This window comes from Chenopodium album, chromosome 3, assembly GCF_948465745.1.
Source record: "Chenopodium album chromosome 3, dcCheAlbu1.1, whole genome shotgun sequence".
In the NCBI taxonomy this organism is placed as follows: domain Eukaryota; kingdom Viridiplantae; phylum Streptophyta; class Magnoliopsida; order Caryophyllales; family Amaranthaceae; genus Chenopodium; species Chenopodium album.
Genome location: NC_137836.1, coordinates 65,427,507 through 65,571,685, shown reverse-complemented (window position 1 = coordinate 65,571,685; position 144,179 = coordinate 65,427,507). Strand labels below are relative to the sequence as shown.

Here is a 144,179-nt window from a genome sequence, read left to right as displayed (position 1 = left end):
CTTGAATTAAATGTCTTAGGAAATAATGCTAAGTCATTTAGATTTTTATAATAGCATGCCTAGGCAACGAGATTGCGATCTTTCTACCCACGACCGGCGTCGGGATTTTCGGGAGGACACTCCCACTGTCCCTGAGGGCATGGACGATGATGTCTTAGAGTCCGAGCCTCAGACTTCTACGAGTAGGGGTAGGTGGGTTCCACCTCCGTGGACTCCAGACCAGTTGGTTTTCTGCGGTGAAAACCATGTCTCTCATCGCCCACTCTCCGGCATAGTCGATGGCACGCTTCGCCACCATGGTTCCGGAGCCGGCAATTTTATCCCTCGACTTCACCAGATCATTACGAGGGATCCTGCTACGAACGCCCTATAGGAATCGGCTGGCTTAGTAGATTTCTACACGGCGGTTGTAGGGTTTCGCAGCCCCCGGGGTTGCGGCGCGACGGTCGTTCGCGCATTGTTGGAGTATTTCTGGGATACTACCAACACTTTTCATTTTTCTTGGGGGGAGATGACGGTGACCCCTCTAGACTTCATCATGATTAGCGGGCTGCGCTTCACCGACCGGGTTGTAGGTCAGATGTCCGATCTATCTTGGGGATCGGCTGAGGCAGCTGATTTGTTGGGTCTGATCGTTCAGCACATCAGGACCCGACCAGTGTCTCGAGGTGGTCCTAGGAGTGGACGATCGGAGCTGGCTTCAGTTTTAGCTCGTGGCTTTGACATGGAGGGTACGACGGCTGAGCAGCGAGAGCGGATCTTCGTCCTGATCCTGATCTCTATGAGCCTCTCTCCTGACAGGAGTTCACGCGTACTCCTTTGCTACCTCCCCTCTTTGGCCAGGATCCACGAGATAGGATCCTATAGCTGGGCCAGTCTTGGGTACGCGGATCTTCTTTTGTCGCTACGTCATGGCTGTCGGCAGCTGAATGACGAGTCCCCTATCACCGTCTATGGTCTGTGGAGAGTCGTAGAGGTGATGATCCTTTCCCCTTTTGTTTCACTTTAGCTTGTTCGACTCATGTGCTAAAGATTACTCTTTATCGCAGTTATGGTTCTACGAGTACTTCCCAGGCTTGGCTCCTCGCCGGCGTCGTGGAGCGGTCCATGATTTCCCTGTCGGGGCCAGCTGGCGTGATCGAGGAGAGTCCCGGGTGGAGTCCGTCCTTGCACTGCGTGGGCTACTACGCCGAGGCACCTCTTCTGTTGGCGTAAGGACTAGTTTTGTTGTGTTTTTCCTCCTGACGTTGTTTCCGTTGTTTCACGCCAACTTTTTATGGTTTCCAGGTTCCCATTGATGTCCAGTATCGTCCTTGGGTCGGGATGACTGATTTACCTGAGGCCTTGCGTCTTTCAGCGTACCGTACCATTTTGGTTGGTACCGGACGCTTTGTCTGGTACTTGGGGGAGCGAGTCGTTCGTCAGCATAGCGGCGATCGCTTTGTGGTGCCCTTATCCCCACCAGAGTCGATGCTGGACTCCCGCTTGATCAGAGAGTTGATCAACAGGGGAGAGCACTATACTCTTCCATGGCAGGAGCTCGTTCACATGAAGAGTGACTATGCGCAGGACTTGCTCCCCTCTCTGGCTCCTCCACCCCGCCTTCCTGAGGTATGATTTCTTTTGAGGATCTTCTTTACTAGTCTCTCTTTTAAATAGTCGAATAACTTGATTATTCGATCATATTTTCAGACGACTATCCGCCCTGTGGGGAGGATCGAGATTCCTCCTCAGTCTGTCCGCTATCCAGGGCCGATTGGTATCACTGAGGACCATATTGCTGACGCGCCAGAGGGTTACAGATAGGCGTAGGAGTCTCTGCCCGAGGTCTTTGAGCCGGTGAGTTTTCTTTGACGCATTATTGACCCTTTTAACACTGCTTGTTACTGACTTTTCTTTGTTTTATCCTCAGCCTAACCGCCCGGAGATGATGGGATTCATGAAGCTGGTGGACGCCCTGAAGTATTGCATCATCAAGCTTCGGCGTGGTGCGAGTTGTCGGAGCTCTAGCGACGTTCTTGAGGTATCATTCATTTTTTCACTTCTACCATTTGTTTTATTTTGCTTTGTTGACACCTTTTGATTTTGTATCTTTCAGGAGCGACGGAGGTCCCACTCGCGCTCGAGGCCTAGAGGCTCGGACGAGGAGGAGCTCGGTCGTGGTAGACGATCTCCTGAGACTCACCGGCGTTCTCATTTTCAGCGAGAGCCTCAGACTACTCAGCCATTTTAGGAGGCTCAGTGGCAGCAGCCTCAGTCTTCTAAGCGCTTTCCGGGCCAGAGTCAGGGGCAGCGACAGTCGTTTTCACAGCCTCCGCAGCCTGAGTTTGGGTCTGTTTTGACTCCCTTGGATCCTGGTTCGTTTTCAGCTCCATTGTCCGGGATTCCTCCACCGCTGTCGGGCTTGTTCTCAGTTCCGATGTATGGGACGATGCCTTCACCGACGATTCCAGTGTCTTTGGGCCAGTCTACACCGTTTTCCGGCTGGATGGGTCCTGCCTTGAGCTTGGCTACTGCTGGGGCTACAGGGACTAGTAGGGACACTACTCCCCGTACTCGGATGGTGGAGGGACTCTTCGGCTCGCCGTTCCCATATGCACAGGGTGGAGACGATACTGATTCTGGCTCTAGGGACTTTTGACCGAGGGTTTTTATTTGTACATGCTAGACACTTGACATGTTTATTTATTACGACTCTTTGTACATTATTCACGGTTTATGTATTTATTATTGTTTGTTAGTGTGTGCTTGAAACTCCTTGTGTGTGATTGTGTATTTATTAACAACGCGACGAAAAAAACATACGTGGAGTAATGGAGGGTACCGACCTTCCCCTAAAGAAAAAGAAATAAAAAGACAAGCAAAATAAAATTACTTTCCCCAAAAGAAAAAGAAATAAAAATAAAAATAAAATGATAAAATAAATAAAATTACCTTCCCCAAGACAAAAAATAAAGAAATAAACTAAATGAAATTACCTTCCCCAAAATAAAAAGAAATAAAAAGACAAAACATAAATAAAGTGATAAAGAAATAAAATCTTAAAGTGATGAATAAATAAATAAATAAAATAAAGATAATAATAAGAATATAAAAGGTGAGAATTTTATTAGAAATAAAACTCTCAGAAAAAACTGAAAAATAAACGGTGAAGATAAATTACTATAAAAATCCGGATAGATACGGGAAAAGATGAAAAAAGAAAACGCGTAAAGTGCCGTCACACGGCACTGTGTACCGTGTCACAATAGAGCTTGCCGTGTCACGGCAAAAGCTCCCGTGGCACGGTGGAACTTCCCGTGTCACGGGACGCGTATTATTCAGCGGTGTGTTTTACGCGTATGAAAAGATAAATTCTGGGCAGTTTCGAGCGCTTTTGCTATAAAATAAGACCAGATTATTCATGATATGCATAATTACAAAACACAAAATAATTTAGAATTTCATATTTCAATAATCATGTCTCAGAATTTTGATAATACATTGCGCGACTGGTCGTATTCTTTGACCGATGCTGAAAAAAGAGAGTTAGAATTATTTCATGTTAGGGGTTTGCTAGCCCTGCGACACGTAGCTATTGAACATGATTTTCTTAGGGCAGCATTAGATTATTGGAGTCCAGAAGTACACTGTTTCAAATTTGATTCTGATGAAATCTGTCCCTTGCTGGAGGAATTCGGCGCAATCTTTGGATTTCCTGCTAGAAATCTTATTGCCATGCCTACCCTACGTGAATATTATTACCAAGATTTTGAACGCCACCTGAATCTAACAGATCCAGATTTAAATAGGATTGTATGTGGTAATGAAGAAGACTTAGAAAAACTTGCTAATTTATATTTTAATCGCCCTATCTCTGAGTCTTATCATGTATATCGTAGAAGGGCATATATTTTTTGCATGTTTAGCAAGCTTTTATTTGCAAACGATAGGGTAGGACATGCTTGTCTAGCGTCTGTGCTTGAGCATGTCGAATCCGGGAGATCTCCTATGCCGACGTGTCTTGGAGAAACATTTCGTGGCCTCGACGAGGCAAAAGCTGACCGGAAAGCCATCAGGAAGGGCTCTCTGGTACTACTGCAGGTAAAAATACGCTCCGAATAGCCCCCGTGACACAAAACAAGCACTGTGTCACGGTGGGTGTTTGCCGTGACACGGTGAAACCTGCCGTGTCACGGGAATCTGCAAAAAAATTTATTTTTTTTTCGACTGATTTTTATTTTCTTTCTTGCAGATTTGGTTGATGGAGCGTTTGGAAATACTTGAAGCCCCCGACGATATTGAAAAATATGGCCCTAACGACCTAGTCCGCAGGAAAAAGAATTACTCTGCGAACATGTCGTATGAAGATTGGAAAAATTTCTTTGCAAAGAGGGAATATTCCATTCGTTAGGTGGTGCCTTGGTGGAGGCTTACTAGGATGGTTGGCACGAATGAAACTCCATATTGCCGTGTTCCTAGTATCTCAAAACTGACCTTTTATTGTCCCTCTCGACTGGTGCGGCAGTATGGACTTGAACAAGTAATTCCACGCTATAACGATAGTCCTCGTGAAGTATCGTTGCATGAAAGTAACGTTCACAAGTACGAGGCTTATTGGATTGGAAGACCTTTGTGGACCGTTTCTGCAAGTGACCAAGCTCCTCCTCCTTTATCTAGTGCATACAAAGCATGGTTGAACCCTAGAAGTAGGAGGGAACGATTCGGATCACGCAAGTCTGATGTGAAGAGTCGTCTTGGAAATAAGAAAGCTCCTCCTAAAGATCGTCTAGGTCCGAGAACACAAGGGATTGAGTTTAAGACTCCTATGATGCCAAGAAAGAAGAACTATGTGAAAGGAAAGGGTAAATAAAAGATGGTGTATAGGGAGAAACAACCGAAAAAGTTCAAGAAAGGTGAAAGGGGTGAAAGTTCGACTAGGGGTGTGACGGTTCGGGCTACGAAAGACACATTAATGGTGAAGGCCGACCCAATTGACCAAGAGAAGGATGTTCCTAAAGAGAAGAGAGATTAGATCAATAGTGCTTTGCTTTTTATGATTTATAATTTTTATTTAAAATAAGGCATATGATGCCAATACTTGTAGTCGCATTTATTTTTAATAATAGCACATTTATTTCAGCCTTAAAAATAAAAATTACAATGACTTTTATTTATTATTTATTTATCCGAGTCAAGGAGTCAGACGCAATGGAAGAACGAAAAGAAAAACTCGAACAATGAATCCGCAACTAATGCGCCTCTATTCTAAAAATAAAACGGAAAAACTGAAATTCCACCGTGTCACGGTGAAAGGGTCCCGTGACACGGTACAAATTCCTGCGTCACGACAATTTTCCCTTTTTTTTTTTGTTGGCCGGCAAAAGGTGACGTGGCACGGGAACTTCTCCCGTCAGACGGGATAAAATCCCGTGTCACGGGAATTTCCCTTCCCTTTTTTTTCGTTCAGGCCCACCGTGTCACGGTGAACAGTACCGTGACATGGTGAGATGTCCCGTGTCGCGGCAATTTTCCTTTTTTTTTTTGAGAATGAGTGAATGAAAAATGCTATGATCGAAATGTAAAAGAAATTTGCTCATTTTATTAATGGAAAAGGTGAACGATGAGACATATAAAAGTTTGAAATGGAAAACCTATGCTAGACATGAATGGGGGAATGGAGATGAATGACTAAAAAGAAATCATGAAATCTTGCACAAAGGATCTGTTGTGCGCCTTGTGTTCATTACTTCTTGCCGCCTGGAGGGACAAGAAGTTTGTTTGCATCCACCAAGTCTTGAATGACGTCCTTCAAATTCCAACATTGCTCAGTAGTGTGGCCCCTTCCTTGATGGTACTTGCAATGGGCATTGAGATTCCATTTGGCGCTCCTTTCTTCAGGTTTTGGCTCTGAAAATGGCCCAATAGGTGTGATCAAGCCTTGACCGTAGAGGCGATCAAATGTCGCATCATAAGTCATTCCTAAAGGAGTGTAAGTTCTTTTCTTCTTGGGCAATGGAGCATCAAGAGCTAACACTTCATTGAGATTAGCTTGGCTTATATTGTTGGTAGTATTTTCGTGCTTAGAAGACGAAGAAGAAGGATGGTCGTTCTTCTTGTTTTTCCAAGTGTTATTATTGTTACTGCCATCAGTGTTTATAAGCTCATCCTCGATATTGATGCCGATGTCGTATACAGCTTCCAAAGTGTTCAATGGAAGAAATTTGAGATGTTCCCTATACTTGTGAGTAAGATTTTGAATAAAGAGGTGAACCATCTCTCTTTCTTTGGGAGGATCTACCAAGAGTGAAGCTGTTTCCCTCCACCTGTTCAGATAAGCGGTGAAGCCTTCATTCTCTTTCTGTTTGAGAATGGAGAGTTCACGTTCAGAAGTTTTAGTTTGAATGTTACACTTGTAACGATTCATGAAAATTTTGGTGACATCTTGCCAAGTCGCAGTACGCTTGGCATCTAGGGAATAGAACCATTGTTGGCAAGCATGTTCTAAGGAGAGAGGGAACACTGTAGGGAAGAGTGTTACGTCCAATCCCTTAAGAGCCATGGTAGCAGAGAACGCCTTCAAATGGAATATTGGATTGGCAGTAGGCTTGAACTTTGGAATATCAGCAGTGGAGAACTTTTCAGGTAATCTGTCCTTCATATCCAAAGGAGTGGGTGGCCGTTCCACATAGGTGAAATCCTCATAAATCTTGCTCATTTGCTCTTTCAATTTGTCAAGGGTGGAAACAGTGACCTTGTTTTGTTCCATGGTAGTGACCGTAGTGGTAAGGGTTTGCATCATGGCAGACAGTGCCTTGATGGATTTGTTGATGTTCTCAATATCTTCTTTAGTGGCCATTGAAAGGTGATAGGTAATGTGGAGATGGCAAAGTTCTCTTTGAATGCCTATTAGATCTGAGAGATTGTTGCGGTAATGACTCGAACCGTATTAATCTATCCCTGCTCCTTGACCAAGTACTGTGAAATAAAATAATTCACTTAATTGTTCGACTCATTGCTCAAGATAGGAAAGGAAGGGAAAAAATAGACATTTGAAAACAAGTGAGAAAAATCTCCACTCATTTTTACTACAACAGAAAACGATGCATGCATGGTCCTAGTATACGATCATAAACAATATAGTGCATGACTCGGAGACAAAGTGTGTGCAATCATTCAACAAGTGTGATTAGGTGAGTTTATTAAGACTCGTGGTATGATCGCATGACTAGACATGAGGATGTTATGAAAAACAAAGGACCCAATGACCAAATAGCACGGAAGACTAAAAGATAAACAAACTTGATTAATTTTGTCCAATTTTAATGTTTATGTTATTTACTAGGTGAAAACGGTCCATTGGCAATCGTTAGTCATAAATAAGATCAACCACAATCAAAGACAAAGAACACATGTTAAGGTTAGCAAAAAAAAAATCAATAGAAACTAGGAAGAGGACTAGAATTCTAGAAGAGTTATGACTCATGGGTATAAAAAAAATAAAAATAAAAATAAAAATCTAAATCTATAATCATATGTTATATGAGTTGACACAGATTAAAGAACTTGGCTAAGACTAGCTTGACACGAATTTTTTGTAAAAAAAAATAAAATAAAAATAAAAAAGGTAACGCAGAAAAGACACCTAAACTAGACAGGCTGTAGTATATCAGTTATTACTTTTGATCTGTGACTTTGATTAGGACGAAACCAGCTCCAAATGAAAGATAAAACTCGGGGCTACAGATCCATAGGCTGCACAACACGTAACTCTTTCTAGAACTCCGGCTATGACCAAAACAAGTTGACTCTTATGCAGTATACGGGAATAAAAATCCGGGTGACTCAAAAATTAAAAAAAAAAAAAAAAAAAAATCTATGGCTCGACTCTAATAATAATAAAAAAAAAAAGGATTTGATAAGAGAAAATAAATAAATAAATAAAAAGTCAAAAAAGGCACATATAAGCACATTGTCACGAATGATGCAATGAAGTTCGCAACCTGAAGTCAAGTTCTATGTTCGACTATGGTCAATCTTAAAAGGGTGTCAAAGGGTACCATGGTTAAGAGTTTGGACGCGTTAGCAAGGCAGCCTCCCTTGAGAGTGTATGCCAACGGGCGGCTCCGCGAGTTCGTGATGAAATCAAACTCGACTCCATGGTTTGGGTGGATTTAAAAACTCGGATGAACCCTTATTGCCATGAGCGTTTTTTGGTTGATAGAGCTTAAATCCCCCGGGCTAGCCACATACGTAGAACACGTACTATTGTGGAAAAATAGGTAATCTAAAATGCATATGCAAAAATGCCAAATTAATCACAGGAATATTTTTCAAGAATCTTTCAAGTCTCATCTACTCATCTTAATTTAAATATTGATAACTCAAATCGATAATTAACCAAGAATCCTCCCCATTGGAGTAGCCAAATTGTAGGCGCCGCTCGAAGTGCGCCTACGTTAAAAGCATGTGTGAATATGCTTGGCACTCATAGGAAGTGGGAATTGACATATACGATAAGGGACACGATTAGGGACAAGGAAAGTAGGGAGCCGCCAACAAGTTTTTAAGGAACTTGTAAACCGTTCACGGATCATAAAAAGGCAACCACGATAAAGGGACAACGATCGGCAACAACGATTGACCCGTGAAGGTTACACCCCATTCATAATCCATGAGATTACTAACTCCATATGGTTCAGAACCACGAAAGGAGGATCGAGGATGATGGTACGAAGTGAGTCATGGAGTCACATTCGCTCGTATTGTCCTCTACTCAATTCTTATAGTGAAAAGTGATTCCTGCGATCTCAAAGGCATACAAACAAAAATTCAATTCGCTCCAAACTATTATTTAACTAAATTGGTTTAAGATTAATGCACACATAATTCTAAAACATTCGTGATCACTTCAGTTAATAATAAGATTAAAAGGGATCCTAAACCGGTTGTCCAAATTATCTTATTAGGCGTGATTTTCAATTACATATTCCCTTTAAACATTCAATGTGGTGATCAATAAATAATAATAGAACAACATTAATATTAAAACCAATTTAATCATAATTCCAACAACATAATATCGTTAGAAAAATAATAAAAACAAAAGGAGCATGATCCTTACTTTAATTCTGTTTGTTTGCAACTACAAAATAATAAACGAGTTAGTAACTTCAAGGAAATAATAAAATAATAATTAAATTAAATTAAATGAATTAAAGTTGATTTTGGGGCCAAACCCTCAAACAGTTCTACCTTTCATGCCTTGGCTTAAGGACAGAACCTCGAGTAAAATATGGACTCCTTTGAGTGCTTGAAGAAGGAATTTTGAAGTGAAAAGGATAGGCTAGTGTTTAGTCTAATAGCATAGAAGAAAGAAAATAAAATAATAAAAATTACTCGGTGCCCCGTACATCAGAAATGAGGGGGTATTTATAGGGAAAATGTGCTGAGGGAGCACACGGAACCCTAAAATGATAAAAACCCTAAAAAAGTATCCCGTGACACGGTCAGACTGTACCGTGACACGGGAAGCTCCACCGTCAGACGGTACACTTTCCCGTGACACAGTACATTTTTGATTTGACGCGGAAAATTTTCAGAAAACGGGATAAAAAACGCGTTAAGGGTTTACGCGGAAAAGACACGGAATGTCCCGTGTCACGGCAGACCTCCCGTGTCACGAGAAGTCCCACCGTCAGACGGGAAGGATTCCCGTGACACGGTGGCAGTCTGCCGTGGCGCGGGAATTTCCAGTCCATTTTCCGTCTAAATACATTTTTAACCCTAATTTCCTTCGTCTTTTTAAGTGCCGATTGATAATTTCGGGCCTTTTCTAACTTTTATTATTTGGGCTAAAATAAGAAAATAATTAAATAAAAATAAATAAAAGGTTTGGGCCAAGAATAAATAATAAAACAATAAAATAAAAAGGTTTGGGCTTAAAATAAGTTGGGCTGAAATTAAAACTATGCTTTTACCAAACATCAAGACTAATCCATGGACTGTTCAAAAATATGAATTTAATAAAATACGATTTTTTAAGCACTCTCGGGATTAAATACTAAACCCGACCAATAGTGGCGGTGAAAGGTTATTTATCATCGGGTTTGGTTTTGGGGAGACATTTTTAGATGTCTATAGATCCCTATTACAATCGATGCTTCACCGATGAGGATCAAAGCCATCGAAAATCCAATTATTAATGTGGAGCACGACGATAATGATGAAGACTTATGGGGCTTTAATGAAGAGGTGTCCTTAATCGGGGAGGATGAAAGGACTCCTCTTTGTCACGACCCCCACTCTAATATGACGGTAAATGCTATTCTCAAGAGATAGGGACACTTTCTCGGAATGACAGTAGTAAAGAAAAAGGAGATAGCAAAACAAACGGAATCACCTAGCCTCCCTAAGTGAGATACTTTCGGACTTGGTTTCGAACCGACTCGGGAAGATCTTAAGCAAGCCCAGGAAAGGTCTAAAGCGCGTAGGAACACTCACACCCAAAAGAAAGAAATCCCAATGGACCAGTATCCTCTTACTCTCAACGAAAAGTTTATAAGAGAAGGAGAGGACTATCCATGCTATGAGTTTCCCGAGCCCTTTGTTGTAAATGGCATAAGGCAACATGGGTTCGAAATCTTTTTGGATTGTTACTTTCTAGATGAGATCTCAACTCCTATTCATAGGGAGAAAGCATCCCCATGCTTTGACTTTAATGTCATGGGACTACTCTTTGGGCGTGAAAAGGATTAGCCAAAACATATAGAGGATAATTCCTCGCTCATTCAAACGGTCCTACAAAGCGAGAACTTATACCCTTCGAAGCTCATCACTCCAGCAGAGGGTTTAGTGCAAGGATGGCGCAAGACGGTCAAGGTGACTACTCCGAGTGGAAGAAAAATCTCAATAACAACAGGACAAGGACCAATGTTTGAAGAGTCGTCTGAGTCTGAGTTTGAGTCTTTTCCTGTAGTGTCTTCTAAATCCTTAGCTGTAGCACCCCCTATTTCTAATTCTTCTATTTCTACTCCTAGGATAGTTAGCAATCAAGTCCCTGAGGACATTACTTTATTCGATGTAATGGTTTCGGAATTCGATAATATGTCTTCTTCCTCTTACTCCTCATTTTTTCATTAACCCAAGATGACGAGCATTGCTTAACTAACAATGAAAATGACAAAAAAATTATTAAAGCAATGGAAAAAATTGAAAAGAAATCACCAGTAATTGAGGATACTGAAACGGTTGATATCTCAAATGATTCAACCTTTAAAAGAGAGTTAAAATCGGATTAACGCTTAATAAAGGAGAAATAACCGATTTATTTAATCTACTCAAAGAATTTATCGATGTATTTTCTTGGTCATATTAAGATATGCCAAGCATTAATAGAGAAATAGCTCAACACACTATACCACTAATTCCAGGAATGAAACCTGTAAAACAAAAGCTGCGTCGAATGAAACCCGATGTAGCTCTTAAAATAAAATAAGAAGTTCAAAAGCAAATAACTGCAGGTTTTATTATGGTATCCAAATACCCCGAATGGGTAGCAAATGTGGTCCTAGTTCTGAAGAAGGATGGAAGGGTAAGAATGTGTGTCGACTATCGAGATTTAAATAACGCAAGTCAAAAGAACGACTTCCCTTTACCACACATCAATATTTTAGTAGATAATACAGCAAATCATGCGCTTCTCTTATTTATGGATGGATACACAGGATACAACCAGACATGGCAGAAGAAGACATGAAGAAAATGACGTTCATAACACCTTGGGGTACTTACTGTTACATGGTAATGCCATTTGGGTTGAAAAACGCGGGTGCTACTTACCAACGAGCAGCAACTGCCCTACACCATGACATGATGCACAAAGAGGTTGAAGTATATGTGGACGATATGATCGTGAAATCAAAAGATCGTCCAGGACATCAAGTAGCCTTAAGAAAATTTTTCGAAAGGCTAAGAAAATACAACATGAGGTTAAACCCATCCAAGTGTGCTTTTGGAGTCACCTCAAGCAAGCTCTTAGGGTATGTCATAAGCTCTAGAGGAATAGAGATAGACCCAACCAAGATCAAGGCGATCATATCAATGCCACCGCCTAAAACTGAAAAACAAATTCGCGGATTCATTGGCCGGTTGCAATATATAAGTAGGTTCATATCGAAACTGACAACGATATGTGAACTAATATTCAAGAAGCTCAAAAATAATGTGCCAGTAATATGGGACGACGAGTGTCAAAGAGCCTTTGAAAATATCAAAGCCTATCTCACAAATCCTCTCGTATTAGCACCAGCACTTCCATGGATCCCTCTTAGGTTGTACTTAACAGTCACCAAGGAGACAATGGGTGTTATGCTTGCACAAGAAGTAGAAGGAAAAGAAAATGCAATATACTATCTAAGCAACAAAATGCTCGAGTATGAAGTACAGTACACACCGCTTGAGAAATTGTGCCTCGCATTGGTATGGGCCACAACCAAGCTTAGACATTACATGCTCGTGCATACAGTCTTTGTAGTTTCTCGAATGGATACACTTAAATATCTATTCGAAAAGTCTACACTCGATGGGCACGTATCAAGGTGGATAGTCAACTTAGCCCAATTCGATGTAAGATTCATGCCTCAAAAGGCTATCAAATGATCTGTGGTCTCGGCCTTCCTAGCAGATTTGCCAATAGAAGATTCGACGCCGGTACATGACAATGAATTTCAAGATGAAGACTTGATGGTCACAGAAGACGATAGTTGGACTTTATACTTCGATGGAGCCTCAAACCAAAAGGGATGTTGCGTTGGAGTACTACTAGTATCACAAAATGTTCCAATCTCTATTTGAAGAAGAAGAATAACCGTGGTATATGGATATACTCAATTACGTCACCAAAGGAGAATATCCTCCTCATGCTGACAAAAGAGCAAAACGATCATTAAGACTCTTAGCTTTCCAATACGTACTCATAGACAACGAGTTACACAAAAGGGTACCTAAGGGTCGAGCTCTCTTATGTGTAGGGAAAAAGGAAGCCTAAAGAGCTATGAGGATAGTCCACGATGGCATTTATGGAACCCATGTTAATGGCAAAATGCTAGTCCAAAATATAATGTGAGAAGGATATTATTGGACTACCATGAATAGGGATTGTCATCAATATGTAAAAAGATGCCCTAAGTGCCAAATTTACGCCAACTTACGACATGTTCCTCCGTCTCTACTCTACACCTACACTTCACCATGGCCATTCTCTATATGGAGAATTGATATTATCGGTAAAATTACCCCTCCTGGGACAGGAGGTCATGAATACATCCTAGTAGCAACTGATTACTTCACAAAGTGGGTTGAAGCACAATCATAGGCTAAACTCACTACCAAACATGTAGCACTCTTTATCAAAAGGAATATTATTTGTCGATACAGAGTCCCACATGAGATGATAAGTGACAATGGAACTCACTTTCAAACAGAATGTGAAGAATTGTTACAAAAATATGGTATTCAACACCATCATACTTCCCCTTATAGACCTCAAGCAAATAGAGCGGTTGAGGCGGCTAATAAAAATCTAAAGACTATTATCGAGAAAATGATAGAAAATTACAAGGATTAGTCTGACAAGCTCCATTTCGCACTTTAGGGTTATTGCACGTCAATTCGTACATCAACAGGAAATATGTCATTCTCCTTAGTTTATGGAATGGATGTCGTACAACCTGTAGAGTTAGAGATACCATCTCTACGCATTGCACTAGAAAGTAAACTCGATGAGGTTGAATGGACTAGAGCAAGATATGAAGAGCTAATTCTACTCGATGAAAAACGGCTAGAAGCTCTACATCATACCCAATGCTATCAAACCCGCATGGCTAGGCACTTTAATTAGAAGGTCAAGACAAGAAACATCAAAGTAGGAGACTTGGTGTTAAAAGCTCTAAGGAAAAATGTTTTGGATCCAAGAGGAAAATTTAGGCCTAATTGGTCCGGACCATATATCGTCAAAACCATTCTGTCAAGAGGTGCAGCAAAACTAACTGATATGGATGGCAATGAATTCTCAAAATGACGAACCTTGACCAACATAAAAAGTACTACCCATAAATACTTGAGTAGGAAACTCAAGAGAGCTACGTTTGGCCTGATTCCTTAGGAAAGGATACGCAACCCTTTACAGGGTCCGGTCACTTTAATTTTCGCAAACCTCGCATCCCAGAAGCAATAGAAATTCGACGGAATAGCAGTGCCACAGAAAGAGGTTTGTCGCCGGCCGACAGACTGCAGCGCAAAGCGACAGAGCTTATCGCTAGGCGACAAGTAGCAGCGCCTGGCGACAGACGCAAAACAGCGACGCCAATTATCTGCGAATATCTGGGCAAGTTTCGGGGTATTTCGGAAAATTTTCGACTTCCGTACTCGAGAAAATTTCTGGAAAATAATTAAAGTTGTTTTCATTGCTTTAATAAATTAAATTTAAAAGTTAATCTAATTAAAAAAGCTGAAATTTCATAATAAAATAAAGTAAAAAAAAAATTACATTATCAATGGAATTCAAATAAAAGCTTAATAAAATAAAATGAACATTAAATTTAATCTAGTCTAATAAATTGAAAGTTAAGCAACGCTTCTTTCTTCTCTTTCTTTGCCCTCTTCCAATTTTTATCAGCATCCTCTTCTTCATCCATGACTTTAGCTAGTAGGCATCCTTTAGAGGACCTACATTCAATTTTAGAGTAAATAGTTTCTCCCTTAGCTAGGACTCCATGTTTCTTTTCTACCCAAACCTTCTTTTCTGAAGTATCAGCTTTTCTTTTCCCTTTATCCTTTGTAGTGTCTTTCTTCTTAGGATTCACAGGTGTTTTAAATTCAACTTTTTCACCCAAGCGTTCCTTAACGGAAATCACTTTGTCACCTAGACGATTCTTTAGATTGGTTCTACTCTGATTTTTCTTCATGTCCTTTGTAGGCTTATTAAGAAGCCATCTCTTCACATCATTGGGCAAGGAAGGAGGAACCTTTTGGGTAATCACTTCCCACAAAGGCCTAGCACTCCAATATATGTCAAATTTCTCTACTTCTTGTGAAACAGGGAATTCATAGGGACAACGGAGATCCCTAGAAGGAATTGTTTGAAGTAGACCGTACTGTCTTTTTACCCTGCAGGGGTAATAAAAAGTCATCTTGGTTAAGCTTGGAAGACAACAGAAGGGTTTCTTGTTGACACCAACCATTTTCTCAATTTTCTACCATGGGACGACCCACTTGATAGCAAAGTTGCAAGAGGCAAAAACTTTATTCCACTCATGGCGACCCATCTTTGAGAAAAGCTTCTTTCGCCTCACAAAACAATTTGGAGTGTATTTTTCAATGTTGTCAGGAGGACTAATTAATTCTAGTCTCTCCATTAGCTATGTCTGCAAAAAATTCAATGCAAATAAATTGCAGATTTCTGTTTTTGATTTCTGTGATTAAAAATATTATTTTTCTACCTGTAATAAATTGGAGAACCCCGAAAAGGTGCTTTTGGATTTTTCTTTAATTCATCAAGACTAAGCATAGTCTCTCCAACAATTAATGGCATTGGGTTTCTTCCAGATTCAATTTGCTCCAAAACAGTTAATATAATTTCTTGACCCTCATTAGTTCTACCACTAGTGAGAAGATATTGGTTAAGCATACAAAAGAGAAAAGCCCTTCTTCTATAAACATGAAATGATTCAGAATAAGGTCTATCAAAGTAATGGCGTGCAAATTCTTTTAGATTGACTACGCTATCATCTACAAAATTTATTAGTTCTCTGTCTCTTAAATTAAAAAAGCGCTCAAAATCTTTATAATAATACTCATTCACTCTAGGGACTACTGCAAGATCAAATGAAGGGAAGCCTAGGATGGCACCAAATTCTTCCGGTAAAGGGCTAATTTCATCACACCCTAACCTAAAGCAATGTGTATCTGTATCCCAATATTCTAAGGCGGTATGAATAAAATCTATGTCCATATCTACCCCTTAATACCATAAATACCTCCCATGTGAAAAAAGTCGAGTTCTTTTCTCTCTTTAGCAGTTAAAGACCGACACCATCCACGAGTAAAATTGCTAAAACACTTAGTGACTAAAGACATGCTTATTTGTTGAGAAGCTAAGACTATAAATAATATGTTCGAATTATATAGAAAATTGGCAGATTAGGGGGCTATTTATTTACAAAATCGATGCAGTTTAACTCCGAATAGGATTCGGAGCCAGCGCATTGCAGCGCCTAACGACAAGCTTGTCGCCTTGTGACAGAGTCTGTCGCCTGGTGACAGCAGCAACGCTCGGCGACAGCGCAAAGCGTGTGGCGACAAGCGGCGCTGCAGCGCTTCTTCAACGTGCTATGCAAACCGGGTTGTCTTTTTCTAGCTATGATTCGAATTCGTACAATGACTTTACAATTTCGCCCCATACATATTATTCAACATATTTCCTTTTCTTTTTTATTTATTCAAGTTTAATTAAATTTAGGTTTGTTTTAAGTCCGATTTATTTTTCATTTTTTTCTTTTTTTGGGGGAAAAGTCAGATACCCTCCATTAGTAATGAAAATGACGGAAGTTTTTGCGCAAAATTAATCACAATTTTTTTCACACACACATATGAAAATAAAAATGAAAAATAAATGCAAAGATAAAACAGTCATAATAGATAATAGTATGTATATACAAATATGTCTAATAAATGAGTCAGTCGGCAAAGTCCTATAAAAGTCAAAATAAAACAACACAGGTACAACTACGATGCTGGAGGACGCAGATGATGAGGAATGTTCATCATATCAAAGAACTGCGCAGATCGAGGAGTATGCTCCCCACTGGCTCCAGTCTCTCCAGGAGTTAGGAAACTCAACTTAGGACTAGTCCACCCAGGGTCGCCCTGGTGATGAATCAGCAAAGCTGAGGCTGCGGAGGCTGTTGCGACGAGAATCCACCTCGTACATCCCACCACCTATCGAAGCAGATGTCGCCTCTCCTTAGCCCATCAGCCTAGTCCGTGCACCCTGAGATGAAGAACCTGAGCCCTCCACTGCCTCGGTCAGGGCAGCATCAGATTAGCCGCCTCGGCCACCAGAAGTAGTGCGGCGACACCTCGTGCTAGACCTGGCCGGCTCTCTCCTCGCCTCGGGTCTCGTCCGAGTACGTGAAGGGATAGGTTGTCCCTGCAAAAGTAAATTAAGTCAGATGCAAAGAAAGTGGAAAAAATAAGACAGTGCAGAAATAAAGAACAAAAGGTTACCTCCCGAGCGGCTTTGTCACGACGACAGGAAGCCACGTTCCTCATCGGCACTTGCTGGCTCTGAAAGGCGTCTATGCACCTCGCCATCGCCGACACCACCTCGTGCGAGAATTGTCAAGAAACAAAGTCAGTAACGATAAATGACAAATATAAACAAATAGCAAGTAAATAACTCACCCGGGTCAGGTGACAAGGGATGGATCGCTCTACGAAGCGCTGATCCTCAGGAGTCGGGGGATCATCTCCTCAACAGGGTCGTACATCCCTTGATAGCTGATGGACATCCGGGGAGAAACGAACTCAGTAGGCCCAGTCTGGAAAAAAAAAAAGCAAACCAAAGTGAATAATATACCACTTGGGGGCTACTTAACAAAGAAATAAAAGACAAAAATCATACCGCCACCTCCTCAGACAAAACAGGGGTCGGAGCTAACAACGGCAGCAAGTCCTCCTCATAACATCGCCCCGAGCTGGCATAAGATCGCCAAGGGGTACCGCAGGCGACCTCTCTGCCAAGTTGATCAGCATCGCATCATGGAACATATGGCGAGGCGGAGGAGCAGGGACGACGAATATCTCCGAGGAGTGCTAAATAGCAACCCTCTCTCCTAGGTACACCGCCGCCTCATACGTCCCTTGAAAGTAGCGACGCTGAGTAGTGTATTGCGCAGCCAGCGCAAGAATAACCAGACCGTCCCATGGCCGGTATACTACCTCAAGCTCCTGCAAAATATGTCTCTAAGATGAAGCTCTATCAAAAACAAATATGAAGAAGACAGATGTGCAAAAGAACATACCGAGAGGATCATCTCTCGGACATGGGCAGTAGCCCCTTGTTCACTAAAATAACCTCCCCAATAGGCGCCAACGAGGAGCTCGCGTGGAGATGATCTCGCTGGTGCAAGCGAAGGAAAGTACTCATAGAACCAAATCTACAAAGATAAAAGGATGTCAGCAAGTGCTAATAAGAGTTTAGAGCTAACTTTTAAAGAAATAAAGTGTACCTCTACGGCTCTCTAGAAGCTTGAGAGCGATGTTTCCTGTGTAAGACCGGTGGCGACAGGATTCTCGCAAACCCCGCAGGAAGTCGGCATAGGCCAAGCTGGCCCAATCGTAAGTCCCACTCAGCTGAAGATCGCGGAGAATAGGAAGGTAGTCAAGCAGCACCCGACTACCCTTGTCAGGAGAAAATGTCCCTGACAGGAAAATAAGCGCAAAGATGTGCACCCACTGCTCTCGGGTGGTCGCATCGTCCTCAAAAGCCATCGCCAGAGTCGACCGGCGAATGAACCTGGAGATAAGTCGTGCTGGCTCCACCTCGGCACGGGCCCGAACAGCGATCGGACCCAACAACTCCTCGACTATCGGAGAGAAAGCACTAATGGTGCTGTCGAATGGCAACGTAGTCTAGTGAAACTCCAGTCCCGAGATGAGACTGAAGTCGGCTGGGGTGACAGTCATCTCACCCCAAGGAAAGTGAAAAGTGTTGGTGGTGGCCTAGAAGAACTCCACCAAAGCACGAACCACGTGGTGGCTCGCGTCGAATGCATACATGGCCTGAGTAGCCCGGAACAGGGCAGTCAGCCCACAGGACTCCCAAAGCAGTCGCAACCCCTCATCGCCGTGAAAATACTTGTTGTACAACTTGCTTATGGTCTCGTTGCTTGAGCCATGGCTACGTTTCCTACCACTAACAATCCCATGACGCACCCTCTCAGAAATATGTTGCTCAGGGGAAAAGAACAACGTCCGCTCGTCCCACTCAGGGAGGGGACCGAGAGAAGTGGACGGATCCGCGTCCTCTTGTACAGGCTCATGCTCCCGTCATGTGTCTCGGGATCAAGAACCAGAACCTTGTTGTCTAGCCATACTACATTGTGCAAAATGGACAAAAATTAAGGCTCTATAGTATCTAAGGTTCGCCTAGCCGCATGATACTATGTTCGCAAGAAAACAGAGTACGTAGTACTAAACCAGAGAACAATTTCAATTCAAGCATATATGGCATTTTTCAAGCAATTAAACAATTTCTTGCAATATTATGATAATTATTGTGACAAATTGGACAAGAATTGCTAGCAAAAACATCAAGAACAACCCACATTGTTCTCACGACCTTAAGAGGTTCAACAATGGTGAATCGCTCATTTCTTCACCAAATTGAGTCAAACAAGTCTCAAAATAATCCTAAGGTAATATACAAACATAATCAAGCATTTTCATGACATAAAATTTGACAAACAAAGCAAATTGAGCAATGTAAGTTTTGAATTTTCAAGAAATTCGTGAATAAACATGTGCAAAACCCAGCAAAATTCGAGTGAGTTTAGAAAAAAAAAACTTACATATATTAGCAAACTAGATGAATTAAGCTTCTATTTGCAACAAATTTGAGCGAATTTGGTTGAGAAACGAGCAAGAACGGACGATTTGAATTTTCGTGGTGAAAACTCAAACGAAAATAGCAGTAGCAGCAAAATGAGGAAGAAAGGGCTTTTATTCGGAAAACCCGAGTGCAGTTCCGCGCAACAAATTTGTTGCCGCACGGCAGAGTGCGGTGCCGGGCGACAAGAAGAAATTGCGGCGACAGCAATTACTGGCGGACGTTGCAGCGCCGACAGAGTTTGAGACCTCGTACAGCAGTTTGGGTTCCTTGGTACGCCAGTTAGCCCCTCTAAGCATCATGACATGATTTAGTAATCAGCTCGGTTACAATCATATTAAGTGATCAAACTGATAAATGATCGTTTCACTTAGCTTAAATTGCCTAAGCATTCGGAAAGGCACCGACATAATGGTTCATAAACAACAGAAGCACTGACGTACTAGTTCACAAGAAGCAAAGCGTCGACGCACTGGCATAACAAAATCAAGTTCAACCGAACTTTTTAGGATCGAAAAGCGTTGGTCTTCGGTGATAATCTTCATAATATTATCGCAACAAATGAAGATCGTTTTAAGCGAAGAAATCTTCGATAAGATTCTCTAGCTTGCAGAAGACTATCACAGCGGAAATTGGAGGCAGTTACAGGCGTGGCAGTCTTCAGGCGGTATTTCCTAGCTTGAGGAAGATCATCAAAGCTCTAAATTCAGAGACACGTGGACATATCAACATCAAAACAGCAAGATAGCATTCCCTAGCTTGTGGAAGATTGTCATAACAACGGCAAATGCAACACAAATCGGTTACTTCCCAGAGACGTGTGCTCAACGGTGCAAGATACACATTTCTTAAACTCTCTTTTCTGTTTAACTAACGCTAGTTTGCGGGTATTGGCGTTACAAGAATGGTTTAGGATAGTAGAACGTTCTGAATCATTCTCCGTCCCTATCGATACTTTGACTTTTGTTTTCGAAACTCGAGTTTCTCCAAACTTAGTCAAAGTGGGGGCTTCTGTAGACACCCATTTGTGTCTCCCCAAAACCAAACCCGGTGATGAATAACTTTCACATCGATTCATAATCGAATGAAGTGAAAGTGTGGAAAATTTAGTGTTACGGTTAGTTTTTATTAAAATTCTCTTCTTTCTCTCTGTTTGCGAAAACCTATTTTATGAAAGTATCCAATCTAGTTTAGTTTGTTCCATAACAAGGGTCCTATAATAGTGTAGTTGGATCGATTTCGAAAGGAGCTTTCCAACGATATATTATAAGCCCAATTCCGATGAATAATGAGGAAGTTATGGCCAAATTACTAAACTAGATCTTTATATGCGGCCCAATGATCTTGAGAAGAGCCTATTATGAATTATGATTCCTAATGCAATTAGGATTGATTATAGTCTTCTAGAATCTTCTAGAAGGTTCTTTTGAATCCTAATGTGATTAGTATTGATAATTGAGTTTTATGAGTTTTATTTTGAATAAAAGAAGTGTTTTTAATGAAATTACGATTTTACCCCATGTACAGACTTTTACGCTTAATTTTATAAAAAAAAATAGAAAACGTGTGGGAAAATTGCCTGCAACGCCGCACAACAGGTTTTCGCCTGACAACAAGCCTGTCGAGCGGCGACAAGCTTGTCGCACGGCGATAGAGGCTGTTGCGGCGCCAGCGTCGTGTTTTATTCTTCTTGAAACTCCGATTCTTTTTTTATCATATTTCGGCTTATTTTCGTTATAAATAAGGTCCTTAAACCTCCATTTTTTATTACCAAATCTCATCAAGAAAATCTTGATATTCTCTCTCTCTTTCTAAACCAACCAATTTTACAAACAAAATTCCACATTCACAAGATCTAGACACACCTAGCATAATTCGAAGTTGCCTTCGCCCTAGACATGAAAGGTTTGATTTCTGAGGGTTTGGTCCCAAATCTAATCTAAACTTTATTAATTCTCTCTTTCAATTATTTAATTTAATTCTTTGGTTTTTATATTTTCCTTAAAGTTACTAACGTGTGTATTTTGTTATTAGAAAGAGGTACGAGGCATCCAAGTAAGTGCTTTAATTGTTTTATTGATATTATGATATAGAAATCATGCTTAGATTGTTATTTTGATTCCTAATATCATGTTAGGATGCTTTTCTTAGTATGATGTTTAAGTTAAAAAAGAATAAGTTCCTTATGTCAATTATGATTTCTATGAAGCTTCCTATTTTCTTTCCTATATCATGTTAGTATCATGCTTAGGATCTTGTCATTTATATTATGCTTTTACATGATTATTTTGATTACTATTATGATTGTTTTAATAATGATTATTATGTTGCTTGTTATATTTATTGTTATTGCTTGATTACGCCTTTTATGCATGTTTAAAGGGAATTTGTACTTGTAATCACACTTAATAAGATAATTAATAATCTTGTTTAGGGTTAATTTGATTATAACTCAAGTGATCACCAATAATAGTTTTATTTGTGCATTAATAATCAATCAACATAGATAAACAGGTTTAGGGTAAACCTAATGATTGCATGTTAGTCAGAAAGCGCACATGAATACGAGAAGAATAAAGTAGATGCCTATTATTAGGGCAGGTTCTTTCTCTTTAAGATTGGATTTGTACCTTCATCCCCGAACTTCCAGTCTTGGTTCCAGACCTATTGGAGCTAACGATCTCATGGATCGTTAAGGGGTGTAACCTTCACCCTGTGAACGGTTTACAAGTTCCTAAAACTTGTTGGCGACTCTTTTGCTCTAGCTTCCTTCCCTTTGGACGCCACCATACTTAAGTGTATGATCACACTGGGGGTTCAAATTTGGGGTAATGCTTGAAATATTCCCTACAGTTAAACCTTTTTTATTTTTAAATAACAAAAAAAAGGAAGCTTTTTTTTTCGGAACACACAGTTATCATTATTACACCAGCAGCATTATTTTTTAAAAAAAAATGAGTTGATTAAATGACAAGGGTCGGAACTAGGTCATTGAAACTAACCCCTACCCTAGGCCAAAAAAAATTTGTAATCTCTCAACACACCCTTACACAAGTATAATGGTAAGTTGAGGGTCGAACCACTAAGGTACGGTGGGCGATTATCTATTAAGTCAAGCTACTCCGAAATGGTAGGGTGTAGGTATGTAAACTTGGACAAGGATGACTAAACAACGAATTGAAATCAAGTATGTAAAAATATAGGGCTAGGATCCACATGAAATCGTAACGGAATCAACTAATTAGGAGGTCAAAGTGACTAAGTCAAGCAATGTGAGGGAAGACCAATCATGCAACCAAAAGAGCGTATCAAGCTATTTTCCTAGAGGTCTAACTAGCGTCAACTACGATAAACTCTAGCTAGGAACGTCACAAGGCACCTCAATTGTTAAATGCAAGCCACAAATCAATGGTCCGTATCAATGTGAACTTACAATGCAATCTAGTGCAACAATCAAAGTTAGCTACTCTTTAATTAATCACACACATGCACATGATCAATAACCAATTTAATCACATCATTAAGCCCATCAATTTTCCCCAATTAGCATTAATCCATTACTCATACATGCTTCACTATTACCCTAGCAAGCAATCTACTCACTAGCCATTGAAACTAAGATCAAAACAACACTAAGCAACAAATTCATCATGATCAAATCAAACAAGCTAAAATCAAACACAAAACAATCAAACTTCAATTAAACTAGAACAATCAACAAAACAAATGAAATCAAACTAAAGCTCAAATTATAGATTAAATTAAAGAAAAGGAATCCTTTCAAACTTGATAAAAAATCAAAGGAAATGAAGAAATCTTCAATCATCAACAATCCACCATGAATTTCTCTCTCTAAAATCCTAGAGTTTCTCTCTCTAAAATCTCTCTAATTATGATCTAATTATTATCTAACTGAATTCTCTCATCCCTCTAAAAATAGAAGGAAAGACTATATAAAGGAAAGATATAAAAGAAGATTTAGTTAGTTCGTCCCAAAAGAAACCCCGTAAGGTGCGGTCGCATCAAGGGGGAGGCGCAGCCGCGAGAAAATGGGTACGCGGACCCAGGCAGGCGCGCCCGCGCCACCCTTGTGCACGGCCGCACCACTCTCGTGCGCGCCCGCACCTGGCAGCAGGGGAGCTCCCTCTTCTTCGTCCTAGCTCATCCTCGTGCGCTCGTCTTGGTGATGATGATGAACACTAAGGTAGGTAGTCTTAAAATGGCTATTTTGGTGGGTTTATGCCAAAGATGCTGCCCCCACCGCATGCATGCACCGATCTCATGAACTTGCTCCTTGCATTATTTCAAACTTGAGCTCCAAATGACAAGCAAGAGGCATCCAAAATGATGGGAAATATGAGAGGAAGGCTCAGGAATCCTCGGAACACGATCATAACCTGAAAATACACGAAAACAAGCAAATAAAAGGGAAAAAGACTAAATAAACAAAGAAATGCACAAAGAAAGAAAACTAACTAAGGAAAGCACAAACTAAAGAAATAAAGAACAAAACTAAAGAAAAGAGCTATAGAATAGCATGAAATTCATCCTAAAAGAAGCCAAATGAGTGCCATAAGTGACACTCATCAAATTCCCCCAAGCTAAACTTTTGCTCGTCATCGAGCAAAACAAAGCAAGAAAGAATAAGGATGAAAGAATTATTCAAAAAGAAAAAGAAAGACTCAAGATGAGAATATACACTAAGACTCGCTGTCGTAGGAATCACGGTTGCTTTTAGCTACAACAAGCCATTTAAACCCCTAGCTCGCCCTAGAGGTCGAGTGATGCTCTCGTAAGGGTATCCTAAGAGTTTACCCATAACTCTCCCCCAACATCCAAGAGTCAAAACCATGAAAAGAAAAGAAAAGGGAAAACAAAACCTTTGCGAAATGGACTTACAAAGAGACTACACTACAAATGAATGAACATCTTTCTCAAGCAATCAAGGTATGCACTTTCCAAGATATCCAAGGTTGATTGAAACATAGGGTATGCTAAGCATAGGAACTAGACATCTCAATCCACGTTCATCCCAATCAATCTTACCGCGTTCTCCCCACTAGTCTCAAATCTCCCCTTAGTGAGCATCCCAATGATTCCTCGAAGGAACCGGAAAAATAGATTTATTTAGGCTACTTGACATATTGACTATGCATCCCCTTTCCTTAGGCAATGACCCATGATTCCCTCCCCCGAATAGTGACTCAACTTCTAGGTCAAAAGGGCTTTCCCAAAGGTTGTAACGTAAGGCATAAAGGGTGAAGGTAGGCTAAAATTTAAAATTTGGCAGTTTACCTAAATTGTGAAGCAAAGATTGTGCATTTCTTTACACCATAACCAAGTAATCACCAAACAAAAACAACAACACCCCTAAGCTTATTCAAAGCTATAAATCACAAACATATACACAAAAAGCGTGAGAACGCTTCCCCACCAAGCTTAAATGGAGCATTGTCCTCAATGCTCAAAAAGGGAGAATACTCACATCAAAATATTTTTGGATTTTTTTTTTCTTGATTAATAGTGCTTTGTCCTTGCCTCTTTTAACTTTGGACGGCTTTTTCAATTTTGCACTTATTAGTCCATGCCTTTTATAACTTAGGACGGCTTTTACTCAAACACATTTTCCATTATTCACATTAAAAGCACAACACAAACTTGCGTCAAAGAAACCAAATATCCCAACTTCTCCACCACAAACTCCATCAAGAATGATCAATTGCTTCACAAAAACAAGAAAAGAAATAAAATGAAACAAAAGGCCAAAGATCTAAGGATGTGGCTTGAAAAGAAGGTAATAGGCTCAAATGGTTGCAAGAAGGCAAATGTAAACCCAAAAACAAAGATGAAACAAACTATTCTAAAAATGAAAATACCACCCCAAAAAGATGCCTTTGTCCTCCCTAGATAGCTCGGTCTCGGGTTTAAGGATCATAAATCAAGCTTTATAGATTAGGTCCGCAATAGTCAAGGATCCACGCCGCTCATAAAAAATAGGTTGAAGGCTTGAAAAACAATGAACCTCACATGACTGTAGCAAAAACTCACTAGCGGTGTCAAATCAACTATACGGAGCAACTACCAAGCATGCCATAAACAAGTAGAATCCGGCTTCATGATCCTCCTAGTTCAAACCAACTACCTTAGCATACACCTATCCTAGAGTCAACCAAGCATACTCTCAAATCGTGCATATATACCTTTACTACCTAGGAAGAAATTCATTCAAAAGACAAAGTCCAATGTACAAAGTCCAATTCATAAGAAAAACAAAAAGGGTGAAAAACAAGCCTCAAAAGCATACCACATACCAAGACAAGAACAAAGGAAAAATAAGGGAAAAGAAAAATAAAAGGAAAAGAAAAGAAAAGGAAAGCCATAGATAAAGGAAGAATGGGAAAAGGGAGAAAGGAACTAGAAAGCAAGTTAAACACATTAAACCCAATCGACATACAATTGATCAAATGACAACATCGTCATCGATCCCAAACACATTAAGTGTTAACAAGCAATCATCCTCAAACCGTTCAACTTCCCCTAAACTAAACCTAATCTATGCATCCAAAGAAAATAAAGAGAAAAATTATAAAGGTCTCACCGGGCTATCCATGCTTAGCTAATAAAGAAAGGCGATAGAAAGAACCACCTTTGTTGCGCTCCAAAATCATAAGCATCATCATAAAGCCATGTGAGAACAAGGAAAGCAAAAGAAGCTCAATCACATCAAAAGCCGCAAGCACCTTCCCATTGCTTGTCCTTACTTGATGAAATCCAACTCCAAGAATCCAACCTATAAATCCAAAAGAAAAACAAGTGAAAGAAAGAAAAGAAAGAAAATTAAGAAAAAGTGAAAATAGAAAGAAAAGGTTTAGAAATCTCCGGGTTGCCTCCCGGGAAGCGCTTGCTTATGGTCCTAAGCTCGACCCTTTCTCCAAATCATGGAGGGTTAAAGAACACCACCTTCTTCAAAGTGGCGGAAGGAGAAAATTCCTCTTCAAATTTTAGCAACTTCTTATTGTTTCTTGATGAGACTTCATTCAATAACTCCTCAAAAGCAAGCTTCTTTTTCCATAATCTCATTCTCTTTCACTTTTTCCTAGAAGCTCGTGCTCTTTTCTTTGCCTTGTTCCTCTTTGTAGACGGTTTCACACCATCCACACTCTTAGGGTCATCGTCCTCCTCTTGAGGGTAGAGCTCAAACCAATGAGGAATGTCAATTTCCTCCTCGTCCATAAGCTGGGAAGCTTTGTTTTCTCTTCACTAACCTTCTTGCAATCACAACTCAAAAGCACATCATCACAATTCTCAAGAAAATTGTTAGTTGAAGAATCAATCATGCATACATTATCAATAGGGCGAGGGGAATTAACACACATAGTTCCTTTCACAAGAGACAAAGACTCATGCATTGGTTTTAGCTCAAATCTATCCTCATTCTTACCAACTCTCAAGGTAATACGACCTCCTTTGACATTTATTAAGGCTCCCAAAGTGGCTAGGAAAGATCTTCCTAAAATGATAGGGATATGGTCATCTTCCGCAATCTCAAGCACAATGAAATCAACGGAAATGGTGAACTCTCCTATCTTGAAGGGAACATCCTCAACTCTCCCCTTTGGAAACTTAATAGACCGATCGGCCAATTGAAGGGTCATGTTGGATGGTAGGAGCTCACCTAGCTTAATTTTCTTGAAAACGGAATAAGGCATGATGCTAACACTAGCACCAAGATCACAAAGGGCATTTTAGAACAATTTTCCTTTGATTTTGCAAGGTACGGAAAAATTTTCAGGATCTTTCAATTTTTGGGGTAAGTCATGATGAATAAAGGCGCTACAACACTCCCCCAAATTCACCGATTCCACCATATTGCAACCTATCTTACCGCTTAAAATTTCCTTAAGAAACTTAGCATAGTTTGGCATTTGTTCCAAGACCTCGGTGAAAGGTTCTTAAGCATGTCGATGAATTGTCCAAATTTCTCATCCAATTTGTTCCTATTGAACTTTTGGGGGTAAGGAAGTCTAGGTTTGTAAACCTCATCTTGCTTCCTCTCTTTCTCCTTAGGCTTATCATTGGAATTCTCACTCATCTTGCTAAACTCTTCATGCTTATTCCCTTCACTCAAATCACTCTCCTTTTCACCCTCCTTACTTTTCCTAGGAACACTGTCTTTAAGGACCTTACCACTCCTAGTGGTGATAGCACACATCGGATCCCTAGGGTCAACTTCTTGTGATGGTAAAGAAAGAGGACTAGCACAACCTCTCAAAGGGTTGGCTAGTTGAATGATTTGGTTCTCAAGCATCTTTCCATGAGTAAATAGGACCTCAAACATTTTGTTACAAGACAAAGTGAATTCATTCAACTTCTCGGATTGAGCCATCATGAAATTATCTAGCCTATTCATTTGAGATTGTTGAGCATAGAAATCATCACCTTGGTTTTGAGTCTTTGGAGTAAATTGGGGTGGGGTACCTCTTTGAACATCATTTTGAAAATCTCCCCTACTTTGATTACTCCAATTACCCCTACCATGATTTTGGCCGGAATTTTGATTATGGTTACCATAACCTTGGTTATGATCCCCATATTCTTAGCCATGGCTTTGATCATTACAACCAAAGTTGTTATGGTTACCACAAAACTCTTGGGTCACATGGTTACCATAACCACTATTTTGGTTATAATTATCATAGCTCCCATGATTGTGATAATTCCTATTCCCAACATTCTTTTGAGCATTAAATCTAGGTCCAAAATCATTATTATCAACACAATTCACATGCACATTCTCATATCCATCATATCCATCACAAGGAACATTGGAGCAATTAGAAGCATCATGATCATTCTTTCCACATAAATCACAAACCAAGCATTCTCTTATCATGCAACAAGAAGAAAAAAGAGGGTTAGAGTAGGAAGATGTACCTTTCCCCTTAAAATGGGAGGGAAGACTAGAAACTTGTGAAGGACTCTCAAGCTTGGTCTTGAGAGAAATCACCTCCTTTCCTAACTCCGAGACCAGTGTGGACAAATTGTTGACGACATTAGATTAATCGATTGAGCCACTTGTGCTTGTCGATTCCATCTCTACATCATGCCAATTCATGTAGTTCCTTACTACATCATCTATTACATCCACAACCTCTTCTTCCGTCTTGTTCATAATCGGCCCTCCGGCTCGGGCATCGATCTACCTTGAGAGCTCAAACCACCATAGAAAATTTGTATAACCTGATAGGTTGGAATTCCGTGGTGAGGGAATTCCCTTTCGCAATCCTTGTATCTCTCCCATGCTTCATAGAGGTTCTCTCTAGGCAATTGCTTGAAACTTTGGATTAAGGCTCTAGCCTCCGCCGTCTTCTTTTGTGGGTAGAAACGGGACAAGAAAGCCTCAGTAACTTCATCCCATGTCCTTAGGGACCTTGGCTTTACCTCCTTGGACAATCACTGTAAGGTTCTCCCTATGAGAGAAAATGGAAACAACTTTAGCCTTATATACTCTTAAGCCACTCCGGCTTCCATAATTGTGTTGCAATACTTCTTGAAATATTTGAGATGGTTAAGAGGGCTTTCACTTTTTGTACCACCATATTGTTTCCTTTCGATCAAGGTGATCATTTCCAGCTTGATTTCAAAAGCACCATCCGGAATCAATAAAGGAGCAATCCTGCTCTCATACTTGTAAGCACCCAGAGTGCCCAACTCTTTCAATGTGATCCTTTAAGCTTCTCCCATGTTCTCTTGCACACACAATCTCAAACGAAATTATTAGTAGCACGGCTACAATCACAACGCCATTCCCCAGCAACGGTGCCATTTTGACAAGGGTTGAAACTAGGTCGTTGAAACTAACCCCTACCCTAGGCCAAACAAAATTTGTAATCTCTCAACACACCCTTACACAAGTATAATGGTAAGTTGAGGGTCGAACCACTAAGGAACGGTGGGCGATTATCTATTGCCTAAGTCAAGCTACTCCGAAATGGTAGGGTGTAGGTATGTAAACTAGGACAAGGATGACTAAACAACAAATTGAAATCAAGTATGTAAAAATCTAGGGCTAGGATCCACATGTAATCGTAACGGATTCAATTAATTAGGAGTTCAAAGTGATTAAGTCAAGCAATGTGAGGGAAGACCAATCATGCAACCAAAAGATCGTATCAAGCTATTTTCCTAGAGGTCTAACTAGCGTCAACTACGATAAACTCTATCTAGGAACGTCACAAGGCACCTCAATCGTTAAATGCAAGCCACAAATAAATGGTACGTATCAATGTGAACTTACAATGCAATCTAGTGCAACAATCAAAGTAAGCTACACTTTAATTAATCACACACATGCACATGATCATCAACCAATTTAATCACATCATCAACTCCATCAAATTTCCCCAATTAGCATTAATCCATTACTCATACATGCTTCACCATTACCCTAGCAAGCAATCTACTCACTAGCCATTGAAACTAAGATCAAAACAACACTAAGCAACAAATTCATCATGATCAAATCAAACAAGCTAAAATCAAACACAAATCAATCAAACTAGAACAATCAACAAAACAAATGAAATCAAACTAAAGATCAAACTATAGATTGAATTAAAGAAAAGGAATCCTTACAAACTTGATCAAAAATCAAAGGAAATGAAGAAATCTTCAATCATCAACAATCCACCATGAATTTCTCTCTCTAAAAACCTAGAGTTTCTCTCTCTAAAATCTCTCTAATTATGAGCTAATTATTATCTAATTGAATTGTCTCGTCCCTCTAAAAATATAAGGAAAGACTATATAAAGGAAAGATACAAAAGAAGAGTTAGTTAGATCGTCCCAAAAGAAACCTCGGAAGGTGCGGTCGCATCAAGAGGGAGGCGCGGCTGCGAGAAAATGGGTACGGAACAGGGACCCAGGTGCCCGGCCGCACCACCCTCATGCGCGCCCGCACCTGGCAGTAGGGGAGCTCCCTCTTTTTCGTCCTAGCTCATCCTCGTGCGCTCGTCTTGGTGATGATGATGAACACTAAGGTAGGCAGTCTTGAAATGGCTATTTTGGTGGGTTTATGCCAAAGATGATGCCCCCACCGCATGCATGCACCGATCTCATGAACTTGCTCCTTGCATTCCTTCAAACTTGAGCTCCAAATGACAAGCAAGAGGCATCCAAAATGATGGGAAATATGAGAGGAAGGCTCGGGAATCCTCGGAACACGATCATAACCTGAAAATACACGAAAATAAGCAAATAAAAGGGAAAAAGACCAAATAAACAAAGAAATGCACAAAAAAAGAAAACTAACTAAGGAAAGCACAAACTAAAGAAATAAAGAACAAAACTAAGGAAACTAAAGAAAAGAGCTATAGAGTAGCATGAAATTCATCCTAAAAGAAGCCAAATGAGTGCCATAAATGACACTTATCATTAAACAATTATCTAAATGAGTTGATTTTTTTTTAATATATAATGTGTAATATAATACGGAGTATATATTTTTAATATAATATATACTTAGTTTCATGTAATTTGTTAATTCACAAATTATAATAATATAATTTATTTAATTTAGACTTAATTTGAACTCATTTATATAAAATGTTATATTCGCCACTAGTCATTACCAAATAAATTACTACACACCCTAATCGAATTTCATAAGAACCCTATAAATATTTGATAATGAAATCATAAAATTTGAGACAAAATAAAAAAAAATTAAACTAAGCAAAATCTCAACATGTGTAAACTAAAACATTGTCAGCTTCATTACTTTTAAATAACACAAAATTTTCCGTTTTTTAATGAAAAAAGACACTTTATTTTACTCTATTTCATTTATTATTAAACATATCATTATGCCATTAGCGTCAGCATTATTTTTAAAAAAAACAAACAAATATCTTACTTACATATATGCTCTCATTGAAAGCCAAGCCTCGACATGAATTGATCAAACTGGTTTTCCCACTTCTTGATTCTCCCAGAACGATAATTTTCTTAGACTCCATATGAGAAGTAAGGTTTGACTGATTCTAAAAGAAGGGAAATGTTATGTTAAACCCAGTTGAACTGGAAAATGTTATGTTAACCCAATTGAACATTTTATCAACCCTAATATGAAGGGTCGAGGGAAAGTTATGATGGTCAAGGTCCGGAAGATTGGTTGGGCTATCTAGTTTTTTGGTTAGTTGAATTTTAGTCTTTGATTTTAGTTGAATTTGTCATCTATACTTATTAAGTTTGTATTTCCATAGCACAAAATACACGACGAGTGACAAATTTAAACCTTATTCTCTATGTATAGATTGTGCATATAAAATAATTATAACTAGTCATTATCAATCCGTACGATTTTTTTTTTATTCAATGACATTTTCATTATATTTAACAATATATGCTTTTAGAACATATATGTACTTTTATCTTAGAAGAAGTTATGGATGTTCAGAAGGAAAAAATACAATTTACTAATCCGAACTTTGCTCAATTTACTTTAAATAATCCAAACTTCCGATTATTTTGAAATAATCCCAACTTTCACCTGGTTTTCTTTCTTCAATCCCGATAACCAGTAACCTGAAAGAAGGAAATTTTTTTTTGTAAAAAATCATAATTGCCACGTGTCGCCTACTTAATGGTTCAAAAAAATTAATACTTTTAAAAAAGAATATTTTTTACAAAAATAAAATTAAAACATCAAGCCTACCATGATCACCTCTAGTGACCACAGCCTCTCCATCATAGTCGCATTTTCAACCTAGATTTCCAGCGCCAACCACCATTTCCCGGCATGTCCTTTCCCCCATCCCCCAAACCTACCCCACATGTGTTTCTCCAAACTCAGTCAAAGTGGGGGCTTCTGTAGACACCCAAACGTGTCTCCCCAAAACCAAACCCAATGATGAATACCTTTCATGTCATTTGATTATCGAACGAGGTGAAAGTGTCAAAAGTCTAGTGATGAGGATGTTTTTATTAAAATATCTCTTCTTTCTGTTTTTGAAAATATTTCTTTTCTTACCCTATTTATGAAAAATGTGCATTTCAGTTTAGTTTGGTCCATGATAAGGGTCCAATAATAGTGTAGTTGGATTGGGCTCGAAAAAAGCTTTCCAACGATATATTATAAGTGTTTTGGGTGTTTTTGTCCCTCGAGAGAGTTACAACTCAAAGTCTGGTTGAGAAGCGCCTATACCTGCAAAACAACAGAGACTCCGGGTGGTTGGAGCTCCGCCTCCGACGATCAAGTTAAAACGCGTTGGAGTAAGTAAAAAGTGCGAAAAAAGATAAAGGTGAGATCTTCTCGGATTCCGAGATCAAGAGATTTCTCTGATGTAAGAGAATGTCAGTGATATCGTAATAAATTCAATCTGTCCCACAAATGGGGAAAATCTCCCTATTTATAGGGTCATTATGGATAAGTGTGCCCTTACGTAGGTCATTTGACCTAGATTTGGTGGGCTAATTTCATCATACCCTATTCTAAAACAATGTGTATCAATGTTCCAAAATTCTAAAGCGGTATGTATGAAGTCTATGTCTAAATCTACCCCTTTGATGCCATAAATTCCCCCCAAGTGAAATAAATCCAATTCTTTTCTTTCTCTAGCATTCAGAGATCGACACCATTCATGGGAATATTGGGTGAAGGTTTTAGTGGCTAAAGACATGATAATTATTTTTTCTAAAAGAGAAGAATAATTTTTTCGCTGGAATTATGTGAATAATCGGCTGAGCAGGGGGCTATTTATGCACAAATTACGAGGAATTTCAATCTAGCTGGAATACGGAGTCAGCGCCAATTGGTGTCACATTGGCGTCACCCATCTGCTCTTGGCGCCGCACGCTATGTGTAGCGCCTGGCGCCACGCGCCACAGGCTGGCGCCAGCTGGCGCCAAGTCAGCAGGACGGCCGCGCGTGCTCAGTTTGCGTTTTGATATTAAATTGGAGTCGGTTAATGACTTTATGGCCCCGTTTTAATTTCTTCTAAATATTTTTCTATCCTTTTATTAATTAATTAAATATAGCAATTATTTTTAGTTAATTTTTATTTCCTTTTTTGGATTTTATATTAAATTTCAAAAATCAGCTTTTTTCTCCGTTTTATTTTTCCTTTTTTATTTTTCTTTTTGGGGGAGAGAGTCGGATAATACCCTCCATCAATAATAAAAATGACATACCCTCCATCAATAATAAAAATGACGGAATTTTTGCGCAAAATTGTTATCACATTTGCACACACTAACATACACTAACATAATAATAGATAATAATGAATTTACAATAACATAAAGAACAAAGTGTCTAAATAACAAAGTCAAAGCCAAAGTTCTATAAAAATTCAAAATAAAATACATATACAGAAATAAACTACGGCGCCGGAGGACGTAGGCCCATCATGCCATAAAACTGCGCCGTCCGAGGAGTCACCTCTCCGCCAGCTCCGGCCTCAGCACCAGCTCCAGTCTCCGTAGGAGGAGGAAAACTCAAAACAGGACCGCTCCAGCCAAGGTCAACCCGAGGCTGAGACCGCAGAGGCTGCTGCGATGACGAGCCAACCTCGTACATCCCACCACCTCTGAAAGCCGAGGTAGCCTCTCCTACCGGTGCAGCAGGAGCACCCTCAGAAGAAGACCCTGAGCCCTCAGCAACGTCGGCTCGAGCAGCCTCGAAACGAACACCTCTACCTCCTGACGAAGTACGACGATGTCTCGAGCTAAACCTCGCCGGATCTCTCCGCCCCTCGGGCCTCGTACGGGTGTGAGAAGCAATCGGCTGACCCTGCAAAAAGAATTAAATCAGAAACAAGGTAAAACTAAAGCATAATACAGAAATAATAAGTGAAGAAAAGTTACCTCTCGGATAGCGTCGTCTCGATGACAGGTAGCCGCGTTCCTCATCCGAACGAGTTGGCTCCGAAAGGCATCTATGCATCGTGCCATAGCCGAAACCACCTCGCGTGAGAACTGTCAAGAAAATAAGTCAGTAAAAGTATATGATGACTGAATACAAGATTCTGTATTGAAAAAATAGGCTTACCCTAGTCTGGTGACGAGGAATCGACCGCTCCACGAAGCGTTCGCCCTCAGGAGCCGGAGAAATCATCTCCTCGATCGGCCCATACATCCCCTGGTAATGGATGGACATACGGGGTGGCACGAACTCAGTAGGACCATCCTAATAAGATGGAAAGAAATAAGCAAGGTATTAATTGGGGGCTACTTAGCGAAAAATAAAAAGCTAAAGATCTTACCCTCACACCCTCGGCCGGTACAGGGGCTGGAGCTAACGAAGGAAGTAGCTCCTCAGCATAACTCCGCCCAAGGATCACATGGGACCGCCAGAGAAAACCAGACTCCTCAGCCATGCTCGATAACTCTCTCTCGTCGAACATATGACGCGGCGGAGGGGCAGGAACGACGAAAACATCAGAAGAGTGCTGTATAGCAACTCTCTCCCCTAAATATACAACCGCTCCATAGGTCCCCAGAAAGTAGCGGCGCTTAGCAGAGTACTGGGCGGCTAATCCAGGGACTGTCCAACCGCCCCATGGTCGGTATACTACCTCAGGTCCCTATAAAAAGCACCAATCACATAAGAACATGTCTAAAACATCGCAGAAGAGCAAGATAAACACTAAAAGTCGTACCGAGATGATCCGACTCCGGACACGTGCAGTAGACAGGTCCACATGGTGGCCGCCCCAAGAGGCGCTCACCGGATACCCCCTCGGCGATGGTCTCGCCGACGCAATGGAAGGAAAGTACTCGTAGAACCAGATCTACAAAAAGCTAAAGCATGAATAAATGCTAATTAACATGTAGGGCTAAACTTTATAGGGAATAATGTTTACCTCTACGACCTTCCAGAAAGCAGACAAAGCGACGTTCGTCCTAAAGGACCGGTGGCGACACGAGTCCCTCAGCGCGCGAACGAAGTCAGTGTAGGCCAAGCTGGCCTAGTCATAAGTCCCGATCCGCCGGAGATCGCGAACAGCAGGGAGGTAGTAAAGCAACGCCCTACTACCCCTGTCAGGGGAGAATGTCCCTGACAACAACATCAGCACAAAGATGCGCACCCACTGCTCTCGGGTGGTCGCATCGTCATCAAGAGCCGCTGCCAGCGTCGAGCGTCGAATCCCCCTAGCACTGAACTGAGTCGTCTCGACCTCAGCTCGGGCCCGAACAGCAATCGGCCCCAACAACTCCTCGACCTCTGGAGAAAAGACGTCGATACCGCCGTCGAACGGCAGCAGCACAGAAGTGAACTCCAGTCCTGTGATGAGACTGAAGTCTGTAGGAGTGACCATCATCTCACCCCATGGGAAATGAAAGGTGTTGGTGGTGTCCCAGAAGAACTCCACCAAAGCGCGTACTACGTGGTGACCCCCGCTGGAGGCGACCATAGCCTCAGAGGTCTCGAACAAGGCAACCAGTCCGCAGGACTCCCATAGGAGTCTCGTCTCTCGGTCTCTGGCGATATGCATCCTATACAAATCGCCTACACCATCACAGCCAGAGCCGTGATTTCGTGTCCTCCTAGGCTCGGTTCCCCGTCTCACCCTCTCAGAAATGTGGTGGACAAGGGCAAAGAACAAGGTCTGCTCATCCCACTCCGGGAACCGACCAAGCGAAGTGGACGGTGTGGTGTCATCCTCCACGGGCTCTTGCTCCCGTCTAGTGTTTCGAGACCGTGAACCTGAACCTCGTTGTCTAGCCATGCTACATTGCGCAGAATCATCACAAATTAAGATTCTATAGTATCTAAGGTTCGCCCAAGCCGCATGATACTATGTTCGCAAAAACAGAGTACGTAGTACTAAAACAGAGCACAAATTCAAAATTGAGCATGACAGTATTTTTTAAAGCAATCAAACAATTTCTTCCAACACTATAGTGATTATTGTGACAAATTGAACAAGAATTGCTAGCAAAAATATCAAGAACAAGTCACAATGTTCTTCACGACCTTAAGAGGTCCAACAATGGCGGATTGCTCATTTCTTCACCAAATTGAGTCAAACAAGTCTCAAATTACTCCCAAGGCAATATACAAACATAAACAAGCAATTTCATGGCATAAAACTTGATAAACAAAGCAAATTGAGCATTATAAGTTTCGAATTTTCATGAAATTCGTGAATAAACATGCCAAGAATTCATAAAAACCGGTGTGAGTTTGAGGAAAACTTACATAGATCGGGAATATAGATGAAGAGAGCTTTAATTTGCAACAAATTTGAGCAAATTCGGTTGAGAAACGAGTGAGCAACGATCAAATGAAGCTTTCGGTTTCTTCGAGCAGCGTTCGCGACAAACCAGAGCAAGAAAATGAACGAAAATGGGATTTTAAAGAAGATTCTGTGCTGGCGCCAGTCCCTAGGCATTGGCGTCACGTTCTGTGCTTGGCGCCTGACGCCAATGCCAGCGCCTGGCGCTAATGCCTTTAGGCTGGCGCTGATCGATTTTCAGAGACGCCAAAGCAGCCAGCCACCTGTTGGGGTTGTGTTAGCCTTCTGCAATATATTTTGGGTTCCTTGGTACGCCAGTTAGCCCCTCTAAGCAATTTGACATGATTAGGTAATCGGCTTGATTACATAAAGTGATCGACCTGATGAAAAGATCGTCTCACTAAGCTTAAAGCGCCTAAGCATTGGCTCAAAAGCAAAAAGCACCGACATATAGGTTCAAAAGCAAAAAGCACCGACATATAGGTTTAAGAGCAAAGGCCACCGACATACAGGTTCAAAGCAAAAGAGCGCCGACGTACAGGCATAACAAGAGCAAAGTTCAGGCGAACTTTTAAAGATCGACGGGCGTGGATCTTCGGTAGTTTCCTTTGGGAAATTATCGCATCAAATGAGGATGACTTCAAGAGAAGATGTCTTCGGCATCATTCCCTGGCTTGCGGAAAGTTGTCACAAACAGCTGAAGGTAATTTCGGGCGAAGTTGTCTTCGATCATAATTCCTGAGGCATGGAAGATGGTCATAATGCGGATGAGAATTGTTTCAAGGGAAATAATTTACGATGATATTCCCTGGACGTGGGATATTATCACAGCGGGGAGGATAGTTTCGGGCAAAGCAATCTTCTAATTTGGAAGCAGTTACAAGGCGTAGCGGTTTTCAAGCGGGATGGCATTCTCTAGCTTGCAGGAGGTCATCAAAGCGACAGTACGGCAGCAAATCGGTTACTTTCAGTGACGTGTGCTCGACGGTGCAAGATACGCGTTTCTTAACTCTTTTATCTATTTAACTAACGCTAGTTTTGCAGGTATCGGCGTTATAAGATTGATTTAGGATCGCAAAACGTTCTGAATCATTCTCCGTCCCTATCGATACTTTGACTTTCGTTTTCGAAACTTACGTTTCTCCAAACTCAGTCAAAGTGGGGGCTTCTGTAGACACCCATTTGTGTATCCCCAAAACCAAACCCAGTGATGAGTACCTTTCACGTCGAATCATAATCGAATGAAACGAAAGTGTGGAAAGGCTTAGTGTTGCGGAAAGTTTTATTTCTTTTTCTCTTTTTCCTGTTTTTGAAAACTTTATTTTAAAGAAAACAGCCAATCCAGTTTGGTTGGTCCATGATATGGGTCCAATAATGGTGTAGTTGGATGGGGTTTGCAAAGACCTTTCCAACGATATATTATAAGCCCAATTCCGATGAATATTGAGGAAGTTATGGCCAATTTACTAAACTGGGCCCGGTTTGAGCTTTAAGTACGGCCTAATGATCTAGGGGAGGGCCTAATATAATTTATCATTCCTAATGTAATTAGGAATGGTTTTTAGTCTTCTAGAACATTCTAGAAGGTCTTATCATTCCTAATTCAATTAGGACTCTTCAGAGTTTTAATCAAGATCAAATAGCATTTTCGATGGAAATTATATTATTTTATCTTCCAGTACGGTAAGTTTATCAGATTTTCGAAAACGCGTTGAAAATCGCTTTGGCGTCCAACCCCAGGCCTTGGCGCCTGGAACCAGGATTGGCGCCAGGCGCTAGCCATTGGCGCCTGGCGCTAGCCACTGGTGCTGGCGCCAACTAGCCAGGGCTGGCGCCAAGGTGTTTTTGCGATCTTCAGACTCTGTTTTGTTAAATTATCTTTTTTTGGATGATTTTCTCTATAAATATCGTATTAAAAATTCCGTTTTCATTCACGAAGAATCACCAACTCTCTTCAAGATTTTCTTGATTATTCTCTCTCTCTCTTTTTCTAAACTAGCCTTTTCTCAAATACAAAATTCCGCATTCGCAAGATCTAGAAACACCTAGCCATATTCGAAGTTGCCTTCCCCCTAGACGTGAAAGGTTTTAATTTCTGAGGGTTTGGTCCCAAATCTCTATTTCAATTATTTAATTTAATTGTTTGATTATTGCTTTCCTTGAAGTTACTAACGTGTGTATTTTGTTATTAGAAAGAGGTACGAGGCATCCAAGTAAGTATTTTATTTATTAATTGATTTATGATAAAGACATCATGTTTATATTGTTATTATGATATTCCTAGTATCATGTCTAGGATATTCTTTAATTTCAAGTATGATTAAAAGTATGATGCCTTTTATTCTCTTCCTAATATTTATGATGTTAGTATCATGTTAGGGATAAAGATTTGATTTTTATTGCTTAGTGACATGCTAGGGTTTGTTATTAATCTTGTTAGTATCATGCCTAGGATCTTGCTATGTTTATTATGCTTTAACATGATTATGATTATAATTATTATTCATGATGTTTATTATTTATTATGTTGCTTGATGCTTATTATTTTATTGTTATTGCTTGATCACCTTTTATTGCATGTTTAAAGGGAATTGGTATTTGCAATCACGCTTAATAAGATAATTAATAATCTTGTTTAGGGTTAATTGTGATTATAATTCAAGTGATCGCCAATAATAGTTTATTTGTGCATTAATATTCAACCAACATAGATAAACAGGTTTAGGGTTAATCCTATTGATTGCATGTTAGTCAGAAAGCGCACATGAATACGAGCAGAATAAAGTAGAGGCCTATTATTAGGGCAGGTTCAATCTCTTTTAGGTTGGATTTGTACCTTCATCCCCGAACCTTTATTTGGTTCATGACCTTATGGAGTTGACGATCTCTTGGATCGTTAAGGGGTGTAACCTTCACCTCGTGAACGGTTTACAAGTTCCTTAAAAACTTGTTGGCGACTCTTTTGCTCTATCTTCTTCCCTTTTGGACGCCACCGTACTTTAGTGTATGATCACAGTGGGGTTCAAGCTAGTGGGATTTTAAAGGCTTGAAACTATTCCCCACACCGGCCATTGGCCTCACATTACTTTGATGTTTGTTGTTAACTTCCAATTACATTTTTTTTTAAGTTAGTCAAAGAAAGGGTACCGCCTGTAATTCAAATAGGCGGCACATAAGATAAGCCGAATGTATGTATAGGAATAGATAAAATAACTTGGAAACAAAAAGCAGCTTTTCATTGATAGGATTTCCATTTACAAATATTTACAACACTTAGAAGTAGTACTTTTTAAGATTGTCTACATTCCAAGTTCTGGGCAGCCGCCTACCGTTAGGGGTCTCCAAACGATAGGTGTCGTTTCTTACTTCTTCATAGATCCGGTAGGGGCCTTCCCAATTAGGATTCAACTTTCCCAACTCATTCGCCCTACCGGTTGCCTCCATTTTGCGTAACACAAAGTCCCCCATTTTCAAAGGGCACTTGTGTACTTTCTCGTTGTAGGCACGAGTCATTCTCAGACGGTAGATCTCATGACGCAAGGCGGCATTGCCCCAGCGTTCTGAGAGTGAGTCCAATGCTAGGCACATGGCCTTCCAGTTTGCCTCTTCATCGTAAAGCATGACTTGAAAAGTCAGCTCATAATGCTTGATGGGCAAGACGGCTTCAGCGCCATAAACCATGAGAAATGGGGTTTTGCATGTTGCCCCCTTTGCAGTTGTCCGGATGGCCATAGGACATGAATCAATTCCTCGGCCCATAAACCTCCGGCTCTTTCAATTTTCTTTTTAATGTCGTCTGAGATGAGTTTGTTGAAAGCTTCAACCTGGCCGTTTCCTTGGGGTCGGCCGACTGATGCAAAATAATTTGAGTTCCCTTGATCTTCCAACCAAGTTTTGAGCTGACGAGTCTCAAATTAAGGTCCATTATCAAATACCATAGACATAGGTACCCCAAACCGGGTGATAATGTTCTTCCAGATGAAGGAGATGACATCTTTTGTCTTGATGCCTTTGACCGCCTCTGCATCCATTCACTTGGTGAAATAATCCACAGCCACCAAGATATCGCATTTTTCGCCTGGTGCAGGCGTATACGGACCTAGAATGTCAATGCCCCACTCAGCAAACGGGACTGGGCTGTGGATTGCCGTCAGGTCAGTAGCCGAACGATGGATTATCTTGCCAAATTTTTGACACTTGTCGCATTTTTTTACCATTTCCATTGCGTCCGACTCCGTGGTAGGTCAGAAATAATGCCGCCTGGCTCTGACGGCTAGGGATCTACCGCCTGACTAGGAGGCGCAGTATCCCGCATGTAGCTCTTCGAGAACCTCTTTCCCTTTTTCCGGGGTAACACACTTCAATAAGGGCTTCAAAAAACCCGCCTTGAAGAGTTCTCCTTCTCTGATCTTGAAGTTTATTGCATGCTTTTTCAGTACGGCCGCCTCCTGAGGTGAATCAGGGAGCGTGACGACTGTTAGATACGCCCAGATGCCATCCATCCAAGTAGAGCTTTAGTCTAGAATTCCAAAAGGCTCGTCATCAGATATGCTTTGCTTTTCCATTATTTCCCAGAATACTGATCGAGGCGTATCACAGGAGGCGGAGGATGCCAACTTTGACAGAGCATCCGCATGATTATTCTTGGACCGGGGCACTTGGCTTAGATGGAATTCTTCAAGTGTCCCCGCTTCAGCCTTGACTGCCTCCAGATACTTGATCATAGCCGGATGGGTGGCTTCAAACTCACCATGGTATTGGCTAACGACCAGCTGAGAGTCTGAACATGCGTCTATTTTTGTTGCCCCTGCCGCCACATGAGGATACCAGCTAGCACGGCTTCGTATTCCGCCTCATTGTTTGAGGCTTGGAACTTGAACCATAGTGCATACTCGTATTTGTCCCATTTCGGGGATTCACAGATTATGCCTGCACCACAGCCGTTCATAGTAGAGCTCCCATTTATATGCACCTTCCAAACCTGATCAAGGTTATCCAGAGCAACCGGCCTTGTCATTTCGATAATGAAGTCGACAAACGTCTGACCCTTCACTGCCTTTCTCGGTTTTTAGGAGATTTCAAGACTCTACATTTCAATAGCCTATTTAAGCATTCGGCCGGATGAGTCCAGGGTCATCATTGGCCGCTTGAGGGGCTGATCCGTATAGATCACCACCAGATGAGCCAAGAAGTATGGTTTCAAGTTTCAACTTCTTGACAGCCATGTAAAGGGAAAGGCCAAATTTTTCAACCATGGGGTACCAGAGTTCAGCATTTCGTAGCACATGGCTTATGAAATAGACCGGGAGTTGGATGTCGTCTCTTTCAGCAAGGAGGACTGCACTGAGGGCATGGTCTGAGACGGCTAAGTACATGAAGAGTGTCTCCTTTGGCAGAGGGCTAACAAGCCTTGGCAAGGAGTGTAAATGGCCTTTCAATTTCTTAAAGGCCGCCTCAGCATCATTCCCCCATTCAAACCTAGTCTTTTACTTGTTTGCTTGGAAGAAGTATAAGCATTTGTCACCTGATTGACTGAGAAATCTTCCCAATGCCGCCAAACAACTAGTGAGATTCTGAACTTCCTTGACAGTGCGGGGTGACTTCATGTCAATGACCACCTGTATCTTTTCGTTGTTAGCCTCTATCCCCTTTGATTAATCAGGAATCCGAGAAACTTCCCAGACTCAACACCTAAGACACATTTCTTGGGATTTAACATCACTTTATGTCGCCTGGGTGTGGTGAATGTTTCTCGGAGATCAGCAAGATGATCCGTCTGGAGTTTAGATTTGACTATCATATCATCAATGTACGCCTCTACGTTCCTTCCAATTTGATTAATGAAGACTATATTAATCATTCGCTGGAAAGTAGCAGGCGCATTTTTCAACCCAAACGACATCACAGTATAGCAGAATAACCCCTGATCAGTGACGAAGGTTGTCTTCTCTTGATCTTTTTTTCCACAGGGGTATCTCATGGAAGCTAGAGTAGGCATCCATAAAACTCATAAGAGCATGACCGGCTGTAGAGTCAACCAAACTGTCGATCTTTGGGAGCGGATAATTGTCCTTTGGACATGCCTTGTTGAGATCTGTGTAGTCAACACACATACGCCAGGTTCCATTTGGCTTATTTACAAGCACAACATTCGCCACCCAATCAGGGAAATTACATGGACGAATGAACCCAGCGTCCAACAGCTTTTTAACTTCCGCAGCTGCCGCTTGACTTCTTTCCTCACCGTGGTTTCTTTTCTTTTGTCAAATGGGCTTCTTTTTTGGATCCACGGCTAGCTTGTGGATGGCAAGATCTGGGCTGATGTCTGGCATCTCTTCCACTTCAAAGGCAAAGATGTCTTTGAATTCTTTCAGCAGGTGGTGCAAGTCTGCACCTAACCTTTCAAAAGCAGTCGTTCCCACCTTCACAGTTTGCTCTGGACGGCTATCGTCCAGAGGAATATCAACGTGCTCTCCAGCCGGCTGGGGACGGAGATCATCTGATCGTTCCCTGGTCAGTGATTTCTATTTCTTCTCCTTCTTCACCTCCACCAGCTTTTCAGTTTTTCTTTTCATTGTGGCTGCTAGAGGGGGTGAATTAGGATCCTTGACATCGTCAAGGTCTATTGGCTCCTTCATCTGACCGGCTGTAGCAGCAATCGGCTTGACGTCCCAGAGATAGCACTCCCTGGCCGTTTTTTTATCCCCATTAAGGGAGCCAACAGTGCCATCATCCCTTTCGTACTTGAGAAGCATGAGGGCTGGGATGATGACGGCCTTGCACTCATTAAGAGTGGGTCGGTCAAGAATGACGTTGTAGGCGGTTAACTCTTTAACCACTAAAAAGCGGACGACCATGTGTCGCCCTTGGCCCTTTTCTCCCAGCCGGATGGGTATGTCAATTTGTCCGACTGGGTGCACAACCCCGCCCCTAAAGCTAACTAGTGGATGGGAGACGTCGCGCAAGCCATCTCGCTTGTAATTAAGCTAGGATAGACACTTGTAGTTGATAAGATCAGAGGGGCTACCCGTGTCAATGAGGATCCGGCTAACCAGCTTGTTGGCGACCTTGCATTCGATGACGACTGGGTCATTATGCGGTCGGCAAACTTTGCCCCGATCCTTTCCAGTGATGAGGACGTCTGGGAATGTTCCACTGGAGGACGCTTGTCCATCATCGACCGAATAGATCATCCTTTTCAGATGATCCTTGGTGCCTCGGATGGTCGGGCCACCACTCGCGAATCCACCTGCTATGGTGTAGACCGGATCCTTGTCGGTATCCGAGATACTAGTAGGTTGGACAGTTTTTTACGACTGCCCTGGATTCGTCTTAGAAGTCGCTTTGAACTTCAGGACATAGGACTTCAGCAAGCCCTTGTCCGCCAAACGGTCCAACGTCCGCTTGAGACTATAGCAATCGTTGGTGTCATGACCCACCTTTTGATGGAAGTGAAAAAATTTATTTTTGTTTCGTGACTAAACGAAATTCTTCATAGGATTCGGCTTCTCAATGGTTAGTCGATCCTTCACCTCTAAAAAGATGGTGTAGCAGTTTATTGAATTCATACCGCGAAACATACGGTTTGAATTCTTTCTTTTTCTTTTTTGATGGCTGATCAGGTTCCTGAACCGCCCAAACTTCTTTTCTCTTTTTGCTCTCTTTAGTTTTCTGAGCCGACTGAGCAGACCGACTCTCCTTTTGTTTGTCGGACCTCTTGGAGTCCGACTGATGGCTGGACGAGCAGAGGTCGATGGCTTGAATAAAGTTTTCCGCCTCTATCAACGCCTCTTGAAGAGTAAAAACCCTCTTTCGGACAAGGTCGAACTTAAAGGTCGACCCGTCCTTCAGACCCTTAAAGAAGTCTGTATATGCTACCTCATTAGACAGCCCTAGGATTTGAATTCTTACCAGGTTGAACCGCCTGACGTAGGAGCGAAGCCCCTCCTTGTCTCTCTACCGGATGGTGCTCAGATCGAGACTGGTTTTCTTAGCAGGGATGTTCATTGAGAAGTTGGAAGCAAACAAGAAGGCAAGCTTCCTGAAGCAGTCAATGCAGCCGGCTGGCAAGTTGCCAAACCATTGTTGGGCAATGCCCTTCAATGTAGCCGGGAAGCACCGGCACCACATAGCATCCTCCAACCCCTACATGTGCATGAGGTTAGAGTAGGCCATGAGGTGGTCCTCGGGGTTGGTGGTGCCATCATTAGCACCTATCAACACATTTTTAACCTTGGTCGGATGTGCGGCTTCGGTTATCTCCTTGGTAAACGCAGAAGTTTATTCACCAAGTTTGAGCAATCGGAGCTGCCAGTCCAAAGGTTTGACGTTAAATGCCACCTGTCCCCCGAAGAGGGTCGGCTGCATAAAGTGAGGAGAATACGGGCCGTAGACTACAGGAGGTACGTATAGAGCATTCCCAATCATCTGAGGGCCAGAGTGGACGGTATTACCACCTATATGGCTCTCATGCAAAGATTGAATATTCCCTGCGGATGTATACTTGAAGCTTTCTGGAAAGCTCGATGTAGAGGCTAACTCAGACAGCTGCTGACTCGTTGAACTGCACAATGATTTTCACAAAACTTTTAGGGTTTAAGAGTATTTATAGGTTCATAAAAAGAGTCCTACTAAAACCAACTTGGGTTTAATAATATAAAGCTATGTAGATTAAAAATAACTTAATTTTTATTAATAAAATATTATACGTATAAATTCATAAAATATTCGGGTATTACAATCAACCCTCCTTAAAACAAGTTTCGTCCCGAATCTTAAAATAGAAAAAATTTAGGGTATTACACCTAGAGTAAAGGGTAGTTGACTTTTGTTGATCGGCTTGGGATTAAAGAAAGAAAACTCAGGTGAAAGTTGGGATTATTGCAGAATAATCGATAATTGGGATTATTTAAAGTAAATTGGGCAAAATTGGGATTATTAAAGTGTATTTTTTTATTTAGAATTGGAAAAATTGTCAAGAATATTATCATCTTTGCCCAGTCTTCCAAAAAAAAGACCTTTTGATTATTCTCCAATAAAACGACCTTTAACATGCATCTTCCATAAATAGGATGAAACTAGTTGGTAACTTGTTTAATAAGTTAGTGTGAATCGTGTCATTAAGTGATGAGCAAGCCCTAGTATATAACCTAGATAAACAAATTATGTTTATCAAATGACATTTTCGTAAATACGTTACATTGAAAATCTTGGTTTTTGTATAAAAAATTAAATATTTTTTTACTGTTTGTGGGTCACTATGACAAGTTGGACATATTTTCAACGTTAACGATGTTAACTCTTTGCTTGCTACTATTCATCATCTTCTTCCTCCTCTCACATTCTTCTTCTTTATTTTCATTTTCATCTTCTTCAATTTCATTTTATTCCTCTTGTTCATATTTTTTCTTCCCACCCACCTTAATCTTCTCCCTCCAATCTCTACCCACTTTCACCTTCTCTTTCAACTTCGTTCGATTCCATTTCCACTGGTTTCGTCGGTGATATAAACGAAACCCCTAATAACAAAAGGAGAAATTATGATTAACCCTAATGGGTACCTGAGTCTTCCTCACCTTCGCACCACCATTTTCGGCGTTGAAGTCGCCGAAATTAAACAAAAACCCAAACAACAAAGTGAGAATAACAAGCATGGTTAATCCTAAAGGGTAGATAAGCTTTTCTCCCTCCATTGATTTTAACTTGTTCGACATCGATCATATAGTGAAAAGATGTACCTTCTACCAATGAAATTGAAGGTTGAATGAGGATAGAGAAAACAACAAAAGGTCGAAGGAGGAGAGAGAAAATAAGAAATACCAAAAGTCCAAAAGGTTGAAAGAAGAGAGAGAAAACAATAGTTAACCAAAGTTAGTTGTATTTTACATCTAAACCCCTTAAAAATAATTCTTGGTTATCAAGGTTATAAACTTGTATTTTTCTCTATGCATTATATCATTTCCCAAAATAGAACACATTAATATTCGGTAAGTTTAGTTTATTTCCTTGTAAACTTTCCCTTAAACTCAACTTACCATCCACAGTATATGTACCAATAAACCTTTGTTTCTCTTGTTGTGCCACATCATCATTGTCATTTATGACAATAGTAGCAACCCTACTCCTAACATTCTTCAACGCCTTCATGTCCTCTTGTTAGGCTTGCAGCCTTAACAATATACATCACCAATCATATCAAAAGAGTAAGTTAAAAATAAGAATATTTAAAATACTCCTTATTTTAGATGGACCACTACCTCACTCTCTTGACTTATTATACCATACAATTAGTATAAAAAACAAAGTTGTTCATTTACCTTTTCTAACCACTTTCTTAAAGCGAGTTGCTTGGATAGTAGTAGTGTTATGTTTCTTCTGTTGGTACATAACAAGAGCATAATAGATTAATACCCCCTCCGTTTTAAAATACTTGCTCCATTTCTCCATGCGTGGAGTTTTAAGAGAAACTAGCATAGTGCCCGTGCGATGCACGGTTTATAAATCAAACTATTAAACCCGTAGGAAAAATAAAAATAAAAACAAAGGTAATTCATTTACTTTTAAAGGACTTGGTTACTAATGGTCAATAAAAAAAAATTAAAGGAACGTAATTTGAACAATATTTTATGTTATTTGAATTTCTTTTAATTTTTTATAATGTTATTTTATTAATTGAAAATAATTGAATAATACTCCACATAGCTATATAAGAAGTGGACTAATTTATTTATATCTCCCGTTGAGAAAAAACTAAAATTTTCATATCATACCATCCGCATCAGTAGCTACAATCAATCTAATATATACATGATTTATTTACCCGTCGCACTCATTAAATCTATAGACACAATAATAACCTTATATTTGACCTACCAGAACATATATTTTCCTAAGTTAAGCATTGTGCCAAAAACTATATATTATATAATAGTCATATATATAACCAACAGCTGATTAAATATAGTATATAACACAAATACTTCGTATATAGGTATGGATACTAATCTGATAATTTTATATAAATAAAATATACGGAGTATATATTACTAAAATTTATCCCTACATTAATTATAAAATGGTTAACAAAACTCTTATAATAGTGCGTGGACATTTATATATCTAAAAATGTTCTTTTTACATATATTTTCCCCCATTTAATTTTAAGGCCTTAAAATTATCTCTTGAATTCGCTAAATTGATTTAAAAGATTATGTTTATTTCAATATTTAAAGCCATTTACTATTTTCATTTCCTTTTGTTTTAATTTTTCTATTTAGAATTTATTAGACTATTAGGTTTCAAGATCGAAGTCAATATCTTTTTACCGTACAATCACTAAATCAAAGTCGCTCAACTAAAGTTTTGGACATTGCATAGCTACACAACATCCAATACATTTAATGATTACATGCAAATAATTTTAATAAAACTACGTATTCGATATAAGTTATTAAACAATTTAACTATATATACATTTTGATAGGTTTATATATTTCATATTAACAAAAATTTACAAATGTTATTATTATATTTTGAAAAAAAAATTTAGACTTTGGAGTTTTGTATAAGATAGATAAAGGATAAGTTAATTCCCGTCATATATGCATTGAGTTTTGGGTGTTCTATCCGGTTCACCTTTTGGGCTAATCCAGATTTGAGGATCTGTTCTAGGCTATTAGGTTCCACACCCCTTCCGATTGTTGTTGCAGGGGAGCGAACACAGGTCCTCCCTACCAAGTGTACTCTCAATCACCACTACACCAACAACTAAACACTTTGTATGGAGGACACGTGTTATAAAATATTATATTATATGCACATACTATTATAGTTAAAAGTATTATTATGTATAAAACAACATAAATTATTGCACATGATTGTTGTATATCTAGTATAGTACATGAGCAATGCACGATTTTTAAATCAAAATGTTAGTTTTTCTATAAAAAATTCATAAGTAATAGCATTGTTAATACGAATATTACAATTTAAAGCACGAGTAATAGTCATAATACATTTTATACCTATCCCTTTTCCGTCAAATGTCTAATTCAATTTAACTTTTATTCTTCTTGTTTTGATTGGTTATTGGTTCAGTTTTTTTTTTTTTTTTATTGCAAGAAAAACAAAAGGTCATTGTAAAAGACATTGTATAGAAAATGAAAGGCCGATTAAAATTAAATTTATGTTCAAGATTATGTATTTTTTTTCCAAGACAACATTTCGGCCCAGCATTCAGTATTTGTCAAGGAGCACAATAAACGATAAAAGTAATTTTTACACTATTTTGTATCTTTATCAAAAAATTTTGTATTCATCCGATTACTTGAATTGAATTTAGGATAATTTGTAAACTATTTTGGGTAACTTTTATCAATAAAGCATAAATAAATAACTTTAATTCATTACCGGGTAGCTTTTATAATAGGTGCACAATATTTTATTGTACATCTGATTTTTTTTAAATGTTTGTATTGATTTTATAATTGACGTCAAACTAAATTCTTATCGATTTTATTTAATTTTCATAAAAAAAAATATTAGCCTTTCAAAATACAAAATATTTGTTTCCTTAATTATGCAACTCTAATCATATTGCTTCAAATTAGTTATTATTCTTTAACTTGACTATAAATAAAGATTGGAAAGACTTTATGGATTATTTGTAGTATTGAAAAGTATATATTTATTATAAAAAAATTAAATCAATATTTATGTTAGGAAATCATGAAAATCTTATGCATGTATAGAAATTTACTTTTATTGTTTGAAGTTTAACAAAAATAACTATGCTTGAATATGTAAACAATAATTATATAGATATATTTAATACTTAAGATAAGCCAATGAGAGAGTGACATTTGTCATCCTCACATTGAGGCGCTTGTCTTTTAGTATAATATATAGATTGGAAAAGTAATAAAATATGGAAGTAGTGAGGTATGTGGAAGAATGTAAAATTGTAAAAAGCAAAAATAATTGAGAGAATTAGAGGAGATGGAATATGAAATTAATAAAATATTATTTATGTTGGGTCCACTAGAGCCAATCAAAGTAAAATATCCTAATTGAAATGAACAGGGTCACTTATGCTCTAATCTTGCGTACTGAAGCCAATCAAAATGAGTTTGGCCCGCTGCCCATGCCGATTTTGGGCAAATTTTTCCGGCCCGACTCGATTTTAAAAATTTTTTGACGGGCTTGGGAAAGTAATTTTATGCATTTTTAGTTTTTTTTTCCCGGCCCAAAAAGTTTGCACGACGTGATTAGTTTGGGCGGATTTGGGCACATAATTTCCACCCCCAAGCTTGGCCCGGCTCGAGAAATAGGCTGATTTTTTTGGCTTTGGCCCTACTTGGCTCGCTAAAAAATCACCTCTATTGCATACTACCAGTAATAAATTAATACTATACCACAAAAGTATTAAAAACACATACAAATTGTTAAATATCATTAAAAAAAAATTACACTTACACAAGTACACAACTACAAAAGTGAACTACTAAAAAAAAAAAGAAAAAAGTTCTGCCTTCACTCCTCAAAATAGAGCCACACCCCCCACCCCGTGATCTTCCACTGCCGCCGGTGACCTGAGCGTCGCTGCTCTTATAAGGTCGCCGGCGAGCAGTCTCTGAAGGGTTGCGCTTGATTAGACCTGTTTCACCTACCATCAATCCATACGATTGGGTTTTTTTCGAAGTTTTGGTAGGTTAGGGTTTCAATTGGGGGTTTCTTCTTCGGTACAGTTAGCGACTTATATCAAGGTTCGCAGGTAGTTTGGCGTTGTCTTTGAGCCACCGGTTATCTCTTTGTCCCACCGACGAAGTGGAGTTCGGGTTTCCTTCATCGCCGGCCTGCTCTTTGTCTTGGTATGGTCTACCCTTTAGTGTAATTAAGGGATTGGAAAGCCTAGTTGTTTAATTAGTTTAGCTTTTGTCTTTAGGGTTTTAATAAGTGTGTTTAAGTTTTAATGGCTAGCTTTGAGGAATTAAGGGGGATGTTGTGTATTTCACATGTTGAAGAGAATGATGTCTCTTCTCATGGGTTGGAATTTTTAGTTGGACAATTGGAGAATCCTTTTGGTATTCTCAATTTTGTTAAGGGTTTAAAAGATGAGGGAAACATTCTCTACAAGCAAAACCAAATAGGGTCTGCTATTGCGAAATACTCTCTTGCTCTAAAAATATTGTCCTTTGCTTCAGTTTGTAGTGATGAGGATATATTATTGTTTTCGAGTATAGTTGTGTCCTTTAATCTAAACTTAGGTGCTTGCTTCATCAAGGTTAAAGACTATGACAGAGTGGGTCAATTATGTTCAGCGGTTTTGTGTTTTGATACTACTAATGTGAAAGCTTACTTCAGAAGAGCGATTGCAGCGTTAGAGCTTAATAAACCTTCTTTAGCTTTCATGGATCTTGCACAAGCCCTTAAATTAGATCCTAAAAACACTGAGTTCCAACAAAAACTAAAGGAGGTGATATCCTTATTGGGTTGGACTCCAGATTTCGTTGACGAGGCACTTGCAGTAACAAGGGATAATGATAGGTTTAGAGATTATGCTCGTTCGGGGAAAGAAGATAATAGTAAGAAGTTAAGAAAAAAAAGGGAAAAGAAAGGTAGAAGATGGTCGTGGTGATGGTAATGTCAGAAGGTGTACAGGTGTGACAGACAACACCAACATGGATAAGAATGTTGACGGCGATTCTTTGGATTTGGAGGGTAAAGTTAACCCTACCAACCAAGATCTTAGGCCCAACATTATTGATAACAATAAATCTGACAGGGTCAAGTTTTCAGTTCTCAAGCCGAAAGCGATATGATTCCTATTTGCATCTCACTCCAACAATGTATGGAGTGATTTCCTAAGGGAGAACAGTACAATACTATTGTTTTTCCCAAAAGAATTTCATTACTATCCGAGTAGCCAATCCTTCGAGAAAGATGGATAGTGGTGAAACTCAAGAAGGTTCTACACCAATGGAGCTTAGTCACCCCCCTGTGGAAGGGCATGATAGGTGTGAAATGACTCCAATTATGATACAAGTAGATCCAACCATAGGTATGGCAAGTCAAGATTCATCATGTGAGGCTACGTCGACACTCCTACCACTTCCGTCAGTTTCTTCCCCTTTGCAGGCTTCCGTTCACCCAACAACGTCCTCCTTTGAAAATTTGTTGGGTTTTGTCTCGTCTCCCCGTCCCAGGTTTAGAAGGAAATACGCTACTCTGCAAAGTAGGTCTCTCGTGCTTTTTACTAACTCTTTGTTTTGCAGGTTAAGCGGCTCTAAGAGAATAGCTTCTGGTCCCATCGGGTATACTTAGTTTCCCAATCATAAGAAGTTGTATGGTCCGACCCCCAATGTTTTATCTTGTAATCTTGCTTTCTATACTTAGTTTAGGTTGTAATCTTGCTTTTCATTCAAAAGTGACAACCTGAGGGCTGAGGCTAGTCATTAGTTATAACTCTTGGCTCTCACAAGTAAATAAAAACGGACGAAAATCTTTATAATATAATCGGCACGACGTGGCGAAACATAAACCTTAACAGAACCCCCACAAACAAAAAAAAATAGAGCCAGGAGTCGAACCACAAACCTTCCACATGGCTAACTCAAGTCATGGCAAACCTCTTACCATCTTCATCTTCTTCTTCCATTTCTCTCTACAATCTTCCTTCTCTCTCAACCTTCAACAACTCCATGCAAAGACACCTCTCTATCTCTCTCCACCGCTTTGTTTCCCTTCGAAATCCCCCCAAATTCCCGCCGTTTTCTGGTCGAAATTCCCCTTTTTCTCTCTCCTCCATTGCTAATTTCCGACGACCCATTTCGTTTTTCAAGGTGGTTTCAATGGCGGATCATTCATCTTCATCTGGGGTCTCTCATAAACATACTAATCGTCTTGGTTTGGAGCATAGTCCTTATCTTCTTCAGCATGCTCATAACCCTGTATGTTCCGTCTTTTTTATTATGTTGATTTGATCATTTTTTATGTGTTGAGATAACTTATATGTGTTCGGAATTGGATTAAAGAAATGAAACTTGTCAAACTTATCTGAACTTTATTTGTCGAAAATAAGTTTGAATAAAATTGACATTAGGTTCTGTTTGATTCAAGTTATTTTGTCTAAAATTATTTTTTTGTGTGTGTGAGATTTTGTCTGAAATATGTCGAGCTTAAAATCAAACAAACAATAGCTTAGTATTATGGACTTTTGATTGCGATTATCGTGACGAATTACTCATTAATAGGGTGATCTTTTGCTTAATTATGAGGTTTGCCAATTTTAGGAGGTGTAGCACTGTGAATGACAATTGAATTTAAGCCAAAAATATGGGGAACTTTGAGCTAAAAACAAATGGCTGTTAGCTCAGAATGATAAAACAAATTATGTTTTTTTTTTTTTTTTCTATGAATGTTTTTTTGGGAATTGTCGTTATATAATATCCTTTCTGTTAAACTAGTAAGCAATAAAACAGAAAATTACTTATCTCTTGATGCGTGAACCAAAGTGACAATAGCCGCGTCGTGGAAAACCACTGACCTAAAAGACGATTCCGCGCTACCTCCCGGTGCAGTAGATTATAAGCGGTCGCCCTCCAAGATAAGCACGGCGCCGGAGTTTATGTGCACTCACAAACCCGACTGGAACTCAGAATACTTGCCCAGAAAACAGAACAGAAGAAACTCGTGTTTAGATAATTGTAGAGAGGAGAAATGACTGAACGTGTTGTGTGTTTTTGACTGGAAAAAGCAACGAGTATATATAGGCAGTAGAAGGGAGACATGAAACGTAAAACGAGGGACGAATCTGGCTATTAATGACTGACTTAATTCCGTAATCCCAAACACTCAGAAAAGAATATTCCCAACACACAGAAAAGAATATTCCCAACAGACAAAAAAGAATATTCTGTTTAACAAGGAAGAGGAAATAAAATTTCTCCAAAAAGATAACAAAGACCCACGCTCGGCGCTCGCGTGTGTGTGGAGTAACACTTAACTCCCACTCACTCAACTAAGTAGTGATAATACACTACAATATAAAAACAAGGAAAAACCTTTCCCCCCAACCAATGTGGGATTTTCCCCTTTCATTTGTTTTTCTCTCTCTCTTGTTTTCCCCAACCCTCTTATTTTATATCAAGAACTTCCAACAATCCCCCACAGGTTCGAAGATATGAAAAAGAAAGGAAGGAAAAGATGAATTCTGGGCAAAACAAAACAATTGCATAAGTGTCAATGTCTCGCGACTTGAATTAACACATAGTGGACATCAAGCTATGATCCCTCACCTACCAAGTGACTTTCGTCTTGAACTCAATAGGGAGTTAGGAACCCGTCACTTTGAGCCACACAATTGAACATGTATAATATTCTGAAATTCCGCGAATAAAGATGACGCATTATACTGGCCATACGTCCAGCCTGGATGCTCATAGGTGCTCTAGAGTATAAGCCCACGAAATACTCAAAGGAAGCGGCCATACTTCCACACCTAAGTAGGTGAACTCCATCAAGTGTGAGCTACAACACACCTCCAAAAATATGGATATGGGTTCATTAAGAGCCATATGCTCAACCTCCTTCTCATTTGTAGCTAAGTACAACAAACATCTAGAGATGGTCCAATAAAAACAAAATGTGCTTCCGAATTATTATATAATGTTCCCCTTTGAACTCATGGTGAGTAGGAGTTCACTATTTCACAATTCATACAACGGGCTTTAGCCCCATCTCTTCCGATGTTTCCAAAACTAGTTTTTTACATAGGCCTTTAGTTAACGGATCCGCAATGTTCTTTTCGGACTTAATATAGTCCAGTGATATCACCCCTTATTTCTGACGGCTTTATGCCTCAGACGGATGTGTCTCTTCTTCCCATTATAGGCATGGTTGTGAGCAACAGCAATAGCAGCTTGCGAATCACAATGAAGTGCAACTGAAGGAGCTGGCTTCCCCCACAGCGGAATATCTGCAAGCATGTTCCTCAACCATTCTGCCTCATGACCTGCCAATTCAAGAGCAATAAACTCAGATTCCATAGTAGACATAGCAGTACAAGATTGCTTACAAGATTTCCAGGATACAGCTCCACCACCAAGGGTGAAGACATAGCCACTAGTAGAGTTAACTTCATCATTATCGGATACCCAGTTGGCATCACAAAAACCTTCCAAAACTCCAGGAAATTTGGAGTAGTGCAAACCCCAATCCGCAGTACCCTTAAGGTACCTAAGCAACCTCCTAAGAGCAATCCAATGATCACTGCTTGGGTTATGAGTGCACCTGCTCAACCTACTAACAGAATAAGCAATGTCAGGTCTAGTATAGTTCAATAGAAACATAACACTACCAATAATTCGAGCATACTCAGACTGATTAACTGGATCACCATTATTTTTCTTTAGGTGGAAACTTGGGTCATATGGAGTCTTAACTGGATCGACATTAAATGAGTCAAACTTTTTAAGAAGCTTTTCAACATAGTGTGACTGATTAAGACAGATTGCCTTTTGGAGTCCTTTTGATTTTTACTCCCAAAATCACATCTGCCTCGCCCATGTCTTTCATTTCGAAATTCGAACTCAAAAACTGTTTTGTCTCATTTACTCGATCCAAGTCAGTCCCAAAAATCAACATATCATCCACATAAAGACAAATAATTACACAACCATGACTATCATGCTTAAAATAAACACAAGAGTCACCTTCATTAACATGAAAACCATTACCGGTCATAGTCTTATCAAATTTGTCATGCCATTGCTTTGGAGCTTGCTTGAGCCCATACAATGACTTGACTAACTTACAAACCTTGTTCTCTTGGCCTGGAACAACAAACCCTTCAGGTTGGACCATATAAATCTCCTCATCCAAGTCACCATTCAAAAACGCAGTTTTGACATCCATTTGATGAACAACAAGATCAAAAATGCAAGCAAGAGCAATTAAAGTCCTAATGGTTGCAATTTTAGTAACAGGGGAGTAAGTATCAAAATAATCAATGCCAAACTTTTGAGTAAAACCCCTTACCACTATCCTTGCCTTATACTTGTCTATGGATCCATCGGCCTTTAACTTTTTCCGAAAGATCCATTTACAAGTAATGGGCTTACAACCTCTAGGAAGTTCAACCAATTCCCAAGTGTTATTATTGAGAATTGATTGTAACTCACTATCAATTGCTTCTTTCCAAAAAACAGCATCAACTGACCTCATTGCCTCATCATAGGTTCTTGGATTATCTTCCAAAACAAAAATATGCACAAAATCATCATTAATTAAGGAAGATTCAGATAAACAGGAAGTAATAAAATCAGGACCAAAACTGTTTTCCTTTCTTGCCCTTTTGCTTCTCCTTGGCTCCAAAACAGAATCATCGTTAGTAATAGGAGCATTAGCAATAGGTAAACTAACCGAACTACTAGCATGTAATCCACTATCATTAGAAGGAGACATTTTCAAAGGAAAAATGTTCTCAAAGAACTCAGCATCTCTCGCTTCAATGATATGGCCACCTGCATAAGAGTCGTTAGCACCTTTAACAAAGAAACGATAAGCTGCACTTTGATAAGCATAAAAATAGCATCAACAGTTTTGGGACCAATTTTATCCCTCTTGAAACTAGGTATGCCTACTTTTGCTAGGCACCCCCACACTTTCAAGTATTTCAGGTTTGGCACTCGACCTTTCCATATTTCGTATGGAGTCTTGTCAAGCTTCTTGTGAGGAACCCTGTTCAAAACATGACAAGCAGAAAGAATAGCCTCCCCCCACATGTTATTAGGAAGCCCAGAACTAATAAGCATAGAATTCATCATATTCTTTAAAGTTCTATTTTTCCTTTCAGCTATACCGTTTTGTTCGGGTGAATAGGGAGCCGTCGTCTCATGAACAATGCCAAGTTGCTCACAAAATGCCTTAAGAGTGTCAGGGCTGTACTCACCACCCATGTCACTCCTAACCCTTTTAATCTTTTTGTCCAATTGGTTTTCTACCTCAGCTTTAAATTTGAGGAACATTTCCACCATACAAAAACGTGAGCAATCATCAACAAAAGTAATGTAATACTTTTTACCCCCTCTACTTTCGTGATTGTTAAAATCACCTAAGTCACTATGAACAAGCTCTAGTACTTCAGTCTGTCTATCTACTGATTTAAATGGCTTCTTTGTAAATTTGGCTTCAACACAAACTTGACATTTTGAAAAATCAGTATTAGAAAAACTTGGAATCAAATTTAAGTGTTTAAACCTTTTAACAGAATCAATATTAACGTGACCTAATCTAGCATGCCATAAATCAATAGACTCAACAATATAAGCAGAAGAAGTACTAGCATTCTTATTCATAGTGTTAACTTTAACATCAAGAGTAAAAAGCCCCCCATTACAAAATCCCTTCCCCACAAATTCCCCATTGCGAGTAAGAACTAATCTATCAGAATCGAAAGAGAGCTTCAGTCCAGCTTTCATGAGTAAACTGCCAGAAATTAAATTCCTGCGCATTTCTGGAACATGCAAGACATTAGTCAGAGTAAGCAATTTTCCAGAAGTGAGAGTGAGAACGATCTTCCCTTTGCCTTGGATAGAAGCAGAAGCTGAGTTGCCCATGAAGACATTTTCACCTTCAACCTTGTCATAGATAGTGAACATGTCCTTGTTGGCGCAGATGTGCCTGGTAGCTCCAGTGTCAACAATCCACTCAGCAGCATTACCTGTAAAGTTAGCTTCTAAAACAACAGCAACAATAACGTCAGAATCCTCAATAAGATTTGCTTGACTTTGCCCATTCTTCTTCTTGACCTGCAATCTTTAGCCTTGTGACCAGGTCAGACCACACTCAAAACAAGTACCCTTAAACTTGTACTTCTGAATCTTCCCTTTAGGCTTAAGGTTACTGTTTTTGGCTTTGGACTGGTTGTTTGATTTGGGTACAACAAGGTTGGCTTTGGCAGAAGAAGAGGAAGGAAAAACAGAAGGGGTTTTGTCTTTGATACGGTTTTCCTCCTCGATTTTGAGGTGGGCAGCAAGTTCCTCTAAGGTTAGGTCTTTCTTTTTGTGCATGAGTTGGTTACGAAAATCCTTCCAAGAGGGAGGGAGTTTCTCAATCAGAACAATAGCAAGGGTAGTATCACAAATAGACAGACCTTCAGCAACCATATTAATACAAACACTCTCATAAGCATGAATCTGATCAATAATAGGCTTATCATCAACAACTTGAAAACTTAACCACTTACTAACACAATAACGTTTAGTACCAGCATCATCAGTTCCATATTTTTTCTCTAAAGCATCCAAAATATCCTTAGCATGATAAAAACCCATATAAATATCCAACAGACTATTCGACATATAATGCAACAACATGCCCTTACAGGTTCTATCATCCTTAGCAAACTTAACATCACTTTCAGACAAATTATCCTTATCATCAGGTTCAACAATATCATCAAGAACATATGCAACATCAATTTGCTCCAAATAAAAATGCATCCTAACAGCCCAACGTTTATAATTCTTTCCATCAAGAGGTTCTAACTTAGACATATCAGGAATCAGAAACTTGGAAGCCATATTCGTCTTTTAGATTGTTAAACTAGTAAGCAATAAAACAGAAAATTACTTATCTCTTGATGCGTGAACCAAAGTGACAATAGCCGCATCGTGGAAAACCACTGACCTAAAAGACGAATCCGCGCTACCTCTCGGTGCAGTAGACTATAAGCGGTCGCCCTCCAGGATAAACACGGCGCCGGAGTTTATGTGCACTCACAAACCCGACTGGAACTCAGAATACTTGCCCAGAAAACACAACAGAAGAAACTCGTGTTTAGATAATTGTAGAGAGGAGAAATGACTGAACGTGTTGTGTGTTTTTGACTGGAAAAAGCAACAAGTATATATAGGCAGTAGAAGGGAGACATGAAACGTAAAACGAGGGACGAATCTGGCTAAGAAAACGACCAGATTCATTCAACCAGTCAACAACGGAAGCAAGAAACAAGGAATTAATTAGTCAGCTATAATCAATCAAGGGATTAATGACTGACTTAATTCCGTAATCCCAAACAGTCAGAAAAGAATATTCCCAACAGACAAAAAAGAATATTCTGTTTAACAAGGAAGAGGAAATAAAATTTCTCCAAAAAGATAACAAGGACCCACGCCCGCGCATTGCATTCCCCAAGACCCAAGTCCCGAGGCCCGACCCGGCTCGGCTCGGCGCGCGCGCGCGCGTGTGTGTGTGTGTGGAGTAACACTTAACTCCCACTCACTCAACTAAGTAGTGTTAATACACTACAATATAAAAACAAGGAAAAACCTTTCCCCCCAACCAATGTGGGATTTTCCCCTTTCATTTGTTTTTCTCTCTCTCTTGTTTTCCCCAACCCTCTTATTTTATATCAAGAACTTCCAACACTTTCTTGTTCGACCGAGAATAGGAATTGATTTGTGGTTTTTAATTTATTTTCCTAACTGCATTTTAGGCTAATTTTCAATTAGCTTAGATTTAGTTTAGTAGGAAAGAGAAAACCAGGGAAAATAATACAAGCTAGGATATTCGACGTTTTCTGTCAGTAAGAGAGTGATATGAATCTAGTTTTGTGTTTGACATATTTGGAAGTATGTCCCTCTTATAGTTGATGACTAGTACTCTAAAGCGTTAAGGATAGATAGCCTAGAATGTGCGATAAAGTTCTAATCTTCCGAAAAAGAAAATTTTTAATCAGCAGAGAATGATTTTTTTTGAAACACAGCATAGAATGATTTTAATTATTAGAATCTGAGGTATGATGGGTACTGGCAAGCTGCGCTCCGGGCTAAGATAGATATGTCTCATATGGCTAAGTCATATATTAAAATCTTAATGACTTAAGTCTCTATGTGATGATCACCTAGCCCTGTAGGTTAGACTTGCACATTCTGTATGTACCCTAAGATAGATATGAAACCTTCTTAGGTTGCATGAAAGGAATCAACTACGTTCCGAAAATACCTGTTAACTTCAGTTTGATTTAATCAGCATTGCATATGGTTTGGGATTCTATTTCCATTAACCTGTTTTGGGTGCAAAATTTATGGGTTAGAGAGCTTTCATTGTGCCGTATAAATCTCTATAGTTGTAGTTTGTGTCCAAAGTAGCAGCCTGGCAGGGATAGTCGCATTATTCTTTGAAGCTTGTTTAAGTATTTATCATTTTTCCTGCTTAACCTATAACATCTACCATTCTTCCTGCTTAACCTATAACAAGTGATTATAGGTTAACTGGTATCCCTGGGGTGACGAAGCATTTCAGGAAGCTAGAAGAAGGGATGTGCCCATATTCTTATCAAGTAAATCCACTAATTCAAATGGCAACTACTGTATATCATTAATTCATTTTTTTTTTTTCTTTCATATCTGGATTATGAAATATTATGTTTCTTCTGATAATGTTTCATCATTGGCATGACATTTCTATTGACTGAAGTTGGTTACAGCACCTGTCACTGGTGAGATTTCAGCCAGTTTACCTTTTAATTTAGTGCAAAAGGTGCAGAGCCTGTTACTATGCATATGATGGTGATTTGTTTCTTTTTCTGCTTAGGTGTCATGTGATGGAGGTTGAATCCTTTGAGAGTGAAGAAGTTGCAAAGCTGCTGAATGATTGGTTTGTTAGTATTAAGGTCAGTACAATTGTTGATTTGAGTCTTTTGTTTGTGTAGAATGTTATTTAATTTTTCTGGTGGCATTGACATCCTTCAACTATTTCTGTCTAATGATATAGTGTCTTCATAACAGGTTGACAGGGAGGAACGGCCGGATGTTGACAAGGTATATGAATAACTTTCTCAAGGCGTATGTAAGACTGTCTGAGGGTTAAGTTATACGATATAATTACTGGCTGTCTTTAGCTATTTAAAATATCTCATTTACTTATTCTGGTGTCATTGGTATGGTGTTGTGATGTGGCTCTTAATGATTGTATCCTGTTTTCAGGTATATATGACATATGTTCAAGCTTTATATGGTGGTGGAGGGTGGCCTCTGACTGTGTTCCTTTCACCTGATCTTAAGCCACTGATGGGTGGAACATATTTCCCACCAGATGACAAGTATGGGAGACCTGGGTTTAAAACTGTGCTTAGGTAAACTTTGGAACACTGGCAGCCAGTGTATAAACATGATTTCTGAAATGTCGTACTTCGTATGTCTTAGAAGATCTCTTATCCAAAATGTTGACCTCTGTTATTCCTCATCTAATTATTTACAAGTTGTTCACTTCTGTCAGAAAAGTTAAAGAAGCTTGGGACAGTAAAAGGGATATGCTTGTGAAAAGTGGATCTTTTGCTATTGAACAGTTATCAGAAGCATTATCTACCAAAGCTACTTTGGATAAGTTGCCAGATAATCTACCACAAGAAGCCTTGGATCTGTGTGCAGAGCAGGTATGTAATATATTTAGCTTGTGCACATGTGTTGCTGGCAGTATTCAGAATTCATAAAACAAGTAGAGAGTTTATCCACTATGATGCTAAACCAAATTAGACATCTATTTTGTGACTATTTCATTCTGATTATCGTAAATCCTTTTCTCACCTAAAGCATGTCCTTAATTTAGGATGTAAAGAAGATAATTAAATTTAATACCCTGAAATTTGGTTCATAAAATTCCATTAGAAGAAGCCTAATACCACTTCAAGCTCTGTCACCATTATAATGACTTAAATATAAGTGAAAAAGCCAATAATGAAATATATATAAGGAGAAGGTGCCTATTTTTTATCTAGCCTTTTAAGCACAGCTACAACCTAATTTCAAGAGGCAATGCCTCCTAGCATAGAACTCCTGATTGATTAATTCTTGGGCTTGACATATATTTAAGAACAACTTCCATGAAGACAAGGAGAGCATATAATATCTGGAAAAAAGAGCTACACTTAGGCATTATGCAATAAGAAAGAGAGAAATAAACATTAATGTGCAATGGCCTTTCTCTGTTTTCTCTTGTATCTTTAATTGTCAATAACTAAAATTATTTAAAGTTGGTATTTTGAAATTACACATTGATACAAATCCAATAATGTGTTACATGATGACATTTTGTTTCTATATAATTGTAGATTATTGTACTCAAAATATGACTTTTAACTCGTGCAAAAGTGAAAGTGGAACAATTAGCCAAAACAGAAAGAGTATGAATGTGAAATTGTTATCTTAAACAAAAATTAGAGGACACCAGTCACACCACAATATTCTTAGGTTTTCTGTATGGTACAATTCTGGTGTAGAAGGACATGGTGGCATTAATTGAACTTCATGAGTATGTAGGGTCGTGATAATTTTGATAACATCTACTGGATAAATCAGACATCAAGTTTGTATAGTTTGGACTTTGGAATGATTGAAAAGTTGTTCAGATATTTTTATTCTCATGCAAGGAAAATTATCTTGATTTTACCATTTCCAATCTTTTTGGGCTCTTGGTTCCTTAATATAAGTTGTTCTTATATTAAATTTATGGAAGTGAAGCTCAAGCATTGCTCGGTTTGAAATTCTATGCTAGGACGTTGTGCCTCTCTAAGTTTTGGAATGCTGCTGCCTGCTGGAAGTGTTCTAGGCTTATATGGTTGATCTTTTTCTGGCCCATTTCTTTTTTCTTTTTCTTTTCTTTTTTTTTTTTTTTTTTTTTTATTGGGATTGGATAAAGGTTATTATGCTGTTATTAAGGTGTTGGAGCTTGGAGTGGTCTTAAATCTATATAAGTGTGGGCTTGGATGAAGGTTATAATCTGGTATCAAAGTGGTAGAGCTTGGAGTAATTTTTATATACACCCAGGTGCAAGGTACACCCAAGGGTATTTTTGCCCATTTAATATATTCTTGCTTATTTCAAAATTATTAACTGAGCAAAAACCCACCCTTGGGTGCACCTACCTCTATGTGCACCCAGGTATACATAAAACGTTTTGGGCTTATGGACAACTTTTGAGATGTTTTTATTGGAAAGCTCATGGAGTCATGGGTCGTCTTATGCACTCATTATTTAAGCATGGATTCTTGACAAGGAAAAAGGATTGGAGGATTATTTTGGGTAAAGAGTTTTAACTTTTACGTATGATTTAGCAAAAGTTTTGCTAATGGCTGTATTCAGTTTTAAAGAGATAAACTTGTAAGGCTTTAGTTCATTTAGTTGGTATAAGTTTTAGTGATGGTTTTGTGCATCAAATTGTTGATGGTTTATCATCTACTATCAACTTCAAAGAATAAATCGGGGGAAAAGCTATGAATGTACCAACTACCTGTAAAGACTTCATGATAGTAAGTATGGGCCCTTGCCATCCATCTGGCTCGAGGATGAAATTTGACTAAACTCAAGAAGAGACACTAAAAAAGATAAGGATTATAGATGTCTATAGGTTGAAGGCATGGACATGCTCAAGTTGTGCTTGGAACTGTAATTCAATTATATAATCCTCTTATTGTGTATATGATTTATAAAAGTTTCAATTATCAGTAATTGTTGTTGTTTATTGGATTACTGTGAAACTCCTTCGTTAAAATTGGAAGCGTAAATTGATAAACAGGGCTTTTGTGCTGGTCAATATCTATCCCATAATCTCCAGGTATAGTTTTGTCTGATTAAAGATTGATTGGTGATCTGCCCATTCTCTACCTGTCCATAGCAAAATAGTAGCGAACTACATGTTCTTGAAGGTAGAATACCTTGGCTAAAGGAAAGCCTTTCTAGCAAAAGGGGGAAGTTTTTATTTATTTATCAGGGTACTCAAGATACTCAAAAAATTATAACATGGAAATATTTGCATTTCTTAAAGGGCTAATTTCCCCTCTAGTTGTTTATCCTATATAATAGATGGTTTGAGTTCAACACTTCCCAATATAGCTCAGTGTCATGGACCTCTTGTCCTCATAGTAATGATCTGGTTTGCTCTACAAGGGTCTTTCCGCTTGTTTCTTGTCCTTGTAAGCTGATAAAGAAAAAAAAAATCTTGGTTGTCACAAGTTTTTAATTGCAGTCCCTGAACATCTAAGGCCTTGCTTGTAAGCTGATAAAGAAAAAAAAAATCTTGGTTGTCACAAGTTTTTAATTGCAGTCCCTGAACATCTAAGGCCTTGCTTTTTCCATATATTTTCATGTTCCATGTTTGTGGCTAAACTAATGAAGAGCTAGGAAACATTATGTAAACATGAAGAATTTGGAGTCGTGTTTTAACCTTTCTCTTAAGTCTTAACTATTAAATCTTTTTGAAAAAGATGCTGCAGCTTAGAATAAAACAAATTTTTTCCCAAAACTTTTTATTTGTCAGTTCTCTTGATATATAAATATTATTCTGCATTCTAACAACTTAAAATAAAAGTATCTATCCTGTGACATCTGAATTATTGTGCTTTGTAGCTTTCTGGAACTTATGATTCAGTAAATGGTGGGTTTGGTTCTGCTCCAAAATTCCCAAGACCTGTCGAGATCCAACTGATGCTTTATCATTCCAAAAAGATGAAAAATACTGGAAAACCTGGTCAAGCAAATGAAGGTTTTCAAATGGTAAATTTTACCCTGCAATGTATGGCTAGGGGAGGAATACATGACCATATTGGAGGTGGCTTTCACAGATATAGCGTGGATGAGTATTGGCATGGTTAGATCTACAATAATATTTTTCCTTCTTGTGCGCTTCTCTGTGTGTGTGTGTTCCCAAGTGTGAGAGAATGTGATTGACAACAATTCTTTCATTGGTATTGCATTGTTCTGAAAATAGCATGCATTCTATGGATGTGCTTTTCCTATATATTTACTTGACCATGCCTAGTGAAATTAATATATTGTTCATTAGTAAGATAATGGTTTTCACTTGCAGTTCCTCATTTTGAGAAAATGCTGTACGACCAAGGGCAGCTAGTTAATGTTTATCTTGATACATTTGCAATCACAAGAGACTCCCAGTACTCTGATATTGCAAGGGATGTTCTCGACTACTTAAGGAGAGACATGATTGGAGAAGAAGGAGAAATTTACTCTGCAGAGGATGCTGACAGTGCTGAGACAGAGGGTGCAGCTAGGAAAAAAGAAGGTGCTTTCTATGTTTGGTCTAGTGCAGAAGTAAGTAAACTGTTGATGTGCTCCCTGTCAAATTTAGTTACTTATATATGAAATTAGGTTATAACTTGCTGGCAAATAACCTTTTTGGAGTTTCTGGGGTGTATTCATTCGCAAGGTGGCTTTGGTGTGGCAATAATATTTAGGGATACATGACATATATCAACATCAACTGTACCCAAAACTTTAAAGGGCCTTCACAATAGGTGAGGTTTGGGGATATGGGTGGCATTCTTAGGTGCTGTAGCTGAAGTATCAAAAAGTGTTTTTTTTTTCATTTGGGGGTGGGCGGGGTTGCGGGTGGAGGTGAAGTTGGATTTTTAAAAAAGGCATGTTATTGATGGACTATGATGCAATAACCCTTGATGGTGTTCTGTTTTAACAGTTTCCCTTTCCATCTTCAAACTGTTGCCCACTTAAAAGATGCTTATGTCTCTTACGCTGTCCATTTTACACTTTTAAAGCATACTTCATTACTTCCTCCGTTTTTTAATAGTTGCATCACACACTTTTTCACGGTATTTAAGAAATGTGAGGTTCACATGATATAATACACTTTAAAATGAGATGAGTGGTTGCTAGGAGTGTAATTTAGTGGGCCATGTGCTTTAAATAAGGATTATATAGTTTTTCCCTAAAATAACTTTCCATTATAGTGTGTTGCAAGTATTGTGACATTTTCATTTTAGGGAAGTGTTGCATGTATTAAAAAACAGAGGAAGTATATGATTTCTCAGCCTTTGAATTTTCTAATAATTTCATCTTGAGAGTTTGTTTATTGATACAACTTATATGGTTGTTTTCAGTTTGATTTACCTATTTTTTTGGTTACATATATTCAGATAGAGGACATCCTTAAAGAGCATGCTACCCTATTCAAGGAACATTACTATATAAAGCCCACTGGGAACTGTGATCTATCTAGAATAAGTGACCCTCACAATGAATTCAGAGGCAAGAATGTGCTCATTGAGAGGAGCAGCACAGAAGCAATGGCAAAGAAACATGGCATGTCTATTGAGCAGTATCTTGATATTCTGGGGATGTGCAGGAAAAAACTTTTTGATGTGAGATCTAAGAGACCACGTCCACATCTGGATGACAAGGTACTCTTGTTTTTTTTTTATATATAACTCTGACTGTTGAAAGCTGTTGAACCTTCTTTAAAAAAGCTCTTCAAAATCTGCTCCTTTGTCTTTTCAGTCAGGGTGCCTGATGGATTCCTTTGACTGGAAGCCAGGTTTTAGGACCATTTACGTTTGGCTCTGAGCCTCTGACTCCTCCTAGCTTAGTGACTTGTTGTCGTTAAAAAAATTATTGCCCTTTATTCAGTGCATATCAACATATTTGTAATTCTGCATGTATGATTTTGATTTTTCTATTTTCTTGTAACCCCAGTATTGTGGTTGACACGCTAAAATTGATATTGATACAACCTTCAAATGAAAATATTATGAAATAACTTTGTGTCAGTGTGTCAAAAATAAATTACTGATACAACTGGTGTGTCTTGGTTTTGTTTTCTCTGTGTGTTTAGTTTCATACCTAACACAAGTTGTGGCTTCATATATTCTTCCTCCCTGTCTACATGAATAATATGGCACATCTTGCAGGTGATAGTGTCGTGGAATGGACTCGTTATTTCATCCTTTGCAAGAGCTTCTAAAATTCTCAAGGGAGAACCTGATGGACATAAACATTACTTCCCTGTTGCTGGTACTGATGTAAGAACTCTTTCCATAGACTATAAACTTGCCTTTAAATCTTTTTAATTGATTGCACTTTTATTTGTTCGGTTTTGTTCGCCTACTCACTCTATTGTGAGCTGCTCCATTATTATTTGAGCTGTCATGAACTTTTTCAGTTGTTCATTTCTGTAATTGCAGCTTTTTGGATGTCACCTAATTATATTTAACTCACCCCTAAATAAAGAACAAATGTTGATATTATGGCTTTACTACCACCAAGAAATTTTGGATTTCTATTCTTTCTTTAGTAAGAGGGTTGAGAAGTTTTCAACTTTCTTTGATGTATCATCTTTGGTGAACTTAGTTGATCATAATATGAATCTATTTCATCACTATAGTTACATACCCCAGTACAACTATATGGTGTTAGGTCCATTGACATCAACTTTACTGGTGTAGAAAGCAAAATATTTAACTAGAAAGAGTAAATAACAGAGAGTTTGAATCTTTTATCCTTCTATCAGCCATTTTGGGAGCATAAAATCTTCATATTGCAAAGCCCTAATAGATCAGTGATCCCAAAAAATCACTCTATCTTGCTCTGATCAATGGCTGGACCGGGCCGAGTTTGGCCAGGCTGAGGCGTAAAAAAAATGCCCATTTCTTGGGCTGGGCCGGGCCTAGCTTCGGGCCAAACTTTCATGCCCAAAATGGACGGACCGTGCAGGCTTTTCGGGCCATTTGGGCCGGGCCAAAAAATGCTGCCCAAAATCAGGCCGAGCCAGCAGACCGGGCTAGGTGTGATTAGCTCTATTTGGGCAGAGCAAGATTTGGACCGGCAAACACATTGACAACCAATATGTGGTCCGGCTCATCACTTTTCTCTTAGAACACCTCTGAATACCCTAATCATTTGAATTTGAACTGATTGCTCTCCACTAGCTTAACTATAATGATGTTTTGTCTGTTGTTTATCTCTTTCCTACTTACTCTGTTTCATAATAGCAGGCTAGCAGCCAATGGGCTATATCATAGCTCTTGGTGATCAGAATTGACTTGAGGTCTTAAATCTAAATCATAGGCTTGGGTGATGAAGAGTTGGAAATTTGGATGTGGTGGAGTTGTTGAGTAAAAGATGGAGTGCCTTTCCACCTCTCTCTCTCTCTCTCTCTCTCTCTCTCTCTCTCTCTCTCTCTCGGTGATGGGAATAAAGTTGTGGTGGTGGGTGGTAGGAATGGGCTAGTAATGCTAATAATTTTCTTGTTTTGGTGGTGGTTATGGGCTTATGGCTTGTTTGGTGGTTAAGCTGGGAACAAAGGAGGGAGTTTGATAATTGATGCCCCATTTACATCCTTTTTCCCTTTTTAAAAAAATGTCCCATTTGGTTGGGGCGTTGCATCAAGGAGCTGGAGGGAGGAGTATATGGAAAACTTCCTAACAATGTGCTGGGCGATTTGGGGTGCTCGTAATATGTATGTGATTGAGAATGTTATGTGATTGAGAATGTCTTGGTTGAGCCAGAAAAGTTTGTGAGCTATGCAATGAAAATTGATGGGGAGGCATGAGTTGCAGCTGCAAGACTGTGTCAGGAGGGGGTGCGGGTGATGGTGGCTTTCATAAGGCCACAGCCTGAGATTGGGTTGTTCAAGGTGAATATTGTCACAGGGTTGTTGGGTGTAGGTGATCCAAAGCAATGAGGATGAGGTCTTGGTTTGCATGGTGGTTTAGTATTTGGGGAAGTTGGAGACGATTGTGACGGAAGTTAAGGCGATACATTGGGCCTAAAAGTGGCGAAGGATGCTGGTTTGCGTTGGATTGTGGTTGAAAGTGACAGCTTGATGTTTATACAAGCTCTACAAAAGAAGCTGAAGAGTCTTAGTGCTTTCTTTATGATATTGATGATTTTTTAAAGTTATGTTTTAGCTTTGATAATGTAGTTTGGTCTTTTGTTGAGCGTAATGGTTATAAGATCACTCATGATTTGGCACATTAACCTTGGAATTCTTGCTTATGGGAAAAGGAAATCCCGGGTAATTTAAGTGCCAATTAGAAACGGAAATCTTTTTGAAACAGTTGAAGTAGTTTATTTAAATAAGTTGTGCCTAATATATACTTCCAGTGTATAGTACCCATTGGTACTGCTGACTCCGAAGGAATATCTAGAATTTTGTGGAAATTTTCAGAATCACATGCACTGCTGCTAGAAGAAATTAAAGAACCTAAAAATCCCAAGTATTTCTTCGTTATTCTTTCCTAACAAGTAGTCAGAATTTCATCTTTACATATCCAACTGAGAGATCCACTAGAGTTCAAAAAGTGCTAAAAGAGACGATGTTTTGATTAATCAGGTGAGAATTTCAGACATTATACGTCAATTTTTACAATAAAAATAAATGTACCGTAGCAAAATAAATCAAATAAAAAAATACTTTGCATGTGTAAGTTGAGACATGCTACTAGGAGGATGTTTTGAGTTGTTTACTCTTCCATGTGTTCAATTTAGCTTACTCTTCTCAGTATGATTGCCTACTTGTCTCACAATTATATGAGAATGGAGTAGTGAGCTGCCCATGGGTATGTCCCAGTGGGATTAGTTTCAGATATTAGATGGTTACATTACTCTCTAGGTTGGAATCTACCTGAATGTTGTATGTTAGTAATCAATTGATTGGTGCATATTTTTTGTTTTTTTAGTTTCTGAAGTTACCTTACAGAGTTTGAAATTTTTTTGATCTTATTCAGCCCAGTGAATACATTGAAGTGGCTGAAAAGGCGGCATCTTTCATAAGGAGGAATCTATATGATGAAGAAATAAAAAGACTGCAACACAGCTTCCGAAATGGGCCAGCTAAAGCCCCTGGCTTTCTAGATGACTATGCGTTTCTTATTTCAGGACTGCTAGATCTTTATGAGTGTGGTGGCAAAACCAGGTGGCTGGAATGGGCTGCTGAGTTGCAAGATACCCAGGCAAGTACTTCAAATTGCTCATGAGCCTTGCCATTACACAACAGAAAGTCGCATATTTAATGAAATCTGCCTTTAATTATAAGTTAATGCTCGTGTTACTTTCTAAATAATCTGAATTCCTTGGGGGCGTCATTGCTTCTTCAACTAAGGTTGTTTCAGGCAAACTAGCTAAAGTAGTATATCTTATGTCAAGGCAAACTAGCTAAACTAACAAGAAGGAAGAGAAAGGAACCGAAAGGAAAATAACTATTCAGTTCTATCTTAAATGTCCGATGTCCAAACCATTGTTTGCTTATTAATTGCTGGAATTATTTTAGGATGAGTTATTCATGGACAAGGAAGGTGGAGGCTATTTCAACACCCCAGGGGAGGATCCTTCTGTTCTTTTGCGTGTTAAAGAAGATCATGATGGTGCTGAGCCTTCGGGCAATTCTGTTGCAGCAATCAACCTCACCAGGTTGGCCTCAATTTTTTCTGACAGCCAGTCCGATCGCTACAGGAAGAATGCTGATCTGCTTCTGGTAAAAGCCTAAGATTTTCTTTATTTAAGTCTTGTATTATTTTCGTTCAAGTGATGTTTTTTAATCTGCGAACTTTTTGGTATCAGGCAACATTCCAAACAAGATTGAAAGATATGCCAATGGCAGTACCTTTGATGTGTTGTGCAGCTGACATGCTTGACGTCCCTTCCAGAAAACAGGTGGTTTTGGTTGGACATAAATCTTCAACAGCGTTTGACAGCATGTTGGCTGCTGCTCATGCAGTTTATGATCTTAACAAAACAGTACGTGCTAAATTTATAATTCAAATCCATGCATTTATTTCCTTCCTACATTTTCTTCCATAATGTGACGCTTTCTTCCGTGGTGGAACACTTGTAGGTGATCCACATTGATCCAAGCGATCCAGAGGAGATAAAATTTTGGGAAGCAATCAACACGAAAATTGCAAATATGGCAAAAGGTAGCTTCTCTGAGGATAAAGTTGTTGGTCTCGTATGCCAAAACTTCTCCTGCAAGCCTCCTGTCTCTGATCCTGCTTCTCTTCAAGCTCTTCTTTCGAAGGAAAAATAGAATTATTATCTATGAAGACATAAAGGCTTGGTGATTTTTAGTCATGCCGAGTTTCTGGTGTAAATTATGTATCTTTCTGAGCGTTGTTTAAGATTAGTTTTCTGATATTTCTCTTTGGTGAAATCTTATTTAGGTCCACATATTACAGTAGATCAGAAGTAGCCACCCAAAGAGGGGAAACCTTTATTATTCTATATATGCTGTTTTAATGTGTTAATTATGCTTTCGGTTTGGAGATGTGAGCTCTTATTTTGAGTGTTTGGATGGATGCTTGGCTTGTGTATGTAATGTTTCTGGCGAATTTGGTGGTTCTACCTTACCCCCATGTTTAATGTTACTTCTTGTGAGGTGAGTGATGCCAGAGCAGAAGAGTATTTCATGTTGTAACCATCTGTTTTTTTTTTTTTGTTTTGTTTTTTTGTTTTTTCAAACCATCTGTTGATTGATTATTTGGTTGATAAAATTATCAGAGGTTTTTTAGTGCGGCAAACCACATAGTGCGGCACGGTTACTTGTATTTTAGGGTTACTTGTATTTTGGGGTTACTTGTATTATGAAGTTACTTGTATGGGTTACTTGTATTGTAGGGTTACTTGTATCGTGGGGTTACTTGTATTATGAGTAACTCTAGACCAAAATCTCATACCAAAAACCAGTAACACCCTACAAGTAACCCCGACCAAAACCAGTAACACCCATACAAGTAACCCTATAATACAAGTAACCCCTGACAAAACCAGTAACACCGTATAAGTAACCCCGACTAAAACCAGTAACACTCATACAAGTAACCCCAGAATACAAGTAACACCTATAAGTAATCCCTGACAAAACCAGTAACACCCTATAAGTAATCCTGACCAAAACCAGTAACACCCATACAAGTAACCTCATAATACAAGTAACAACTACAAGTAACCTCTGACAAAATCAGTAACACCCTACAAGTAACCCTTGCCGCACCATGTGGCCAGCCACATACAAAAATTTGTATAAAATTATACATTTGTTGAAAAACCAAAATACTTAATATAGTGATATGTGAGTGGTCCCACATTGGAAAAAAGAAAAAGAAAAAATAGCAAAGATGTGACTAAAAGCTAAAACTACATTCTCCCTAACAAAAATGCAGCCATGCAGGGATAGATTTTGCTTTAATTGATAGTACATGTTTCATGACAAGTTGGGTTGGGTCACTTTTGGGTCAAGGTCTGTCAAGTAAGTTGGGTTTAGGTTGGATCAACTCTAAATCGTTCATATTTGGTTTGGATAAATTTGATTGGTTTAAAAATGGGTTTAACCGCATTCCGGTTCGCTTGATTCAGTTTGGTTAAGAAAATAAAGTTGATTCAAAATTTGGTCAATTTTGATTTAGATCCTTTATGTGTGTTGGCTTAATTTTGATTGTGTTGACCAAATTCAATACTTCCTCCGTTTCTATTTAGTTGACACGTTCAATTTAAGCACACATATTAAGAAGAGGAGAGAGAGTGAGAGAGAATAATAAAGCAAGTGGGGTACACTTAAAAAGCAAGGTATAAAACTTACCCAAAAAGAAAACATGTCAACTAAAAAAAACTTCCTAAAAATAATACGTGTCAACTAATAAAAAACGAAGGTAAGTAGTAAATAAGGTCATTTTTAAACTAACGTTATTATATCACCTTATTATTAGGCCACTATCAAGTCATTCATGTGCCAATTTTCATATTGTTTCATTAAAACTTGCGGAGTATCAGTTTCTCATTACATCCGTTGTGTTTTTTTTAAAATTTTATTTAAGCCGAATTAAAATCTTATTATCGAATTCAAGTGAGACAATAAGTGATAATGACTAATTATTAATAGATGACGGCCACACTTGGTGATATAGAAACAAAATAATGTCAACTTTAAGGGTTCTTATTACTCTTCAATCGTACAATCTTAGAAGTATTGTTATTCTGTAATTTGCCATATCAATAAAAACTAATTCAATTCGTATAAGATATTAGTTAGATTTCTTAGGTTGGGTTTAAAATTATTGTTGGTTTGAAATCATAGGTTGGTTTAAAATTATGGTTGGTTTAAATTCATGTCTGGTTAAAGTCGGATTTAGTTAATATTAGTTCGAGTTAAACCAAATCAGAGTGAATCGGGTATTTGTCAAGTCAATTTTGGATTGAGTTGAGTTCAGGTTAGGTTAAACTAGTTCGGTTGGAGTTCAAGTTGGGTCAAAATTGGTTACGGGTTAAGTTCAGATTATGTTCAAATCAGTGCCTATCGGGTGAAATTCGGATTCGAGTTGAGTTCAAGTTGATTACATATCAGGTTTGGGTCTCGGATATCTCGGGTCAAATCGGATCAGCTATAGTTCAAAAGTGGATGATATAGCCACCAACACAAACACTTCCTTTGTTTTTTTCTTACACTCCCTCTTTTTTTTTTTACTCGGTAAGGGCCTTAATAGACTAGGCACGTATGTCAATGCAGAACATTGACCATATAAATTTGAATATCAATAAGTATACATTATAATAAGTTGGTATGTATTCAAAAATTATATATTAAGACGATTCCAACAAGTATTCACAAGATTGAATATTTTCTTATACTTTGTATAATATTGGTCAAAATAGATTATGTGAACACAACAAAAAGTCAGCATGGGACATCTAAATTAAAATGGGGGAGTATTATGTGTTATACTTGTTTAGTTCCTTTTTTTTTTTTTTTTTTTTTCTTATCAAATCTAATATGAATATAATTTTCTAGTTTGATCTTATTTGTACTTAATTTTTCTAATCTGATCTGATTGTTTGACATGACTCGACTATAGCCTTATAGGTATGCTAATCTATAAGGAAAAAAATATATTAAGTTGGGTCTTATTAGATTCGTAATAATGTGTTCATAGTTTTTTTATTTTAATTTTTTTTTTATCATTAAGAATTTAAATATATCAAAAGCCGCACATAAAATGATTAAGTATTCAGAACTCTTTTTTTTTCCCTGATCTAAGATGAACTAAACATGGCCTTAGTCACAAGTTGAAATTGTGTGTCAGGAGTAAGGACTTGTTCTCTTTAACTTATTTTTGAATAAATTCAGACCAGATCAGAAAGATTCAGATCAGAAATTTTGATTATCATTTACTTATAGTTAAATATCGTTAATTGCATATCAAAAAATTTAATAAAAATTACATAATTAAAAAGTTCATGATCAGACAAATCTAACAAGATCCATTTTGATGATGTTTTTCTTTATCGATTAATATTAAAATACGGTCAAAGTTTAGTCAAATTGTTAAATCAGATCAAACCAGATCAGATCAGAAAAATTCAAATCAGACCAGGGACTTGTTCTCTTCACCTGAAACAAGTAGGTCTGAATTTTTTAAGGTGTGACCTGAATTTTTCTGATCTGGTCCGGTCTGGTCTGATCTGATTTAACAATTTGACTAATTTTTTACCGCATTTTAATACTAATCCATAAAGAAAAATATTATCAAAATGGATCTTGTTAGATTCGTCTCATTATGAACTTTTTAAATATGTAATTTTTATAAAAAAAATTTAATACGCAATTAACGATATTTAGCCATAAGTAAATGATAATCAAAAGTTTTGATCTGGTCTGATATGAATCTTTCTGATCTGGTATGAATTTATTAAGGAATAAGTAATAAGTATTTGAGATAAGTTGAAGAGAACAAGTACTAGATCAGACCTTAAAAAATTCTGACCAGATCTACTTGTTTCAGGTGAAGAGAACAAGTCCTAAGCAAATTGTATGTCATGTTCTAATAAACCTATTACGTTACGTTGTTATAAGATTATGTTACACATAATATTGATAACGTCCTGACATTACTCCTGACTTTAATTTTACCGTGTAACCATCAAATTTTAGGGGCTCCGTTGAGGGATTTCAATTATTTTCCCCAATCTATACATTGTTTAATCCATATTACATTAATGTTGATATAGGATAAAAACTCTTATCGACTAAGATAAATATAGTTTGATACTTTGATTGAACAAATTTAAGGTTAACAAAAAATCATAATTATTATTAAAATAAATAAAGCCATAAGAAACTAACGAGCCCTTTCCCTAAATAATGTTGGGAAATTATCTAATTCCCAATTACAGCTACTTTTTTTTTTAATTCCCATTATACCGTCCACGTCAACTAAGGAAAACAAACCGGTTTTAATTTTGTAAACCGCTACTTCAAGTTTTCTTTAAACACAAAATATCTGTAAATCAGTCAAAATTAAACCTTCAAGTACTTGAATAGTTGTATCCCCAAGTTCCATAAACCTTTGATAATCGGTGCAATTTGGCGTGCAATCGGTGTCGGCAATCACAAATCCTTTGATATATCCTCGTTTCTGGTTATATTCTCACAGCAATCATTGTCGGCAAACAACCGTAGGAAGGCGTCGATGGTGGCGAAAACGGCTTCCAGCGCGAGGGATTGCTGCGTTGGAAGACTACTTGAGGAGTGTCGTTTGAATTTTTTTTTTTTTCTTTTTGGATGATTCTGCTGAATTACTTTACCATGGAAGGGGAGAAAGTGATTTTATTAAAAAATTAATTAGTAAATACAAACCGCTACTTCAAGTAGCGGTTTCTAATATGTAAACCGCTACTTGAAGTAGCGGTTTTCAGTAGCACACCGCTACTTGAAGTAGAGGTTTTCTAATAAACCCGTTTTTTTTAAAAATTCCCACTGAACCGGTGACGTGGACGGTATGGTGGGAATTAAAAAAAGACTAGCTGTAATTTGGGAATTAGATAATTTCCCAACATTATTTAGGGAAAGGGCTCGAAACTAACAAATGATGTAAACTATAGATATTTAGTCTCGTTCTTGAATATCACTACTCACTTAGAGCCTGATTTGTTAAGCTTAATTTCAATTCAGCTCCAATCAGTTTAATTCACTTCAGTTTCTAATTTCCTTCTCTCATAAACAATTCATTTCATCTCTATTCAATTGAATTGTTTTCAATAAATCGGAACAAGCCCTTAAACATTTTTATTTATGAAGAAGGCCCTTAAAAATTCTCATTAAACCTAAATCACTAAACATTACTCCGTATATTAAAAAAATATTCTTCAAAATAAATAATTTTGTCGGAATTATTTCGAACCCAAATCACTTAATTGTCCTTTTTAACAATGATATGACATGTATAAAAAAAAAAAAAAAAAAAAAAATAATAGCATGTCTAGCTCAATAGACTGACATTTAATGCTCTCACAATAAAGATACGGAGTACTACAAGTACCATTTTTACAACTTTACCCCCACTCAAACTCCCCACCTACCCAAAAAACTAGGGGTAAATCAGTAAATTCACATCCTCAAACGTCGGTACTACGGATCTCCTATAATTATTTTTAAAAATATTTGATTTTCAGGTGCGCGTTATATTAAATGCCAAAACAACTCCCACAATTTCACGCTCTTTCCCACGCTTTGGCGGGTATCTTATTCTATTATATTGCCAACAAACAAACAAACAATCTAAACCATTTTATTCATTTTTCTGTTTCTTCCTTTAATTTAATTTAATTTAATTTAATTAATTGTTTTATAAAAAGGGAACATTAATTAATTGAGCTTGTGAGATTGACTGATTTGTGTTTGTTGACGCAATTTTTGTAAGTAATAGGAGAATCATATACTATGATAAAAATATCATATGATTTTGATTAAATTAATCTATAGAATAGTTACACTAGCTTATGTGGTGGCCAACTTTTGAGTCCTTTTCAGACATGAATAACATTAGTCAAACCAGAATTTAATTTTTTTTTCCCTTTTAAAATTTTTCATTTTTTGATGGAAGAACTTATTATTATGACAAGTAATGTCAATTTCTTTTTATTATTTTCGAAATTTGGCAAAGGTATCCTATGTCTCTATACATTTTAAATTTTGTTGTCTATGATTTTTTTTTTTACTAATATACAAGTATTTTTTTAATTTTTACACTGAAAAAATTGATATATCAATGGCTTTAGAATCATGGTATGGGTACTAAACCTAATTGAATAAAAAAAATAAATAAATCATAGAATATATAATAATGTAATCTTAAATTGATTTATGAGTTTTATGACAAAAGATTGTGTCCTTATTTGGCAAATGGCTGTTGGTTGTTGGCTATCATCGGTTTTAATTTAGTTGGTTTAATTAGCTGTTAATATTGTATTGGTTGTTTGACTTTAACCATTAGTTATATACAAATATGTTTGGTAAAATCAGCGTGTAGTAATTGATTGTAGTGTTTACACTTTCAACTTAGTCGATCATGCAACCATGCACATTGCACACACACATCAATACTACCTATGAGATCACTTTCTGTTTTTTCTGATAAAGGCATGACAATAAATAATAATATCCAAAAATAATCTCATTAGATTTTAATGTCCAATATAGTAAAACAAATAATAAAAAAATCTACTTGATTTCAAAAATTAATTTCATTAGATTTTTCTTAATAATACAACTTCTTTCTTTTTTTTGGTCCAAATGATGGCAATGCAAATGGTTTGAGAGATTTGAACATGGCACTTATCGATCATACACAAATCCTTATTCTTAAATCTTAAGTATTACTTGCAGATGTCATTGATTCTTATTCCATCATGAGACGTGTAAACTATTATCGGAGTACAATATGATCTAATAAAGCCTAATTGGCTTCAACCCAATCTAATTTAATTTCATGAACTCCAACCACATTTAATAAATCTAAGAGAAGAAATCCAACCTTCATTAAAATTAAAAAAAAAAAAAAAGAATTTGAACAACTCGCATCTAGATATGTCAAAAATCGCACAATTTGACCCAAGAGTAACGTCATCCCGCAAAATGATTAAATATGACTCAATTTCAAACTAAATTCAACCCGACTTGATTCAACCAAATTTCGATACAATTATTCGAATTGACACCTCTACGGCTCTACCCTTTACCAAAGCGAAGCCATAAAGCGAGTTTCATAAAGGAAAAAGGCAAAAAAAGAAAAGGAATTTCCTAAAAAAAAAAAAAGAAAAAAAAAAAGAAAAGGAATTAACAAAGGGGGACCAAAGAGCTTACACACTACGAGTAAGTAAACCACACTCACTCCAATTTTAGTCCGTACTACTACTACTCAACTACTGATCTCCTTCAGAAAACTGAGAGAAAGAGAAAACACAAACAACAGCTGCAAATTCTCGGAAAACCCAAAATTAAAAAAAAAAACCCAAAAAAAAAAAACCCAAAAAAAAAGAAAATAAAAAAAAAGACAGCATTTCCATTTCCCGCATCTCCTCTTTCTCTCTCCTCTTTTTTGTGAATGATCACTCTGACAGTAGCCAAACCCCCATTATTTCTCTTAATTCCTCTCTAATTTTACACTATTCTTCTTCAATTTTTGGGGAAAAAAATTGTAGATTATCACCTTTTTTTATTTTCTTCTTTTTGTGTAGAATTATTTGTAAAAACCCAAAAAAAAAAATAGACCCAGAATTCTCGATTTTTCAGTAGAAAAAAAGAGGGGAAAAATGGAGTTGTATGGAAGAAATCAGGGTTCCGAGTTGGATCCGCCAGCTGAATGGGGGGAAACTGGACTCGAAGGTAATACAATAAAACCCCTCATTTTTAATTTTGATTTTGTTTTGGTATTTTTTTGAAAATTTTGGATGATTTTTATTTCTAGGGTTTTGTAATGTTGTTGGTTAATTGAATGATTTGTGATATATTGTTGACGGAAATGTAGAGTCTATGTGGAGATTGGGTCTTTCGGGTCGAGAGACGTACCCGGAACGGCCTGGTGTATCTGATTGTGTCTATTACATGCGTACTGGGTTCTGTGGATTCGGTACCCGTTGTCGTTACAATCATCCTCGTGATCGTGCCGCGGTGAGCCCCCTTTGTGTTTTTAATTGTAAATTTTGTTGGATTTTGTGTGCAATTTGAGCTGCATTATGTGTTATGATTTTGGAAATGGGGTTTAATGAGTAATGTGGTGTTGAATTGTGGGCTGGTTTTGTAGTGATCTTATGAAATTCGAGCTTTTTCGAATATTTGAGTGTATTTATTGTGGGATTTTAGAGAGAATTTAGTTTACCACATGATCGGATTAAAAGAGATTGTTAGTGGGATATTTTCCTTTAGAGTACCGTAGATTGCGTTGAATGCTGGAGGATTTTCGTTTGTGCTGAGAAAGGCAATGTCAAGGGTGTAGCTAACACAACAGTGGATCAAGGGGTGCATAGTACTACCTCCGTTACATATTATTTGCAACGATTAGACATTTTTCCTCTCTACTTTATGTCAAATCGTTGCAAATAATATATAGCGGAGGTAGTAATTTATTTGGTAAAAACTTCAAATGATACGAGGGGTGAAATGGGGTTGTTTGAATGTTACGTGTGGATAAAGAATAGATATAAGTAATGGGCTTTTCAAGACTTGAACTTGTGACCTTGAAATTCCAAATGTGTGTTCTAATCACGAGGCCACTAGCAATCAATGTAACCTCAATGAAGTCTTTAGTTCTTATAATAAATTAAGTGGATTACATGTACACACTCTTTTATATGTGGATTCACCACTGCTAAGAAAGATGTCATTTCATTTGCGGTTTTGTGCACATTTGACCTCCCTTTACCTTGCTATAGTTGGAGGCATAATGAAGGTGTGGGAACAATGTGCAGCTTGCTTATTGTTCTGTTTTCTGAGTTTATTATATGATCAGAAAACTTTGATGTGAAATTAATGTGTAAGAGACACAAGCACGTTTAATTCTTTCGTCTAGTAATTTGGGTTCAATATTGTCCAGGCTGTTGCGGCTGCAAGATTAGTTGGAGGAGAGTACCCTGAACGTCCTGGTGAACCTATATGCCAGGTGAGATGTTAGTATATTACTTTATATTCAATGTTTTCAGTTACGGAGTTTCTTAATGCTTTATGCAAATAATATATTAGTACTATTTCCCCTCGTGCAGTATTATCTAAAGACTGGAACTTGTAAATTTGGCACTACTTGCAAGTTTAATCATCCACGAAATGCTGGTGGATCATTGACTAATGCGCCACTAAATATCCATGGTTACCCACTACGACCGGTTTGTACTTATCCGTTCTGCTTGCATTCAAATTGTATTCATGTGTTTACTTCTTCAAGTCTTCTCTTACAATGTTGAAAAGTAGCACTTATGATGTGTTTCTATTCTCGATAGGGTGAGAAAGAATGCTCCTATTATTTGAAAACGGGGCAGTGCAAATTTGGGATAACTTGTAAATTCCATCATCCTCAACCAGCTGGCATGTCAATGCCTGCAGCTGCACCTCCATTTTATCCGACGGTGCAGCCTCCTTCAGTTCCTATACCTGAACCAGCAGCTGGGTCATCCCCCAGCTATAGGGTAGCTAGGCCTCCTCTTGTGCCTGGTTCTTATGTTCCAGGGTCTTATGGTCCTGTGCTTCTTTCTCCTGGAGTTGTTCCCATGCCAGGCTGGGGTTCTTATTCGGTAAGTCTTTAATATTGTCTAGTAGCATGAGTTACTGGGAAGCAGTTAATAAACTCTTGGCCTCTTGGGTGATCCATCGGCTTAATTGCTGCAGGGGCCTGTAAGTCCCGTTTTATCGCCTGGTGGTCAACCTGCTGCTGGAGGAGCTTCTGTATATGGAGTGACCACACTATCACCTTCTACACCTGGTCTAGCTGGATCTTATGCTCCTCTTCCATCTTCTGCTGGGAAGTCAGTCACAGAACATAAGTTTCCAGAGAGACCAGGTGAACCTGAGTGTCAATACTATTTGAAGACCGGGAGTTGTAAATTTGGTGCCTCTTGTAGATATCATCATCCACCAGACCGGGGTGCGTCTGCTGCAGCCTGTTTCCTTGGGCCTCTGGGTCTGCCCCTGCGTCCGGTAAGCTTGATCTTGAGCTACTTTTATACTGTTAATTATTTCTGTTTTAGGGAGTATAATGATTCTTTCTAGTCCCTTTTTAATTTTTATGTACATTGTTGATTTTGATGCTTAACACCTGATAAATTTAAGGACTAAATATTCATATTGATCCATGACAATAATGTTTAGTTCACAATCATTTATTTGCTATTGCAGCATGATATGATGGTTAAAATATTAAAATACTGAGCATCTTAAATTAAGGATATAGACTTTCTGGTTGCTATATTAACCTTTTCCCAAGTTTGAGAATGTTAGAATAATTGCTCAGCAATTACTACGCTGTCCCCCCCCCCCCCCCCCCCCCCCCCCCCCCCCCCCCCCTCTTTTCCTTTTAAAAAATTCAATAAAAATTGTTGTGTACCCAACATATATAACTTACTAGAATGTGCCTGGACTTGGATCATTTCATTTTAAATTTTACTGAACTCAGTTTGAGCTGGATGTCAAACCCTCTCCTTTTGTTCATTTGATGGTCCATTTATAATTTACATCCTCCTAAAGGCTATTATGATCTTGCCATTTTTACAACTGCCTGGCATTAGAAGATGTGTCTTCCACATAATATTCTATGATGAAGTATATTGGTATTGTCAATGAATTTATATCACCCAGTCCTGCATGCAATAGAAGCTTTACAGGTGTCTCTATATCTGAAGGGACATTCTTTCCTCTTAGACAACCACAAACCATAGGTAGCTATTAGAACTTCTGTTCTTTACTCCAGTCCTGAAACGAATGTATTTTTTTATATGCCTGAAAACATGTGGGCTAGCCTACCTCACTCGTTCCAAAATTCTCAAATTAGTCTCGTCAAAAACCTCTATTATAGCATGACACGTGCATCAGGTGATATCTCTAATTGATCTTGTCATAAGTGGTCACTTGATGTTTCTTTGATATTGTAATTCCTTGGCGATTGCAGTAATTATCAACAAGATGCAAACAACATTATATTGGAAATGTGGCTCTGATGTAGATGTCATGCATTTTTAGAGGATTTATGAACACCTTTTATCACTAACTTTTGAGGAATTTGTTGAACTTGGATAAAATAATAATAAATTTTTTGCAGAACTAATGTATCATTTGTTCATTTGAAAAATATGTTCAATGGGGGAGTTCCTCTATGAAGTAATATTCCTTGTGAAGTTGACTCACCAGAATGTGTATCAAAGACGTGTTGGCAACATAGAAAATGCATGATCTAAGATTTTTTATTTTTATTTATACCCTCACAAGAATTTATTTGATATAAGAGTGAATGGATCACCTGCCTGCCCACGTGAAAGGAGTTCAGATACGGTACTTCATTGAAGTAAAAGTAGCGAAGAAAATTGTCACTCCAATTTTCTTTCATCCTATTGATCAACCTATGTTAAAAAAGTCTCACTTCCAATGTATTTTCACTTCCCACATGATACTTGTTAATGGAAAAAACATGTAAAAGTTTGTTGCTGAGATATCTCTGTTATTTGTACAAGTTTTGCTGAACGTTGCCATTATGCCATATAAGTTATGTTATTACCCTGGTATGTTTGGTATGCATGCTGGGCATGATGAGTTACTCCAAAACTTCTAAGTTCATTTGTTTTAAGCACCCATGCCAGCCATGTTGCTAGAACTTCATGGATTTCTAGTCAGCGACATGCCAACCCCTAGGCTTTCGTGTACAGACAATTGGTCAGCTAAATGTATCATCTTCCCCTTCCCCAGTCCACATCACTAGTCCCAACTATACACTTGGAGACCTAAAAATGAGAAGGGAAAAATAAAAATAAAATTCTGAAGCTCTAATGCTTGAAGTTAATGCAAATTTTCAAATGAAGCTGCATACTTGCACTCTATATGGCTTACTATTTCTGTTTGGACATGCACCATTTATTATATGTTTTTGATTCAATTTGTTTTTCTTTAATATAATACACTTTAAGGATGACTTGTTATCTTTTATTTGAACAGGGTACACAACCTTGCACCTTCTATATGCAAAATGGATACTGCAAATTTGGGCCCACATGTAAGTTTGATCACCCTGTGGGTATGATGAAATATAGTCCATCAGCTTCATCTCTTGCTGAGACACCAGTTGCGCCCTATTTGAGTGGACCTCCATTAGTTACTTTGCCTCTTTCGCCATCATCCACAGAGCTCCTTCCAGAACATGCTTTAGGGTCACAGAGGGATTTACAATCAAATAGAACACTGTCATCCGGTAGCTCTTCTGTTGGTTTAACCTCGTCTAACGTCCAACGATCTGGCCAAGGTCCTGCACTATTAAGCAGTAGCAGAAGCATGGGAGAAGACGATGAAGTTCATCACTCAAGCTAAAGTACATTCTTGATGCCATTCTCTTTTATTGTCAAGACCTTAAAGCAGCACATACCAAGCCACCCATCCACCATTGCCTCAGTTATATAATATATATATATATATCGTATATAGCTTGCAAGTCATCTATCCTAAGTGACTTCTATTGTTGTCAAGTTCAGGTAATTACAGCCCTATCGAATACCTCTCACTTTAGGACTGAAATATAATCCTTACTGTTGATAATAGCTTTCAAATATGTTCAGAACTTCAGAATGCATAATAAATTAAGGTAGCAAATAGCTCTGTGGACTCATGTCATCGCTATTTGGTAATAATTCAACGGAAGTGTGCTCTATAGCCCTAGTTGCTATGCTTCCCTGTGAGACTACTCCTTTTGCCAGACATTGTTAGACATTCTGTAAATTTGATTACTCTTGTGAAGTTATTTTTCCATGCTAGCTGTATTTGAGCTCTAATTTTTTTCCAAGGATTTTGTGTAATATTTTGCATAAAGCGTCCTGCGTGGATACCCCAAGGTAAATGATTCATAATTATTGGTAATGGAAAATATTGAAGAATATCATGTTCGCGAATGAAGATGCATTACTTTGGACATTATACAGGACAGCCCCATATCATATTACATTTGTACATTGCCATCTGCTTATTCCACAGCTCTGTAGCTCTTTTTCTTTTGATTTTTTTATGCTCCCATATTAATTATTGGGAAGGTTTAGTTGAAACTTTGGTTAGAATAACAAAATATTGAACTTCTCACTTTAATACGAAAAAGTACTGCATATTTATGTTAGGTTATTATATGAGATTATATGATTTGCATTGCATTTATTTGTATAGTTAGTATAATATTTCTATAATCTATCTTTTTTTCATTTTTTTTTTTTTTTTAAGATATTGCTCAATTTTTTTTAAAATAAAAAATAATGAAACTAATAATGGAGATGGAGTTATATATAATGAATTCCATCGATTATTATCAGTTATTTACTGATACTCTCCTTCGTAAGAAAAAGAAAATATCAAGATGGTCAAAAAATCCTACCTATCTCTTGAATTGGCAATTCCGGAAGACATTATAATTCCCCATATCCTAATGAAACTACCCGTTAGATCACTCCTTCGTTTGAAGTGTGTTTCCAAATACTTCAAAACCCTAATATCAAGTCCGGAATTTATTTACTTTCACCTCCGTACCCTAAATTCATCGTCCGATGATGAAAAACTTTATATTCTCCAGTCATACTATCATCGTCTCTACTCTTTGGATTCAACCTCCTTATCATCTTCCTCTCCTGTTGAACGACTCGAACTCCGTTATCCTCGAAAACAATGTGGACGTTGTGTTATGTACTACAAATTAATAGGATCTTGCAATGGCTTGCATGGTGTTCAATCGGATGACGGATTTTACTTAGATTACATGGTATTCAATCCATCTACTGGGGTTTACAAGAAAATAGGGTTTCACTTTGTGGATATAGATCTTCCGATCAATGGACTATTTTTGGTACATTCTGGATTTGGTTTCGATGATGTTAGTAACGATTACAAGATTGTTATGCTAGTATCAACATGTTGTGGTTCCAACCCGTCGTCGTGTCAAATATTTGTTTACAGCTTGATGGCCAATTCCTGGAGAGCTTTGGACATCCACTTTAACTACTATCAGAGTTTAAAGAATGACCCGGCTGCAGTGATTGATAAACATCTATTTCATTTCCTATTCAATGAAGGTGTGGTTGGTTGTTTCGACATTCGGACTGAACAATGGAGCAAATTCGAGTTGCCTACTTTCATTAATAGAGATGATAAATTATTGTGGGAGTTGGGTGTTTTCGAAGGTTGCTTGTATATAATGGTACATGATTTGGTTGCGGTAGAATTCCTCGATTTTGATACGAACTATGAAGTTTGGGTGATGAAAGAGTACAAGATGAAAGAATCATGGAGTAAAATTACAAGCGTATGGAATCAAGAATTGTGGCCAAAGGAAAGGAAATTTATTAATGATAGTATTTCGCCTCTTAAATACTCTGACAAATTAAGATATGGCCAGATTTTGTTTTGGAATGAGTATAATTCTACGTTTATATTTTACAATATCGAATCTAAATTACCAAATATAGTCGAAATCAATGGTGTGGTTTCTACTGAATCCAAACCTTATTTTTGTCACGAAACCCTTGTTACCATTCCCGGTGGTAAACAACTTCCAGGAATTTTGAGAAAATAACGCAGAATAAAGAAGGTTGGAGGTATGTCTATAATAATAAGAAGAATACACTTTTTTTTTTAGTTTAGTTTTAGTATTTTGTTTTGACTTTCATTATTAATTAATTTGATTTTTACTCGTATTCTTTTTCTCAAAAATCTTCATTATTATTGTTAAAAAAAACAGATTTCATGTTTGTTTAATTATTGATTTTACGCTACAGTGTAGATTAGGCAATCCTAACCCGACCGGAATGACACAACCCGAACGACCTGACCTGTGAGCCGAAACCATTGACCTGAAAATGACCCGAACGACCCGACCTATGAGCCGAAACCATTGACTTGAAAATGACCCGAACTAACCCGACCCTACCCGAAATGGAGTTGACCGGACTCCCAAAATGACCAACCTGAAACCCGAACTTGACCTTACCCGAAGTGACCCGAAACCGAAGTGATCCAACCCATTTAAACCTGAATTAATTGACCCAAATTGACCAGATTCTCAAAGTCGATAGGGTGAATTGCTTATTTTAGGGCGTTTTGCATGATTTTTTTTATTTTTTATTTTCTTAACAATTTTACCTCAATTTTCCAACTATTTTTTTTTATTGAATTTCTTTTGGTGACCCAAACCAAACTTGACCCGACTCGAATTAACCCAACCTGAATTGACTAGATCCGAAATTGACTCGATTGACCAATGTTTAAGATGTATCACATTCACACGGGAGTATGTTAAAAATAGATTGGAGCAATTATTTAAAAACGGAGGGAGTACTATGTTCTTTCCGCTTTATTATGCATGGTCTGGGTATACGAACCACCAATTGAAATAAATCGGTCATACTTGAGATTATTAAAGTGTGTTTTTCCTTTAAAAAAAATATTGATGTTTAACTTTGTATTTAAGTTACGTTACATCTAGCTACTTCAGAAATTCAATATAAAGTTAACCCGTGCAACCTAAAAACTAGTTATAACTAGCATAGTGCCCGTGGTTTATGAATCAAATTATTAATTATTTATTCTGTAGGAAAATAAAACAAAGATAATTACAATTAGTAATAAGGACTTATTTACTAATGGTGGATACAAAAATAAAGGAATGTAATTTGAATACTATTGTAAGTTATTGGTATTTTTTATAATTTCAATTTATTAAATGAAAAATAAATGAATATTGTTCCACTTAATTATATAAGAGAAATAAATTCCTTCATTTTCTATCAACGGTAGAAAAAAATTAAAAAAGTTAACATTTTCTTGTCTTACCTTCTACTTCAGTAACTACAATCTTATACGGTATGTCGTATTCACCAAAATTTTTAATTATTATTATTATAATAAATTTAAATTAAATTTTGCTTGGAATATTTTTTAACTTTTTGATGTATATTTTTTAACCTAAGTGAATTTAATTTTACTTAAGATTGTATGTTTAACATTTGGAAACTCTATATTTATTTAAAATTACATTAGATAGTAGTCTAAAATTTACATAGCTAGAATGGAAAATATTAATTATAGAAAGAAAAAGTATATGAATCAAAATAATCACAATTATATGATATGATTTGGTAAATATTTTGTGTATAGCTTATAATAGGTAATTAATGGCATTAGCTAAAAAAAGGGACAGAAAGACTTGCGTGGACCCGAGGTTTATACACACGTAATTGACATTATAGTAAACATAGTGACCCTTAATTTTGACATACTAACCTTATTTTTAACATAGTAACCTTTATTAAAACTAGTATAACGTTTAATATTATTGTGAACTTAAAGTACAACGTTATGACCCTAATTTTAACATAAGGACCTTTATTATTCATATTAACAAGTATATAAAGTATTTTATTAAAAAAATTAACCTCTTATAGCCTATATATTACCAAAATGATTTTTATTTCAACATAGAGACCTTTTTTTCTATTATAGTGACCCTCTTTTTTTTTTAAATAAGACAACCATAGTTTCCCTAATTTTAGTGGTCCACAATGAATTAGTGTGAACCAGGTCCATTTAAGAATTTGTAAAAAAAAAGGGAAAAGGGAAGGGGATTTGGGAGGCAAAAAACAGCACCAGGAAATGACATGTGTCATTCTCGGTGTCCGTTTAATTATTATGTTATTGATTGATGTTATTGATGTTATTGATTGATATATTAAACATATAGTTCCTAAAACATTTTATGTTTTGGGATGATCAGATTATGTTTTGGGATGACCAGATGATCAGATTATGTTTTGGGATGATCAGATTAACTCCAACAAATTAACAGATGATCAGATTATGTTTTGGGATGATCAGATTAACTCTCGTGCGATGCACGGATATAATAAACTATACGTAATTGTGTAAACTTCAATGACATACAGTAATATGTAAAATCTTTGTATTACACACGATATTATTAACATAAACAAAACTACAAAAATTAAAATAATATAAATAAAAGAAAATTCATGTCTACAATAAAATTTATTTTGCGAACTTTGTAATTAGATGGAGTAATCACATGTATAAAAAGTTGATATTTGTTTTCCTTAAGATTTTTAAAAGAATAAGTATTGAAAAATAAAAAGTCTAATGTACTGTATTAAACTACTTTGCAATTAGTATTTAGAATTTTTTTTTTTTTTTTTTAAAAAAAAAACATGAAAGGAAAAAAAAAAGTTTAGGCGGGAAAAAAATGAATAAAAAGCTGACACGTGTACAATTTGAAAAAAGTGATGACGTCAGTGGTTGTTTGACAGGGTAAAGTCGTATCCCCTAATAAAAAATAATTACCTAAATCACTAACTAAAGGAGATAGGGAAGTAGGGTCGATCTCCACAGGGAAACGAGTCTTTTTACTCCTAATTGATTATTATAACCTAAATTATTTAAGTAACCAATATTTATAATTAAGTATGAAACTAAACTACAAAGAATAAGAGTAGGGAGAAAACAATATATAAAGGGATCTAGGGCATAGGTTCACTAATAAATAATACTCCAGGGTAAAACAGGGTAATCAATCATTGACATGGCATAAATAACATGATTAACAGGCTCTCGCAATTTATTAATCAACATAGATCTAACGGGCTCTCGCAATTTACTAGATCTAAGTTCTTATTGAAAATAGCCTTTAATATCAAATTAACATCTGCTCGATTCATTAATTTAATATTGCTATACTTTCACAAGCCGCAATTGTAAAACATTAAAACAATCCAATAAGAAATTATCATGCAATACCAATAATCAATAATAGTCAATCATCAATGCATCAATTAACCAGATTGTAAAGGGCTCTCGCTACGTATTACAATCACACAATTAATTTACCGGTATTAAATCTCATCTCTCGAATCTTGACTTAACCATTTATAAATTAACTTGCCTATTGAAACTAGACCTAAACATTAATTCTCATCTCTCGATTCTTGAATCAATATTGTCAAACTCATGCATAAAAGATAGGTCTAATCTAGTCACAGAGCATTAAATCAATCAATAGGAAATTAATCTAGCATTGATAATTAACAACAATAATTTACCCCTTCATATTATTTATTAGATCCCCATAAACCCTAGAAATTAAACTACTCACACATATTAAAAACTAAACTAATCAAGGTAATAAAATAAATCATGATGAAAGGAATAGAAAATAAATAAGATTAAAGGAAGAGAAATCGTTACCAAAATAATCTGGAATTAATGAAAAGAATTAAGAACAAAGGTTTTTGAGAGAGTTTAAGAGAGAGAAAAATACTAAGTAGAGAGAGAAAGTCTAAGAGGGAAGGTCTAAGAGAAGAGGTCACTAATAATTCCGTACAAATTGTATTTAAACCTTTCCTAAAACACGAATTAAAACTAAACTAATCAGACCCTAGGAAAACACGCGCCCGATCGGGCGAAGGGCCGCCCGATCGGGCCCGCCTTTTTGCTAGCACACTCTTCTCAGCAGCACCGCCCGATCGTGCTAAGCCTCGCACGATCGGGCGCGCCTTGGGCCACACATCCTTGCCTTGCTGCGCATCTTGCCCGATCGAGCTAAGCTTGCCCGATCGAGCTAAGCTTGCCCGATCGGGCCCTTGTGGCTCCTCGAGGCTTTGGACTTCCGATTGGGCTCGACTCCTCGGCTCAATCCGGATCTCCTCTTCGGGTCTTGAATACTCGGTCCAAACCTCGGTATTCCAAATACCGAGCCCTTAATCACCGGCTCGATGGCTCTAGCCGGCCTTGGGCTTCAACGACGGTCGTGCTCCTCCAATGCTCGTAGTTGCTTCATAAAAATCCCGGGAAAATGCTCCAAAAGTGCAATTTCCTGTAAAATACAACTAAAACTACGAAAACACTAGAACACACAAATTAGTAATAAAAATGGCCCGAAAGAGCCAAAAACACTACTAATAACGACCAAGGGACGGGGATAAAACACTATATAAATTAGACATATCATTGTTACTTTAGTAATATTTATAGATTTGGTTACACAAAGAAAATGGGGAAAGTGAAAAATCATGGGAATTTGAAAATGCATGATTTGTTTGGTTGACAATAAAAAGTGTAAATGAGGGTTGCAAATTCATGGGAATTGTGATTTCCCACAAAACATGGAAAGTAGGTAAGTCAAACTTTCCATGATTTGCAATTTCCCTCATGCCAACCAAACAACTTTATATAATTCCCATGATTTTGATGTAGGAACTTAATTCCCATGAAATACAAATTCCTATGGGAAGTAATTTACCATAGCAACCAAACGACAGCTAGTATTGATTGATTATTTCTCCTATTGTTTTTCTCAAGAATCTTCATTAGTATTTTCTTTTATATCATGTTTGTTTAATTGATTGTGATTTATTTTTAAAGGAGGCTTATTGTATACTGATATTGAATACTCTAGATAGAGATGTATAAGTGGATGACTATTATCCATGTACTATTTAGAATACTCTAGAGACGGGTATTTGATCTTATCCGATGAATCCCTAGATAATCTACATGTAGATATATATATCTCGTAACAGATGAGAAGTATACACACTGAATAAAATTCTCTCATATATTCCTCTATATTTAACACGTTATCAGCACCATAGCCATCACCAAAAAAAAAAAAAAAAGTACGAAGCAGAATAGACGTGATACAAAGGGAGTAGACGTACGAAGTAAATAGCAACCTTACGATTTTCTGCTGGAAAAGGTACATTTGTACTCTATTCTATACACAATAAATCAACTATTAATTAATTTTCTGCTGAAAAAAGGTATGTATATATGTAATTACGATAATTCATGAGAACCAAGTGACACTTGTATGAATGTTTTTGATGCAATATGTTATAATCTTCCTAACTTGTATTGATTATTTATGAGTGAATATATTGATAGAGTTTGCCTAACTTCGTATGAATATTTAGGTGATCTGTTTAATCCATGTCAATTATTCTCTCTAATCTTCTACTTGTATAGTAATATGTATGATATCGTAGATGCTTGATCGTCACAATTTGATTATTATATATATTATTTTATGTATAGCTATGTATTATTTTAGCTTGACTATATTTTACAAATGCGTACAAGATATATGTTGCGAGTATAGGAGTACATATATAATGCTATTAAATATTAATTCAATGAAAAATATAAAAAAAATTTGTTATATATATATATATATATATATATATATATATATATATATATATATATATATATATATATATATGAGGGATCCAGTGAGAATAGGTTCATATGTGAGAATTCATACTTATATGAGAACTGATTTAAAATTTAGAACATATGAGTAAAAATTTAGAACATGCGAGTTAAAATTTAGAACATGTGACTCAAACTAAAATTCTGAACATATGAGTAATAATTTAGAACATTTGTGTGAGTAATATGTTTAGAACATCTGATTTAAGAATTAGAACAAGTGATTAAAAATTTATAAAATTTGCTTTATGAAATTTTAAACATATGAGTAAATTTAGAACATCTGATTTAAGATTATGAACATGCGAATAAAAATTTAGAACAAACTGATATAGAATATAGAAAGTGTGAGTAAAGAATTTAGAACATACGTGTAAGAAAATAGAACATACGCTATAAAATCTGGAACATATAATTAAAAATCTTAGAACACACGTTTTAAAATTTAGAACATATAAATTAAAATTTTGGAACAAGTTATTTAAAATTTATGACATCAAACTTAAGTAATTTATGGTTTAGAACATGTGAATACTAAATTAGAACATTTGATTTAATTTAGAACACCTAAGGAAAAGTTTAGAACATCATATTTAAAATTTAGAACATACGAGTAAAAATTTAGAACATAAAGAGTGTTCTCACATAAGAAAAATTCTCATATAAGAAAAATTCTCACGAGAGCCTTCCCCATATATATATATATATATATATATATATATATATATATATATATCATCGAAGTTCCTAATGTATACTACTGCTTTATATCAGCAAAGTATGTCGAACCTTGCAAAGCTCGAATTTATCGCTCTTGATATTACTGGAAACAATAATATATTACATGCTGAATTTCACTTAAGTGCTAAAGGAGTTGGTGATACAATTAAAAAGCTAAGGCTATGAGATTCCTTCGCCATCACTTCCACGAAGGACTTAAAAATGAATTTTTGACTATTACCCACAAGTCCTTTGGAGTAATCTAAAGGAGAGGTATGACCACCAGAAAACTGTGATATTACCAAAAGCTCGTTATGATTGACTACTTTTAAGATTACAAGACTTTAAGTCTGTGAGTGAATATAACTCAGCTATGTTTAGAATTACCTCACAATTGAAATTATGTGTGGAGAAAGTTACGGATGCAGAAATGTTAGAGAAAACATACTCTACTTTTCATACAAACAATGTTGTCCTTCAGACACAATACTGTGAAAAAGGATTCAAGAAATATTCTGAATTGATATCTTGTCTCCTCGTGGCTGAGCAAAATAATGAGCTATTAATGAAAAATCATGAATCACGTCCTACTGACTCTAATCCATTCTCTGAAGCGAATGCAACATCCCATAATGGGAAAGAGTCTAAAAACAAACGCCATTCTAGCAGTAAAGGTCGAGGTCGTAGTCAATTGCGTGGCCGAGGTTGTGGACGTGGATCTAGTGGATATGGTAGAGGTCGTGGAGGTAATTCAAATTCCCACCCGAAGTGGAAACGTAAAGATAATATTGATGAAATGAAAAAAAAAAGTGAGACCAATATGTGTTATCGTTGTGGAGCAAAAGGTTATTGGTCTTGAGTGTGTCGTACACCAAAACATCTTGTAGATCTTTATCAACAATCAATTAATTAGAAAGGAAATAAAGTGGAAACTAATTTGGTGTACGAGGATGGCGAAGGTGATTTCGATTATGGTGATGCAACTCACTTAGAAACTGCTAATTTTGTTACCTCTCATGAATCAAATAATTGAATAAATTATGATCATTAGGCGAATAAACTTGATTAGTTTGCATTTATTTTTATGTTCCCTTATTTAAGCTAATAGTAGTATAATGATTTTTTGTCTTATAAGATTTTCATTTTGGGACATTTTATATTTTTGATGTAGCACTAATTTCTTGACTTACATTATACGGTAATTTCTCTAGCTTTCATGTTAAGCATAGAACTTGTAAATATGTGGATGATGAATAGGTCGGATTATTGGGCATATGTCAAGGATGACCTTGAAATTTCTAATGAGTTTCTAAAGTATGTCATTACTTAAATAATCTATCATTCGCAATAATGACGTGATTCTATAAATATAATGTCATGAGAGAATAATACATATATATATACTCCCTCCATCCCTAAATATAGTTCCCATTTAGTAAATTACTAACATAAGAATTAAGCAATGAAGGGAGGCCATTATGAAAGAAAATTATTATTAAGTATGTTTGCATGATGTATTCTTAATTTATGATTTTATATCATATACTTGATTGAGAAATAATGCTTATAAGTTTAAGAAGTTGAACATGCGTGCATGACATTGTGAGAAACTTGATTTATATTTATATTATATATACGAGATTCACTTCTAAAGATTAATTTAATTGGGCAAGAGAAATAAGTCGAAGCTTTATAAGAATCAGTTTACTTTGCTTGATACATGCATTGCTAAAAGAATTAATGGCTTAAAATGTGCAAGAAATTTAAAAGTCGTTGGATTAATTTTATAACCCATATGCAAGGATTAGGGGGAGATGACATTTATTCTATTGTTTTATTTAATCCTTGCACATGAATATAAAAATATATTGAGGTATGATCAGTTGCGTACATATATTAGCTTAAACATAAAGGTGCCACATGATAATAAAATATTTAGCATGATACCATCCTGAAGCCATGGATATGAATAAATGTCATGGCTATATACTAGTTATAAATGCTCCAATTAAATTTGATGTCCTAGAAGGACAATACCGATTGTTAATGAATCTAAAGCACGCCTGAAGCGTGGTATACTAACAAGTTACAATGATAAAAATCCTCTGAAGATGAACGGAGAAATAATTGACAATGAAATGTTCAGAAAAGTTATGCATTTCTAATCGATCCCCAAAAGGGAAATATGTCCAATAAAATTAATTCATGATACGATTGTATAAAGTGCTCCAGAAGAGTGTAAAATGTCCAACATGATTAGCATGTATCAAGATTATACTTAAAACTCCAGTAGAATATGAGTTGTTATTTGATAACATATTGGTTGATTGTCTTTCCAAGTATAAAAAGACACACATGTTAGTGTTCTTATATATATCACATCATATTCATGGCCATGTATATAATCGTCTAGTAAAGTGATCACTAGTATTGGAAAACTGACCATAATTTAAATTTAGACAAAATGATTCGATGTGATAATTAAATTAGGCCATTCGGGTTTGATAATTACCCGTTTTGGAAACCAAAAGTTTCATTTGAAATGAAAGGAAAAATGTGCTGATGCTCTCTCATGTTAAATATATAAAATAAATTGAAGGCAAGACATAACATTGAGATTGAGCTTTATTGATTGTAATTATTAATAGTTTGTGTTGAAGGAAAAGTCCAGAGATGTTATATTAGTTTGAATAATTTTTTTTTTTAATGTAAGAGTAATTGGTGACCAGAAGTTTACTAGAATAACCTTGTCAACTATTAGCTTAGGTGACCAGAAGCTCACCAAATACAAGTTGTATGTTGAAATTTTGAGTAATTAGTATAGTGATCCAGAAGATCACCACCTACTGAAATTACAAGCAAGTTTATGTTTGTATATATAACAATTCTCTTGATCGGAGCTATCGTATGTCAGCACATAATAAATAAGAAAGTTAGATAGACAACTGCACAATACATGTCTCCCCACTGATATTGATCTCCAGAAGAGAACAAATTATGAAAGATTTATTAACATGTGCAATGTGCATTATAAATTAATTAAGAAAGTATATTTTCCTATAAAATGTTCTCTAGAAGAGATAAAAAAAGTTTGGTGAATATAACTTTTCTATGAGAGGAATTTTGTGAAAAAATAAATAATTAAATTCCTCCTATATATAGAATGAAATCTTTTTGCACATGAAATAATGTACTAAGTTGGTGAATAATTCGACGCCCCAATATTTGAGATATTTTACCAACTTAAGGGGGAGAAGAAATGGAGTAAGTTGGCAAAATTGTAAGATTATAATTAGTTGATCCCTATAAAGATAATTTATAGTGTTATGTGCCAATTTTTGTAAAATTATACATTAAGAAATATCTTGCCAATTTTCTTTGAATCACTACACCTGAAGTGTAGGTTGTGTAATCGGTTCCAATATAAATATGTGATATATGGCAAGATAGTGCAGTTAATACTTGTAAAGTGTAATTATAATATATTAATATCATTGTATAAATTACCCCAAATATAGGCGGTATATATATCTGAACTATAATAGATGGCCTATGATATGAGAAAAGTTATGTAATGGTACCAATTGAAGATATATTCAGATATCATTATTGTAAGATAGCACGCAAATGAAAATTGAATTTCAAAGAATATAACGATACCGGTATATAATGGAACCGATGAATAAAACGCATATGCGTAAAATAATGGACTAGTAAATAAGGGATCTCAAATATATGTCCATTTTGATGTCGACATAGTTATAATGATCAAAATTTATCGTGGACCAGAAGCCCAATAGAATATGGATATTAAATCCACACTTTACAATGTCTTGCATTATTTTGAGTCTTATTATGTTCGTCTGCATTAGTAAGTCATAGGTTAATGGTTTTCACATTGCTTGTGTAGGAAATTGTTTAATGCATTACTCATCGTATATTTTGTTTAGTATCCTGTCATAGTTTATATTTCATATTGCATGTACAAGTTTCCATACAATAATTATGGTATATGACATATGTGAGTATACGTTAAAAGTATAGTAAGGTGCATATACAACTTTGATGGAAGATTAGAATGAGATATTTATATTCAAATGGGCTTATAATTGTGATGAAACTATATATGGCGTCGATTTAATAGAATGCTATGAATGAATAATCATGTAAGAAGAGTTCCCGAAGAACTTATATACGACGTATCTAAATACCTAGCCCTACGAATTATGTATTTTGAATGTGTACTTATTATCAAACTCCTAAAATTCTATATGACTACATCATTGACATCTCAACCTGAAGTTTGAGCATGTAAGAGTTAGTGCGATTTATTATTGATATTTATAAGGGAACTCTCGTAGCAACTATACATGAGATGTACAAATAATATAACAACAGGATACTTATGCGTGAGAATGTTTTCTTATGGTCCAGCAGAACCATAAACAGAGTATGCAATTATGTATGTTGCACTACTAATTCATATAAGATTTATTAGACACCAACATGCATCTATCGATACCAACATCTATCGATGATATTACATTGCATGTTATCGGATTATTATTAATGAATATTTAATCATATGTTGATAATTAATTTTTAAATGCAAAATATGATCTCCGGAAGAAGGCATAAATTTGATGTTTTAGGCAACATTAAACAACGAGCTTCATATATTATAAATGTGAGCACATGAATTATTATTATCGCAAGTATTGTAAATTGAAGACACAACACATCATTGAAGACTTGAAGATGCAACGCCAATTTAGGAGGATTCAAGATCAAGGAATGATATCTCTCTACATGAGAGAAGACATTCAACTATATTGAATTCATTGCACAAGAAGATCAACTCAAGTTATGTATTAATCAGGGGGAGAAAATACGCGCTGCACTTTTTTTCCCTTGACCACGGTTTTGTCCCACATTGGGTTTTCCTGGCAAGGTTTTTAATGAGGTAGCATCTCGAGCGTATTACAAAGATTGTTGTACTCTTTTTCTTTCATTAGGTTTTTATCCCACAGGGTTTTTCCTAATAAGGTTTTAACGAGACACGATCTTCGATAAGTCATCCAAGGGGGAGTGTTATGATATAGATGTATAAGTGGATGACTATTATCCATGTACTATTTAGAATACTCTAGAGACGGGTATTTGATCTTATCCGATGAATCCCTAGATAATCTACATGTAAATATAATATATCCCGTAACAGATGAGAAGTATACACACTAAATAAAATTCTCTCATATATTCCTCTATATTTAACAATGTTTGTTTAATTGATTGTGATTTATTTTTAAAGGAGGCTTATTGTATACTGATATTGAAATTATGTAGCTTTTTTGTGCGTTGGTGATGCTCATAAGGTTGATAAAAGTTTAAGATACACTTTTTGAATTGAATGTTAAATACGGGCATAAATTCTTTTGATTATGCAAAAAAAAAAAAAAAATAAGATTATCAAAATTTTTCCTGATTAAAATTTATTTTTATTGATCCTCTTATATTTTTGTAAATAAATTAAATATAAATCTTATTTTGGATATTTATTAAAAATTATGATGAATCATATGGCTAATATATAAAGCTAAATTTTAAGCCAGGTCATGAGGGCAGTGACACTTGGCATTCCAATTTTCTCAAACGTTGGATAAATTTAAATACACTTCATAAGATAAAAAAGTTAGTTTAGAATTCTATTTGGATAGAATTTTAGGATAAAATTGTTATTCTAGAGTTTTATTTTCGATAAAATAAATTGAATTATAATTTTTTTTAAAAAAACTATTAGATTATATCAGTTAAAATAATATACTTCACAATGTAATAGAATTTTAAAACTATGTACACCTATCAACAAGAAATGTTCAACGGTTGAATTGCCCAAAGTTTTTGGTTTAGGTCAACTCAACGGGCTTTGAACATTTATTTTATTTAATTTAGTTTTTGCTAATTTTTTTTTATTTTTTTAATGTATTAAATCGAACATTTCCACCAACATTATTATTAGTCATTACATGCCTACTAGATAACAAATCGTCACAAAAACACATCAATTCCTAACTAATTAATTTTGTATCAATGATATATATTAAATTTGATATATAGATTAACAATTTGTCTTAAAATTCAATAAACAACCCGGGCATCACACGGGGCACAAAACCAGTTTTCTATATGTATCAAATATTAGAATTTTATCGGTTATAGAACTCTATACAACAGTTTTATCTTTAAAAAACCTATCCAAAAATCGCTTACTTAATTTCAAATGTGTCACAATAATACCTATTTCTCGCCTACATGGCACGACACTTGGCGAAAAACTGTGATGCCAAGTGTCGCTATCTCGTGGCTTGGCTGCGAGATCATCTTTATATATTAGTGATATGATATGATTGCTTTTTTTCCCCTCCTTTTCTTTTAGTCGTTTATGTTAATTGTAAAGTAATTACTTGGTTTCTTTTAATGTAGATTAATGGAAGTTAGAGTAGAAGATCTGCTATATATATTAAATATTAGAATTTTATCGGTTATAAAACTCTATACAACAGTTTTATCTTAAAAAACCTATCCAAAAATCGCTTACTTAATTTCAAATATGTCACAATAATACCTATTTCTCGTCTACGTGGCATGACACTTGGCGAAAAACTGTGATGCCAAGTGTCGCTGTCTCGTGGCTTGGCTGCGAAATCATCTTTATATATTAGTGATATGATATGATTGACTTTTTTCCCCTCCATTTCTTTTAGGCGTTTGTGTTAATTGTAAAGTAATTACTTGGTTTCTTTTAATGTAGATTAATGGAAGTTAGAGTGGAAGATTTGCTTACAAATCTTTGTAAGAAAAAATAATAATAAATAAAAAATAAATAAAATATCATGTCTTGTTATTTCTTTTATTTTGCATTTGAATTGTATTATAATTCTACTAATATTGTATGTCCGGGTTGAATTTTAGAATAATTTTTTTGTTCCAATACCAACTCTTTGAAATATACTCCCTCTGTTTTTAAATACTTGCTTCATTTCTATTTTTTGCACTATTCATTTGTCCTTCTTTGACTAATGTTTGTGGTTTATACATAAGAAAAAATATAGTCTTGTGAGTACTTGTTGGAATCATCTCAATTGATAGATTATTAATTTTCAATTGTTAGAATTTATATTTATTGATAATTAAAGATATTAGTGATCAACGATTAGCATCAGCATGCGTGTCCAAGAGAAATGGAGCAAGTATTTAAAAACGGAGGGAGTACTATTTATTTTAACATGTACTTCATTGATACAAATCATATTTTATAAGAAACATAACATTTACAATTAACACTAAACCCGAAAACCCGACCCATTTAACTAGCTATGTCATGTTATGTCGACCCGTTTAATTAAACGAGTCAAAAACCCTCAACACCGACCTGCTTTTTACGTGTTCGGTTCGTGTCGTGTCACTTTTGCTACCTCTAACAACATTCATTTCTGACAAATTTTCTTTGTTGTAAGGCTTTGTTTGGTTCACCTTATTTTTACTTATTTAAAATATAATAATTTCAGATCAGAAAAATAAGTTCAGATCATCGTTTTTTGTGTAGTTTTTATCGCTAAATATCTTTACTTTCGTAATGAAAAAATTATAAAAATCATATATTAATAAAATACACATTTTTACGAATCTAACAAGACCCACTTGACACATTTTTTCCGTATAGATTATCGTATATTTAGGGTCAAAGTTTGGTCAAATCTAACATTCCGATCATATCAGATCAAATCAGACTAAAATAGATAAATTCAGATAAGCAAAAATAAGGTGAGCCAAGCAAGCCCTAAATTCAATGGAACAAAGACAAAATAATCCTAAATTCTTCCAAGTTCCACATCATAACGACTCCTCCCATAGATCAACCATAACACAATTTACATCTCAAAGACAGATTCTTTATCAAATATACGAACTTTCGAGTAAATTATCAACAAACAACTTGGGTATTCAATAAACAAGAATTACTAACTGAAAATTTTACATTGTTACTAGGACGACTAACGTGCACCGTCATAGCTAGCCATGTATGAGGAACGTTTCGATTTGATCTCATGTCACAAATTCAGCTATTGACAATATTTATGTGAATAAACATGTAAACAAATTTTCAGGGGTATATATGTTGGCACGATATTATTAAAAGTTCAAAAATAGAGACAAGTGATATTGATGAGGATAATAAGTAAATTAACATTTTAAAATGTATTATAAGATAAAGATAACCTATTCAAGACTAAGGGGTGCTTTGAACTTGAAGAAAGAACAATAAAATCAGTTTGGGTACGAAATATATAACATAGATAAGTAGATCGTGATCCGTGAACGTCAGGCAAAAATTATGCAAATAGGTCTAAAAATCTAATGCCTGATGTGTACACAAGGGTGCACCATACACATGCTGCACCTAGTGATATATATATATATATAAAAGGCGGAAAGAACATATAGGTGCGTATTTAAAAAATAACATATAAGTGTCTGACAAATAACATGTTTGTGTTTGACAAAGAACATGCATTACCAAATAACATAAAGATATTACAAAAAGAACGTGATAAAAACTTTATCAAAATTTCATGAAAAATACCAATTGGTTGTTGGTGTAGTGGTGATTGGGACTACACTTGGTAGGGAGGACTCGTGTTAGATCCCCCGCAACAACCGGGAGGGGACTGAAACCTAACCACCCATAACTGATCCCCGAATCCGGATTAGCCCAAAGGGTAAACCGGGTAGAACACCAAAAAAAAAAAAAATCATGAAAATTACACATTAACAGATTTTATTTTATTTTATTTACCAAAGATATCATTTCCCCAAAAATAGGTTTTTCACTCTCTAATCCATATAAGTAGATGAAACCCGTACGATGCACGGTTTGTTAGAGTTTTTTTAAAAAATGAGTTTTTGAAGAGTCACGTATGATTTAATTTTTAAAAATCCTACGTGGCGCGCTAAGAAAATTAAATCCTACGTGGCTCTCTAAAAACTCGGGAAAAAACTCCCCTTTAATATATATTAGATTAGATTAGATTCCTGATTCCTAATATCAAATTATAATATTTTACATTTAATTAGTTTATACTTAAAAATCCGTGCAATGCACGGTTTGTTAGTATTTTTTTTTAAAAAAAAAATATTTTCATATTTATGTGATTAAATTGTTATTATATAAGTTTTAAAATATTAGATAAAAATTCCTAATCTCTATAGATAATATTTTGTATTTAATTAATTTAAACTTTAAAATTTCATTCGTCAATTTTGCTTACGTGGCATTTGAATTATTTAATTGTAAAAGAAATTAATAATTTCTTATTTAATTGGCTACAACTTAAATTTATAATCCTACATGGCGCGCTAAGAAAATTAAATCCTACGTGGCTCTCTAAAAACTCGGGGAAAAACTCTCCTTTATATATATATATATATATATATATATATATATATATATATATATATATATATAAGGGGAGGCTCTCGTGAGAATTTTTCTTATGTGAGAATTTTTCTTATGTGAGAACACTCTTTATGTTCTAAAATTTTACTCGTATGTTCTAAATTTTAAATCTAATGTTCTAAATTTTTTCTTAGGTGTTCTAAATTAAATCAAATGTTCTAATTTAGTACTCACATGTTCAAAACCATAAATTAGTTAAGTTTAATATCATAAATTTTAAATAACTTGTTCCAAAATTTTAACTTATATGTTCTAAATTTTAAAATGTGTGTTCTAAGATTTTTAATTATATGTTCCAGATTTTAAAGCGTAAGTTCTATTTTTTTACTCATATGTTCTAAATTTTTTACTCACACTTTCTATATTCTATATTAGTTTGTTCTAAATTTTTATTCACATGTTTATAATCTTAAATCAGATGTTCTAAATTTACTCATATGTTTAAAATTTCATAAAGCATATTTTATAAATTTTTAATCACTTGTTCTAATTCTTAAATCAAATGTTCTAAACATATTACTCACATAGATGTTTTAAATTATTACTCAGATGTTCTAAATTTTAATTTCAGACACATGTTCTAAATTTTTATTCATATGTTCTAAACTTTTACTCACATGTTCTAAATTTAAAATCAATTCTCATATAAGTATGAATTCTCACATATGAACCTATTCTCACCGGATCCCTCCCCTATATATACATATATACTAGTTTTGTGCCCCGTGCGATGCTCGGGTTGATTATGGAATTTTAAGATAAAATTATTTTATAATTCAATTTAATTGATTGAAAATAGAATTCTAAATTAACTTTTTTTCTATCTATATATATACAAAGTCTATATATATATATATACAAAGTCCATATATATATATATATATATATATATATATATATATATATATATATATATATATATATATATATATATATGATAATAAATAAAAAAAATACAATGTGTGCGTCACTCATTACCTCAAGGAACATACGAGCCAAATTCAAAGAACATATGAGCCAAATTCAAAAAAATACTTTGTATTATTGAAACTCAAAAAATATGTTTAAACAATATATGTTAAAGAACATAAGTATAAAAGAGCATATTATCAAACATATATAGGTATGTTATTTGTCAAACATAAGTATGTTCTTTGTCAAACATGGTATGTACTTTGTTCAATCAAATTATGTTATTTCCGCCTTTTTTTATTTATCGGGTGCACCATGTGCATAATGCACCCCGGTGTACTACTAAAAATCTTGTGTAACGAGTCTAATATTATGATTCTATCAACTATCACACCAAACTCATAGTAAGTAATAAGTACATTAATCACCCAATACTTTACTTTACAACCAACAAACTCATGCATGCTTCATAAAAAGAAATATTGGACCACATTATAGTTTACGTGAGCTAAGTAATTATACGAAGTATAAGTAGCTTAGTTCATATAATTAAGAAGAGATTATAAGATTATAGTATGGTTGTTGCTAATCTATACATAATTGTACTCAATCAAGTATAAATCTATACTCACATTCCTAATATCATTTCACTGACAAAGTAAGATACACAATAATACTATCAATATGCACCTAAAAATGGTCCCCTCCAATGGCACAAGGTTATCCATTAACATTAGCTGCCTTAATCAACACTAATTACTTAAATTAACATATACAAAGCATTTTTTTACCAAAGAAAATTATATATACCGACCATATAATAAAAAAAAGTGATATTGATGAAAACATCATTACATACACTTGTTAAGTCATGATTTCAACCATGTAATTCAATAAAAAGTGAAATGGTAGTACCCTATATAATTGGTACCATGGTCCTTTGGTCCCCAAACTTGTTCATTGAAACATAAACAACAATTATGAAAGTGATTTCATTTGTAAGAAAGAAAACAAGACTTTGTCACAAAAGAAAATTTGACAAGATTTTTACTTGTCTCATATATTCACTGACTTGTTACTATTACTAGAATGTGTAGTAAATCATGAGCAAATTGATTTTGTAGACAACCGGGGAGTGATAGATGGATTATTCATCTAATTCATTGGATCGGATCGGATTAGATGCGGCATATAATTAAAAAAAATCATTGTTGAACTGTTGATTGGAATTGTAATTACCCTAAGATATCAATGTATATATAATACCTCTACTGTCTTAGTTATTATTACCATAAAATATAGCATAATTATTTGAACTATTGAAGTGATGATAAATGCTGATAATGGTAAGAGTTTCGTTCTTTACTTCTGAGGTCTTGTAATTCAAAGTATTTTTATTGATGTTTATAAAACTCAATGATAATTGGAAAAGTACTTGTAATTTTTTGACTTGTAATTTATTTTTTAGGCACTCAATTAATTAAAGCTTTAATTAGAAAAGTACTTCGTATTATATATTCGTTTAAGGGAAATATAGTCCTTAATTCCTTATAAGATCTTATCTGAATTTATTTATTGTAGCTGTAAATTGAACATGACAATAAGTATTAAGTAGCCTAAACTTATATGAGGTTAGTTTTTAAGCGTAAACATTACATTTATTGATGATCATATGATATGTAATACGAAGTATATGATCTTATTATCAAAATTTTAATTTCATAAAATTTTATTACTCAGTATATGATCTTATTAAATAGTCTTTACCTGAATTTGTGATATTTATAACCCCACTTAGATGTGTCAAAAAAATGATCCAACCAACTAGATGTATGAAAAAAAAAACACAAATGCAACTCGATCTAGAATTCAAATTGCGTGGACAGTATATAATTTAACATTACCAAAATCCAAATTAGGCCTACCCAACCCGACGAATAAACCTGAATCCATCCTAGTGACCCAACCCGTTTAGTTTCCCACTTAAAAAAGAAAGGTTGAGCATTAGAAACCACTCACAACAACAGTAAGATAGCATCAAGGAGAACACATGATAGCAAAAATTTTAGTGAATAAAATCCAAAAGACCCAATAAGAGGCGCACGTGAGCCATAGCTAACATAGGACTATAGGGGGAATATGTTACAATATGTTAATCCAAGGCCAATTTAAGCATTGATTAATACAGTCAATCTAGCTAATTAATTATTGTTTATAGCCTTAAAATCAGCTTTTAATAGCTTACTTTATAACATCTGGTACAGTAATTAGGCACTAATTGGTCCCCCCTGGTTGGGGGGTTAGGGGAAGAGCCTTTATATTATATTGTCTTTATTTTATGTTCAACTTCAAGCATGCCAATTCCAAATATATATAAAATCATGATGAATTTTTGTCTGTTTTGATATACAAATTATATATGAAAAACTCCTTTGTCTATCTGATGAAATGTGTAATTTATGTGATTATTTTTTGAAATAATTTGGGGGTGTTTCTGTGTTTGGTTAAAAATTTTATAAGAACAAAATTAGGTTTTTTTGGAGCAAAAAGAGGTTTTTTTTTTTTTTTTTTTTTTCTTTGCAACAGAAAATAAATAAATAAAGAGCTATTTTGACCATTTATAAAAACTCTTTAAAGCGTTTTTTTTTTTTTTTTTTTTTTTTTAAAGAAGTCCTAATTAAAGGAGGCTAAATTTCATTAATATAAGTCATACGGCATCTACAATTGACAATGAACGATAATGAAAACGAATTTAATAAAATCAAACAAGAATTAATCGGGGAAGGGCTAAGAATCCAAATACATAAATATAACAATTCGGCATATTCTCGATTCGTTGTCTCATACAACTTTTTGAGTGGATCCGTCGTCGCTTCACAATTTTGTGAGAAAGTAAATTCTTGTGCTGATTCCGTAACCTGAATCCGAGCCATAATCAATGGTAGCCTCGCACAACCGGAGACTAAATTAAACGCAAATAAAACCTTGTCTTTCGAAGGAATCTGAAAAATAAACCTTGTCTTTCGAAGGAGATCGAAAAAACCTTGTCTTTCGAAAGAGATAAACCCTTTCTTTCGAGGGAGACATTATTGTAACCTAAACAAAAAACTTAAAAGAAAAATAAAGATTGGGGCTTTCCACCGGTGAAATCCGATGGAAGCCCCTTTAAAATTGACAATGGAGACTAGGTTTAGGAGAGAGAAGAGAGAAAAGGAGGCTTGGGTTAACTCTTTAAAGTGTTTGATAAAGAGTAGGTTCAAGGTCCAAAAAACTTAATTTTTAAACATCCAATTAGGGCCTTTGAAGTTTTTAAGGTTGTTTTTGGTATTTGAAGAGCCACAAAGACGGAGATGAGAATCGATTCTAGGATCTCCTGAAATTGAGAGAGAACTAGAATTGAGAGAGAAGCTCTAACCACTTGTGAGCTTTCTCTCACTGTCAAGTTTTTAAGGTTGTAATTGTGATTTCATAACTTCATGTGAAGATATATATATATATATATATATATATATATATATATATATATTTTCTTATGTGAGAACACTCTTTATGTTCTAAAATTTTACTCGTATGTTCTAAATTTTAAAACGTGTGTTTAAGATTTTTAATTATATGTTCCAGATTTTAAAGCGTATGTTCTATTTTTTTTACTCGTATGTTTTAAATTTTTTACTCACACTTTCTATATTCTATATCAGTTTGTTCTAAATTTTTATTCACATGTTCAATCAGATGTTCTAAATTTTACTCATATGTTTAAAATTTCATAAAGTAGATTTTATAAATTTTTAATCACTTGTTCTAATTCTTAAATCAAATATTCTAAACATATTACTCACATAGATGTTCTAAATTATTACTCAGATGTTCTAAATTTTAATTTCAGACACATGTTTTTAAATTTTTACTCGTATGTTCTAAACTTTTACTCACATGTTCTAAATTTAAAATCAGTTCTCATATAAGTATGAATTCTCACATATGAACCTATTCTCACCGGATCCCTCCCCTATATATATATATATATATATATATATATATATATATATATATATATATATATATATATATATATATATATATATATATATATATATATATATATATATATATATATATATATATATATATATATATATATATATATTTCAATTAGAGTATTTTATCATATTTTATTTGTTTAAAATGGTAAACAAGGACATCAGATTTATTGTATTTTTGGATGAAGAACTTGATGACTATGTGCTTCTTCTTATCTAAAAATCAGGGAAAGCTAGTCAAAGTAGAGTTCATAAATAGTGTCAAAAGTCAAAATGTGTCATCTAATTTAAAAGGAGTAAGTTGAAATTTTAGAGAAAAGTGGATAAAGTTATGGAATTTTTGTGAAAAACTACTTTTTAATTAACTACCTTATAAAATATAAAACGTTGTAATTGCCTACCTTCTACCGAAATGACACATTTGACTTTTATTTCCTGACGTTGACCATGTCACGTGAGGGTCACGTAACCCTTTAATGACTTAATTCCCCAAATTTTCCCCAAATTTTCCTCCTTTACACCAATTCAGCCCATATAATTATCAAAGGGGTTGCAAATAAACAATATAAAATATGAATAATCGTATTGTTAAGGAAAAGAGTTGGTATAAAGTGGGAAAATTTGGGAGAAAGAGGGGAATTAAGTCATTAAAAGGTCATGTGACTCTCACATGACATGGTCAACACCGGAAAATAAAAATCAAATATGTTATTCCGGTGGGAGGTAGTCAATTACAACATTTTATAATTTATAAGGTAGTTAATTACAACATTTTATACTTTATAAGGTTGTTAATTACAACATTTTGTTTTTAGGGTAGTTTTTCGCAAAATTCAAAGTTTAAAAGGTAGTTTTTCACAAAATATCCTTAAGTTATTGCAAGTAAAGCTATAAAACAAGCCGAATGTTTTGTGTACGACTGGCCACAACACGTCACCACTTGTAAAAGAAAAAATGAATTCCTATAATATTCGGCGAGTAACCCCTGATGCACTGACCGAATAATCCCTGTAGCACTGACCCAGTTATTCATATAATACTCCCGAAGTAACCCTATGATATGATGATTGGTTGGTGACACGGTGTGGATAACTATATATAAGAATTTATGTAATTGTACTCCTATATGTTTTAACTATTATATTACCATGTCTTACCAACTAAGCTAATTAAGCTAGGTTTGTTGCCTTCACTTTAATAATTGCATCACTATAGTGGTAAAATTTGATGATTGTAGTTTGCCAAGATTAGTGTTTTTCTTCATACAAAATACAAAGTACACAAAGTCACAAAATGAATAAAGCACTGATTTGTTTCTTAAATTTTTTTATGTTTTTTTTTTTTTTTTAGGATTTGTTTCTTAATTAAAAAGATATAAACACAGAATTTGATGAGCAACAATATTGAATGGCAGTATATATGCTACAATAATCGATAAACAGTAGGTTATGGTAATACAGTACGTTCACAAAAGGTTATATGATGTCCCATGTTACAAAATACATCATGGTTTTCAGTGATTAGCCAGCCATTAGCTTGTCATTATACATGCAATCGATCACAATCACTCATAAGTCATAAGTATTTTCCAATTCCAATGGTTAATCCAAAAGCTCAAATTATTTACTTACCTAGCTAATTACTCTAATTTATACATAATAAAATTAGAAGCTAAGTCTCGTTTATGGCTTTTGTTTTTATAATATAATAAGTTACACCTGATCCGATTTTCTCTTACGACCGGTTAGCAAGCTCTAAGACAAATCTTAATGTATAATTCTGGACGGGGAATACAGTGATTTATTTACCAAAATGTCATTTTTTCATCTACCACGACATCTTTTCTTGAAGATCAAATATTTATATATATATACATAATATAGCATTTATATACAATGATGTGTTTAATTTAATAAAATTATAGTATACTATGGTGCAAATTGATCTAGGTTGAAGTAGAACACTAAGATCAAGATACTTTTAACAGTGTACGGACATATAAAACATCATTTTTGACAGTAGTCTCCACTCTCCAAGATCAATTTAATTTACAACAAAAATACAAAGACAGCAATAGAAAACAACATTACAAGTTGCATAATAAACAATGCAAAGCATGAAGTAGAATAAGGTAAACCTATAAAACATAGGCCATTCATTAAGAATAGTTAAGTATGGTCTTGATGATTAACATATATACCCCAATAATCTCCATGCTTAAGGACCTAAAGTTAGTATCTTTACACATAATTTCTTCCTTATTTTAAACAAATAAAAGTTTAATTTGTTAGGTTGCTTTCACAAAGCCATGATTACCATCCCCCCAAAAGCAATGCATCTCATCACCAATCCGGCTGGTGTCTCCAATTTTCAAATTTTCATTTATTTTTAATCTAAAAAAATTTAAATTAAATTAAAAAAAACAATATAATATTTTATTTTAATTGCTACATTAATTTTTAAAAAGTTTTGCTACATAATTAACTTTCACCGAAAAGTGTCAACATAACTTCATTTCCTTGACTTTACCTTAATCAAATAATTATAAACACCTACTTTCCCCTTAAACACACACACATAATACTTGCACATTACAACACTAATAAAAGTATGACTTTCATAACTCATCTTCTTCTCCTTTTTTTATCCTACAATATGAGTTTCATGTAACTTTTACCACACTTACTCACTCAACACACACATACAGAGATTAAGAGAGCAATCCCGGCTTGTCGCGGTGTGCAAGTAACCAATGGCGAATCTAGCTTTTGTTATGATGGACTGCTAACTGAAAGTTGACTACTACTACGACCGGTTTACGAGTTGGAAATTTGAAGGATTTATATACAAGGTAGGGAATTCGAGATGGGGGTGGTGACAATGGGTGATTTGAAGCCTAATATAGCTGGGAAGAGAGCTTTTAGGCCGAGTTCGAGCACAAGGCATGTAACTGAATGGTATGTATTCCTCTCTTTCTGTTTCTGTTACAAAATGAAGTGATACTCAAAGGTTTTAAATTATATGCAGTATACACTTTACGCCAAAGATTTTTCGTACAATTGTTAGCACCACGTGACTATACAACTCTCTCATAACCCAGAAAGAAAAAACCGGAGTTTAAGGGAATTTCGCAAAATTTGTCAGCTTTAATGTCTTATTTCTGTTAAGATTTAACTCAGCTGAACAATCAGTTACTCCTAACTGAAAAAATTAACATTTATAGTTGTGAATTTGTGATTTTTTTTACTTAAAATATGCGCATAAACTAAGAAATTAATTACGGAGTATTAGTTTATTACAATTATATAATTCCAAATTACGAATAATTTTTTATTTTCAATTATTGCATCGCTTCTGAAATAGGCCTTAAACAATTCAAGCGAAGCAAATTAACAATTTTGTACAAATGAATTGTTTTTTTTTTTTTTTTTTTTTTTGCATTTACCAAAAAATACTGTAGTATATTGACATTTTACCGCCAAATAATAAACAAAAGTAACAAGTACTCCATATAATTTATAAATATCCTCCGTTTTTAAATATTTACTCCACTTCCCTTTTTCGTACGTTTTTAAATAGTTGCTCAATTTTCTTATTTGGAAAGTTTTTACAATATTTAACTAATTTCTCTTTTCTAGTGGACCCATCACATATTTTCTCTCCTCTATTTTTGTTTTTACAATTTTTTATTCTTCCATTTACCTCGCTATATCCATATATTATTATTTTCTCCAATTTTCCTAACTACGCGCATGGAGAAATGGAGTATGTATTTTAAAACGGAGAGAGTACCTAACATTTGAATTAAATTAGTGGGAAAAAAATGAAAAATTTGATTCATCGATTTGAATTCATGTCATTTTCCAGATAAATTAAATACATAACGAGTACTAGAGTAGTATGAATTTCATGACATTTTGGAGTTGGGGACTATTTAGGAATGGTAGTTTTGGGAAAAAGTCAAAAAGAGGTGACTATATTTTCTCTCCCATAATTTATGCCAAATTAAATCAACGACAAATTTATGCAACCACAGCCAAACATTAAAAAAAGTTTCTTTTCAATAAAGTGTAATAAAAAAATTTTAATATCTCTATTTCATATTATTTGCAACGATTTGACATAAAGTTGAGAGAAAAAATGTCTAGTCGTTGCAAATAATATGAAATAGAGGTAATATAAAGAATTTTACTTTGTCTTAATTGTACTTGAAATATCGATGTTTAAAATGTTAATTTTCAAAGGTGTTTTTATTAAGGTTAGAGGATCGCCTTAACCAAAAGTTTAAGTCGAGGGTTAAGCCTATAATTGGTTTTAATACTGTGTCAATCATTCCTCAGTTTAATGAAATACGTCAATTGTCATTTAATTGTCTTGCCAGTTCATATAGTACTATTATAGTTATAAACATTTATATATAGTTCGTTGGAATAATGCATGCTAAAGTTGTTTTCAATGTTGTAATATTCAATTCTGTTTTCATATAAAACAGGTTAGTAAACAGAAATGTTTTCCAAGTTAAATGATGACCAACAATAATGCAAGTATGGATATCAATGTGACTGTCAAAATTGTTTAGTGTATTAACCAAGTTACAAGACAAATTTTGGTGGGTTCCTCACCTTATATGAATTTGTATTCTCTCATCAACTGTTGATTATAATAATAATCTCTTCTACCTAAAAAGGATCGAGGGTTGTTAGCCAAGTGTTTAGTGTACAGTGTCGATTCCGAAGTTGGAGATGTAGACGGTGTATTTCTAAAAAGGATCGAGGGTTGTTATGTAAAACTGTAAAACTGTTAAAAATTAAAATAAAGACTTATGACCTATTCCAATTTACAAAAAACAAGTGAACTATACTGAACTGAAATGATTGGGATTGAATTGAGCTGAACTGAATAGAGCTGAAATAAATTATTTATAAAAGAAGGAAATTAAGAACTTAACTAATTGAAGATGAACAGAACTGAATTGAAATTAAGCTTAACAAAACATACCCTTAGAATTCGCTTACATAGTTATTGGGTCTTATGTCTCTTGTAAGCCCAAAGATACTTATATAACATGTCTATGCAGCTATGCATACACAAATTATTGAGGCTAGGTCGTAGTCGTGAGACTCGTGACTCTTCAGAGAAGACGGTTCTACTCATTTCGTTCATCTTAATTTCTTGAAAGAAAAAGAAAAGAAATATGTAACATTGTTATTAATTCAAAAATAAAATATTTTTGTTTCGTCCTTTTTGTTTGAGAAAAATTGAAAGATAAGGATAACTCCCTCCGTTCCCACTTATTTCTTTTCACTTCCTTTCAATAAACCAAATATTGGAATTTAAAGCTTCTTTTGATTTCCCTTTCCCTCCCTTTTTTTTTCCTTTCTTGCCTTTACTAATTATAAAGTGTGAATCAACAATGTGTATGTAAATTCTCCTAGGAAATGTACATTCATACATAAAAAGTTTAGGATAAAAAATAAAGATTACTATCCTAAGAATACTTTTTTGCAACCAAGGTAGAAAATAAACTTTAGAGCTTGCTGAAAATGACTGCATCACGCGAATGGGCCTGATCTGTCTATCCAACAACCTGCATTGAGCAATGAAAAATCCTGAAGAAATTCCATTATTAGATGATTGTTCAATAATATTTTTGTCCATATTAGTCATCTACCTCATTTTCGAGGGGCTACCAACTCAGTACGGATAAAACGTAAGCAATCTGATTGAGAACTTTGTTATCTTGTAGATTTGTATGGACTACAAACCAAAACAGTTACATATCAAATAACCAACTTCAGCCTCATGTTTTTCAGCACTTGTGTTCTAAGACCCCACGAAAATTCTCTGCTCGAAAAGAAAGTTTATCTTCTGTGGACCACTGATGTCACAGTCATATGACAGTCAGTGAATGGGAACTTTCAGTTACATCAGATGCTAACTTTCTGAAAGAAATCATAGTGGCAGTCCTTGGGTCTTATAATTCGAAAATTATTATATGGTCTGATGTATGCTGTGACTGCGAGTCTGTGACAGATAAAATAGTAAACGAAAGCATAGCAGTTGGTAAATACTGATTGTCAGAGAGGAATCATGTATGGGTGCAGCTAATTAATGTTTTAGATTCAGTCCCGCCTTCTTGTTTTTGTCCATCTGAAACCAACTTTCTGTTGTTTTATATCTTTCAGGCCAATATCTGATGTTTCGAGTGATCTCTCCATCGAAGTAGGCGCTGCCTGCTTTGCACTTCACAAAGTAAGTACTCTGCCTGATAAGGCTACAGAATTTTCTGCACAAATGCTTTGTTCTTACTTTGACAGCAAAATCTTCTTTTAGCTTAGTCTTTCTGTTTTTATTTCATCATAGACTGATTTATGTTGTTGTTCTAGTTTAATGTGAAATTGCTTAATTCGATAATTTTGGAGTATTTTTCATCCCTTTTAAACCTTAATGAATATTAGTATAAGATTCAGATAACATATATAGGAGTGTCAGTAACTAACAGTGCATGTATTTTGCTGCAGTTTCCTCTTGTTTCTCGCAGTGGAAGAATCAGGAAACTGTTGCTGGAGGCGAAGGATTCAAAGATCTCGAAGATTAGTCTCCCATCAGTGCCAGGCGGATCAGAGGCATTTGAGCTTGCTGCCAAGTTTTGTTATGGGGTCAATGTTGAAATCACTCTATCGAATGTAGCTATGCTACGCTGTGCAGCACATTTCCTTGAAATGACTGAAGAGTATGCAGAAAAAAGCCTAGAAACAAGAACTGAGGTATATCTTAAAGATATGGTCCTCCCAAATATATCAAATTCCATCTCAGTTTTACACAAATGCGAGACACTCTTGCCTATATCAGAGGATATTAATCTAGTTAACAGGATAGTTACTGCAATTGCTAATAATGCATGTAAGGAGCAGCTGTGTTCGGGTTTATTAAAACTCGAACATAACTTCCCAGTTAAAGGATTATCGGCTTTGGAGCCAGAAACACCAGCAGATTGGTGGGGAAAATCACTAACAGTTTTGAATCTTGATTTCTTCCAAAGGGTTTTGACAGCAGTAAAATTGAAGGGTCTTAAACAAGATTTGATAAGCAAGATTTTGATAAACTATGCTCAAACTTCTCTTCAAGGAGTCGTTGTAAGAGATCCACAACTTCTAAAGGGGAACTACTTAGATATAGAACTTCAAAAGAAACAAAGGATACTTGTTGAAACTTTGGTGAGCTTGTTACCAACACAATCACGAAAAAGCTTGGTTCCTATGGCTTTCCTTTCAAGCTTGTTAAAGAGTGCAATTGCACAGTTGGCTTCTACATCTTGTAGATCCGACTTAGAGAGAAGGATTGGCTTGCAATTAGACCAAGCAATCTTGGAAGACATACTTATTCCTGCTAGTTCTCAAGTGAACAATCATAGTCCCATGTATGATATTGATTCTGTGTTGAGAATTTTCTCAATTTTCTTGAACTTAGACGAGGATGATGATGATGATGATACTCACTTGAGGGATGAAAGTGAGATGATGTACAATTTTGATAGCCCTGGCTCTCCTAAGCAAAGCTCGATTATCAAGGTGTCGAAATTGTTAGACAATTTTCTTGCAGAAGTGGCCTTGGATTCAAACTTGACACCTTCCAAGTTCACAGCTCTTGCAGAGCTTCTGCCTGATCATGCTCGCGTAGTTACTGATGGTCTGTATAGAGCAGTGGATATCTTCCTCAAGGTAACGTATGTCTTTCTTGTTGCATCAGCATTCCCATAAACCAGTACATGTTGAATTGTAAAGCTACAAATTTACATGCTTCGTTATAATTTCTGAGAGTATAAAACATATTCCTGGATCTCAATCATCAGCTTAAGCCAGACAAATAAAACAATCACTTGTAACAGAATGAACATTAGACCTCATATGTTCTTGTAATTTCAGGTTCATCCAAACATGAAGGATTCAGAGAGATACAGGCTATGCAAAACTATTGACTGTCAAAAACTCTCTCAAGAAGCCTGCAGTCACGCAGCTCAGAATGAACGACTTCCTGTACAAATGGCGGTACAAGTACTCTACTTTGAACAAATCAGGCTAAGAAACGCAATGAATGGGGGCCAAAACCAGTTCTTCTTTGGCTCGGTTAATGGACATCATTTCCCTCAAAGATCAAGTAGTGGAGCAGCAAGTGGAGCTATTTCTCCTAGGGACAACTATGCCTCGGTTAGAAGAGAAAATCGCGAGCTCAAGCTAGAAGTGGCAAGGATGAGAATGAGGCTAACAGACTTAGAAAAAGATCATGTTTCCATGAAACAGGATATGGTAAGATCACATCCTGCTAATAAGTTGTTCAAGTCATTTACCAAGAAACTTAGTAAGCTTAATGCCCTTTTTCGGCTTAACAGTGTTAAGCCACTAGGGTCTAAGGCTAACTCAGAATCTCGATTCTTCTTCCAGAGGCGAAGGCGGCATTCTGTAGGATGAGATTGGTTGTTATAGTGTGAATATAATCAAATTTGAGTGTATAGTATATATACTTAATTAGTGTTAATTTTTGTCTAAATAGTGTTTTTTTCATTTTTTTTTATTTTTTTTTTTTTACCATTATAGTTAATTTATTTGTTGTGTACTTTTTGTGTGGCTTGGCTGAAACAACCTCCTCAGTGTTTCAGAAGAGTTCCTAACAGGAACAGTCTCTATAAAAGCCTTGTGGCCTGTTTCTGTATTTGATCCACTTTGAGAAAAAAAAAATAAAATAAAATAAAAATTCTTCAATTCAAAGTCTTTAAGAAAATTACATGCTTTGTATGTAATTTCAACATAACACTCGTTCCGTTCAGAAATTAGTCACCATGCTCTAACTACTTACTCCGTTACTTGTATGATAAGCTAATCACAAACAACTATCTTAAAAAATGTGACAACTAATCACAAACACTCATATGAAATTAGTATACGTGTGCATGTGACTAAAATATCCTAAGTAAAAAAGTAAAATCGGATAAATTTTTTTATGTACTGTCAAAAATTCGAAACGTGTCTACATCCATGATTTATTTTTCCCCAAGGGAACTTATGATTAGCTGGCCATCTAGCTGTTAAAACAAAGATTATCACTGCCAACTTTATTTGATATGAAAGCATGCCGGAAACATAATCATAGCTATATGAAGTAGAAAATTTCAATCATATTATTGTTACTTGATGGGTTTTTGTGGTAAAAGTTTTGAACCAAATTGCCTTTAGAAATTAGAATAGACACAGTACAACAAGTGGCCTAATGATAAGCAAGCGTGGAGTAACAATTCCTTTGTGGCTTTGGCATGTTTGGTAATTGGCTTTTTGGTTAGCTTTTGGCTTTTGGCTTTTTTAGGTGGTCAAACAGCCAAAAAATGAGTTTGGTAATTGGCTTTTTAGTCATCGAAAAAGCTGGCTTTTAAGCCAAAATGAAAAAGCTGCTTTGAGTAGTTTTTTTGTTGGCTTTTGGCTTATTGGCCCACAAATTATCTAATAAACAGCCAACAACCAACAATTAATCTACCAAACACTTTTATAAACAGCCAGCTTAAACAGCCAATTTCAAAAGCCATTATAAACAGCCAAACATTCCAGTTGGTCAAACAAGCCAAGTGAACCAGCCAACAGCCAACCGCCAACAATCATTTGCCAAACAAACCCTTTAACTAACAAAACAATATGGCATCCAAGAGACGCCAAAAATGTTTTCAAAACATTTTTATTTGTTATTATTGTTAGATTCTTTTATTTTTACCACCTTATTTTAGAAAAACCTAACTTGTTTTTTACCATCTAAACAACAACAACAACAACCAAAAAAAAAAAAAAAAAAAACTATTTTACCACCAACTAAAAAATTATTTTATTATATTTTGACTTTGAGTGTTGGTTATTAAGACTTTTTAAAATAAGATTAAAGGTTTTGGAGGGATTGTAAAAATAAAAAATAAAAAGCTATTTTTGGGGTTTTGGAGTGCTATAAAATACTCCTTTCCTATTAAACATTATTAGAAGTAGAAGTGCTGATGTACAAGATCTTTCAATTTGTGAAAGAAAAAAAAAACATTAAAATATACTTCGTGTTATGTTTGATAAGTATTTGATAAGTATTGATTGAAGCAGTTTTTCTTTTATCTCGCATTGATGGATATGTTACTAAAAGTTTAATAAGTATATAATTGTTGAAGCTTAAGAGTTTTGATTATGATGAATATAAACTAGCAAACTTCAAGTAATAAGAATTCTTTAAGTGTTCTAAATAGAACAGGTGAAGTAGACTTTGGAAGTGGAAGAATAACCTAACTAGGGGCGGACCCATGTATGGATATAGTGTGTCACGTGACACAGTATTTTTTTTTTGGAAAAAAATTACTTACAACTCAAGTTCCAGTAAATGTAAAATACAATAGTTTTTCATCTTTCTGTCTCGGTCCCCACCACACTCATAATATGCCAAAACATTTTCAATTCCCCAAACACTCTCTCTCTCTCTTTCTAATCAATACCCTTCTGCTCTCTCTCTCTCTCTCCTTTATTCACCAAATCAGTAAAATCATTCTTAATACTCCATAATTTATAATGAAATAAATAAACCCACCAATTCTATTCATATTTGATACTCCAGTATAAGCTAAAAATTCATTTGAAGAATTGAAGTTTCTAAAAGGGAAAAAAAACAAAGGAAAAGATATGATTACTTTGTAGAACGAAGAGTGAAATTAAGGAGGATGTGTGGCGGTTGCAGCGGCGGGCCAACAGTGCTGTGAACGAGGGGATGAGGGTTGTGGTGATGCAGATTGGAAGTAGAGGCTAAGAGGGGTATTCCTTCTTTCCTCTCCTTTCAAATTAAATACTTAATCTAGCTAATTTCTTATTGTTGTTGAATTATTATTTGATGTTTACTGTGCTTTTCATTCAGAGAATTTAAGGTGTTGTTTTAAGTTGATGATTTTATTAATTATAAATTTCTCGATTATTAATTTACAATTGATACTAACAAACTGAAGAATTAGAGAGATAATTGCTTGCCTTTCATTAATCTTAATTGGGAATATATAATCGTTACAATTTCCTAGTCCTCGTATCAAAAGATAACGTAGGATCTTAGGTAATTAACTAAAATAGAATAGATAAATATATGGAAAATATTCCAAATATTCTAAAGATATGATATAATCTCATTACCCCCCCTCAAGTTGGAGCGCTCGGATCGTAAGTGCCCAACTTGGAAAGAAGATAATCAAACCGTGCTTTCCCAAGTGCTTTTGTAAAAATATCCGCAGGCTGTGAAGACGTCGGAACATGAGATGTAGAAATCCACCCCTCTGTAATTGCATCACGAACAAAGTGACAATCAATCTCAATGTGTTTTGTCCGTTCATGAAAAACCGGATTCTTTGCAATGTGCAGAGCTGCTTCATTATCACAGAATAACTGAATTGCCTTTGGATGTTGTACTTCAAGACTTAACAACAAAGCCTTCACCCATTTTAGCTCTTTAGAGCACGATGACATGGACCTATACTCGGCCTCCGAAGAAGAGAAAGAAGCAGTAGGTTGCTTCTTAGTTTTCCATGAAATAGGAGATTTTCCAAGGAAAACAAGCCAACTAGATAAAGAAGGACGAGTCAAAGGGCAAGCAGCTCAATCTGAATCACACCAACCCTACAGATTTAAATCACAATCATAGCTCAATAAAATACCTTGTCCGGGAGTCCCTTTCAAGTAGCGAACCACCCTCATTGCAGCATCCCAATGTTCACTACGAGGTTGCTGCATAAACTGAGACAAAATATGAACCGAATACGCCAAGTCAGATCATGAGACAGTAAGATAAATCAAACGACCAACAAGCCGTCTATAAGACTCCGGATCAAAAAGGAAATCGCTTGTTGCCAATCCCAACTTGTGATTTTGCTCCATGGGAAAACCACTAGGCTTCGCGCCTAGTAAACCTGTCTCAGAAATAATATCCAGAGTATACTTTCGCTGACATAAGAATAAACCTGCAGAGCTACGAGCCACTTCAATCCCCAAAATATATTTCAAAGGACCTAGATCCTTCATCTTAAAGCAGTCACTTAAATATGCCTTAAAAAAATTCAATGCAGCGGAATCGTTCCCAGAAATAATCAAATCATCAACATATACTAAAACCGTAATCTGAGTATCACGAGTAGTATGAGTGAATAAAGAATAATCAGAGTAAGATTGTTTGAAACCATACTGTTTTAAGGTTGTGGTGAGTTTAGCAAACCAACATCGAGGTTCTTGCTTCAAACCATAGAGTGACTTCTTCAATTTGCAAACCAAAGAGGGATCCAAACACTGAAAACCGGGTGGTAATTTCATGTAGACTTCTTCATCTAAGTCACCATGAAGAAATGCATTGTGAACGTCCATTTGATGAATTTCCCAATTTTTGGCGGCTGCAATAGCAAGAACAGTGCGAATCGTTGTCATCTTAACGACAGGAGAAAATGTCTCATCATAATCGACGCCTTCTTTCTGATGATTCCCATATACCACCAAACGAGATTTTAGGCGCTCAACTTCACCATTAGCAAGAAACTTGGTCTTATAGACCCATTGACTCCCTAGAGCCTTTTTACCCGGGGGAAGAGGCTCCAAAGTCCAAGTACCATTATTCTCTAAAGCTCGAATTTCTTCGTTCATGGACTTACGCCATCCTTCATATTGCATAGCTTCTTTGAAAGTAGTCGGATCTTTAGTTTGAACAACAGCTGAAATAAACTTCCGATAATTCACAGAAAATTTGTCACAATGTATATAGAGTGCTAAAGGATAAGGAGTACCTGAAGACTAATTGGAAGTTGGAGACGGACTATTGGCAAAAACCAAATGAGTAACATAATCACGGAGCAAAACAGACCGATATTTTTCTCGAAATCCGCGCCCCAAATCAGATTGTTGGGCTACGGATGGTGTGGTGCTAGTGGCGGGCTGCTGTGGTTCACTATGCGGCTGCGCTGTGGGCTGCGGTGACCCAGCTAGCTGCTGCTGCTGAGGCAGAGCATGACGCTGCTGCTCAGCAGCCTCGGCAGTAGCTACATGCTGCTGTCCAGCAGCCTCGGCAGAGGCGTTGTGCTACTGTCCAGCAGCCTCGGCAGTGGCCTTGTGCTACTGTTTTGTGTGCGGGGCAGGGGACTTTGCAGCCTCCCTGCGGCCAGCATCATTATGCCGCAAGGGGGTTGCGGAGGGGGCTGCCTCGTTGCTGCCATATTCTTCGACACTCTCAAAAACATCCAAAAAATCATTATGAACATCTTCCGACATATCATGCATACTAACATCAATATTGATGTCGTCCGGACAACCAAACGGAAAAATATCTTCCACAAATTTGACATCCCGAGACACAAAAAAATCTTTAGTTTCAAGATCATATAACCTCCACCCCTTTTCCCAAATGGATACCCCAAAAATACACACTTTCGACTCCGACTAGCAAACTTACCCCCCTTAGTCTTTTGATTATGAGCAAAACACAAGCACCTAAAAGTACGAATAGTATCAAATGAAGGGGGTTTATTGAATAAAATTTTGAAGGGGGTTTTGTTTTGAAGAATTGGTGTTGGAGTTCGGTTTATTAAGTGAGCGATGGCCAAAACACATTCTCCCCAAAAATAGATAGGCAATTTGGCTTGAAATCTCAAGGCTCTCCCAACATTAAGAATATGTTTGTATTTTCGTTCAACTCTCCCATTCTGTTGAGGGGTTCCCACACAAGAGGTTTGGAAAATAATTCCAGTAGCAGTGAAAAAATCAATCAAGCAATTAAATTCGGTTCCATTATCACTTTGAACTATTTTAATTGTGTGACTAAATTGTCTTTCAACCATAGCAACAAAAGCCATAAACATCCGAAAAACTTCGGTTTTATCAATCAACAAATAAATCCAAACAGCTCGGGAATAATCATCAACAATGGTTAAAAAATAACGAGCTCCACACGACGAAACATGTCGATGTGGACCCCATAAATCACAATGTATTTTCTCAAAAATTCTAGAAGATTTATTATCACTCAAGGGAAATTTGTCTCTAGGATGTTTAGCACGAAAACACACTTCACAACCTTTATTTAAACTACTTTTATTATTGCCAATATGCGGAAGTAACTTAACTAATTTTTCCGAAGAGTGACCCATTCTTCTATGCCAAAGCTCCAAATCTGACGTCGCCTCAACCACAGAAACCCGTTGCACCACATCTGGTTTGCCAAGGAAATAATATAGTCCGTCTCTCCTAATTCCCATTCCAATCAGCTGCTTCGGTCGGTCCTATATAGCACACATATATGAGTTAAATTGGACAACAACATTTAATTGATCATTGAGTTGAGTAACAGAAAGCAAATTGCAATTAAGATTTGGCACATAAAGAACTCCAGTAATAGTAATTTGATCGGATAATTTGACCGATCCTAGCTTCCTAAATAGCAAGTACACGTTCACCATTCGGCAATCCAACGGGGCATTCAATATAACGAGTGTCAAATAACCAAGATTGATTTTCGGTAACGTGATGAGTCGCTCCGGTATCAATAATCCAACAAGAATCATCAAACTTACCATGTAGGCAATTTTCAGGAATATTAGTATTACCAATAAAACCCGAAAGAGCCTTCCATTGTTCGGCAGTGAAAGCTTGATACGTGGAAGGAGATGCATTGGATTGAGGGTATGTCGCTGCTACATTGGCACGAGGCCCCCCCTTACTTTGACCAGCCACACCAGATTTTGGACCTGCTATCCAACCCGCCGGATAACCAACAACTTCAAAGCAACGATTGGGGTCGTGCCCCTTCTTCTTGCAATGTGGGCAGGGAGATTTAAACCAACAATTGGAGAAGTCGTGGCCCTGTTTCTTGCAATAGGAACAAATAGAACCACGACCCCCACCTGAAGCAGCCCGTAAAGCAAAACCAACAGCCTCGGTTGGTGGCGCTTCCGCTTCCTTCCGAGCGTTGCGGACTCGTTCTTCTTGAACAGCAAGCTGATAGGCCCTGTCAAGACTAGGTAAGGGGTCTTGTGATAAAATATAAGAATGAAGAGAAGAATAATAATCCGGATACAATCCCATGAGAAAGTCGTGTAATCGAGATTGATCTCGGCGCTGCTCATGGAGACGGCCTGCCGTGCAAGCAGAGCAACACGAGCAGGAAATTATAGGCTCGTAATGATCCAATTCGAGCCAAAGAGCGTGCAATTTTCCATAGTAAATCGAGACTGCCATATTTTTGCTCTGTTCGCACTTCGTAAGAGATGATCGGAGCTGCTGAATTCGGGGGCCATTGGTCTGAGCAAAACGTTGTTGTAGGTGATCCCAAAAAGGCTTGACTTCTCTAAATTTCGACAAAGAGGATTTGATTTCGGGAGCAATGGTGTTTGAAAGCCAAGAAATTAGCATAGCATTCAAGCCAGTCCAATCTGATTTTGAGCATGGAGGTTGTGGCACCATAATTGTACCATCAAGAAACTCGAATTTACGTTGGGCTTCCAGGGCTGTTCGAATATCTGCCGCCCATTCATCGAAATTATCGCCTTTGAGACGAGTAGGAGTAATATAATCTCCAGGTCTGTCTTGAGGACCTAGATAATAAGGGATATTGGGTTCAATTTTGTTCGGAGGTGGTGGCGGTGGTGGCACATTATCGTCACCACCGGGAATGGTGGTTTAGAGAGAAAAAAATCAAGAAAAATATCCTGCTCTTGATACCATGAAGAATTAGAGAGATAATTGCTTGCCTTTCATTAATCGTAATTGGGAATATATAATCGTTACAATTTCCTAGTCCTCGTATCAAAAGATAACGTAGGATCTTAGGTAATTAACTAAAATAGAATAGATAAATATATGGAAAATATTCTAAATATTCTAAAGATATGATATAATCTCATTACAAACTTTGACATTGAAATTGTTTGTTGATTGATGTTTATAGTAATTTTTTTTAGTAGGAATTAGTGTATATATAAATTACGATGTATTAATTTGATAATTGATTGAATGATTCAAGTTTTTATAGTTGGACAAAATTACATTGCTTTATCTGATTCACATTGAGACTTAAATTTCATGATAAAGCAATTATATGTGGGATATTTCAAATTCGTTTTTAGATACGGAGTACTTGGATGTTATTTATTATTATTTTTTTTTTATCATAATAGATAATATCAATATATGAAAAGTTGTGAGCTATAAGTCTCAATTTATATATTTTATTCATGCCTACGTTATTGATTGATATGTGATCGATGAACGTTGGTGACACACTATCCGTTAAATCCTGGATCCGCCACTGAACCTAACTATGAAGAATCGAAGAAATTTCAAGGTAAGTTAAAGAAGATAGAAGAAGAGTTCTAATGACTGAGTTCCCTAACAGGAACATGAAGACAACAAGTTGAGAAGCTCAACTTGGCCTGCGTTGAAGTCAGCAAGTTTCACAATGTAGGCGTCGTCTGAAGTGCGCCTATGTTAAAGCATGTTGTGAATATGCTTGACACTCATAGGAAGTGGGAATTGACATTACGATTAGGGAAAACGATTAGGGACAAATAAAGTAGGGAGCCGCCAACAAGTTTTTAAGGAACTTGTAAACCGTTCACGGATCATAAAAGGCAACCACGAATAAAGGGACAACAAAGGCAACAACGATTGACCCGTGAAGGTTACACCCCATTCATAATCCATGACATTACTAACTCCATATGGTTTGGAACCACGAAAGGAGGATCGGGAACGATGGTACGAAGTGAGTCATGGAGTCACATTCGCCCGTATTGGCCTTTACTCGATTCTTATATTGAAAAGCATTCCTGTGATCTCAAAGGCATACAAACAAAATATTCAATTTGATCCAAACTATTATTAAGCTAAATTGGTTGAATATTAATGCAACATATAATTCTAAAATATTGGTGATCACTTCAATTAATAACAAGATTAAAAAAGAACCTAAACCGGTTGTCCAAATTATCTTATTAGGCGTGATTTTCAATTACATATTCCCTTTTAACATGCAATATGGTGATCATAACAATAATAGAATAAACATTAATATTGGAAGCAATTTAACAATAAATTGTTAGTCAAATCAAATAATAATAATAACCCTAATCATGATACTAGCAATAAGAATAAAAATAAGAGTTATTAAGTGATTAATTACTCGATCATGCATGGATATGAATATGAATGTGGATATGAATGTGAATGTGGCCGCACCTCGATGTGAGGTTGCCTACGTATCCGTTAGGAATCAGGCCAACGTAGCTCTAACCGAACTTTGGACAAGTGTGTGTACACCTCAAAGAGGTCTTTCAAGGGTTGTAATGTGGATAAGCTGAAGGTTTAAAGAAGAAAGGGGTAAAAGGCTCAAGACCCGAGAGAAGCCCCCAAGATATGCAATTATGTATTAGACTTTGCAAGTTTTATTTTTCATATTTTTTTTTGTTTTGAATTTCTTTTTTTTTTTTTTTTTTTTTTTTTTTTTTTTTTTCTTTTTTCCATTCTTGTGAATCAATGTAGGCAATCTCAGATCATGTGGTCCATCAGTCACTTAGCATTCATGTTTCTCAGGCACGGTACCAAGCACTCGATGAGAGACGCAATTTGAGACATGTTCATATCTGAGACATTGGAACACTTGCCTTTAGACATTGTTTTTATTTTTGCTTTGCTACTTTTTTTTTACTTGCTTTTTGAATGTTATACAATTACATATCTTCAAATCCCAGGGTTGAGTGAATGTGGGTTGAAGAAATGAAGGCCAAACGTTAGACGAGGCTCAAAGTGGTTGATGAAGAAATGGATATGTGATTGAGTGGTTAATGGGGAATGACAGGGTTGCAAAGGTGCCTCAAATCATTGGTGTACCTTGTGTTTAGTTCGGCAATTGATGATTTTTTTTTTTTATCACATGCATGATCGAATGTAAGAAAGAGATGCTCATTTATGAAGGTAAGAAATGTGACATATAGACACATGGATAAGGAGAACCTATGCTAGACTTTTTAGGGGGAAGGGTTTGAAACAAAAGAAGAAGAAAACATGAAATCTTGGTGAGAAGCATGCATCGTGCATTGTCTTCATGGCTGTTTATGAGTAACTTCTTGCCGCCTGTGAAAAAAAAAAAGTTTCTTGTTGTTGATGCTTTGATTGGAAGGAAAGAAGGAAGGAGTGACGTTCCCCTTATTCTTCCAACTATTGCCGAGTGATTTTAGACTCAAGTACTGTGTAAGGACGAACTCATCTAATGCATTCACTCAATACTCGGATTGAAAAGGAAGAGTGTATGAAATGATTTTGAAAACTGATGGGAAATACTCCACTCATTCCTATTACGACGGAAAACGATGCATGCATGGTCCTAGTATACGATCATAAACAATATAGTGCATTATTCGAAGACAAAGTGTGTGCAATGACTCAACATGTGTGATTAGGTGAGTATATTAAGACTCGTGGTATGATCGCATGGCTAGACATGAGGACGTTGTGAAAAACAAAGGACCCAATGACCAAATAGCACGGAAGACTAAAAGACAAACTAACTTGATTAATTTTGTCTATTTTTAATGTTTATGCTATTTACTAGGTGAAAACGGTCCATTGGCAATCGTTAGTCATAAATAAGATCAACCACAATCAAAGACAAAGAACACATGTTAAGGTTAGCACAAAAATCGATCACAAGAAACTAGGAAGAGGACTAGAATTCTAGAAGAGTTAAGACTCATGGGTATAAAAAAATCTATAATCCTATGTTATACGAGTTGAAACGGATTAAAGGACTTGGCTAACACTACCTTGACACGATTTTTTTTTTTTTTTTTAAAAAATAAAATAAAAAAGGTAACGTTAAAAAAGACACCTAAACTGGACAGGCTGTAGTATATCGGTTATCACTTTTGATTTGTGACTCTGATTAGGACGACACCAACTTCAAGTAAAAGATAAAACTCGGGGCTACAGATCCATAGGTTACACGACACGTAACTCTTTCTAGAACTCCGGCTATGACCAAAACAAGTTGACTCTTGTGCAGTATACGGGAATAAAAATCCGGGTGACTCAAAAATATTTAAAAATCTATGACTTGACTCTAAACAAAATAAAAATAAAAAGGGTTTAATAAAAAAAATAATCAATAAAAAAATGCACATATAAGAACATCGTCACGAATGATGCAATAAAGTTCGCAACCTAATGTCAAGATCTAAGTTCGACTATGGTCAAGCTTTTGGGTGTCAAAGGGTACCATGGTTAAGAGTTTGGACGCGTTAGCAAGGCAGACTCCCTTAAGGGTGTATGCCAACGGGCGGCTCCGCGAGTTCGTGATGAAATCGAACTCGACTCCATGGTTTGGGTGGATTTAAAAACTCGGGTGAACCCTTATTGTCATGAACGTTTTCGGGTTGATAGAGCTTAAATCCCCCAGGCTAGCCACATACGTAGAACACGTACTATTGTGGCAAAATAGGTGACCTAAAATTCATATGCATATGTGACAATGCCAATTAAATCGCAGGAATACAATTCAAGAATCTTTCAAGTCTCATCCACTCATCTCAATTAAATACCGATCACTCAAATCGATAAATAACCAAGAATCCTCCCCAGTGGAGTCGCCAAATTGTAGGCGTCGTTTGAAGTGCGCCTACGTTAAAACATGTTGTGAATATGCTTGGCACTCATAGGAAGTGGGAATTGACATTACGATTAGGGAAAACGATTAGGGACAAATAAAGTAGGGAGCCGCCAACAAGTTTTTAAGGAACTTGTAAACCGTTCACGGATCATAAAAGGCAACCACGAATAAAGGGACAACGAAGGCAACAACGATTGACCCGTGAAGGTTACACCCCATTCATAATCCATGACATTACTAACTCCATATGGTTCGGAACCACGAAAGGAGGATCGGGAACGATGGTACAAAGTGAGTCATGGAGTCACATTCGCCCGTATTGGCCTTTACTCGATTCTTATATTGAAAAGCATTCCTGTGATCTCAAAGGCATACAAACAAAATATTCAATTTGATCCAAACTATTATTAAGCTAAATTGGTTGAATATTAATGCAACATATAATTCTAAAATATTGGTGATCACTTCAATTAATAACAAGATTAAAAAAGAACCTAAACCGGTTGTCCAAATTATCTTATTAGGCGTGATTTTCAATTACATATTCCCTTTTAACATGCAATATGGTGATCATAACAATAATAGAATAAACATTAATATTGGAAGCAATTTAACAATAAATTGTTAGTGAAATCAAATAATAATAATAACCCTAATCATGATACTAGCAATAAGAATAAAAATAAGAGTAATTAAGTGATTAATTACTCACATTCCGCGTTTCCTTGAATTGCTACATCATGAATAAACTGTTAGTAACTTCAATAAAAATATAAATCAAATAAAATTAAATTAAATTAAAAGTAGAGTTTATTTGGTCCAAACCCTCAGTTAATTATACCTTTTCACGCCTTGGTTTAAGGACGGAACCTCGGGTCAAGTATGGACTCCTTGGAGTGCTTAAGGGAAGTGTTATGAAAGAATAGGGAGGCTAGTGTTTAGGCTAAAGAGGGAGAAGAGAATAAACTTGTGATCAAGATTGTTGATGATTCAAAAAGGGGTGATATGACCTCTATTTATAGGGAAAAAAGAGGGTCGAAGAAATAAGATAAGATCCGAATTAAATCGGAATAAAACTCGATAGACTGTAGTTTTTGCAGTTTTTATTTTTATCATATCTTTTGATCCAGAAATCGGAATAAGATGAATAATATATGGTTGGAAAGCTCTTGAAGTCTAATTTTTAATCCAATCAGAATCAGATTGAAATATTATGTAGAACAAAAGATATATCCGAAATAGTGAGACGGTGTCAGTTTTGGATTGAGTTTGACATTTTATTCATATCTTTTCCGTTATAGCTCGAAATTGATATTATAATATATTATTGGAAAGATAATTTCAAGGGCTATCAAACCATATAAAATTTGGATTAAAAATATGAGGCAAGAAAATAATATCTGTCTATCTATGAACGTCTTTCAATTCGGTTAGAAATAGGATTTTCAAAAAGAAAAGTTTTATTCAATTTCAAACTCTTTAATCTTATCTTTTAAAAAAGGATAATTAAGATATTTTAGAAACTTGTAGAAGTTTCTAGTTAATCCTAATTAGTTTAGGAATTGGATTAAATCATTTGGACCCTCCACATGATCATTGGGTCGTAGGTAAGGTGGGCTTAGGTTCTATTTGGGCTCAGTTTAATATTTTGGCCATAACTTATTCGTTATAACTCGGATTTGGGCTTATAATATATCGTTGGAAAGCTCTTTTAAAGAACCATCAAACTATTTAATTATTGGACCCAGATTATGGACCAAAATAAACTGGATTAAATATTTTTATAAAAAGGACATGAAATGAATGATTTTAAAGGACACGAAATGAATTATTTTGGGTTTAAAGGCACGAAAAGAGGAAAATAAGTTATGGTTTGGGGAAATGGGCTAGGAATTGGGTTGGTTTATGAAATGGAAATATGGATTTAAGCACTCCAAAAATTAAATACTCAACCCGACCAATAATGGCGGTGAAAGGTTGTTCATCATCGGGTTTGGTTTTGGGGAGACAGTTTTAGGTGTCTACACACAAGAACTTGGTATGCAAAGTTCCAGTTGAGAATTGGAATTCAAGCGACAACAGGAACTTAGTCTTGGACTGCGAGAAGCCTAAGTATCGTGGAATGCAATAATTGACGGAGCAATTTAGTTTTGTTAAGTTTTTAATGTTTAGAATTGCTGTAAATATGTTTGGTAGCAATACATATGAGATTTATTAGAAACGTGACAAAAAGCTTGGCAAGCTTAAAATAGGAAAGTTTTAAAAGGATAAGTTTTTATGAAAAGATTTTTTAGAATTGAAAGATTTTATTCCATAAAAACAGATTATATCAAAAGATATTATTCTTTTGATAGATTATCTTTAATAAAGTTTTCAAGAAGATTTTATTCTAAATAGATTTACTTAAAACCGTGTTTTGTGAATTTGGTAAAATAACCTAATTATTCTAAACTAGTTGTCCGTTACAAATAATTTGGTGTTTGTAACAGCCACTATTTGCCCGATACAAATAAGTTACTCCTAGATGTTAAAAACCCTAACTTCGTTTTTCACCTCCTTGCAGTCGTCAGTCTCTCTCTCTCTCTCTCTCTCTCTCTCTCTCTCTCTCTCTCTCTCTATATATATATATATATATATATATATATATATATATATATATATATATATATATATATATACTCCTTCCGTTACGAGTTACTCGCAACAAAGGGAGGAATTGCGGACTCCTAGGCGAAATATCTTAAGTGTGATTATTGGAAAATAAGGGATTTGCTTAGTATTAATCCAATAAAAAAATAAAAAAAAACCTAAACACCAAGCACCACAACCACGAAACCACCTAGCAAAACCACAACCACGAAAACACCACCAGTCATCGCGCCACCAACAAAACCCAGCACCACCACCACCTACGAACCCTTTGCGAAGCCGCCGAACCCACTACAACCCACCACCACCCACCCCGAAACCAACAACCCACGAACCTAGAGCCACAACCCCGAAACCCACCACCACGAACCCAGACCCACAACCGCCGAACCCACTACCACCCACCACCACCCACCCCGAAACCCATAACCCACAACCCCGAAACCTACCACCATGAGACCACCCACGAATTCAAACCCAGAAATTCGAACCCACAAAACCACCCACGAAATTCAAACCCAGCACCACCAAAACCTGAAATTCAAAACCAGAAATTCGACCCACCAAGCACCAAACCCTGAAATTCGACCCACCAAGCACCAAATCCAGAAATTCGAGCCACCAAATGCACAACAAACTCAGAAAAAGTCAGATCTAGAAAAGGAAGAGAGAGAAAACAAAGGTGTCGACAAGGAAGAAGACGACGACGGTGATTTCCGGCGTTAGGAGCGATCGGTGGTGGTGGTGGTTGTTGCAAATGAAGGTGATGGCGGCGGTGGTGGTGGTGATGATGATGAATTTAGACGGGAGGTGATTAAATCAATGTTAGGGTTTAAGTTAATAAGATAAAATCAATAGTTTAATTAGGGCGTTTAGGAAAAAAAAGTAAGGGTAATATTGTAATATCACACAAAAAAACTTACCATAAAAGGAAAGAAATAAATTTGTTGCAAGTACTGTGTACCAGCCATTTTTAGTAATTGTTGCGAGTAATTCATAACGGAGGGAGTATATATATATATATATATATATATATATATATATATATATATATATATATATATATATATATATATATATATATATATATATATATATATTACCCAATACCACAATTTTTTTTTTCTTTTTCCTTTTTTTTCCCCCTTTCCTCTTCATCTTCTTCCTTCCTTGAACCGTTTTCCCCACCTCCATGGATAGCTCCCATTACCGGCCAAACCTCTGCCCACCGCACCTTCACCTTCGACAACAAGAAGCCCACCCCACCGGCTACTACCTTGGTCGAAATCCAAAAACATGCAACTACCTCCATTAAAAATCACAGGAAACCACACAAAAAAAAAAACATAACCCAAAAACAAGAGACACAAACTTATGGCTCTAGCCATTAAAAACAGTGAGTTCTATGCTGGAAATCGCTGAGTTCGGTCAAAATTGACGCCGGTAGTTTTTTGTCGGTGCTCAGTTATTATTAATTTCTAAACTGTTATTATTGGTTTGTATACTGTTATTCTTGATTTTTATACTGTTATTCATAATTTATATACTGTTATTGAGAGGAGAGACTGCATTTTTACAACATGGGTAAGTTTTACGTGAAATTACATTTTTGCCCATGGTATGGGCCCAACGAGCCCATACCTGATAGTGGTCTATCACTACTATATATATATGTATATTATATATATATATATATATATCTTCCTCCTCATAGGTCTGCTTCTTCAATGGCGAATTTACCCTAACTTCACTCTCCTTACCTCCATCTTCTCTCTCCTACAACCATTATTGAACCTCCCTTCATTTTCACCTCCAATTTCACCGCCTAATTATCTCCTCTTCTGCTAACTCCTAAGTTTTGAAGTCGAATCGCAGCTCTCTTGTGTACAGTTCTACGCAGAACTCCATGAAGTTTTCATCAAAGAGCTTCGCTAATGGTGCGTAGCCGTTTTTGGTAATTTCCCCTTTTTCGACTTTTGATTTGATTTAGTTCTTATTTATTTTTTGAGCTTTTGCGATTTCATTTTAATTTTTTTTTTTAATTGTTTGGAGTTGATTAGGTGAGAAGGGAAGAAGGATTAGCCGATTAGGGATCCGAGCTCGGTTTTGCAGAAGAAATTCAATGGCGCTATTACTCAGTGCGATTTCCTCGTTACAAGATTTTCGGAGATCTTGCTGTCACAAGGTATATAATTTGTTAAACCTGGTTTTATTGAATTTATGAATGAAATTACAGAGCTATGAATTCTAATGGTTCTTATGTAGCTGGAGCTTTGATTAGTATTATATCAGTTGCTTGTTAATCTACGACAAAAGTTAAATAATTATAGAACTTGATTTGAAGTAGTTGCTTGTTCTTCCTCTCAGTAATTCTCTATTTTTTCATCTAATTTTTATGAATTTTTTCTGGGTTTTTGTTGATTTTAGTTTTGGTTATTTTTTTATTTTATTTTTATTTCTGAGTGCAGTTAGGATATCACTGAGGCATAAATCTGTTATTAGGGATCGTTTGTTTACTGTTGTTCTTGTTGGAGCTTTTGCACATGGCGCTTATCTAGTGTATCCTTTTACCTTTCACATTTTAAAGTTTTTGTGTTATTTTCTTGCTAATTTTATAGTTTAATTAATGTGAGATGAATTGTTTAGAATTTTGTATATGTCTTTTGATTGTTTTTATGAAAATGCAGTTGCTGTTGTTTTCCTAGATGGTATGTTGATTTGTAGTTATTGATATGTTGTATGTTGTAGGACTAAAAATTGTGAATATTTCAAATGGTTTGAAGTTTGATTAAATGTCCTATGAATAGGTAGTTTGTGTTTCTTAAGAATGATGAGATTAATGCAGGAAATTGAAGGAGGGGATGTATATGTTGGATTATGTATGAGTTTATTTGAGTATGGATTATTCAATGAGGGGTAGAAATTAGAGAGTTAAGTAGGGTTGCTATGTGATGATAGAGTGTAGATGAAGCTGCCTTCAAGTTTATTGATTGTGGGTTTGCTGAGAGGTTTAGTTTTCTTGGGTTAGCATGTATAGATGAAAAGATACATGAAACATGATGATTCATTTTGGACCCAACAAGTGTACGGTTTTCTGAAAAATGGATTATATGTGACATTCGGACATATATTAATCTAGTAAATATACCCTTGATGCCAGACGCACACTAGTAGTTGAGTTGTGTAACATAAATCATCAGTCATTTTCTCAGCATCTCCTTAGGAGAAAACTCTGTATGACATATGTTATATATAGGGAATGGATGATGAAAGATTGTTGTGAACTTGTGATGTGGTACTCTGTATCATATATCTCAAATCTAGATAGGCAATATCTGATTAATTTTTCTAAGTACAAAGTAATACTTGGACTCCAACATTCTTCTGAATTAAGGTTTTCTTGATCAGAATTTTCTGAATAAGCAGTTTTTTCTTTGTACAAATTAATAGACTCCCAAATTTAGGTTTTTTTATCAGAATTTTCCAATTAAGATGTTTAGTCTCAGGTAACTCTATTTCTTGCTAGGTGGATGCTGTTAACATAGTTTTCAAAGGTTTATCTTAGGGGGTGGGGGGAGGGGAAGGAGCATTGGTGTAAAAGCTGGCTTTGTTTACAATAGTTGATATCTTGATATTTTTACTCAAATTTGTATTTAGTAGCTAGTTTTGAGGAAGCATTAGTTGCTAGTATGTGAGAATATGCTAAAACTCCAATGGAAGCTTTTGATTACATGTATGGATGTATATTAATGTTTTCTTTTATGTGAGTATATTCTCAAATTTATTTTCGTTTATGTTTCTCATTTCTTTCCACATCAGATCAGGTTACTGAAGTTGGGACGAAGGTGCAAAAATTCAAAGTCGGGTAAAAAGTTGGGGTGGGATGTATGGTTGGATCATGACGTTCATGTGATAAATGTGGCAAGAATCTTGAGAATTACTGTCCCAACATGTTGCTAACTTATTATGGATCTACTTACTATGACGGCACAAATACGTATGGAGGTTACTCCAACATTATGGTGGTAGACGAGCATTTTGCTGTACATATTCCTGAGAAAATGGCACTTGATGCTACTTCCCCGCTTTTATGTGCAGGCATCACTGTCTATAGTCCTTTGAGATAATATGGTCTCGACAAACCTGGACTACATGTTGGTGTTGTTGGCCTTGGCAGTCTTGGACACATGGCTGTGAAATTTGCTAAGGCTCTCGGGACTAAGGTCACTGTTATTAGTACCTCAGCTAATAAGGATGAAGCTGTTGAACGTCTTGGTGCTGATTTCTTTTTGGTCAGTCGCGATCCTGAACAAATGCAGATAGCGTACAAACCCTTTCTTGTTCTAGCTCTAGCTGAATTTTGTTATTCTAAAGTAGTAAATTGAACAAGCGTTTTTTGATGTAATTTTGTTTGTTGCATTTGTATAGGCAGCTACCGGGGCACTAGATGGAATAATCGATACATTCTCAGCACCCCATCCTCTACTACCAATGATCAGTCTGCTGAAAACAGAGGGAAAATTGATCACGATTAGTGCTCCAGACAAACCACTTGAGTTATCAGTCTTCCCTTTAATAATGGGTAAGCCTCCAAATAGGCAATTAATTTAGCTAAGCGAATTTTTTTTTTTTTTTTTTTTTTTTTTTTTTAGTACATGTTATTGAATAAACTGGATTTTTAACACTATCATTGTACCAAGGAGAAAGATGGTGGGCGGAAGTGGGATTAGAGGCATGAAGGAGACACAAGAGATAATTGATTTTCTTTTGCTCTATTTTTTTTTTTTTGTATTAGTTATTAAGCGATAATAAATGTTTTTTTTTTGCTGATTGTATAAATATGAAGTACTATTTTTATCTCAATTAATTAATAAAATAATTGTGCTATAATTTTTATGCAAGCTAGCTAATCCAGCACAACATGTGTTGGATTTTTTTTTTTAAATTGGGGTACACACTATTTGTAACGAGCAGATATCATGCCCGTTACAAGTAACGGGGTTATTTGTAACGGGCAGTTGAAATTCCCGTTACAAATAAGTCGTTATTTGTAAAGGGCACTTGAAATATCCGTGACGAATAACGGGTTATTTGTAACGGGCACTTGAAATGTCTGTTGGTTATTCGTAACGGGTATTTCCCCCGTTATTCGTAACAGACAATGCCCGTTACAAATAACACTAGCTATCCGTAACGGTGGCATACGTAGCGCCCGCTGCCCGTTACGGATAGCTATTTTCCACTAGTGATTCTTTATCATATTAGTTTCGGATTTCATGTGTATCTTACCTTTCGTATACTAGAGTTCAATTATTTGTATTGGTTCAGTTATTGGGGGTGTCTGTGTGAATTATATCTTTGCATACAGTTTTGTAAGCTTCTAGGTTGAAGCTGAGTGAAAGTGCTTAAGAAGTACGAGTGAATCTAAGTCATGGACTTAGGTTGGGTAGAATAAGGTTTTATTGTGTAGCAATTTCAGTTTGGAACTTGTGAGTAAAGGTCTGATGAGTATAATAGGTTGTAACTTGTAAGTTTGCCCTATCATAGTGAATTGGTTTGGTTTTGGAAATGCCTTAGAGGGTCGAGGTTTTACTTCTAGTTGGTCCCTGAAAGGTTTCCTCGTAAAATACTGTGTGCATTGCAAGTTCCTTTACATTCTGTTTTTATGTTCCGCAAAAGTAGTCACTAGGAACTCACATACAATTCACTCCCCCTCTTATAGTGTTCGTCTCAACTAATAATAATAGTTGCTTTTTTATGTGGTATGATATGGTTGTTGAAATGGTATGTGGAGAGAAGAATAATTGGACTTTGTCATCCTCTCATTAACCCTAAGATTATAAGAGTGAAAGATAAATTAAGTGATTAGAGATTTCCTCCTGGCTTCACGAGATCCTATGATCGATCCTCACCACTCCCCTTATGGCTCTCTTTTTTTTTTTTTTTTTAAAAAAAAAAAAAAAAAAAAAAAAAAAAAAAAAAAAAAAAAAACTTAAGATTATCATGGTACATGTGGGGAATAATTTTTTTTTTAAAAAAAAGAAATTATAAATAGCTTAAATAAAAGGCTAATAAATTATTTTAGTGACATAGCTTTATTTTCAAACTAATTGATGCTTTATAAGCTAGTTTTTAAGTATTCTCGCCATACGTTTTTGTTCAACTCACTTATATCTTATACAGTCTCCAATGCATAGGTTTGACCAATTATAAATTTAATTACGAACTAATGTAAATTATAATTAAAAAAAAATATTTGAATACTACATCACTTAAAACGATTCTAAGAAGATCACAAGTTGATTTTTTGTTTGTATATAAGTAGCAATAGTCAATAGACGGTCAAAGTTTATTTAGATTGATCCTATGAATAATGAGTTGATCATTAAATACTATTACCCAACTTATTTTTCTTACACACCAATTAAGCAAAGTTTGGTCTTGTAGTAATGTTTGCAACTCACAATCAAGAAGTAGTGGGATCAAACCTCACTAGAGGTAGATCCCACTAGAGGTACTTTGGGGGTGAGGATTCCCTTACACTCCCCCCCTACTTCCCAAAGTTACTAGCTCGTTACCTTGCCGAGAGGACCTATGTCCTTCTCCTTACCAAATAAAAAATATAAAAACATGTTTTTCTTACACGGTGCTCTCTTTGGCTTCCACTCCGTTTTGTTGTTCTTTTTGTTTTAACCTAAATATATCAAAATCAAAATAATTTGTATAGAGTAATTTTTACATTGCAAATACATATGAGTATAAGATATATAAATATACTAATGTAGCTTTTATACAATAGAGATTTTTTCAACTTTGAACGACCATATACTAATTTATAAACTAGCGTGGACAAACTTATAAATGGCTTTAAACAAGTTGTTCACAAACATCTATATCTATCTATAATCTATAATCTAGAATCTAGAATTAGTATTTAAAAACACAAACCATCGTCCTCATTATGCCACATGTAAATTATATTTTTCACTAATGACATATGTCATCTCATTTAACTTTTCTCGTATTAAAAAGAAAATACACTGACTTTAATTCAGTACATAACGGAATGTTTGGTTCACTTTCCCCCAACTTAATATTTCTACAATTACATTCACCCCTTTTTCTGCTTTATAAACTATTCATTTTCCAATTAATAAACATATTATAAAGTTAAAAAATATATTATATACCTATAAACAATTCGTGCATTGCACGAGCCAGAAGGCTAGTTATTGAGTCATTTATTTGATGAGCAAAAGATATTTGTACAAGCTTGTTTATTACTCCCTCCGTTTCATAATGTTAGTTTCATATGAAATCAATCACATAAAATAAGAAAAAAGAGAATATTTGGAATCTAACATTAAAGTACAAAATAATTCAAAATTAATTTACCTTATTTAAAATTTATGTTCTTTTTTTTTTTTTTTTTTTTTTTTTTTTTTTTTTTTTTTTTTTTCCTTTTAAGAAAGCATAAGGGTCTGCTCTCTTCAACTTAATTTCAGGTCGTTCAATTCAGCTCTAATCAGTTCAATTCAGTTCAGTTCATAATTTTCTTCTCTAAAAAAACATTTTAGTTCAGTTCAGTTTAGTAAGGTAGAAAAGACCCTAAGTCATAATTGCATAATTCAAGGTAGAGATTTCCTTACTTAGAATCATGTCATCAATCCACAACCAATTAATTCCATAAAAAAATTAAGTTAAATATGAATCATATTCAATATGGGTAGATCTTTTTAAAGAGAAGGTATTACGTCAGTTCGAACTGACGAATCCAGCGGATTTTTGATATCCTATATTGGCTGGATGATATACTCTATTGCCTGGATGATATCCTCTACTGATTGTGGCTGGATAATATCATATAACCAATAAAGGATATCATTAAGCCAATAAAGGATATCATAGACACAATCATAAATGATATCATATAGCTAATACAATGCAAATACATATGAGTATAAGATATATAAATATATAATAATGTAGCTTTTATACAATAGAGATTTTTTCATTTTTGAACGACCATATGCTAATTTATAAACTAGTGTGGACAAACTTATAAATGGCTTTAATCAAGTTGTTCACAAACATCTATATCTATCTAAATCTATAATCTATAATCTATATCTATAATCTATAATTAGTATTTAAAAACACAAACCATCATCCTCATTATACCACGTGTAAATTATATTTTTCACCAATGCCACATGTCATCTCATTTAACCTTTCTCGTATTAAAAGAAAATACACTGGCTTTAATTCAATACATGAAGGAATGTTTTGTTCACTTTCCCCCAACTTAATATTTCTACAATTACATTCACCCGTTTTTCTGCTTAATAAACTATTCATTTTCTAATTAAAAAACATATTATAAAATTAAAAATTATATTATATACCTATAAATAAACCGTGCATTGCACGAGCTAGAAGGCTAGTTATTGAGTCATTTATTTGACGAGCAAAAGATATTTGTACAAGCTTGTTTATTACTCCCTCTGTTTCATAATGTTAGTTCCATATGAAATCAATCACATAAAATAAGAAAAAAAAAAAAGAATATTTGGAATCTAACATTAAAGTACAAAATAATTCAAAATTAATTTACCATATTTAAAATTTCTATTCTATTTTTTTTTTTTTTTTTTTTTTTTTTTTTTAAGAAAGCATAAGGGCCTGTTCTCTTCAACTTAATTTCAGTTCTTTCAATTCAGCTCCAATCAGTTCAATTCAGTTCCTAATTTAATTTTCTTCTCTTATAAACATTTTAGTTCAGTTCAACTCCAATCAGTTTAGTTCAGTAAATAAAAAAAGACCCTAAGTCATAATTGCATAATTCAAGGTAGAGATTTCCTTACTTAGAATCATGTCATCAATCCACAACCAATTAATTCCATAAAAAAATTAAGTTAAATATGAATCATATTCAATATGGGTAGATCTTTTTAAAGAGAAGGTATTGCGTCAGTTCGAACTGACGAATCCAGTGGATTTTTGATATCCTATATTGGCTGGATGATATACTCTATTGCCTGGATGATATCCTCTACTGGCTGGATGATATCCTCTATTGGTTGACTATATGATATCATGGTTGGATAATATCATATAACTAATAGAGGATATCATTCAGCCAATAAAGGATATCTAGACACAATCATAAATGATATTATATAGCCAATAGAGGATATCATACATCCATGATATCATATAGCCAATACAGGATATCATCCAGCCAGTAGAGAATATCATTCAACCGATAAAGAATATCATCCAGCCAATAAAGGATATCATAGACACAATCATAAATGATATCGATCATATAGCCAATAAAAGGATATTATCCAACCATAATATCATATAGCCAATATAGGATATCATCTAGCCAACAGAAGATATCATCAAGCTAGTAGATGATATGTATAAATGGTTGAAGGATATAAATTATTTGATGGAGTTGATATGTATAACTTGTGTGAGGATGGATATGTATAATTTGTTTGATGATATGTATAACAATGGCAAAACCTCCATTTAAGAGCTCATACTAAAGATCATGGGTATAACATAACTTGCTTATTTCTCAACCAAAATACATGCATTTGTCATCAAAATTCTCACAATTCAACATACAATCATATGAGACAAACAATTTCAGCAATAAGAAATCCCCAATTCGATTTTTTGGTCATTTTTTGAAAATACTGAGAATTGAACTTTTTCTCTTCCACCATGAATGACCTTGCTTAGCTTCTCTCCTTCGCCATTGATGTCCTCATTGTCATCGTAATGGTTGCCTACAGGAAGAGAAGGAGATCCACAATTGATGTCATCATCGTCATCGTCATCTTTATTATCGCCATCGTCATCTCTTTCGCCGCATGAACTATTTGGTCAGGCTTGACTAACCCAATAGTTTGTGTTTTTCGAAATGCACTAATAATATATGAGACTAACATTATGAAACGAAGGGAGTACATAACAAATGAGTTTTGACCAAACATTGAACAACCTTGTTCATAAGTAGTTCTTGAATATATCAGCTCATTTAGGATTTTGTTCTCTTTGTTTGAAATAAATCTGGTCTGAATTATCTAGTCTAGTCTAATGTGATCATATTTTGTATTTAACTAAACTTTAACCATAAATGTACATGTATAAGAAAAAAAATTAACAAGTGAGGTCTCCTTTGATTCGTCTCACTTTCAAAAACTTCCTTCGTTTTTTTTAAATTTCACCATTTGGGATTTTACACTCTTCACACAACTTTCTTTGACCATTTTTTGTGATTTATCCGTAAGGAAAAACATAGTCATGTGCGATTTCGTTAGATTCGTCTCAATGTATACTTTTCAAATGTCAATTTTTATAATTTTTGCTTAAATATAATTAAAGATATTAATGGCCAAGGTAATGCATCGGCAAACGTGAAATGACAAATGGTGCAATTTAAAAAAAAAAAGGGAGAAAATACATAATTTCATAATTTTTGCAATACAAACTAAAGATGACAATAAGTAATTGAAATTTTAAAGTAATGATATAGTCTGGTTTGAATTTTTAAATTTAAACATTGGCCTGAAATTTTCTAATCTGGTCTGATTGTAACAAGAATACGTAATACTCCCTAAGTTCCATAATATATGAAGTAATTCATGTTTTTCATTTTGGGCATTCTAAAATTTTAATAAAGTTTTATTAATTTTCTTTTTACACTAAGAAATGTCTAAATTACCATCATTTTTTTTTTGTCTTTACTTGGGTTTGTTTGGCCAAGCTTCTGAAAAACAACTTCTGTTTCCCAGAAGTAGTTTTCCAGAAACTATTTCTAGGGAAACACTTGTAAGAAACAAATTTGTTTGGCCCATCAAAAATCAGAAGTGATTCTTAGATTGAGAAACTATTTTACCTTGTTGGGCCCATATTAGTTTTTTTTTAAAAAAAAAAATTATTTGGGAGAATAAACTAGTATTAATTTCTTGTACATTGTTGTTAATAGTAGTTTTTTTTTTTTTAAAAAAAGTTATTATTATTTTTTTATTTTTGGTTAGCAAATTGTTTATAATTGCTTGTAAGATAAAATTTTAATTTAAAATTTTGAACAATTCATAAGTCTAAATACTTAGATTTTTAATTTCATATTAATAATTCATATCCAAAAGTTTCATATGTTCATAATTACAAACATAATGTCTAATATAATTATTCCTAATAAAAGATCCAATAATGTTACAATCAACGACTCATTAGAGAAGTTGCAATATTGTAGCGAATAGACTCCATCCTAAAATCATCCATTGATCCATCATGTTCTTCAAGAGTAGTTTCCGGGTTGCCTCCAATATCCACATCCCCTTCAACTTCAGGTATATAATAAGGATCTGCATCACATTTATCAAATTCCAAATCTTCAAGCGCGTGTCTTCTTATATAGTTATGCATAGCCATAGTAGCTGCAACAAGTTTCTTTTGAGTTTCCAACGGAAAGCTGGGCATAATTGATAATATCCTCCATCTTTTTTTCCAGACACCAAATGTTCTCTCTATAACATTTATCAACGACGAATGTGAATAATTAAAGACTTCGTAGAAACCATTTGGAGGTTGTGTTGAACGACGAAAATCAGGACCATGGTATCGTTACCTTTGAAAGGAGCCAAAAATCCTTTCATATTTGGATAACCCGCGTCAACAACATAATATTTTCCTGTAAATTCTATAATACTAGATTTTGACACCATAGTATATAATAATGGTAATGATTATACACATAATAGTTTCATTCGGGTGGATGAGGGAAATATTTCTTGGGGTCTTCCATTGCATCCTTTAAGATTCGGTTATCATGAACAGATCCCGGCCATCCAGCAACAAAATATGTAAATAACATGTCAAAGTCACAAATTGCTAACACATTTTGTGTAGGGATACCTTTGCGCCCTATGTAAGGGATTTTATCCTCCTCCGAAATAACACATGGAATATGAGTTCCGTCAATGGCACCAATACAATCCTTGAAATGTGGCCAATATTTATAATTATTTCGTATCTTGGTTGGAACCTCCTTGAAGTTTGGATCATAAGGTCTTACAATATCTTTAGAAAATCTTGTCATTGCTTCAAGAACTTCATTGAATTTTCTACTTATCGTTTCACCAGAATGTTTAAAGCGATTTTGCATATTACGATTAGATTGAAATTGTGCACATAAATATGTGAATATTCCGAGTGCTTCTTCAGCAGGCATGGTTCTAGTTGACTTTAATCCATATTTATCCACTAATAATTTTGCAAGACTGTAAAACACATGGGGTTCCATTCTTAATATCCTATAACTTTCACCAGGTGTAGATAAAACCTCTTGCAACCATTGCCATCCAGAACATAACGAAATCCTAGTAGGTTGTTTAATTAAATATTTAAGATAGTATTTGGTAAGTATCGTTACCCCTGTGGCAGCATATAACATCATTTGTTTACCCCTCAGTTTTTCTTGAAGTACTAACTCTTCATCGTCTTCTTCTTCTTCGGAGGATTCATCTATTACATCATCATAAGCACTTCCAGTTGAACTAATCTGATTAAAAAAAACAAGGAACCAATTAAAATTGTTTCATTTAAAGTAAACCTTATATAACAAAGCAACTATAAAAAGCTAATATTATTACTCAAGAAAGTATAATGATAATGATATATAACAAATACTAAGAAAATCAAAATAACTGACATAAATAAGAAAGTTAGTCTGTTACAACATGGTAATTAAAGAGAGTAGCAATAAAAGCATAAATACAATGTTTCATAACAAATAAAAAAAAAATAAACGTTGAGAAGCTTTTTCCTCCCTTTCCAATTCTTGCTCAACCCAAACACTCCGTATATTTTCATCGGGAATACCAACAAACATCTCTCTATATTCTCGTTTCACAAATAAACGAGTTCCTAACATATAAAGCTCACTTCCTATTTCAACCCCCGGTGTTGTAGCAAGCAATGTTAGACACTCTCCAATGCTGCAACCAGGAAGGTCAGTTCTTTTTGAACTTACAGTAGCACTAGATTGAGAGAAATTCTCCATCGCACCAACAATACGTTTTAGCTCATTTTGCATGAGCTTAGCTGTGCTAACTTTAGATTTCTTTCCTTTTTGTGTTTTTTTTTCCTCTTTCTTCCGATGTTGTATTGACTTTGGTCTTGTCAATGCTTTCATTTTCAAGTTGTTGAGATACTGTTTCATTGATACTACCATCCATAGTAATATCCACTTGCTCCTCATCTTCTATTTCTTCGTTGCCTATGGTAGACAAGTCTTCTATTTCAGTATCATCTTGTGAATAAGGGTTCCATGAAGTTGTAGCAGAAACGATTATTTTAGCAAACATGATCTCTAACTCTGTTAAATTTTGGATTCCAGCTTCACGAAATTTAGCAACACCCGGACTGGCCTATACAAATAAATAAATGTAATTAGTTACAACTAACTACTTGAAAAAGGCAATGTAGAAATCAGATTATTGTTATGCTCACCTGTTCTTTGAGTGTCCACCACTGATCGGATGCAACAATTGTATTTTTCTCATGATCCCATCCTAATCTTGTTTCCTTTTCTATGAGATTCTTCCATGTAGTGTACTCCGTTTTTAATTTCTCCCACTTGTTTTTTAATTGTTTCTGGTCATACATATTACCAGACCTTTGTTGGAACTTTATAACCACATTATTCCAACCAATTTTGCTAAAATGAGTGTGTGATCTATTCCCTGCATGGACCTCTTCAGCACAAACCTCACAAAAAATCTTAGTTGTTTCATCAGACCAGGTTGCTTTTGACCTCTTTACTTGTTCGTTAATCTAAAGACAAACAAAGCCATGAAACGTTGTGCATTACGCATAAGCTTCACCAACCATACACACAACATAACAATGTAATCTGCCTCCCAATATCACGCTTTATAAATTCTACTAGCATTATATTGACAAACCTTACAACATATAAGCATTTCTCATAAAACAATAATTTAGCTTACACATCATCATATCAACCATTCCACTATCACCATCCAAAGTAATTTGGCACCAATACAAGCAATTTGAAAATGAAAGAACCCAATTCGAATAATACTCTGTTTGAATACAAGAGTTTTATTTAAAATTCTAAAACAATTAAGAAAACTTCATAAAACAAAGAAATTGAAATAATTAGTCAAACCATGTCATTTGAAATTCACTACGGCACTACCCAAACACTTGTCATATTAATCCTAGTGCATCCAACTCAATTTTTTTTTTTTTTTTTTTTGAAACTACCCAAACTAGTTTCATTTTTGTATATTGATTATTAGTTAAATTAATTAATTTGTTATTAAAGTTCCTAAGTATTGCCAAACACCATGGATACTTTGAAATTTATGGATTTAAAAGTGTTGTTTTCCCAAACAAGTAAATTGGAATTGAAAGCAAGGATTTCAATTTCCAGAATTGAAATACAGAATTTGAAATGAAATGCCTAAATTGAATCAAAATTGAAAATTTTAAGATCTAAATTCTAAACCAATTCACTAACCTCATTGGCAGAACTTCTTTTTCGCGACATATTGGGATGATTTGGATGAGGAGAACCACTGAGATTTATATCTTTCTCCTATTTCAAAATCAATGCAAAAAAATTAGGGTTCTACCCACTAAAGAGAAGAAATTTCCATAAGTAAAAAAAAATTAATACCTTATTATTGCTTGGTTGTGTCCTCTTGGGTGGACGAAATGGTGGCACCGGTGGTCTAGGAGGACCAGATTGCATGTCGTCGGTGATGATTTTTGGCCTTGAGGGTTGAGGGGTTTGTGTTTCAGGAGAGAGAAAGAGTTGATGTTTAAGAGAGAGGAGAAGAGAGAAGAGGGGTTTCTTTTTTTTTAATGGGATATAAGAGGTCTTTTTGTGAAATGTTAAGGATATTTTTGTCCAACAAAAAGTTTCACTAAATTGGAAAATAGCTCCCCGAGAAACTGATGTAGAGAAGCTCAAAATTGGTGCTTCTCATTTTGCCTACTCTAGAAGCTATTTTGGGCTTCTTGAGAAAGTGTTTCTGTTTTTTAAAAAACCCTTGTTTGGCCCAATTTCTATTTCTTAGATAAAGAAACCCTTGTAGAAACTAGGCCAAACAGTTATTACACTATCCAAAATATGTACCCTCACCTTTTTTTTACCTATTTGTGTTCCCACTCATTTTCTTTAGGAAAAATTGCCACAATTACTCCCAACTTCACTTCATTCACTATCTATCACTCCCAACTTTACACCCTATTAATTTTTATCACCCCGAATTGACTTGCAACCAGTTAATCAGATTAACATTTGTGACTTAGTTTTTTTTTTTTGCACACGTGTCATCACGTGATTAGTTATTTAAAAAAAAAACACTTAATGGCAGCCACCATTAAGGACAACCGAAATCTGGAAGGGGAGGGGTTGGCCGGATTTCGATGGAGAATGCAGCAGGGTGGTCGAAATTGATCGGGGAAAAGAAGGAAGGGTGGAATCCACGCATGAAAGAGAATGGAAGGGACGGAAATGGTGGGGGAAGGGTTGGGGGATGTCGGAATCGGAAGGAAATGAGAGGGATCTGGTCGGTATTCGACGGGGGAAGGTTGATAAGGGTGGAAACCGACGGTGAAGGCGGCGGAAACAGAGGGGGGAAGGG

General features: G+C 35.9%; 4 protein-coding genes, 1 non-coding gene and 1 pseudogene across 7 annotated transcripts; all 6 read left to right on the top strand.

Annotated features, from left to right (window-relative positions):
• Nucleotides 1-28,901: 28,901 nt before the first annotated feature.
• Nucleotides 28,902-29,007, top strand: LOC145626075 (small nucleolar RNA R71). The gene has a single exon (XR_014110944.1). It is a non-coding gene; the product is annotated as a small nucleolar RNA R71 (small nucleolar RNA).
• A 23,442-nt stretch (nucleotides 29,008-52,449) lies between these two features.
• LOC145624048 (uncharacterized) lies at nucleotides 52,450-71,107 on the top strand. Its single transcript, XM_081676978.1, has 15 exons — nucleotides 52,450-52,835; nucleotides 60,157-60,229; nucleotides 60,367-60,388; nucleotides 60,484-60,562; nucleotides 60,678-60,710; nucleotides 60,876-61,024; nucleotides 61,168-61,324; nucleotides 64,293-64,533; nucleotides 64,753-64,994; nucleotides 65,834-66,097; nucleotides 66,605-66,715; nucleotides 69,422-69,646; nucleotides 69,964-70,167; nucleotides 70,254-70,430; nucleotides 70,528-71,107. Exons 1-15 carry the CDS (start codon nucleotides 52,506-52,508, stop codon nucleotides 70,717-70,719), a joined length of 2,499 nt encoding a protein of 832 aa, XP_081533104.1. The 5' UTR covers nucleotides 52,450-52,505; the 3' UTR covers nucleotides 70,720-71,107.
• Nucleotides 71,108-77,889: 6,782 nt separating this feature from the next.
• On the top strand, nucleotides 77,890-83,488 carry LOC145624047 (zinc finger CCCH domain-containing protein 58-like). The gene is made up of 7 exons (XM_081676977.1): nucleotides 77,890-78,345; nucleotides 78,488-78,630; nucleotides 79,553-79,618; nucleotides 79,719-79,838; nucleotides 79,953-80,243; nucleotides 80,338-80,646; nucleotides 82,651-83,488. Exons 1-7 carry the CDS (start codon nucleotides 78,273-78,275, stop codon nucleotides 83,017-83,019), a joined length of 1,371 nt encoding a protein of 456 aa, XP_081533103.1. The 5' UTR covers nucleotides 77,890-78,272; the 3' UTR covers nucleotides 83,020-83,488.
• Nucleotides 83,489-84,046: 558 nt separating this feature from the next.
• Nucleotides 84,047-85,255, top strand: LOC145625224 (F-box protein CPR1-like). The gene has a single exon (XM_081678296.1). It carries the CDS (start codon nucleotides 84,047-84,049, stop codon nucleotides 85,253-85,255), a length of 1,209 nt encoding a protein of 402 aa, XP_081534422.1.
• Nucleotides 85,256-108,814: 23,559 nt separating this feature from the next.
• Nucleotides 108,815-114,893, top strand: LOC145614845 (BTB/POZ domain-containing protein At1g03010-like). 2 transcript variants are annotated; one of them, XM_081669909.1, is made up of 4 exons: nucleotides 108,815-109,103; nucleotides 112,332-112,398; nucleotides 112,668-113,867; nucleotides 114,072-114,893. In XM_081669909.1, the coding sequence occupies exons 1-4, from the start codon at nucleotides 109,012-109,014 to the stop codon at nucleotides 114,612-114,614; spliced, it is 1,902 nt and encodes a 633-aa protein (XP_081526035.1). In that variant the 5' UTR covers nucleotides 108,815-109,011; the 3' UTR covers nucleotides 114,615-114,893. The 2 variants fall into 2 exon arrangements, with proteins under 2 accessions (XP_081526035.1, XP_081526044.1); XM_081669918.1 differs by lacking the exon at nucleotides 108,815-109,103 and adding an exon at nucleotides 112,107-112,238.
• Nucleotides 114,894-130,447: 15,554 nt separating this feature from the next.
• Nucleotides 130,448-133,379, top strand: LOC145614836 (putative mannitol dehydrogenase; annotated as a pseudogene). The gene is made up of 4 exons (XR_014107174.1): nucleotides 130,448-130,663; nucleotides 132,303-132,802; nucleotides 132,911-133,060; nucleotides 133,186-133,379. The product of XR_014107174.1 is annotated as a putative mannitol dehydrogenase (transcript).
• The last annotated feature ends 10,800 nt before the right edge of the window (nucleotides 133,380-144,179 follow it).

Bases quoted from the DNA above. Each gene is read 5' to 3' on its own strand.
- LOC145624048 (XM_081676978.1), top strand. From the start codon at position 52,506: ATGGCAAACCTCTTACCATCTTCATCTTCTTCTTCCATTTCTCTCTAC. The intron at 61,025-61,167 runs GTAAACTTTGGA...CACTTCTGTCAG, and splicing joins GGGTTTAAAACTGTGCTTAG to AAAAGTTAAAGAAGCTTGGG. The intron at 69,647-69,963 runs GCAAGTACTTCA...GAATTATTTTAG, and splicing joins CTGAGTTGCAAGATACCCAG to GATGAGTTATTCATGGACAA.
- LOC145624047 (XM_081676977.1), top strand. From the start codon at position 78,273: ATGGAGTTGTATGGAAGAAATCAGGGTTCCGAGTTGGATCCGCCAGCT. The intron at 79,839-79,952 runs GTTTGTACTTAT...TATTCTCGATAG, and splicing joins ATGGTTACCCACTACGACCG to GGTGAGAAAGAATGCTCCTA. The intron at 80,647-82,650 runs GTAAGCTTGATC...TTATTTGAACAG, and splicing joins TGGGTCTGCCCCTGCGTCCG to GGTACACAACCTTGCACCTT.
- LOC145625224 (XM_081678296.1), top strand. From the start codon at position 84,047: ATGGTCAAAAAATCCTACCTATCTCTTGAATTGGCAATTCCGGAAGAC.
- LOC145614845 (XM_081669909.1), top strand. From the start codon at position 109,012: ATGGGGGTGGTGACAATGGGTGATTTGAAGCCTAATATAGCTGGGAAG. The intron at 109,104-112,331 runs GTATGTATTCCT...TATATCTTTCAG, and splicing joins ACAAGGCATGTAACTGAATG to GCCAATATCTGATGTTTCGA. The intron at 113,868-114,071 runs GTAACGTATGTC...TTGTAATTTCAG, and splicing joins CAGTGGATATCTTCCTCAAG to GTTCATCCAAACATGAAGGA.